The sequence below is a fragment of the Pristiophorus japonicus genome, chromosome 4, assembly GCF_044704955.1.
Source record: "Pristiophorus japonicus isolate sPriJap1 chromosome 4, sPriJap1.hap1, whole genome shotgun sequence".
Taxonomy (NCBI): domain Eukaryota; kingdom Metazoa; phylum Chordata; class Chondrichthyes; family Pristiophoridae; genus Pristiophorus; species Pristiophorus japonicus.
This window is the reverse complement of record NC_091980.1, coordinates 24,426,157-24,570,335: the sequence shown is the minus strand read 5'-3', so window position 1 is coordinate 24,570,335 and position 144,179 is coordinate 24,426,157. Positions and strand designations below refer to the sequence as shown.

At 46.8% G+C, this 144,179-nt stretch overlaps 1 protein-coding gene and 1 long non-coding RNA gene across 2 annotated transcripts; both read right to left on the bottom strand.

The window, feature by feature from the left end:
- Nucleotides 1–67,427: 67,427 nt before the first annotated feature.
- LOC139262015 (uncharacterized) lies at nucleotides 67,428–111,351 on the bottom strand. The gene is made up of 7 exons (XM_070877180.1): nucleotides 111,038–111,351; nucleotides 87,485–87,829; nucleotides 84,487–84,750; nucleotides 75,759–76,097; nucleotides 75,411–75,680; nucleotides 70,312–70,421; nucleotides 67,428–68,463 (listed from the first exon to the last, which is right to left on the bottom strand). The coding sequence occupies exons 1-7, from the start codon at nucleotides 111,225–111,227 to the stop codon at nucleotides 68,356–68,358; spliced, it is 1,626 nt and encodes a 541-aa protein (XP_070733281.1). The 5' UTR covers nucleotides 111,228–111,351; the 3' UTR covers nucleotides 67,428–68,355.
- A 10,362-nt stretch (nucleotides 111,352–121,713) lies between these two features.
- On the bottom strand, nucleotides 121,714–143,252 carry LOC139262016 (uncharacterized). The gene is made up of 3 exons (XR_011592857.1): nucleotides 143,168–143,252; nucleotides 136,053–136,162; nucleotides 121,714–121,829 (listed from the first exon to the last, which is right to left on the bottom strand). It is a non-coding gene; the product is annotated as an uncharacterized lncRNA (long non-coding RNA).
- Nucleotides 143,253–144,179: the final 927 nt, after the last annotated feature.

Sequence of the window (144,179 nt, the reverse complement as noted above, 5' to 3'; positions counted from 1 at the left end):
CTGGTGAGGCATAACGGTACCCCCCAGAATGGTGCTGACTGTGAATGGAATGGCTTGGGCATTGTAGGAATGTTTTATGGTGTTGGGTTGGGGTGGTGCCAACTTGGCACATCATGTGGCAGCCAGGGTACAAAGCGTCAAGTGAAGTAAATCTGGCCACAGTGAGGCCATCCCTGACCTCCCGGGCAGCAATGTGGTCAGGTGCTGATGGCCTGAGTCCTGTGCAGCATCCTGTGATTGCAGTGAAGATTATTGGTGCTGCTGGATTTATGAATTCATCCCTTGTGGTGTGGAAGCAAGTCATCCTCATTCGAGGGACTGCCTATGATGATGATGAAGAAGATAATGCTGCTGGTGTGCCTTGTGATGCTGGTGTGTCTGGTGATGCTGGTGTGTCTGGTGATGCTGGTGTGCCTGGTGATGCTGGTGTGCCTGGTGATGCTGGTGTGTCTGGTGATGTTGGTGTGTCTGGTGATGCTGGTGTGTCTGGTGATGTTGGTGTGTCTGGTGATGCTGCTGATGCTGGTGTGTCTGGTGATGCTGGTGTGTCTGGTGATGTTGGTGTGTCTGGTGATGCTGGTGTGTCTGGTGATGCTGCTGATGCTGGTGTGTCTGGTAATGCTGGTGTGTCTGGTGATGCTGGTGTGTCTGGTGATGCTGGTGTGTCTGGTGATGTTGGTGTGTCTGGTGATGCTGGTGTGTCTGGTGATGTTGGTGTGTCTGGTGATGCTGGTGATGCTGGTGTGTCTGGTGATGCTGGTGTGCCTGGTGATGCTGGTGTGTCTGGTGATGCTGGGGTTGGGACTGATCGTGGTGGGATTCTGAGGACAAAGGTGAGAGAGTTTCAAGGGTACCCATGCTGATGGAATAGATGGCAGGTGAAGTATAGATGACAGAAGCGATCTGTCAATGGTGGCAAAGGTAATGAGGTCAGACTGAATGGAGGCTTGTGTTAAGATGTGAAACATCGTGAATCTGTAGTGGAAATGCAGTTTAGAGAAGCTAGTGGTTAAGGGAACATTTCTCAATCAGCTGGGAGCTGTGACTTGACATTTGAAGCTGTCAACTCATCATCTGATTCAATGGCCACTGACCTCCCGCCTCAGCTTCACAGACAAGGTCTGGGCACAGCGGGAAACCGGTGGGCAACCTGTCAAACCCAAAATGCTGGGAAAAAACCCATTGATCAGTGGCTGTAAACAAGCCACTGCTGATTTTAATTGCCTCGCTCTCCACCACATTGACAAAACTGGCATTTGGGAAAGGCGTGTGGCGGCGGGTTCACAGCAGGGTCCCGAACCGCTGAGGATAAAAACCATGTTCCCACCCTACCCGCCACCGATCATGCCTGCTGACCCCCGCAATAACCAGCCCTTTATTTCCAATGCAAGGCCAAATAAATGATGGCATCCCTTAGCTGCTGGCAACCAACACACTGATGCCCGACCCATGTGGCATTCCCCGTATACCACGCATTATGTATCATTAGTGCAACTAAAAATGTAAATGAGTTGACTTTCTATTATGGCCAACTCATTCTGGTGCATTTTGGCCAACACCTCAGGAACAATGGTCCATATATTTGCCACTACAACATTTCAGGATTGGATTATATTTTGTCGCAAAGTCATTTGACAGTGACTTTAGCCTCATTCAGATGTGAAACACATTAACCAACCAGGAAATGCAGCAACATCCTTCGTTGGCACAAACTAAAGATTTTGATATATTTATGCTAAAGGTTTTTGCTATGTCTTGAATAAAGAGTCAGACTAGATACTGAAAGGTCAAAGTAAATGTGACCGTAGTCCTTTATTACAGATCTCAGAGTGCAACTCCAGCCTGTGAGATCTCCTTATATACAGGTGCTCCCAAGGGATTGTCGGATCCCTTGGGACTCCAGGGAATAAGCCTTCTGGTGGTTAGACATGGTATTTACAGGTTTACATACATAATAACACTCCCCCCGTTCCCCCCCCGCCAAAGTCAATAGTGTAACTATTTAAAATGTGAGTCGATCTGGGGCCTTCCTTTCCCTGGTTAATCGTCTCGGTGCAAATGCTGGTTTTGGTGAGTCTTTTGCTGGACCCTCGTTGGGCTGTTACGCAGCTGTCCTTGCTGGGCTGCTGGGGTGGTGAGTCCTGCTGGGTTGCTGCGGGTGATGGGTTCTGCCTTGTGGTCAACCGCTGGGTCGGTTGCCACTTGTGTGTGTATTGGAGGGTCAAAAAAGGTAGAATCTATTGTGGGTTGTTCTGGATAGTCTGGTTTGGTCCAAATGTTTCCTGCAGGTGAGTCCATTTGAGAGTTTGACCACAAACACCCTACTCCCCTCTTTGGCCAAAACATTGCCAGGAAGCCACTTTGGACCTTGTCCATCGTTCAAATACAGGATATTTTATCTCAATTTCACGTGACACATTTGCGCGATCATGATATGTATTCTGTTGAAGCCGCCTGCTCTCTACCTGTTCGTGTCGATCAGGGTGGACTAACGAGAGCCGTCTTGAGTGCCCTTTTCATGAACAGCTCAGCGGGAGGGACCCCAGTGAGCGAGTGGCGTCTCATGCAATAACTAAGCAGGACTCGGGATAAGTGAGTCTGTAGTGAGACTTCAGTTACCCTTTTCAATTGATTGTTTGAACTGTTCATCCTGCCTGACCATTGGACGCTGGTTTAAACGGGGCAGATGTGATATGTTTGATCCCATTGCGGTTCATGAACTCCTTGAACTCGGCACTGGTAAAGCCCTGCTGATTGTCACTTACAAGGACATCAGGCAGACCGTGCATGGCAAACATGGCTCGTAAGCTTTCAATAGTGGCAGCGGACGTGCTTGCCGACATTATCACACATTCAATCCATTTGGAGTATGCATCTACAACCACTAAGAACATTTTTCCCAAGAATGGGCCTGCATAGTCGACATGGACCCTGGACCATGGTTTGGAGGGCCAGGACCTTAAACATCGTGGTGCCTCCCTGGGTGCATTGCTTAACTGTGAACATGTATTACATTTGTACACGCAGGACTCTAAGTCTACATCGATACCGGGCCACCACACGTAAAATCTGGCTATCGCTTTCACCTTAATGATGCCTGGTTGGGTGCTGTGGAGATCACTAACAAAGGTGTTCCTGCCCTTTTTTTGCACCACTACCCGATTACCCCACAGGAGGCAGTCTGCCTGCATAGACATTTCATCTCTACGCCGCTGATATGGCTTTATTTCTTCTTGCATCTTTAACGGAACACTAGACCAACTCCCGTGGAGCACACAATTTATTACTAAGGACAGTAGGGGCTCCTGGCTCGTAAAAGTTCTAATCTGTCAGGCGGTAACAGGTGATTGCTCACTCTCGAATGCTTCCATTACCATAACTAAATCTGCAGCCTGTGTCATCCCCACCCCGGTGGTGGGCATTAGCAGCCGACTGAGAGCATCAGCACAGTTTTCTGTGCCTGGCCTGTGGCAGATAGCATAGTTGTATGCGGACAACGTGAGCACCCATCTCTGGATGCGGGCCGATGCATTCATGTTTATCCCCTTGCTTTCAGAAAAGAGGGATATAAGCGGCTTATGGTCGGTTTCCAATTCAAATTTGAGCCCGACCAGATATTGATGCATTTTCTTTACCCTGTAAACACATGCTAAAGCTTCTTTTTCGATCATACTGTAGGCCCTCTCAGTCTTAGACAGACTTCTGGATGCATAAGCAACCAGTTTCAATTTCCTCAATTCATTAGCTTGTTGCAATGCACAACCAACCCCGTATGATGACGCATCACATGCTAGTACAAAACGCTTACATGGATCGTACAACACAAGCAATTTGTTTGAACATAACAGCTTCCTAGCTTTCTCAAAGGCATTCTCTTGGCTTTTACCCCATGCCCATTCATCTCCTTTATGCAGTAATGAATGCAGGGGTTCAAACAATGTGCTAAGACCCGGTAAGAAGTTACCAAAATAGTTCAGGAGTCCTAGAAACGACCCCAGCTCTGTCACGTTCTGTGGTCTCGTTGTGTTCTTGATTGCCTCCATCTTTGAATCGGTGAGCCTGAAGCTGTCCGCCACAATTCTTCTCCCCAGGAACTCCACTTCAGACGCCAGGAAAATGCACTTTGAGCATTTTAGCCTGAGCCCCACATGATTAAGCCGATTAAGAACCTCCTCCAGCTTCTGCAGGTGCTCGATGGTGTCCCGACCTGTAACCAAGATGTCATCCTGGAAGACCACGGTGCGCGGGACAGACTTCAGCAAGCTTTCCATGTTACTCTGGAATATCGCCACGGCCGATCGAATCCCAAACGGGCATTTGTTGTAAATGAAGAGACCTTTATGCATGTTGCTGCAGGTTAGGCCTTTCGATGATTCCTCCAGCTCCTGCGTCATGTAGGCCGAGGTCAAATCCAGCTTTGTGAACGTTTTCTCTCCCGCCAGCGTCGCAAATAGGTCGTCTGCCTTTGATAGCGGGTATTGTCACTGGTGGCGATAAACGCCTGGGCTATCGCTTTGGCTTTACTCAAGGTTGCGGTCACTACAGTCAAAAGTTTGCGAAGGATTACTTCATGGCCAGTGCCAAGTACAAAGAATTCCCTGAACATGTGCTCCAAGTGTCCTTCCAATTCGCAATGTCCCGCAAGGCGCCTTAGCTCAGCGACGTAGTTCGCCACTTCCTGGCCTTCAGACCTCTTGTACCTCGCCATCAGCATGCTTTCCTTCGGGTTTCGATGCTCCCGGACCAGTGTGCATAACTCATCATGCAACTTGTCTGTGGGTTTCACTGGAGCGTGCAGATTTTTCATGAGGACATATGTTGGTGCCCCGCAAACGGTCAGGAGGATTGCCCTTCGTTTAGCAGCGTTCGCTTCTTCTTCCAGCTCGTTGGCCACAAAGTATTGGTCGAATCATCCTCCAAAGTTTCCCATTCATCTCCCTCCGGAAATTTCTCCACGATGCCCACGGGTCTCTACATTGTTGTGGTGGGGCTCGTCATCTGTATCTCGTCGCCAGTTGTTATGTTTTGAATAAAGAGTCAGACTAGCTACTGCAAGCTCAAAGTAAGGTGTGACCATAATCCTTTATTACAGATCTCAGAATGCCTTTCCAGCCCGTGAGGCCTCCTTAAGTACCTGTGCTCCCAAGGGTTGTGGGATCACTTGGGACTCCAGGGGATAAGCCCTCTGGTGGTTAGACATGGTATTTACAGGTTTACATAACATAACAGTTTTAAAATCATTTTGAGTTGAACCATTGGCTGAAATTTGAATTTGGAGGTAGGTAGAGGGTATGGGGGATGAATTTACTGGCAGTGCCCGATTAACATTTTGAATCTCTGTTCGCTGCTCACAGCCAGCCAGAAGAAGAGGCTGTCGAACGTGTAGGCCTGCGGCACCAGGCTGCAGAGAGGAGGGAGGGATTAGTGGAGGCATCGGAGACCAGTCAGAAAGTCAGAGAGGCTATTGGAGATCGGAGGAGGATATGAAGGCTGGAGGTGGGGTCGGGGGGGGAAGTCGGAAGACCAGAGCCTGGACTGGATACTGGAGGAGCGACAGAAGGCCGGAGGGGAGGTCGGAAGGTTGAAGGTGGGCTCGGAGGCCTCGTGCAGGGATAGTTGATGGCCTCGGGAGGGGATGTTTACGGGGAGATCGGAAGTGTCGGGGAAGTGTCCGATCGGGGGTGGTTGGTGAGGCAGAAACGCTGCATCCAACAGGTGAGTGGAAAGGCACTTACTTCCTGCATCCAGGATTCCTCGTCACTCTTTTGCTGGCGGGTTCCCCGAGGCCTGGGTAATCCCCCCATTCACAATGGTGGATCACTGTGAGGCACCCAACCTCATTATCATATTTAAAGTGACAACCCACCTCCTGCAAACGATTTTTAAAAAATGTATTCATTCATGTGATGTGGACGTCGCTGCCATGGTTGGCATTTATTGCCCATTCTTAATTGCCCTCAAGAAAGTGGTGGTGAGCCAACCTTCTTGAATACAACTGAGAAGCTTGCTCAGCCATTACAGAGGGCAGTTAAAAGTTAACCACATTACTGTGGGTCGGGAGTCACATATCGGCCAGACCAGGTACGGACAGCAGATTTCCTTCCCCAAAGGACATAAGTGAACCAGATGGGTTTTTACAACAATCCAGCAGTTTCATGGTCACCTTTACTTTATTCCAGATTTATTTAATTATTTTTAATTTAAATTCCACAGCTGCTGTGGTGGGATTTGAACTCTTGTCTCAGGATCATTAGTCGAGGCCTCTGGATTACTAGTCCAGTAACATAACCATTATGCCACTGTATCCAGTTGGCTGCCTATCCCCACCCCATCGCCATTAAAACTGGAAGTGAGCAGGTTGGAGGAGGATTGGGGCCGGAATTCAGATATTTAACTCTGTAAACTCCCACCCGACCCAAACCCACTTGTTTTAAAATTTCCCACCAGCATATCTATATTTCTCTGCCATATAACACCCTGCTTTCCTGGAGGTGTTAAATCATTGGTTTATTTACACTAAAGAATACTAAAGAGCACAAGTTCCACGGGGACATTCGACATCCTCTGCAATCTCCATCAAGTGACACATCTAACAGGTTCACTGGACAGCAATCAGGAGCCGTGATACTGGCCAATCATATACCTGTCTCACAGTGCTGAGGCCTATTACTACAAGTGACCTATTGGTACAGTAACAGAATTCAGAACACCTAACAGAGTGTGCACCAGTGTACAGACCATAATACTCTCTGAGGGGTAGATTCCTCGGTTTGCTATTTCAAGTAGAATTATCAAAATATTTTTACTCATGTTTACCATTTCAGGAGAAACAATGATCAAAATCTTTCCCCTGGTTGTTTTAATGAGAGCTGCTCTCTGAACTGGGTGATCTAGATCTCACATGATCCTGGCAATCTCTCATCATTACATATGAAATTATTTACGGAGAATCATTTTAATTAACCTTTTCTAAATTTTGTCCCACTCACCTTTGATCCCAAATATTTCATATTGTTTCAAGATTGTATTACTCGGCTGTGTTTGAGTCAAGATGAACGATCCCGCAAATTTAAATGTGGGATTTCTAATTCTCAGATTAATGGTACCACAAGGATCCTGTACTAACAAGTCTCTGCATGTAAGGTGATTGCTCCATTTTGCGGCCCACCAGCCCGAACTCCATTTGTGTAAAGTAACCAGCCGCTGGAATTCTTGCCCTGAGTGTGGTTTCCATTTCCAGACAACAGGGCCATCCCCAGGATTGTCTGGTCCTTTTAATTGAAATTCATCATTCTTATCCAAAAAGTAAATATGATTTGCGTTTCCTGTTAGAAAGAGGAACAATGTAAGCATTTTCATATCAAAGCACAATTCCTTAAATCCATGTTTGTAATTATTTATATAGTTAATTTATTTACAGTCCTATTTTTATATTTAACTGATCATGTTTCCTTCACTGAAGTCATTATTATCGAGAAAAACATTCAGTCTATGTATTACTAGAGTTATCTGAACAGACGTCATTATTAGAAACAACTATCAAAATATAAAGAGAGGACATGGTTAATTCCAGATTTCAGGAAATAAGTCTCCTTGTGACTCCTGGTCTACATGGAGCATTATCAGGTTGGACAGGAGCTTGCGGGCGTCAAATTGGGGCAGGATACGGTGATAAAAACATAGAAATCTACAGAGCAGGAGGCCATTTCGGCCTGTAATATTGTGTAATATATATAGCCCCATCTGGTGGACTCCTATGGCACTGCTTAGTTTCAAAAATTGCACAATATTTATTTTGTAAATGTGCCAAAGTTGTTTATAATAAAGAAAGGAACAGGTCAACTGACTGGAGTTATGGAGCGTTCTGCCATCTTAAGGTTGTGTGTGTGTTTGTGAGTTGTATTAAAGTTATAATAATGGCGATGAAGATGGAATAAAGTAGATAACAAGCTGCAATTTTTGTTGGTGGAGGATTCAGCCAACCAACAGACAGACTTTGAAAGCTTCTCTGTTTTGATTAACAGCTACAAATCCAAGGTAATTACAAGCACACTTGTCCGAACTGCCAGAGTCCAGATGGTCGCGCCTATGGAAATAATAGAGCATTTGCGGGAGTTTCCACGCAACCGTGAAAGTTTCAGAGCATATGTGGAGCGGCTAGAAATGTTTTTCACTGCAAATAATATCATCGAAGTCTCCAAAGATGAAAACCATAACCAGGTGGTGTTAGAACGAAAAAGGGCTATTTTCTTAAGTGAAGCAGGGCCCGAGGTGCTTGAAACTCTGAAAAATGTGCTTGTGCCTGTCAAGCCAAACAACACAACTCTTAAGCAGACAGCACTACAGACCTGAGCCCCTGGAAATTGCTGAAAGTTATCATTTCAGAATACAAGATCAGTTAACCAAAGAAAATAACAGTGAGTACATTGTAGCATTAAAAAAGCTATCTATTCACTGTAATTTTGGAAGCATTCAAGACCGAGCATTGCGTGACCACTTTGTTTGTGGGAAGAAAAATGATGTGATCAGAAGAAAGGTATTGACAACTCCTAACTTGACTTTTGATTTAGCTTGTCAGACAGCTATATCAATGGACATGGCCAATCAATATTACCGATTTCATACTATTTCTAGTCATCAGACAACCGAGGTTAATCGCCTGCAGGTTAAAAGTAAAAGGCAGTTGGGCCCCAAGGTCTCAGAAATTGGCAATAGTAACAGAGCATTGAAGTCCTGCTATTGGTGTCTGGGACAACACATTGATCAAAGTTGTCCATATGTGAAAGCTAGATGTTTTATCTGCAGGGAAACTGGGCAACTTGCGAAGGCATGCCGACTGAAGGGTAAACCAGTTTTCAAAGCTATAAGTAAAAATCCCCAGAGGCTACATAGCATGGAAGAAAAAGAACATGATGAGGAGGTTTTAGAGCTACACATTATCAGGAGCACAAGTTAACTAACAGTGATTCGAAAAGTATCATCATCCACATAGATGTTTCAGGAACCAAGATGCCCATTGAAATCGACACTGGTGCATACGTGACTGTAGTACTGGAGCTGCTATACCTTGACAAATTGCGTGATTTGCAATTGGAGAAATCCAAGATAGAGCTGTGAGGCGACTCAGGAGAGAACATTCCTGTGGAGGTCGTATCACCGTACCGGTGAAATACAAGGATCAATTCCAGAGCTTGCCTCTATTAGTAGTGGCAGGAGACAAACCTGCCATACTAGGAAAAAATTGGTTGGGGGTCACTGAAGCTGGATTGGAATGAGATTTTCCATGTTGAAATGAGAAGGGAGACGTCGTGTGTGAGTTCTGCTGCACAGGACTCAGATGAGGACCTCGATGGGGAGGTGCTCACAAGAAGAGTGATGGTATGCATTTCGAGATGATATATGCAATGGCAAGGGTGCCAGAGAGCCTCTCGGCCACGATAAGGAATGTGGAGGAGTCCAACATTGCACAGAGCTCTGCACACCCCATGCAGCCCATCATTCCCTTCTGTAGATGTTGGTGGACTCTCAGAGAGACCATGTGGATCCAGATGTCAAGACGCATGTCATGGGTGATGTGGCACATTCCATTGCAGCACAGGCGGAAGCTGTTATGTATATAAACTTTACCAGTGTGTAAGACTTGCCACCGGGGGCACACATGTGGGAGACTCAAGGGACACCTGTACACCCCGGGCAAGCAGGTATAAAAGGCAGTCTACCATGCTGCTTACTCACTCTGGAGTTACATTAAAGAGACCAAGGTCACAACAGTTTGAGCTTTCAGTCTTGTGGAGTTATTCTGAACATTAAAATTGGCGACGCGTAACAGATCACGAACTTTCACGTGGTTATAGCTGTCATTGGTATTCTTGAGAGATTTGTTGAGAGTGATGATTGGGAAGCTTTCATTGAGCGTCTTGACCAATACTTTGCGGCCAATGAGCTGGATACGGAAGAGACCGCGGTCAAGCGCAGAGCCTTCTCCTCACCACTTGTGGGTCCACGATATATGGCCTCATCAAAAATCTGCTAGCACTGACAAAACCAATGGGGAAGACATATGCAGAGATGTGCACGCTGTTTCGGGAACACCTCAAGCCGAATGAGAGCATCTTAATGGCCAGGTATGCACCATTGCTCCGAGGGCCAAGATGTGGTGAGCTATGTCGCCGACCTAAGACACCTTGTGGGACCGTGCGTATTTGCTGGATTTTTGGGGGAAATGTTGCGGGACTTTTTCGTGCTTGGAATCAGCCACGAGGCCATTCTTCGCAAACTGCTGTCTGCCGAATCACTAGATCTGAGCAAGGCCATCACGATCGCCCAGGCTTTCATGTCCACGAACGGTAACACTAAACAGATATCTTTGCAGCATCGAAGCTCACCGGCAAGTACTGTGTATAAAATAACGCCTTCAGCAGGCAGACTGTACCTGACAGGGCCGACACGCCTGCAGAGGCCAGACCTAGGATGACTCAGAGTCCGCTGTGGGGTGTGAATGAGAATCCATTAGCACCATGTTGGCGCTGCGGGGGTAATCATCGAGCCCATCAATGTTGATTCAAGCACTACATGTGCAAAAGCTGTGGAACAATTGGGCACCTCCAACGAATGTGCAGACATGCTACGACTCACCACGTGGCAGAGTCGGCAGAAGATGACCGATCCGGCGCGAATCACGCTGAACGAGTAAGACAGGCAACTCAACCCAAGGCTGAAGAGGAAATGTATAGGGTTCACACCTTCACCACCAAAACCCTCCGATAATGTTGAAAGTCAAATTAAACGGCATTGCAGTTTCCATGGAATTGGACAGGGGGCGAGTCAGTCAATTATGAGCCAGAAGGCTTTTGAGAAACTGTTGGGCAACAAGGCACGAAGGCCAAAACTAAGCCTGATTCACACCAAACTGAACACTGGCACCATTGAGCTCATAGCAGTCATTGGCGGTGCTGCAGTGAAGGTATTGTACGATGGAACTATGCATGTTTTATCACGATGCATTGTGCCAGACAAAGGCCCAATGCTGTTCAGCAGAAGCTGGCGAGGAAAGATCCAATGGAACTGGGATGACATCAAAGCACGGTCTTCGGAGGATGACGCCTCGTGTGCACAAATGCGAAACAAATTCACGTCGTTATTCAAGCCAGGCATCAGCAACATCATAGGCACCAAAATGCAGATCCATTTAGTCAATGATGCACGACCCGTTCATCACAAGGCCTGAGCGGTTCCATATATGATGGGAGAGAAAGTCGAGATGGAGCTGGACAGACTTCAACGAGAGGGGATCATATCGCCATTTGAGTTCAACGAGTGGGCCAGTCCAATTGTTCCGGTGTTGAAAAGTGATGGGACAGTCAGAATCTGCGGGGACTACAAGGTAACGATCAACCGAGTCGTGTTAAAGGACCAATACCCACTACCCAAAGCAGATGACCTGTCCGCAACACTAGCAGAGGGAAAGTCGTTCACCAAGCTGGATCTAACTTTTGCTTACTTGACATGGGCGACTTTAATCTACATATAGATTGGGCTAAACAAACTGGTAACAATATGGTGGAGGAGAATTTCCTGGAGTGTATTAGGGATGGTTTTCTCGACCAATATGTCGGGGAACCAACTAGAGGGTTGGCCATCCTAGTCTGGGTGATATGAAATGAGAACGGACTAATTAGCAATATTGTTGTGCGAGGCCCCTTGGAGAAGAGTGACCATAATATTGTAGAATTCTTTATTAAGATGGAGAGTGACACAGTTAATTCAGAGACTAGGGTCCTGAACTTAAGGAAAGGTAACCTCGATGGTATGAGACGCGAATTGGCTAGAATAGACTGGCAAATGATACTTAAAGGGTTGACGGTGGATAGGCAATGGCAAACATTTAAAGAACACATGGATGAACTTCAACAATTGTACATCGCTGTCTGGAGTAAAAATAAAACAGGGAAGGTGGCTCAACCGTTTCTAACAAGGGAATTAAGGATAGTGTTAAATCCAAGGAAGAGGCATATAAATTGGCCAGAAAAAGCAGCAAACCTGAGGAGTGGGAGAAATTTAGAATTCAGCAGAGAAGGTCAAAGGGTTTAATTGGGAGGGGGGAAATAGAGAATGAGAGGAAGCTTGCCGGGAACATAAAAACTGACTGCAAAAGCTTCGATAGATATGTGAAGAGAAAAAGATTAGTGAAGACAAAGGTAGGTCCCTTGCAGTCAGATTCAGGTGAATTTAAAATGGGGAACAAAGAAATAGCAGACCAGTTGAACAAATACTTTGGTTCTGTCTTCACAAAGGAAGACACAAATAATCTTCCGGAAGTACTAGGGGACCGAGGGTCTAGTGAGAAGGAGGAACTGAAGGATATCCTTATTGAGTGGGAAATTATGTTAGGGAAATTGATGGGATTGAAGGACGATAGATCCCCGGGGCCTGATAGTCTGCATCCCAGAGTACTTAAGGAAGTGGCCATAGAAATAGTGGATGCATTGGTGATCATTTTCCAACAGTCTATTTCCTCTGGATCAGTTCCTATGGACTGGAGGGTAGCTAATGTAACACCACTTTTTAAAAAGGGAGGGAGAGAGTATAGATCGGTTAGCCTGACATCAGTAGTGGGGAAAATGTTGGAATCAATTATTAAAGATGAAATAGCAGCGCATTTGGAAAGCAGTGACAGAATCAGTCCAAGTCAGCATGGATTTATGAAAGGGAAATCATGCTTGACAAATCTTCTGGAATTTTTTGAGGATATAACCAGTAGAGTTACTACAGAGAACCAGTGGATGTGGTGTACTTGGACTTTCAAAATGTTTTTGACAAGGTCGCACACAAGAGATTGGTGTGCAAAATTAAAGCACATTGGTATTGGGGGTAATGTACTGACGTGGATAGAGAACTGGTTGGCAGACAGGAAGCAGAGAGTCGGGATAAACGGGTCCTTTTCAGAATGGCAGGCAGTGACTAGTGGGGTGCTGCAGGACTCAGTGCTGGGACCCCAGCTCTTTACAATATACATTAATGATTTAGATGAAGGAATTGAGTGTAATATCTCCAAGTTTGCAGATGACACTAAACTGGGTGGCGGTGTGAGCTGTGAGGAAGACGCTAAGGTGAGTGGGCAAATGCATGGCAGATGCAGTATAATGTGGATAAATGTGAGGTTATCCACATTGGGGGCAAAAACACGAAGGCAGAATATTTTCTGAATGGCAGCAGATTAGGAAAAGGGGAGGTGAAACGAGACCTGGGTGTCATGGTTCATTAGTCATTGAAAGTTGGCATGCAGGTACAGCAGGTTGTGAAGAAGGCAAATGGTATGTTGGCCTTCATAGCTAGGGGATTTGAGTATCGGAGCAGGGAAGGTCTTACTGCAGTTGTACAGGGCCTTGGTGAGGCCTTAGCTGGAATATCGTGTTCAGTTTTGGTCTCCTAATCTGAGGAAGGATGTTCTTGCTATTGAGGGAGTGCAGCGAAGGTTCACCAGACTGAATCGCAGGATGGCAGGACTGACATATGAGGAGAGACTGGATCGACTGGGCCTGTATTCACTGGAGTTTAGAAGGATGAGAGGGGATCTCACAGAAATATATAAGATTCTGATGGGACTGGAAAGGTTAGATGCAGGAAGTATGTTCCTGATGTTGGGGAAGTCCAGAACCAGAGAACACAGTCTTAGGATAAGGCCATTTAGGACTGAGGTGAGGAGAAACTTCTTCACTCAGAGAGTTGTCAGCCTGTGGAATTCCCTACTGCAGAGACCAGTTCATTGGATATATTCAAGAGGGAGTTCGATATGGCTCTTACGGCTAAGGGGATCATTGGGTATCGAGAGAAAGCAGGAAAGAGGTACTGAGTGAATGATCAGCCATGATCTTATCGAATGGTGGTGCAGGCTTGAAGGGCCGAATGGCCTACTCCTGCATCTAATTTCTATGTTTCTATGTTTCTGTGACACAGGAGCTGGCTGAACCTTCGAAAAAATTGACGTGCATCAACACGCACAAAGGCTTGTTCATATACCACAGATGCCCTTTTGGGATTCGCTCAGCTGCGGCCATCTTCCAGAGGAACATGGAGAGTGTGCTGAAATCAACTCCGCGCACCTTGGTGTTTCAGACATCCTGATCACTGGTCGCAACTCCACCGAACACTTGCACAATCTGGAAGAGGTTCTAAAGCGACTGGATAGAGTGGGACGCAGGCTGAAACGCACCGAGTGTGTTTTCCTGGCGCCAGAGGTCAAATTTATGGGGAGAAAGATTGCAGCGGATGGCATCAGTCCCACAGACTCCAAAATGGAGGCCATCAAGAATGTACCCAGACCACAGAATATGACGGAGCTGCGTTCTTTCCTGGGACTCCTCAACTATTTTGTTAAATTTCTACCGGGGTTGCTGTACAAGGGTGACAACTGGGTTTGGGGTAAATCTCAAGAGACAGTCTTTAGTAAGGCCAGAATCCTGCTATGTTCTAACAAGTTATTGTATGACCTGTGTAAACGTTTAGTACTAGCTTGTGATGCATCTTCATACGGGGTCAGTTGTACGTTACAGCAAGCAGGCAAACTGCAACCGGTTGCATATGCGTCCAGAAGTTTATGTGAGGCTAAAAGAGCCGACAGTATAGAAACATAGAAACATAGAAAATAGATGCAGGAGTCGGCCATTCGGCCCTTCGAGCCTGCACCACCATTCAATATGATCATGGCTGATCATACAGCTTCAGTACCTTCCCGACCCTACTCCTGCATATCCTTACTCACACCAACTAACTTGCACCACCACCTATCCCCCTGTCTCTATCTACATTATAACATCCCAATCTCACTCGCAACCCTCACACACACCCTCATACTTGTCCAATCGTACCAACTAACAACACATTAGCATAGGGACTTGAGTCCTTTAGCTAATGTTCATGTAGACTTTCTGCTAATGTGTTGTCAAACATTGAAATCTTTATTTTGAACACTTTGCCTTCTTTGACAGATTTGTGTGCACCTTTAGAAGTGGTTTCTTGAATTGTAGTGAATGGTGAGACATAACGGTTCCCACGCATGGGTGTTGAGTGTGAAAGGAATGGCTTGGGCATTGCAGGGATGTTTTATGGTGCTGGTGTGCGGTGGTGCCAACCTGGCTCATCATTTGGCAGTCAGGGTGTAGAGTGTCAAGTGAAGTACCATGGTGTGACTATCCCTAGCCTCCCGGGCAGCAATGTGCTCAGGTGCTGATGCCCTGTGTCCTGTGCAGCATCATGTGATCGCAGAATATGTTGGTGATATTATTGGTGATGTTGGTGTGCCTGGTGATGCTGGTGTGTCTGGTGCTGCTGGTGTGCCTGGTGATGTTGCTGTTGGGCTGATCATGGTGGGATTCTGAGGACCATTGTGAGATTTTGTCAAGGGCACCAATGCTGCTGGAGTAGATGGCAGCTGTGGTTAAGATGACAGAAGCAATCTGTCAATGGTGAGAGAGATGCACCATGGAGGTGTCAGTAGTTAGAGAATTTACTCCAGACATTTCCAACCTTCCTAAAGCTGAAAAGTGTATTCCAAATCCTGAAGGCTGCAGCTTCAAAGATTGGAAGTGGACAGCCAGGGAATAATAGCCTTTATACTACTTTTGCAGGTGTCATCTTTTCAGATGAATGTAGAGTCATTGACCGTGCAATAACTGTTTAAGTCGGTTCACGGGTGTCATGTATCTCACACTACTGTACATAACTGTATATTACCATGCAATACATAACTGTAACCAGATATGACCTGTAACCACAAGCTTACCTTAGCACCAGGGGTGCACTTGCAGGAGACACTGGATACCTGTTCTACACAGGTATTTAAAGACAGGTCTCAGGCAAGTGTGCCATTGGAGAGCTGTGTAATAAAGGTGCAGGTCCTGAGTGACCTTGACTTCAGCATGTGCCTCATGTGAGTCTGTACTGCAGGGGGCAGGACTTTACAGTGGCGACGAGTTACGGGATAACAGAATCCACAGAATGGCGACCAACGGCTCAGATGAAAAATACAAAGCTGGAGATAATTGGGAGGACTTTATAGAAAGGCTCCAGCAAAGCTTTGTAACCAAAGTCTGGTTAGGCGACGATAAGGCAGACAAGAAAAGAGCCCATCTCTTGACCAGCTGTGGCTCGAAAACATACGCCTTAATGAAGGACCTGCTGGCACCCGAGAAACCAGAAAGCAAGTCATTTGAAGAGTTGAGCACACTGGTAAGAGACCACCTGAAGCCAGCGAGCAGCCTACACATGGCCAGACACAGGTTCTACAACTACAGACACCGTGTGGGCCAGAGCATACCCGACTTCGTGGTGGAACTTCGGAGGTTGGCTAGCTTATGTGAGTTCTCCGATGAACTAAGGAGAGAAGTACTGAGAGACTTTTTTATTGAAGGAATAGGCCACGCAGGCATATTCCGAAAGCTCATAGAAATCAAGATCTTGACCTAGAGGCAGCAGCACTGGTTGCACAGACATTCTTGGCAGGAGAAGAAGAAACGAGGTGGATCTACACTGCGGGTACGACAACTAATGAAACATCGGAACAACGGGTTCACAGCGTGAAACAAGCTGCTACCCCCACGCACAGACAAAGGCAGGAGAGCAGGCCCTCAACAGCAGGCAGTGGTGCCAGAAGCCATCAAGGGCCACATGAACGGCCGTTCACACCTCATCAACCCACAATGCGAGCAATCAACTACAAACTGAGAGAAGCTCAAGAGAGATCAGCCAGACACAGCTCATCTTTTGGAAACAATGGAAGCGGTCTGAGCTGGAGATGTGGGGGAAGGCACTCATCAAGGGGGTGTTGATTTCAGCATGCCATTTGCAGAAACTGCAACTATACAAGACATCTGGCCCACATATGCAGAAAAATGGCAGCTCGGCTGGTATACGAATCGGAGAGGTCGGAAAGCGGACCAGAAGATGGTAGGGACAGTACCTGGGACACCGAGGTACAGCGGGTCAACACGATCAATGGCCACTGCTCTTACAACAAGACGCCTCCAATGATGATGAAGGTCCTGCTCAACGGGATACCCGTCAACATGGAGCTGGATACAGGAGCGAGTCAATCTCTCATGAGCGCTCAACAATTTGAACAGCTGTGGCCGCACAAAAGCGACAGACCAAAACTCACAAGGGTCGACACCAAACTAAGGACCTATACCAAAGAAATCGTACCAGTCCTTGGCAGCGCCATGCTCTCAGTCACACACAAAGGGACAGTGAACTGACTTCCCCTGTGGATTGTCCCTGGAGATCTCCCAGCACTGCTGGGGAGAAGCTGGCCGGAAAAACTAAATTGGAAATGGGATGATGTTCACGCCATATCAACAGAGGAATGGACCTCCTGCTCAACGGTTCTAAGCTGATTTGAACATCTCTTTCAGCCAGGTGTGGGCACCTTCAAAGGGGTTAAAGTCAAAATCTACATCACACAGGATGCTAGACCGGTCCATCACAAGGCTGGAGCTGTGCCCTACGTGATGAAGGAAAAGATTGAACATGAACTGGACAGGCTTCTGCGGGAAGGCATTATCTCACCCATGGAATTTAGCGACTGGGCAAGTCCCATCGTCCCAGTCATGAAGCCTGATGGAGCCGTACGAATCTGTGGGGATTACAAATCTACCATAAACAGAGTCTCCCTACAGGACCAGTACCCGCTGCCCAGAGCGGAAGACCTATTTGCCACATTGGCTGGAGGAAAACTTTTTTCAAAACTCGATCGCACATCTGCGTATATCACGCAAGAACTGACCGAAGAGTCTAAGCTACTCACCAGCATCAACACACATAGATGCCTTTTCATGTACAACCGATGTCCATTCGGCATCAGGTCAGCAGCTGCTATATTCCAACGCAACATGGAGAGTCTGCTCAAGTCCATCCCGGGGACGGTTGTATTTCAAGATGACATATATATCACGGGCAGGGACACCGACTCCCATCTCCGCAATTTGGAGGAAGTACTAAAGCAGTTGGATCGGGTAGGTCTAAGAGTTCAGAAATCCAAGTGCCTGTTTCTCATGCCCGAGATTGAATTTTTGGGCAGAAGGATTGCCGCTGATGGAATCCGCCCAACAGAGTCCAAAACCGAAGCAATTCGCCTGGCACCCAGGCCCCGGAATGTCTCTGAACTGCACGCCTTTCTTATTTACTTATTTCCCTCAATTACTTTGGGAACTTTATGCAGAACTGAAGCACACTGCTGGAGCCTCTCCACATGCTACTCAGAAAGGAGTGTGATTGGTTTTGGGGGGACGCCCAGGAACGCGCCTTCAATAAGGCACACAACCTTCTGTGTTCCAACAGTGTTTTGGCTTTCTTTGATCCAGGTAAAAAGCTAGTTCTCACATGTGATGCATCAGCGTGCAGGGTCGGGTGCGTTTTACAACATGTCAATAGTGCGGGTAAATGACAACCCATAGCTTAAGTCTCCAGGTCACTTTCACGGGCGGAGCGCGGGGACGGAATGGTGGAGAAGGAGGCGCTCGCATGTGTGTACGGTGTCAAAAAGATGCACCAATAGATTTTCGGGGCCAAGTTTGCATTAGAAACTGACCACAAGCCCCTCACGTCCCTACTATCTGAGAGCAAGGCAATAAACGCCAACGCCTCGGCGCGCATTCAACAGTGGGCACTCATGCTAGCGACTTACGACTACACCATAAAGCACAAACAACTGTGCCAACGCACTTAGCAGGCTACCCCTGGCGACCACGGAAGGGTCTGACGAACAGGACTGTGAAATAGTCATGGCAATCAATGCCTTTGAGTCCACAAGTTCACCCATGACGGCTCGCCAAATCAGAGCCTGGACGACCAGCGACCCCACGTTATCCTTAGTAAAAAGATGTGTCTTAACTGGTGACTGGGCAGAGGCTCGCGATGCCTGCCCCAAGGAGATCAAACTTTTCCATAGGCGCATGCATGAGCTGTCCCTACAAGCAGACTGCCCGATGTGGGGCAGCCGAGTAGTTATGCCTCTGCGAGGCAGAGAGGCATTTGTCCGGGAGCTCCACCACGAGCACTCGGGGATCGTTCTCATGAAGGCCATAGCCAGATCTCATGTCTGGTGGCCTGGCATTGACACGGCACTGGAGCTCTGCGTCTGACAGTGCACCATTTGTGCCCAACTCATTAATGCCCACAGGGAGGCCCCCCTGAGCCCCTGGTCCTGGTCCACCAAACCGTGGTCACGGTTGCATGTAGACTATGCGGGCCCATTCATGGGCAAAGTGTTCCTCGTAGTTGTAGATGCATTTTCAAAGTGGATCGAATGCACCATTTTAAACTCGAGCACCACCTCCACCATTGTGGAGAGCCTTGGAACTCTGTTTGCAACACACGGAATTCCTGACATATTGGTCAGTGATAATGGTCCGTACTACACCAGTGCAGAATTCCAAGATTTCATAAGTGACCACGGCATAAACCACGTTAAGACGGCACCACTCAAGCCGGCCTCCAATGGCCAGGCGGAGAGAGCAATGCAAATCATTAAACAGGGCATGCTCAAAATCCAATGTCCCACAATGCAGAGCCGCCTGTTGCGACTGCTGCTGGCATACAGATCTCGTCCACAGTCATTGACTGGAGTCCCCCCCAGCAACTATTAATGAAATGGACCTTAAAGACAAGGCTCTCATTAATCCTCCCAGACATGCATGAAATCGTTGAGGCAAAGTGCCGTAAGCTAACTGAGTACCATGACCGAAATTCGAGGGGGAGGTGGAATGAGATAGGGGACAAAGTGTTTGTGCTAAACTATTGCAGGGACAGTAAAAGGAAAGGAAGGAAACAGGCTGCTGGTGGTACAAATGGAAAATGACCAAACCTGCCAGAGGCATGTAGACCAAGTCAAAAGTAGATTCACCAACAACACTGCTGAACCAAAGGCAGACTACAATGTGGAACTCACACCACACATGGTGGACAGACAGAGGGAACAACCTGAGGAAAGGGCAATCCCAACAGACAGCCCAGGCGAGACACCAACAATCACACCAATCGAAACAGACAGCCCAGGCGAGACACCAACAATCACATCAATCGAAACAGAAAGCCCAGGCGAGACACCAACAATCATACTAAATGAAACAAACAGCCCAGGCGAGATACCAGCAATCACACCGAAAGAAAAACAGGCATTAAGGCAAACAACTGAACCACAACTAAGACGCTCCACACGAGAGCGTAGACCACCTGAGAGACTGAACCAATAAAGACAATAAGACCTTGGGGGAGGGTGATGTCATGTATCTCACACTACTGTACATAACTGTATATTACCATGCTATACATGACTGTAACCAGATATGACCTGTAACCACAAGCTTACCTTACCACCAGGGGTGCACTTGCAGGAGACATTGGATACCTGTTCTACACAGGTATATAAAGGCAGGTCTCAGGCAAGTGTGCCATTGGAGAGCTGTGTAATAAAGGTGCAGGTCCTGAGTGACCTTGACTTCAGCATGTGCCTCGTGTGAGTCTGTACTGCAGGGACAGGACTTTACAACGGGCTCCCAGGCCGCCTGCAATTTCTGCGGTCTGGAGGAGTCCGTGTTCCACGTTTTTATGGAATGTGTGAGATTGCAGTCCCTTTTCCATTATTTGGAGGGGCTGCTCCTCAAATTCTGGTTGCATTTCAGTCCCACACTCCTAATCTTTGGGCACCCTGTGCGGAGGGGGGCGAGCAGATCGGAAGGCCTCCTCGTGGGTCTGCACCTGGGCACGGCCAAGGGGGCCATCAGCCCAACTGCCTGCCTCTCTTCTGCGGTTACATCCGAGTCAGGGTGTCCGTGTAGCTGGAGCATGCGGTGACCACCAGTACGCTCGCGGCCTTCCGCGAGAAGTGGGCGCCAGAGGGACTGGAGTGCATCATCACCCCCGGCAACCAATTTTCATTTGATTATTATTGTTTAAAGTTTAATTTGTTTAATTGCTGGTTTTTAGTGTCCCCCCCATTTTTAGCTTGGAGGCACTTGAATAATTTGTGTGCTTTTACTGCCCTAAAATTTTTTTTCAAAAAACAAAAAAAGGGGGGCACCTGAAAAGTTTTTGGAGTGTGCCCCCGCCCCTCCCATTTAATCAGGGAGCACTTGATTTAATTGCTTAATTTGGTTAACAACAAAATAGTTGTAGAATCATTGAAAATCTGGCCTGACCTGACGTGATCTCCGAGCGCCATAGATCATGTCTAAAATGTTAGAAAAATGGGAAGTACATGGGAAAATGGTGTTTAAGTACATTTTAACTAGTTGTTAACTGTGTCAACTGGCTCACCCTCCACTTGGTGTCGGGTCTGTAAAGAGCAGACAGACCTTGCTTTTGGGAAACTGACGTGGAGGCGGGTTCACAGCGGGACCTCGACCCGCTGACAATCTTTTATATTTTGACAGTGGACCTGCCTCCAAAACCGCCCTCTGAGTGCTGGAACAATCCCGGCCTGTGTGTGTGGGTTCATTAAACACTATGATAAAGTAAAACAATATGACTGTGATTGGTGGAAATAAGGCACTTACTTTGTGTGAGAACAGATGGAAGTAGAAACAGACAGAAACTGAGCATCAAACCAGCTGGCATTTTGCTGCAGAAAAATCGGCGACTCATTTCACAGATTCAGTCTCTTTCCCTGTAAGAAATATACACATAGATATACATTTATATATAGTACAAGGTGATTAGTTGACGTTGTTGATTTGATAAATTTATAAATTATATGTGGAATGTTTGTTTGTGGTGCCTCTCGTTTCAGCTTTATGCCCAGGAGGACTCTGTGATGTTCCGTGAAAGAGTGATGGTAAGATGGGGAAGTGGTGAGCAACGGGGATCTGGAGTTTCATTCATTGGAACCGGAGTCTGAGGAGGTGTTCACGGACAGCCCGCCCGGAACGGGGATCTGCTGCCTGCCCCATCCCTTCCTCCTCCTCCTCCTCTCCCTTCCATGGTGAAGCCCGCTCTCCTGGCAAAGCCACATGCAAGCACCTCCTGCTACTCTCTGTTCAGAGAGAATACAATGAAGTCCCTTCTCCTGGAGTACAGAGCCTCAATAAACTCCCGGATTCAGAGATGGATGGCAAACTGGGAGATGATAGCTATATTTCCTGCTCCAGACTGGAAGGATGTAGTGGCAAAAAATTTGAGGGCCCCGGTGACTTTGAGGGCCGCTGGCACTGCATTCGTCGGCATGCTCTGAAGCTGCAGGTCTGTTTGCAGGAGGTGGCAGAGATCTGTGACCACCTCAATGGTGAAGCAGAACCTCCTAATACACTTTTGCCGGCTTAAGTTCAGGTGGGAGAAGTGCTCTCGGAAACATAGAAACATAACAACATAGATACATAGAAAATAGGTGCAGGAGTAGGCCATTCGGCCCTTCGAACCTGCACCATCATTCAATAAGATCATGGCTGATCATTCACCTCAGTACCGGTTTCCTGCTTTCTCTCCATACCCCGAGATCCCTTTAGCTGTAAGTGCCATATCTAACTCCCTCTTGAATACATCCAATGAACTGGCATCAACAACTCTCTGTGGAAGGGAATTCCACAGGTTAACAACTCCCTGAGTGAAGAAGTTTCTCCTCATCTCAGTCCTAAATGGCCTACCCCTTATCCTTAGACTGTGTCCCCTGGTTCTAGATCTCCCCAACATCGGGAGCATTCTTCCTGCTTCTCACCTGTCCAGTCTCATCAGAATATTATACGTTTCTATGAGATCCCCTCTCATCCTTCTAGACTCCAGTGAATACAGGCCCAGTCGATCCAATCTCTCCTCATATGTCAGTCCTGCCATATCGGGAATCAGTCTGATGAACGTTTGCTGCACTCCCTCAACAGCAAGAATGTCCTTCCTCAGATTAGGAGACCAAAACTGAACACAATATTCCAGGTGAGGCCTCACCAAGGCCCTGTACAACTGCAGTACGACCTCCCTGCACCTATATTTAAATCCCCTAGCTATGAAGGCCAACATACCATTTGCCTTCTTCACCGCCTGCTGTACCTGAATGCCAACTTTCAATGACAGATTTACCATGATACCCAGGTCTCGTTGCACCTCCCCTTTTCCTAATCTGCCGCCATTCAGATAATATTCTGACTTCGTGTTTTTGCCCCCAATGTGGATAACCTCACATTTATCCACATTATACTGCATCTGCCATGCATTTGCACACTTACCTATCCTGTCCAAGTCACCCTGCAGCCTCTTAGCATCCTCCTCACAGCTCACACCGCCACCCAGCTTAGTGTCATCTGCAAACTTGGAGATATTACACTCAATTCCTTCATCTAAATCATTAATGTATAATGTAAATAGCTGGGTTCCCAGCACTGAGCCCTGCGTCACCCCACTAGTCATTGCCTGCCATTCTGAAAAGGACCCGTTTAGCCCGACTCGCTGCTTCCTGTCTGCCAACTAGTTTTCTATCCACATTACATTACCCCCAATACCATGTGCTTTAATTTTGCACACCAATCTCTTGTGTGGGACCTTGTCAAAAGCCTTTTGAAAGTCCAAATACACCACATCCACTGGTTCTCCCTTGTCCACTCTACTAGTTACAACCGCAAAAAATTCCAGAAGATTTGTCAAGCATGATTTCCCTTTCATAAATCCATGCTGACTTGGACTGATTCTGTCACTGCTTTCCAAATGCGCTGCTATTTAATCTTTCATAATTGATTCCAACATTTTCCCCACTCCTGATGTCAGGCTGACCGGACTATAATTCCCCATTTTCTCTCTTCCTCCTTTTTAAAAAAATGGTGTTACATTAGCTACCCTCCAGTCCATAGGAACTGATCCAGAGTCAACAGACTGTTGGATAAACTGTTGGATGACCCAAGCTGGATAAGCCTCCTGCTGTGAGCCCCCCTGGCTCTCCTCCTCTCCCTGTGGGCCCAAGTTTCGGCCTCAGTTGCTCCTGATTTTTTGGAGCAACTGGTGTAGAACGGAGTATCTTAGAAATTCAAATTCTCGGCATTTAGTTTGCTCCAGTTCTAGTCAGTTAGAACAGTTTCACTTTGGAACAGAATTTTTTTTCAAAACGGGGTGTGTCCGGCCACTTACGCCTGTTTTCAAAGTTTCGGCAGTGAAAACTTACTCCAAACTAATTTAGAATGAAGTAAGAGAAGATTTTTGTACGTTCGAAAAAACCTTGTCTGCACATTCGAAAATCAGGCGTAGGTTACAAATCAGGTAGGGAATGGGGGTGGGGGGGGCGATTTAAAGGGAAGTTTACAAACATTAAACACTTCAGTTTTACAAATAAAGAGCCATCATCAATAATAAATGATAAAAACATCAATAAATCAACCAATAAATCAATCAAAAAAAATTGATACGAAATAATTTTATTTTTAAATCAATAAATAAAACATTTTCTACTTACCGACTGTAGCACCGTGAGCCCTCCAACAGCGTGCTGGAATGCCCCCCCACCCCCACACCCCACCCCCCCAGTGTGTCTGTCAGTGTCTCTATCTCTCTGTCTGTCTGTCTGTGTGTGTCTCTCACTCTCTGTCTGTCAGTGCCTGTGTTTCTGACAGCGAGGGGAGGGGGAGGAGGGAGGTAGAGGGAGAGAATTGGGGGGGGAAGGGGTAGGGGAGGGAGGGAGGCAGAGGGGGAGGGAGGGAAGGGGGAGGGATGGGGGAGAAGGGGGAGGGAAGGGGGGAAAGGGAAGGGGGGAGGAGAAGGGGAAGGGGAGGGGAAGGGGGGAGGGGGGGTGGAGAAGGGGGGGGAGGGGAAGGAGAGGGGAGGAGAAGGAGAGGGGGGGAGGGGAAGGGAGGGGGAGGAGAAGGAGAAGGGGGGGAGAGGAGAAGGGCAAAGAGAAGCGGGGGGAGAAGGAGAAAGAAAAGGGGGGGAGAAGTGGAATGAGAAGTAGGGGAAAGGAGAAGGGGTGGAGAAGGAGAAGGAGAAGGGTGGGGGGGAAAGGAGAGGGGGGGGAAAGGAGAAGGTGGGGGGAGGCTGAACGGGCCGGGCCCGGCCGGGCCCAAGACTTCGGGCAGGGCCCGTCCCCAGCACCAGATTTAAAGGTAGGTGGCGTTGGGTCAGGTTGGGAGCGCGGGTCGGGTCGGGGTTGGGAGCGCGGGTCGGGTCGGGGTTGGGAGTGCGGGTCGGGTCGGGGTTGGGAGCGCGGGTCGGGTCGGGGGGGCGGTGGTCGGTCGGTTTGGTTCGGGTCGGGGGCGGGGGTAGGCAGGGAGGGAGCGAGAGGGAGGTCAGGTCGGGTGGAGGGGGTGGTGGGGGGGAGTGCGGGTCAGGTCCAGTCCGGGGGCGGGTGGGGGTGGGGGGGTTAAACCGGGAGTCGGGTCGGTGTCGGGGTCTGGTCTGGTCCGGGGGGCGGGCGGGGGGGTGGGGAAGCGGGAGTCGAGTCGGCCAGGGCTAGGGGCTGCGTGCTTCGGGCCCCTCCCACACAGTTTTGGGCGCCTGGAGCTACTGCACATGCGCGCCCACTGTAACGGGCATGTGCAGAGGTCCCGGCACTGTTTTCAGCGCAGGGACCTGGCTCCGCTCCCCACAGCTCGTGCTGCGCCGCGCCCGACTCAAGAGGACCAGCAGGGAGCCGGAGAATCTGTAAGTTTTTTTAGGCGCACTTCGTGGCACGAAAAACGGGCGTCCAGGTCCGGGCTGCGCCGTTCTAGGCGTGGCCAGAAACTTGGGCCCTATGTGAGCATCTTGTTCTCTTCTTCGCTGCCTCCTCTCCCTCTCCCTATCATACTCGAGCGCGAGGGGGACTGCAAATTGAACCCCATGACTGGGAGCAAGTGGTGTGAGAAGAACCCTTTAAAAGTACTTCATTGGCTGTAAAGCGCTTTGGGACATCTGGTGGACGTGAAGGGTGCTTTATAAATGCAAGTCTCTTTTTTTCAAGATATTCCAAAATGCTTTTCAACCAATGAAATATTTTTGAAATGCCGACACTGTTGTCATGTAAGAAACACAGCAGCCAATTTGCACACACCAACATCCCACAAATTGCAATGAAATTAATGACCAGTTTATCTGTTTTATGAGTACTTTGAGGGATAAATGCCGACCAGGACACCAGGAGAATTCACCTGTTCTTCTTCGAATAGTATCCAGGGATCATTAATATTTCCCTGAGAGGGCAGGCGGGCTATCAGTTAATCTTCTCATCCGAAAGAGGACACCTCCGTCAGTGAATCCTTACCCTAACTCCCTGAATATTGCACAGAAATATCAGCCTAGATTAAGTACTCAAGGCTCTGACTCAGAGGTGAGAGTGCTAACACTGAGCCACGGCTGACACCTTGTACTTAGAGGCTTTTTTCTGAAAGTTATGTGAAACTAATAATTTTTATATTTGGAATAACAAATTGAATATATGATACCAACTTTGAAATCTATAAAATGTTGGACAAAATTTTCATGAGCTTTGCCTAACTGGTCCTGACTTGGGTCATGTGAGTAAACCATAGCAGTAGATGGTTATCTTAGTGTTGCAGTGCTCGGTTAACCATATTTGGGCCTTGTGGAGATCATTGAAGGATGTAGATGTGGTTAATGTAACACTTTCTCTGAGGAACCCCCTGCCCTGGCCCTGACCACACATCTTTCTCCAGTTTCTCTCTGATCTCCCCTCATGATTTTTCCGAGCTCATCCTGTCCATGAGACCCTCTTCCTGCTCCCTTGACCCTATTCCCACCAAACTGCTGAACACCCAACTTCCTTTCCTGGCTCCCATGATAACTGACAATGCTAATGTTTCTCTCTCCTCAGGTACTGTCCCCCTATGCAGTCTTCACCTCTCTCATCAAACAAACAATTGTTGACCCCTCCGTCCTTGCAAACTTTTGCCCCATCTCCAACCTCCCTTTCCTTTTGAACATGTTGTCGACTCCCAAATCCTGCCCATCTTTCCCACAATTCCATGTTTGAATCTCACCAATCCGGTTTCCGTGCCTGCCACAGTGCCAAAACGACTCTCATCAAAGTCACAAATGACATCCTTTGTGATTGTGACAAAGGCAAACTATCCCTCCTCGTCCTCCTTCTTGACTTGTCTGCAGCCTTTGACATGTTTGACCACTCTATCCTTTTCTAACGCCTCTCCACCATTGTCCAGCTGGGTGGAACTGCACTCATCTGGTTCCATTCTTATCTATCTAATCGTAGCCAGAGAATCACCTGAAATTGCTTCTCTTCCCGTCCCCGCATCATTACATCTCGTGTCCCCCAAGAATCTATCTTTGCCCCTTCCTATTTCTCATCTACCATGTTGCCCCTTGGCGACATCATCTGAAAATACAGCGTCAGTTTCCACATGTACACTGATGACACCCAGCTCTACTTCATTACCACTTGCCTGACCCCTCCGCGGTCTCTAAATTGTCAGACTGCTGATCCAACATCCAGTTCTGGATGAGCAGAAATTTCTCCAATTGAATATTGGGAAGAACGAAGCCTTTGTTTTCGGTCCACGGCGCAAAGTCCTTGGCCAAGCCATTGACTCCATTCCTCTCCCCAACTTCTGTCCGAGGTTGAGCCAGACTGTTCACAACCTTGTTGTCACATTTTACCCTAAAATGCACTTTTGACCACATATCCGCAGCATAACTAAGATTGCCTATTTCAACCACCGTAACATTGCCCGTCTCCGTCCTTGCCTCAGCTCATTCGCTGCGGAAGCCCTCATCCATGCCTTTGTTACCTCTAGTCTTGACTATTCCAATGCACTCCTGGCTAACCTCCAACTTTCTATCCTACATAAACTCGAGGTGATCAAAAACTCGGCTGCCCATGTCCTAACTCGTACCAAGTCCCGCTCACTCATCACCTCTCTGCTCACTGACCTACATTGGCTCCCGGGTAAGCAACACCTCAATTTCAAAATTCTCATCCTTGTTTTCAAATCACTCCATGGCCTACCTCTCCCTATCTCTGTGAGCTCCTGCAATCCCAGAACCTCCTGGGATGTCTGCACTCCTCAAATTCTGCCCTCTTGAGCATTCCTGATTATAATCGCTCAACCATTAGTGGCCGTGCCTTCTGTTAACTAGGCCCAAAGCTTTGGAATTCTCTGTCTAATCCACTCCACCTCTCTACCGATCTTTCCTCCATCAAGCTCCTTGAAACCTACCTCTTTGACTAAGCTTTTGGTCATTTGCCCTAATTCTCCGTGTGTGGCTCAGTGTCAAATTTTTATCTCATAATACTCCTGTGATTCGCCTTGGAAAATTTCACTACGTTAAGGCGCTTTTTAAATACAAGCTTTGTTGTTGTTATTAAGATTTTTTCAACTAAATTGGGCATCACTGATTAGTCAAACAACTAAATAGCCAGCAGAACTTTGAAGGCCAATGAAAACCTCCAACAGAACCAGAGCATCACTTGGACGGCCAAAAAAATCAAATCCAGTTACAGACAAAATTTCAAATATCGACTAGGAAAGCTTAAAATGTGAAAAAAGCAGGCAGCCGTCACTGAGTTGCAAGAAACCCTCTTAGAGTAATTTTATGAAAAAGGATATGAAACCCTCTAGCCATATACCCTTGTTTAGTCTAAAGGGTGCAACATCTTTGAGAAATGCAATCAGTTATTCGAAGCACATTTTTAAATCATTCCTTTAAAAAGAAGTATGATTGCAGTAAGATTGCCTACCTTGTGGGAAGAGACTAGTGAAGGAGTACAGAGACTGAGCAGCAAAGCTCCCAGCACAGCGATACACAACACTCTGGGGTTCTCAGTTATTACTCTGCACAAAGTAACTGACGTTGTCTCTTGTGAAATCACAGGGCAGGTGAGCTTCCTCTTCCCTTTCAGCTCAGAGTTCAGACATCATTGGTGTTGGGCACGTTCGAGCTGAGATAGAGCATTGGCTCAAAATAGCAAACGGTGGGAAGCTCAAAATGGGAACTTATCATGTTCAAAATCATTTCGGGATGAGTAGCAAAAGGCTCAGTCTTGGGATATGTTATTTTAAATGTAACTGGATGAGCTCAAATGGCTGAACTGATGGACAATCGGAGAAGCTGCTGATTTATAATGAAAGCAGTGTTATACCGTGAAGTGCCGGGGGTTGAAATTCTGGGCTTCCAGCTAATCGTGCCTGTTTACAGGCCTTCGAGAAGCCTCTTAAAATTAAGCTCGTTTTTTAGGTGCAGGGACACTAATAGGTAGGTTTTAAAAGCTTTTGAATGTAATTTTTTTATTATTTACTATGAAACTGACTACTGTGCACCAATGTAAGTAAAAAATGGTTCTGTACAGATTTTTAAAGATATTTTCAGCTTTTTAAAATCGAGTTAATCACAGGTGGTGGACAGACACTGATTAAAAATGCTTATTCTCTGTGAGAAACACTTTGTCATCTGTGTTAATAAAACTGCACCAATTACCACTCTTAATTACATCAGGGAGTATTTTTGAAAGCAAAAATTTTATTTTTAAAAATTACCTTCCAAAATTCTGGTTCATGGCAGATTTTAAATTTGGCGATATGCAAATGGGTTTGAGGGGAAAAAAGCCCTTCTCAAAACTAGCGCGATTTTGGGCATGATTTGCACTCGGATCACCGCTTGCACACTAAGCAGAAACTCCAGGCCTCCATGTTTAAAACAATCCACTTTTCTCTTGCATTCGCATTGTACTTCAGTCCCGCTGTTACAGAACGCACCAAGACTTTCACAATCTTTGAAAAGAACTAATGCGGTTTTCTATTTGTGGAAATGCTGAGTTCCCAACCACATGTCTCACAGCTTTTCTCTGAAATCTGTAGTGAGCACTTCCTCTGCTGGAAAAGCGTCATTTACAAAACATATTTTGCTGCAATTGAGCACTTTTTCACACAAAGTGTAGTGGAAATCTCTGTCTCGCTGTTCCTGCACCCCCTTTTTAAATTGTGTCATTGTGTTTATATTGCCTCTCCTCATTCCTCTTATCAAATCGTATCGCTTCACACTTCTCTGCATTAAATTTCATGTGTTTGCAGCAACAGTCTGTCTATGCCATCCTGAAGTCTGTGTTTTTTAAATTCATCACAGGATGTGGGCATCACTGCCAAAGCAGGCATTTATTGCCTATGCCTAATTGCCCCTGAACCTCTGCAGTCTGTGTGATGAAGGTACTTCCACAGTGACTTTGTCGTAGTGGGTTTGTATAAATGAGTGGTTGACTTGGCCACTTCAGAGGGCAGTTATGATTCAACCACATTGCTGTGAATCTGGAGTCATATGTAGACCAGTCTGTGTAAGGATGACAGATTTCCTTCCCTTAAGGACATTAGTGAACCAGTTGGGTTTTTATAACAATCTGGTAGCTTCATTACTGATATTGGATTTATATTCCAGATTTATTTTTTAATTAACTGAAATTAAATTCCCCAGCTGCCATGGTGAGATTTGAACTCATAACTCCAAATTATTATTCCACACCTTAGGATTACTAGTCCAATAATATAACCACTATGCTACCGTCCCTGTGTTACTGCCCTCTTCATTGTTTACTACATTTCTGAGTTTAGTGTCATCTGCAAACTATGAAATGATGCCCTGTATACCCAAGGCCAGGCCATGAATATATAACAAAAAGAGCAAAGGTCCCAACACTGACCCCTGGGGAACACCAGTGTATATGACCCTCCAGGCTGAAAAAATACCGTTCACCACTACTCTCTGCTTCCTGTCCCTTCGCCAATGTTGTATCCACACTGCCACTGCCCCTTTAATCCCATGGGCTTTCATGTCGCTCACAAATCTATTATGTGATACTTTGTCAAACGTCTTTTGAAAGTCCATATACAAATCAAACGCACAACCCTCATCAAACCTCTCCGTTATTTCATCAAATAACTCCAATCAAGTTAGTCAAACATGATTGGCCTTTAACAAATCCATGCTGTCTATCAGTTATTAGCCCATACTTTTCCAAATGCTAATTAATTGTGCCCCAGATTATTGTCTCTAGAACTATCCCCACCACTAACGTTAGGCTGATTGGCCTGTAGTTTATCCCTCTCCACTTTTTCAACTGGGGTGTAATGTCTGCAATACACCAGGCCTCTGGCACCACCCGCATATCAAAGGAGGATGGGGGATTGTGGCCAGTGTCTCTGCAATTTCAACCCTTACTTGCTCAGTAACCTAGGATGCATCCCAATCAAGTGATGTCAGCAGTGACATCACATGGAGCACAGACGAATGAATAAATCGGGTGAATAAACAGTAATAATTTTTTTTTAACAAAAGCAATCTATCTAATTTCAATTCAGACGATCAATGAACAACTAAATAAAAAGACAAGAGAGCGCAGGGCAGGTTATGTGTCAGGACTGTAGTATTTGGGAGTTTGTGAACAGCGAGACTGTCCTGGATTCCCACATCTGCAGGAAATGTCTCTGCCTTCAATCACCGAGTCATTGAGCTGGAATGTCAGTTAGAGACACTCCAATATATAGGGGCCGAAATTGCCACTTTTTTAAGGGCTGCTAGCGACTGTTTGAGGCAGTAATGGAACGGAAATGAGTTCCTGCCTGGTCGTGGCGGCCTCAACGACGATCGAGCGATTGCCCTCCTAATTTCTACAGGCGCAAAAAATTACCACTCCACCGACATCCGCTCCGCTCATCGGCGTACGGCAATAAATACGTCATCACTGTGCGCACCACCGGAACAGACATTGTTCCGAAATTGGCTACAAAAAGCTATGCTGCAAGGCTCTTCCAACAACAGGTTTCCCATAGCAACCTTAATGATGACCAGTGTCTGTGGAGATGAAATTCAGGAAAGACATGGTGACAGAGCTGTGACATTGTTGTGTATGCAATAACTGTTAGACTGAGTACTGTTTAACTCCAAGAGGTATGACCTTGGCTCTGCTTTATTAAAGCCCAAAGTGACTAGTATACAAAATGGCTGGCCTTTTATATGTGCGTGCAGCCCAATGGCCTCCAACAGTGATGCCATCTAGTGGCTAGTGATCACAAAAGTACATACATGACAATACCCTCTTGTGCGATATTAACGCAGTTTTTACAAATTTTGTTTTACGCTCTGGGTTGACCGTCTCAGTCCAACTCCAGCCTTGGATGAATGTTCAGAGTCTGTTGTGACTGGTGGCTGGGTGGCTGACCTGTTGGGAGTGGCAATGGCCATGTCAGGGATTAAAAGTCCATTTTCACTGAACATGTCAGTGATTGAAAGTCTCGATTCACTGATGACCACTGAGTCCGCTGATGACTGGGGGTAAGTTGGTTGGTCATCGATTATCTCTTCCTCTGACTATTCCGGTTCACCTGTGTGCCACAGCTTTGTCTGATCCAAATGTTTCCCGCATGTTTGCCCATTTTTAAGCTTGGCTATAAATATTCTGTTGCCCTCCTTGGCCATGACAGTATCAGCAATCCACTTGGGACCCTGACTATTATTCAGAACATATACAGGATCATTGACAGAAATATCACGTGACACAGCTGCGTGATCGTGATACCCTTGCTGACTTTGTCCTCTATATTCAACACGATTATTCAAGTCAGGGTGTACAAGAGATAGCTTGGTCTTAAGACCTCTCCATCATTAGTCCTGTAACTAAGCAATATGCATGACAGGCGGGTCTGCAGTGAGCTTTGGGTTACTCGCTTCATACTCTGCTTTATGATTTGGACAGCACGTTCTGCTTGCGCATTGGATGCAGGATTCAACGGTGTTTCATGAACTCTTGAAACTCCTGACTCGTGAAACACGATCCGTTGTCGCTAACAACAATGCCAGGCAGACCATGTGTCGCGAATATGACACTGAGATTCTCAATGGTAGTTGTAGATGTGCTGGATGACATGATTATACATTCTATCCACTTTGAATATGCATCCACCACAACTAAAAACATCTTTCCCAGGAAGGGACCTGCAAAGTCTATGTGGCTCCTGGACCAAGGTTTGCATGGCCACGACCATAGACTCAGCGGCGATTCCGCTGGTGCTTTGCTGAGCTGCATGCAAGTGTTGCACTGATGCACACATGATTCCAGCTCAGAGTCAATTCCCGGTCACCGTACATGAGACCTGGCGATGGCTTTCACCATTACAATGCTGGATATGTGCTATGTAGCTCACGTACAATTTTCTCTCTCCCTTTCTTGGGCATAACAACACGATTATCCCACAGTATACAATCCGACTGAAAAGACAGTTCGTCTTTGCGACGAATGTAAGGTTTGGTCTCCTCGCACATTTGCTTGGGTATGGCAGACCAATCACCTTTGAGGATGCAACTCTTCACCACCGATAAAATTGGGTCCTGGCTGGTCCAGCTCTTAACTTGTTGAGCCGTGACAGGGGTTCCTTCACTCTCAAAAGCATCCATAACTAACAATAGGTCCGCCGGTTGTGGCGTTTACACCTCCAGTGTGGGCAACGACAGACGGCTCAAAGCATCGGTACAATTCTTGGTGCGAGGTCTATGGCGAATGATATAATCATAAGCAGATAATGTCAGTGCCCACGTCTGGATGCGGGATGAAGCATTGGTATTGATACCTTTGCTTTCAGAGAACAGTGAAATGAGCGGCTTGTGATCTGTCCCCAGTTCAAACCGAAGACCAAACAGATACTGATGCATCTTTTTAACCCCATACACACAGGCTAGTGCTTCTTTCTCTACTGTAGGCTCTTTCCACTTTAGACAATTGTTTTGAAGCATACGAGACTGATTGAGGTTTACCCGACTCATTAGCTTGTTGGAGTACGCAACCAATTCCACATGACGAAGCATCACAGGCCAATACTAAACATTTACATGGGTCATAATATACCGGCAGCTTGTTCGTGCAACGTAGATTAGTGGCTTTCTCAAAAGCTCTGTCTTGTGACGCACCCCACACCCAGTTGTCACCTTTGCTTAGCAGCATGTGCAGTGGTTCTATTAAGGTGCTCAATTTAGGTAGGAAGTTACCGAAGTAGTTGAGTAGACTCAGGAACGAACGCAGCTCTGTTGCATTCTACGGTTTGGGTGCATTCTTGACGGCCTAGGTTTTCATGTCGGTGGGGCTGATGCTGTCAGCAGCAATTTTCCTTTCCAGGATTTCGACCTCTGGTGCCATGAAAATGCACTTTAAGCATTTCAGTCTGAGTCCCATTTTGTCCAGATGATGTAGAACCTCTTCCAAGTTGTTCAAATGTTCCTCGGAATCACGACCTGTGATCAGGATGTCATCTTAGAACACGACGGTTCTGCGAACGGACTTCAGTAGACTCTCCATGTTCCTCTGAAATATTGCTGCAGCCGAGCGAATTCCAAAGGGGCATCTGTGATAAATAAACAGTCCTTTATGCATATTAATGCACGTAAGTCTCTTCGACGTCTCGACCAGCTCCTGTGTCACATAGGCCAACGTCAAGTCCAGTTTGGTGAATGACTTCCCCCGGGCTAGCGTTGCAAACAAGTCATTAGCCTTCAGTAGTGGGTACTGATCATGCTTCAAAACCCTGTGGATCGTAGCCTTGTAGGCTCCACAGATTGTGACTGTGCCATCACTTTTCAGCACAGCAACAATGGGGCTGGCCCATTCATTAAATTCAACCAGTGATATGATCCCTTCACGCTGGAGTCTGTTCAGTTCAATTTCGACCTTCTCCCTTATCATATACGGAACTGCCCGAGCTTTATGATGGACGGGTCTTGCATCCGAGTCCACGTGGATCTGCACCTTGTCTCCCGTGGTGTTGCCGATGCCTGGTTCGAGCAGCGAGCGGAACTTGCTCAGGACTCGGACACATGTATCTTTCTCCAACAATAACACCTTGATATCGTTCCAATTGCATCTGATTTTTTCAAGTCAGTTCCTACTGAACAGCGTTGGGCCATTGCATGGGACAATCCATAGCGGTGACTCATGAACAGCACCTTAATACGACACTTTAATTGTGGCACTGCCAATGCCCGTTATGAGTTCTTTGGTGTACATGCACAACTTGGCATTGACTGGACTCAGCCTGGGCCTCACAGCCTTAGTATCCCATAGCTTATTGAATGCCCTCTGGCTCAGTATCGATTGACTCGTCCCCGTGTCCAGTTCCATCGATACCGGCACCCCATTAAATTTCACGTTGATCATAATTGGTTTGCTCTTAGTTAGAAATGAGTGCAGTCCATACACTTCCTCCTCTTGTATCTCGGATTGCATATCCAGATCCGCGCTTGTCTGACCATCATCCTCCACATGGTGTGTTGCAGCACGCTTGCTCATCTGTGGACACTTGCGCTGGAAATGCCCGAGTCTCAGATAGCCTTTGCAACTATATTGCTTAAATCAGCACTGCTGGTGTCGGTGATTTTCCCCACAACGCCAACACATAGAAATCGGATACATTCCCGCTGGCAGATTTTGGGCAGCCACAGGTTTCGTGTACGCAGCCGGGTAGGCCCTGCCATGTGCCGATCTGCTGAACGCCGAATCAATCATATTTACAGTACTTGGCGAGTTTTGATTTTTCACAGATATCTGCTTTAGACTTCTATCCATCGTCATCGATGACTGAGCGATCGTGATGATCCAACATCTCCACTGCCAGTAGTTTACACAGGATCACCTCGTGGTTGATGCTGATTACAAAGAAGTCCCGCAGTCTGTCAACACCGCATATACAGTCCCGCTAGATGTCTCAGGTCGGCAACGAATTCCGCTGCATTCTGGCCCACTGAGCAAACATCAGTGTAAAATCTGTATCTCAAGATGATGATGCCTTCTTCTAGCTTAAGGTGATCCTGTACCAGCGTACACAATTCTTCATACATCTTAGCTGTTGGACTCACAGGCAGGAGTAGATTCTTTATCAGACCATAAACATTTGGACCGCAAACCGTTGGGACCACTGCCCGGCGCCAATCTGATTCGCCGACCTCCTCCATTCTGTTGGCCACGAAGAACTGGCTCAAATGGTTCACAAAATCTGCCCAATCTTCTCCTTCCACCAATCGCTCCAACAATCCAAATGTGCTCATTTTTGCATGCAAAGGTTCTTGTTGTCTCGTCGCCAAATGTTGTGTATGCAATAACTGTTAGACTGAATACTGTTTAACTCTAAGAGGTATGACCTTGGCTCTGCTTTATTAAGGCCCAAAGTGACTAATGTACAAAATGGCTGGCCTTTTATACTTGGGCTGCACACACGTGCGTGAAGCCCAATGGGCACCAACAGTGACGCCATCTCGTGGCTAGTGATCCCAAAAGTACGTACATGACAGCCACCTCCTGCAGCCAGACCTGGAGCCTCAAACAAGGGTGAAGACGACTCTATCAGTGGCATCCAAGGTCACCTTCGCCCTGAATTTCTACACCATTGGATCTTTCCAAGGAACCACAGCAGACATCTCCAACAAGTTTGTCACGCATTGCTCCATCCGTCAGATCTCAGATGCTCTGTACAAGAGGAGGAGGGACTACATCTCATTTGCAATGACCAGAGAGGAGCAGTTGGAGCAGTCAACTAGCTTCTTCAGGATAGTGGGCTTCCCCAGGGTTCAGGGTGCCATTAAACTGTACCCACGCCTCATTGAGGGCGCCGCTGAATATTCCAGAGATCTTCCAAAACCGGACGGGATCCCACTCACTCAATGTGCAGTCGGTGTGTGACAACAGACGGCAAATCATGGCCACGATGCCTTCATCCTGCGGCAGACCGGTGTGTCAGGTCTGTTTCTGCCACAAGTGAAGGTCGCGGCTGGTTCCTAGGAAACAAGGGGTATCCGCTGTGCACATGGCTCATTACTCCCCTTTGCAACCCCACCACTCCTGCGCAGCAATCTTACAATGAGTGTCATTCAACCACCAGGAGCATCACTGAGCAGACAATCGGAATCAGGAAACAGCAGCTCCACTGCCGTGATCACCAAGCAGGAGTGCTGCAGTACTCGCCTAACCGGGTGTACAACAACAATGGGGGTAGCCCAATTCCTTAGAAATATTTGTCGTCGTCTGCTGCATGCTTCACAACATGGCAATCATGAGGGCACAACATTGCTCGACGATGTAGCCATAGCAACTGAGGAAGAGGAGCAGCAACAACAACAACAACTTGTATTTATATAGCGCCTTTAAAGTAGTGAAATATCTGAAGGTTCTTCACAGGATTATTATGCGATAAAAATTTGCCACCGAACTGCATAAGTAGAAATTAGCACAGGACTTTGGTCAAGGAGCATCTTGAAGAAAAAGAGAGGTAGAGAGGAGGAGACATTTTGGCAGGGAGTTCCAGAGCTTGGGGCTGAGGTAACAGAAGGAATGGCCACCAATGATTGAGCGATTACAATCAGAGATGCTCAAGAGGGCAGACATCTCGTGGGGGTGTGGGGCTGGAGGAGATTATAGAGCTCGGGAGGAGTGAGACCATGAAGGAATTTGAAAATAAGAATGAGAATCTTGATATCGAGGCGTTGCTTAACCAGAGTTAATGTAGATCAGTGAGCACAGGGGTGATGGGTGAACAGGACTTGGTGCGAGTTAGGACACGGGCAGCCGAGTTTCTGATCACCTCTAGTTTACGTAGGGTAGAATGTGGGATGCCAACCAGGTGTGCGTTGGAATAGTAAAGTCCAGAGGTAACAAAGTTATGGATGTGGGCTTTAGCAACGGGTGAGCTGAGGCAAGGGCGGAAAAACATAAACATAGAAAATAGGTGCAGGAGTAGGCCATTCGGCCCTCGAGCCTTCACCACCATTCAATAAGATCATGAGAAGGGCGATGTTACGGAGATAGAAATAGACGGGGTTAGTAATGCTGCAGATATGTGGTTGAAATCTCATTTCAGGGTGAAATATGACACCAAGGTTGTGAACAATCAGGTTCGGCCTCGGAAAGGTGATAGGGAGAGGGATGGAGTCAGTGGCTAGGGAACGGAGTTTGTGGCAGGGAATGAAAACAATGGCTTCGGTCTTCCCAATATTCGAATGGAGAAAAGTTCTGTTCATCCAGAACTGAATGTCGGACAAGCAGTTTGACAATTTAGAGACCGTGGAGGGGTCGAGAGAAGTGGGAGTGAGGTGTAGCTGAGTGTCACTCAGGAGGAGGAGAAGGAGCAGGAGGAGGTTCCGGTGCTACGCAGGAGGTGGCCTCGCCATTCACACAATCAGATATAGTACCTTTAGCTTTAACTTTGTTTCTATATTCTATGAAGTCACCTTAGTCTTTATTGCTTTATTAAGTTTGTTAAGATCTCTTCCGCCCTGACCCACTCTGCTTATTTTTAGTCAAATCACTACTCTGCTCTACAATCTTGACATTTCTCTTACTGCTTTTGAATTTACCCTTTCCTGAACCCTCTCACCCTCCCCTTCATTAGTTTAAAGCCCAATCTGCCGCCCTGGTTATTCGATTCGCTAGAACACTGGTCCCAGCTCAGTTTAAGTGGAGCCTGTCCCAGTGGAACAGCTCCCTCTTTCCCCAGTACTGGTGCTAGTGCCCCATGAAGTGAAACTCCTGCCTCTCGCACCACTCTTTCAGCCATGCATTTCAACTTCTAGTCTGTTTGTCTCTATGCCAATTTGTACATCGCTCTGGTTACAATCCAGAGATTACTTATGAGTTCTGCATTTTAATTTCGACCCTAGCTCCTCAAATACTCATAGCAGAACCTCATTCCTAGTTTTACTTATGTTGTTGGTTCCAATTTGGACCACGACAACTGGATCCTCCCCACCCCACCACTCCAAGTTCTTGTCCTTAACCCTGGCACCGGGTAGACAATCTCCGGGTCCCCCCAATCGCAGCTACAGAGAATTGTATCTGTCCCCTGATAATACTGTCCCCGGCCACCAATGTTCCCTTTAAGCTGTGCGGCTGCGTAGTGCTCTGGACCTCCCACACAGTTGGCTCACTGGCTTTTCAATGGGAAAAACCACACAGACGCATATTCCGAATGGCCTCGCAGCAGCTTAAAGGGACCATTGCCTACCACCATGATAATTTGGACACAGCTACACAAGCACACACACTGCAAGATGGCTCCTAACAGAACTGTGTCACATGACCTTCCCACATGATATGTTATTGTTATGACATCAGTAGCTGTTATTACATGAACAGTCCACTAGATGGAGCTCTATTACACTTCTCCCTCCTGATTGAGAAGTTAATCATCATAAAATAATTATTAAACGTAACTTGCACAGTATACCCAACAAAAGAATTGGGGCAAGATTTTCGGCACATCATCGCCTATTTAGTGCCCACATAAGCGCTGAGATTCAGTTTATCATCCATATTAGATGAAAAATGGAAACTAACATCCGGTTATACCCCATTTATCACTGGCGCAACTTTTGGCATACAGGAATGAGCTGCATTGCCCGGCATATATATATTTTTTAAATATGACATCATCCTCGTGCAAGTCCCAGGATACTGGTTATAATGGAAACTAGCGCCTGATTATCGCCCAGATTATCACCGAGCGCTACTATCGACATTTCGCCCATAATTCGCCCAATTGATTGCTCACCCAAAAAGACGCTCAAGAAAAGCTGCACTCACTTGACTCGGCACTACGGATGCCATTTTCTAACTTGGAGGATCTTTCATAAAAAGCTGCTTGAAGTGGTTGGGAGGAGAAATAATTTGTGCGTGATTTTAAGGGCATTTTTTAATCTTGCCTATCATCTAATCAATGTATTTGTTGAGGACAATTTAAGAAGACAAATTTAGGCATTTATAGTGATTTATAATGATGGGGCCTATAATTTCTCAACCAGTATTGATGACTACTCACATGCTGTAGAATAGCGATGGGAGAAGATTCATTGAAGAGCATTATGTGCCCAATCAAAGAGGTGGCAAGCTGCTCATGAGGAGGAGACATTACAGCCAACGCATTTACAAGGATAAGTGATCATACCTGGACTTGTCCGATAACATGTGCGTTAGAAGCCTACGATTCTGAAAGGAGGTTATCAGTGAGATATGCCAGCTCATTAAGGGAGATCTGCAGCCTTCCAGTACCATCAGGACCGCACTGCCCGTTGAGGTTAAGGTTACTGCGGCATTATCCTTCTACGCATCGGGCTCCTTTCAGGCCTCAGCTGGCGACATTTGCGGTATCTCTCAGCACGCCACACATTCAGGATGGACGTATAAGCTTCCCGATGACAAGGGAGGCACAGAGTGAGAGGGCTTTTGGGTTCTCCAGAATAACAAACTTCCCCAAGGTGCAGGGAGCAATAGATTGTGCGTACATCGCCCTGTGAGCACATTTACAGGAAGTGTTCGGAATCAAAAGGGATTCCACTCCCTGACTGTGCAACTCGTTGTTGACCACAAGCAAATAATCATGGCAGTAAATGCAAATTTTCCAAGGAGCATCCATGATGTGCACATCTTGCATAAGAGCATTGTCTCTGACCTGTTTAAGAGTCAGCCACAAGGTCATGGTTGGATGCTGGGAGATAAAGGAAATGATCTTGCCAGCTGGCGCATGACCCTGCTGCGTAAGCCCCAGACAGAAGCCGAGAAGTGGTACAATGAAAGACATATAGCCACATGCAATATCTTCGAAAGGATGAGTTCTGAAGCAGCGCTTCAAATGCCTGAACCACTCAGGAGGCAAACATACAATACCACCCTGAGCAGGTTGTTGAATTCATTGTGGTGTGCTGCATGTTGCATAACCTAGCTATCAGGAGAGGCCAACAATTGCCAGATAGGATTGCCGGTCCATCTCAGGAGAGATGGACGGGCAATCCTAGCAGGTGCAACCCTTGTACTGATGTTTTACCTGACGTTATTAGAAGACACTTCAAAACAATTATAAATTTAAATGAAAAATGTTAACAATTTAACAGCGACTTTAAATTTTTTTTAATAAACCTATATAACATGTCCCCAACCCCCAACAGTGAACAAAATTCTTAACAGAACAATATAACAAGAACACCCTCCCACTATCTCCAACAGTCGACATTTAACAATCTTTTTTAATAACAACAAAACAATAATATACAGCCCAACCCCTTACCTGTGGCCATGCTTCCCTCCTCTAACGTGACCCCGTCTTGTTGTAACCCCCATTTCCTACATAATTCCCAAGTAAAGGGACCAAGATGTCTTGCAGCAGAGCACCTCAAGGGCTGCTGCTGTGGGGGTGGGGGAGGGAGGGTGATGTCGATAGAATGACCTCAGTGGATCAAGGAGAAGACATTTACCAAGAAATATCTTCCGAGTCAGAAGGAAGTTCTTCCTCCTGTCTTGCATCCTCATGCTGGTTGGTGCTACCGCACCTTGGGGTGCAGTGCCCTATCCCGAAACTATCGCGTGCTGCAAAGCATCGACAGAGTCGGCCGTTCGCCCCATTGCCGCAACTATCTGCCCCATGCCCTCCGTTATTCTGGCAGACAGTGTGGCAATGTGCCAGTCAGCCCACCAACCTCCTGGAGAAGCTCTCGACCTATATCGTCGCTTGCCCTCAACTGTGACACCATGTCCTCATTGACATCTGCCTGTCGCAGAGCTTGCCTACCTCGCCAACTCAACCTCCGCAGGGTCGGCGTGGGCACTGGATGACCTGCAGTGGCCTGCTGCAAGCCGCTTGGCCCCACTACTTCATCCGTTGAGGATGATGTGGCTGCAGGTACCACAGCTGAGAGTTCGGGCTCATCATCCTCCTCCTCCTCGGTTTGTTCTTCTTCACTCGTGGTGAACACAACCTGCAGTGGTACTAGTGTTGCTTCAGGGGTCTCCTGTTGTGCCTGGGGAGCCTGGGGAGCTGGATAACATAATTGAGGTTAGTAGAAGAGAAGGGGAGACATGAGAATGCTTGCGCTGCGCAGTCATATGTACGAGGAGCAACAATACTGAAATAAATGTGAATGAGAGACATTACATAGGATTTACATGAGAGTACAGAAGAGTACAGAAGCTGCATGCATAACATTATATCATTTATATATTACTTTAAATTACCACTGGTTTACCATTGGTTTACACATTACTCACATGGTGCAACAATGGGATCTGCACCATCATGAGTCGCCCACTAAGGCTGCGGCACGCTCCTCCAGAACAGTGAGAGAGTGCAGGTCAGTAGGACCTGCTCCGCTCCGCCTCTGCTCCACCTGATTCTTAGATATCGTCCTCTGCAAATGTGACAAGGGCATGGCATAAGCTAATTGACTATTGCGGAAACACAACAGATATTGTAATCCAGAAGTAGTGACCCCACATGCTAGTCATCGTTAACGTTAACGTAATATGCTAATACGGTTTGTATCCAATGGGTGCATGATTATAACATCTACGTTCAGACAAAATATTAAATAAGGTCATGTTGAAGAACTAATGCTGACACCAAACATCTTGCTTACAATCTCCAGGAAAGGCCCCATCCAAGGGCCGTGCCATTTGGCGCCTGAGGAGAGGGAGGCGGCTTATTGGAATCGATGGAGGTCCCCAAGGGACCACGAATCAGAACCGCGGGTGAGCTCGGTAATGACAGCACCGTAATGGGAGGGGGCACCGTGTCCATGGGCTGTGCTCGGAGACCTCCAAGTGGCCGGAGCTAATGTCCCAAAGTGTCCCAGGGTAGACAGTAAGCCAGGGCAGTTCTCCCCTCGTCCAGACTGGCTCACTATGTGACTGACAGCAGCCGAAGAGACTCACACAGTCTGGGTAAAGCTGACTCGACTCCTCAGTGCTCAGACATGCCCCATCTACCAACCTAACCAAAAAGGAGATGATGTCCAAGTTAAAGAGTTGCTCACAGCACACAAGCAGCTTCTAAACTAAAATAATAGTAATGCCGAGTGTTTGCGGTCTTTCTGTTTCCAGTCATTCCTTGGCCCCAATTTTCGATCAAAGCTTTTAAATAATAATTAATACTGTCGATTAAGTTTAAGGCATCTAAGCAAAATTAGAGTTAAAAGGCACAGGTTCTGACCCCAGACCAAATCTTAACATGGAAGCTACCCAAGGTTACCCAGCTAAATTGCAATCCAGCAGATTTACATTCTAATTAATGAGTCAGTGCATCATTACAATTATAAATGTAATAATTTAATACTTACTCTTGCCGATGCAACAAGACTGTTCCAGCGCTTGCGACACTGGTCTGCCTCATGCGTGGGCCACTGATGAGACGAGAGCGGCGATATCCACCCATATTTTTTGGTAAATCTGGGGTGGAGGTTTTCCACGCCCACACTGGGTTAATTTTCTCCACCGAGTCTCAACCTCATTGACTGAGGCCTCATTAGCCTCATCTGAGAAGGTTTTCGCCCTCCTTCTCCGTGCAACATCCTGCAGACCCTCTCCCGAATCTTCGTGGGACATCTCCATCCTATAGGATGTTCAGAATTCCTTCAAAATACACACTCATCGAAAAGCTTCCTTCTCTCTCTCCCTCCCTTTGCCTTCTGAGCATGCGCAGATGACCCATGACCTCCCGGGATCGCAGGAAAAGTTCTTTGCTTGAAAAGAAGACGTGCATGTGCAGAACGGCCGTTGCTATGGATGCCAGGCTTGCAAGACTGAATACATCACTATCGCCCATTTCACAGTGCTAAGGCAATTGCCCAAATTAAAAAGGCATGACTAAAATGGGTGATATTCCAGTGATCCTGAAAAATTAAAAAGCACGAAGGCCGGAAATATTAAACATTTTTGGGTGATAGCGATCATAGTGCAAAGTCTAGCCCATGAACTTAATTATCCAGATTTACAAATCAAACTTAACCACTGGTTTTCTGTTTTGAAGAGGAAACCTTTGTTCATGAACAGAACTTTCCAATCTTTTTGGAGGAATTAGACTCATTCTAGGCTGAGCCTGAGGAGAGTTTTTCTCCAAGGGCTGACCTTGACCTACATTTGGACTCTCTACACCTTCAGTCTGTTTCTCTGCCTGATTCAGATTCAGACTTAGATTCTGACTTTCTCTTGGACTTGTTTCTAGTACACCTGATGTACGATTTTCCACTAATGCTCTGCTTGTAACGAACTATCTGACTCATCAGAATACATTGAATCATTCCAACTTTCAATTAGTTCCACATCTGCAGGTAGAATATGATCAATGTAAACAAACATAACCTTTCCATGATCAAACATCTTGACCAAATATGTGCGAGGGCCACATATCTTCACTATTCTTCCTGGTAACCACTTTAACCAGTTATGGTGATGGTTCTTCACTCTACCCTTCTGAGTTAATTTCACACTGCTCTCTCTCTTACTCTCTCTCGATAATGACTCTATTTCTGCCTTGATTATTTCTCATCCACTGACTGTGCCAAGTTTGACTTTAACAACGACAACCTGGTTTGCGGCTGTCGTTTGAGAAACAACTCTGTTGGTGTTCTAGAGGTATGAGGTGTATTCCAATAAGTAATCAGAAAATTTGCCCGTTTGTCGTCTAACGACAACTGCCGTTTCTTTGGATTTGGATCCAACATTTGCTTGATGAAGGAACATTTTACAATTTGTACTGTGCACTCTGCTGCACTATTTGAAGCAGGGTGGTATGTTTCACAGCGTTTCTGCTCAAGAACTGTGCAAATTCTTCTGTACAGAATTATGGCCCATTATCAGACAGAATTTCTTCTGGGAGGCCATATGAAGAAAATAATCTTCACAAATTGTCTAATGTTTCACTAGTTGTTATATTCCGCATCGGATGCATCTTGACCCTAAAGGGTTAAGAATGGATCTCTGAATTAAAACGAGCTGACACAGACTTTTGCAGTGGTCAACTTTCTAAAGGTGTTTAAAGGGAAGTAACATATTAGAATGATTAATTGTTACAAGCTGTATAACCTGAGGACAATTACAGGAGGCCCAACTGTTGAATCACATGAAGTTCAGAGGGGCAGATAAACAGGGCAAGGGGTCAAAAGTCACACAATTGAAAAACTCCATCTGGTCAAGGCAAGAGAAATAAGATAACATTCCAATGTGCTAATGAACTTTTGGGACACACTGAGGTTTATGGAAAAGTACTGGAGATAAGCGTGGTCAGGGTGTACCTTTACTTTGAGTGATAAGGGTTTTGGCCATTCAAATCAATGTGTGTCTCATGTATTGAATGTCTGGCCATTATAGGCTGAGGAACTGTATAAAACCCCTGTGTTTTCTTTGTTCAGAGCGAGCAAGTGAGGACAGCTCAGCAACAGGTTGACTGCAGACTTGACTCTCCATTGCAAGAAATTAAAGACGACTTGAATCTTTGAACCCAGACCTAGAGTTGAGTGTTAATTTTAAATACTCCACTACAACCCACTTTGAATGACTATCTATCACGAGGAACAATTGGTCTCATTCTAGCTCAGCAAAATCTACATGTAACCTTTGCCACACACTGGGAGGCCATTTCTGTTGTGTATCTGTAAAGCATGCACTCCCATGTTCTGCCACCAGCGAGCACATCCCCTGAAGTCACAAGGGATCCCAGCATCCCTTGGGAGCACGGTATATAAGCTGGCCCCGAAGGCCTGTTCCTCACTCAGGAGTGTCTTATTAAAGACTGAGGTCAATGTTACTTTAACCTCCCTGTGTGCAGTCTCCTCTGTGTTAGGAACACAACAACTGGTGACGAGTGTACAAAACTGATGCAAAGATGCAGCAAACTGTGGGCATCCTGGAGAAGTTCTCGGAGGGTGAGGACTGGGAAGCCTCTGTCGAATGGCTAGACCAGTACTTTGTAGTCAACGAGCTGGATGGAGAAGGAAATACTGTAAAAAGGAGAGTGGTCCTCCTCACGGTCTGCGGGGCACCGACCTACAGCCTCATGAAGAATCTTCCGGCTCCGGTGAAACCCACAGATAAGTCGTATCAGGAGCTGTGTACACTGGTTTGGGAGCATCTTAACCTGAGGGAGAGCGTGCTGATGGCGAGGTATCGGTTCTACACGTACCAGCGATCTGAAGGTCAGGAATGGTGAGCTATGTCGCCGAGCTAAGGTGACTTACAGGACAATATGAGTTTGATGGCTACCTGGAGCAAATGCTCAGAGACTGTTTTGTACTGGGCATTGGCCACGAGACTATCATACGAAAAATTTTGACTGTAAAGACACCAACACTCAGTAAGGCCATTGTGATAGCACCGGCATTTATGTCCACCAGTGATAACACCAAACAAATCTCTCAGCACACAAGTGCGAGCAATGTTCATAAATTAACTGTAAGTGTGTTTGCGAGCAGAAATGTACAGGGCAGAAGCCATGAGTCTGCAACTGCCAGCAGATCTCAGGTGACCCAGATGACACAGAGTCCGCAACAAAGAATGAATGCAAGGCGTTGGTGTTGTGGAGGCTTCCACTCAGCCTATTCATGCCGCTTCAAAGGGTATGTTTGCAAGAGCTGTGGAACAATGGAGCACTTCCAAGGAGCTTGCAGATGAGTTGCAAGCTCGGCAAAACCTGCTAACCACCACATGGCAGAGGAAGATCGGTCCATGGTGGATCAAATCAATTTTGAGCTTCAGAAGAAGAGGCAGATGCTGAAGTACATGGGGTGCACACATTTTCGACGAAATGTCCACCTATAATGCTAAACGTAAAATTGAATGGCTTACCCAAAGCCATGGAATTGGACACTGGCGCTAGCCAATCCACCATGAGTAAAAAGATGTTTGCGAGACTGTGGTGAAACAAGGCACTCAGACCAGCCCTGGGCCCCATCCACACGAAACTGAGAACGTACACTAAACAGCTGAACACTGTCCTGGGCAGCGCCATGGTCAAGGTTATCTACGAGGGCACGGTGCACGAACTGCCACTCTGGATTGTCCTGGACGATGGCTCTACACTGCTAGGAAGGAGCTGGCTGGGCAAAATCTGCTGGAACTGGGATGACATCCGAACGCTATCACATGTCGATGAGGCCTCATGTACCCAGGTTCTTAACAAATTTCATTCCATTTTTGAGCCAGGCATTGGAAATTTTTCCGGGGCGAAGGTGCGGATCCACTTGGTCCCAGAGGCATGACCCATTCACCACAGGGCGCGAGCGTTCCCTCACATGATGAGGGAGAGAGTGGAAATCGAGCTGGACAGGCTGCAATGCGAGGGCATCATCTCACCAGTGGAATTCAGCGAGTGGGCCAGCCCGATTGTTCCAGTACTCAAAAGTGATGGCACGGTCAGGATTTGCGGTGATTATAAAGTAACTATTAATCGTTTCTCGCTGCATGACCAATATCCACTACCGAAGGGAGACGACCTATTTGCGATGCTGGCAGGAGGCAAGACTTTCACCAAGCTCAACCTGACTTGATGCAGGAGCTGGAGGAGTCTTCGAATGGCCTCACTTGCATCAACACGCAAAAGGGACCTGTCATCTACAACAGATGCCCGTTTGGAATTTGGTCGGCTGCAGCGATCTTCCAGAGAAACATGGAGAGCCTACTCAAGTCGGTACCACGCACGCTGGTTTTTCAGGACGACATATTGGTCACGGGTCGGGACACCATCGAGCACCTACAAAACCTGGAGGAGATTCTCCAGCAACTGGATCGCGTCGGGCTGCGGCTGAAAGGTCGAAATGCGTTTAATGGCAACAGAAGTGGAGTTTTTGGGGAGAAAGATCGCGGCGGACGGCATTCGGCCCACAGACGCCAAGACAGAGGCTATGAGGAATGCGCCCAGGCCACAGAACATCACGGAGCTGCGGTCGTTCCTGGGACTCCTCAACTATTTTGGTAACTTCCTACCAGGGTTAAGCACCCTCTTAGAGCCCCTGCATGTGTTATTGCATAAAGGTGAGAACTGGTTATGGAAAAAAAACAAGTAACTGCTTTTGAGAAAGCCAGAAACATTTTATGCTCCAACAAACTGCTTGTATTGTATATCCCGTGTAAAAGACTTGTGCGAGCATGTGACGTGTCATCCTATGGAGTCGGGTGTGTATTACACAAGCTAACGTTCCGGGGAACTTGCAACCTGTCGCCTATGCTTCCAGGAGCTTGTCTGAGGCCGAGAGGGCCTACAGCTTAATTGAGAAAGAGACATTAGTGTGTGTGTTTGGGGTAAAGAAAATGCATCAGTGCCTGTTTGGCCTTAAACTTGAGCTGGAAACCTATCACAAGCCCTTCATATCTCTGTTCGCTGAAAACAAGGGGATAAATACTAATGTGTCAGCCCACATACAAAGGTGGGCACTCGCGCTATCAGCATATAACTATACATACGCCACAGGCCAGGCACCGAGAATTGTGTGGATGCTCTCAGTCAGCTACCATTGCCCACCACGTGAGTGGAAATGGTGCAGCCTGCAAACTTGTTGATGGTGGCGCAGCCCACAGACTTGTTGATGGCATGGAAGCGTTTGAAAATGATAAATCACCTGTCACTGCCTGCCAGATTAGGACTTGGACCAGTCAAGATTCTCTGCTGCCCTAGTAAAAAACTGTGTACTGCATGGGAGCTGGGCCAGCATCCCCGTTGAAATGCAAGAGCTAATCAAGCCGTTCCAGCGGCGAAAGGACGAGCTATCCATTCAGGCAGACTGCCTGTTGTGGGATAACCATGTAGTGCTACCCAAAAAAGGCAGGGAGCCGTTCATCTCGGATCTCCACAGCACACACATGGGTATAGTAGTGATAAAGCGATAGCCAGATCCCACGTGTGGTGGCCCGGTATCGACTCTGACTTAGAGTCCTGTGTACGGCAATGCAGCATGTGTGCTCAGTTGAGCAATGTGCCAGAGAGGCACCACTAAGTTTGTGGTCCTGGCCCTCCAGACCATGGTCGAGGATCCATGTCGACTATGCGGGCCCGTTTCTCGGTAAAATGTTCCTGGTGATGGTGGATGCTTTTTCAAAATGGATTGAATGTGAAATAATGTCGGGAAGCACCGCCACCGCCACCATTGAAAGCCTGAGGGCCATGTTTGCCACCCACGGCCTCTTGACATACTGGTCAGTGACAACGGGCCATGTTTCACCAGTGCCGAATTTAAAGAATTCATGACCTGCAATGGGATGAAACATGTCACCTCGGCCCCGTTTAAACCAGCCTCCAATGGGCAGGCAGAGCGGGCAGTATAAACTATCAAACAGAGCCTTAAACGAGTCACAGAAGGCTCACTCCAAACCTGCCTGTCCCGAGTACTGCTCAGCGACCGCACGAGACCCTACTCACACACAGGGGTGCCCCCGGCTGAGCTACTCATGAAAAGGACACTTAAAACCAGACTTTCGCTGGTTCACCCCAACCTGAATGATCAGGTAGAGAGCAGGTGGCAGCAACAAAATGTAAATGATGGTCGCACCACTGTGTCACGGGAAATTGATCTGAATGACCCTGTGTGTGTGCACTAAACTATGGACATGGTCCCAAGTGGATTGTGGGCACGGTGATAGCTAAAGAAGGGAGTCGGGTGTTTGTAGTCAAACGAGACAATGGACAAATTTGCAGAAAGCATCTGGATCAAATGAGGCTGCGGTTCACCTGAACAACCCACAGCAGACACCAGCTTTTTCGAGCCCACAACACCACCCAAAGGATCAACGACACCACGCCGGACCAGGAAATCGAACCCATCAGACCCAACAGCCCGGCAAGGATAGGCTCACCCAGCAGCCTTGCAGGGCCAACAACATGCCAGCCCAGCAAGGGCACAGCCAACATACCAGAACTGACATTTGTACCGTTGCGGTCCACCAGGGAAAGAAAGGCTCCCGACTGCCTCACCTTGTAAATAGTTTTCACTTTGCCGGGGGAGTGATGTTGTGTATCTGTAAAGCATGCACTCCCATGTTCGCCACAGGGAGCGCATCCACTGAAGTCCCAAGGGATCCCAGCATCCCTTGGGAGCACTGTATATAAGCCGGCCCCTAAGGCCTGTTCCTCACTCTGGAGGGTCTTATCAAAGACTGAGGTCACTGTTACTTTAACCTCCCTGTGTGCAGTCTCAACTGTGTTCGGAACACAACAATTCCATAGCTGCACTGGTACTAATTGTGGTTTCTTGCTCACCGATTGACATGTTGTACACTGACGGATGATGTACTCTATATCTTTTTCTGGACCTGGCCACCACAAGTAACTGCATGCAAAAATCTTGGTCAAGCACATTCCCAGGTGCTGGTCATGAAGATCTCCTCATAATTTGGACCTGAACTTCTTTGGTATAACTACTTTTGCAGCCACATAATACAATCATTATCGACTGATACTTCATTCCTACGAATGAAGAATGGATGAATCTTTGTTTCTTACCTGATTTGGCCAACCATTGCGATGTAATCATATACCTTTGAAATAACTGGGTCACCTTTGGTTGCTCTACCAATCTCTTCAGCTGTGACTGGCCATTCATCAATGTATGAAATATAGAACACTTCTTCCCTATCGGGTGTAATTTGTGATGGGGATGGCAACCTGGATATAGTATCAGCATTACTGTGATCAGCTGATCGTCTGTACTCAATGCCATGCGTATATGCTGACAAAATCAAAGCCCATCTCTGTATTCAGGCTGCAACTAAGGTTGGAAATTGAGACTTTGGATGGAGGATTGCTGTTAGGGTCTTTTGGTCAATAACGATGGTAAACTTACAACAAAACAAGTATTTGTGAAACATCTTGACCTCAAAAATCAATGCCAAAGCTTCCCTTACGATCTATGCATAATTCGCTCACTGGCACTGAGATTGTGAGAAGCAAAAACAATTGGTCTCTCCTCCCCACTACGTAGTACATGAGAGATCTCTGCCCCAACTCCATATGGAGAGGTGTCACATGCTAGGTTCATCTCCTTAGATACATCATAGTGAACTAAAATGGTGCTCTCGACCAACTGGTTTTTATTCTATTTGAATGCTGCATCACATTCTTCTGACCACTTATAATGGACCTGTTTTTTCAACAGCTCATTCAGTGGATGCAACACTGTAGCCAAATTAGGGAGGAACTTCCCATAATAATTTTTTAAATGATCGCAGTTCAGAAATACTCTTGGGAGTGGGTGCAATTCTGATTGCATCCAGCTTTCCCGTGGTTGGATGTAAACCATCTTTGTCTGCTCTGTGCCTTAGGTACACCACTGAGTTTTGAAATAATTCACACGTGTGAACAGTCACTTGTACTCTGTGCTTATCTAGCCATTTCAGCACATCATTCAACAAGTTATTATGGATTTGCCTGTTTGGTGCTGAAATTAGCATACCATCTAAGTAACATACTATCCCTTCAATCACTTGCGAAATCTGGTTGAGCACCCTTTGGAATATGGCCGGCGTGGAACACACTCCAAATTGTAGTCTCGTAAACTGGTATAGGCCTAGATGAGTATTTGGAGCCTCCACGCTTCCCAATGGCCGCCACTCGCCGCTCCTTTTATGGCCCCAACCTGCCACTGATGGTCTCTCGCAGGTCGGCCACGGGCGGCATGGAAGCATGCCACTGCAAGGTACAGCGCGAGCTGGTGCAAGAGGGCGACGGCAGCGAAGGGTGACGTCATCAAGATCCAGGTTGGTGATTGGAGCGTGGGCAGATGCAGCAGGAGCGGCGAGGTTGGGGCGAAGGAGCAGTGAGAGACTGTTGAGGGACATGATCGAGGCCCAGGGGAGGCGCGAGTTCGGGGCCAGGGGCCCAGAGGCAGCACGGGCCAGCCCACACTATGATACATGTGCGCACTAGGTCCGTGCAGCAGAGCTGTTCTCCAGTCGTCTTGGGTAATCCTTGCCACTGGACCAAGCCCTAGCTCTGTCAGGCCCATGTGGTGGTTAGTGTTAAAAAAATTCCCGCACAGGCATCTTCCACTCTTCAGGATGTAGTTGGGGTCCTTCGTTGAAACACCTGTGAACTCATCCTCTTTTTGGCATGGAAGCAAGTCATTCTCATTTCGAGGAACAGCCTATGATGATGATGAGATGAGTATTTATAGTCAAACATGAATTAGATTCTTCATTTAGCTCAAGTTGTAGGTAGGCTATTGGTAGATCTAACTTTGAAATTATCTGGCCACCTTTCAACGTTGTGAACAAATCTTCTAAATTTGGCAACGTATTGGGTAGATTACACTCTAGAACCTGGTTTATGGTTACATTATAATCACCACACAATCTTACCTTACCATCTGACTTCGGTACAACAACAATGGGTATCACCCAATTACTTTGATCTACCTTAGAGATAATATTCTTAGTTTCTAGTCTTTTGAGTTCTTGCTCAAAATTCTCCTTGAGTGCATAAGGTATGGGAAGTGGCTTGCAGTAAACTGGTCTCGTGTCCTTCTGCACTCTGACACTTGCCTTGAAGTCTTGGATCAGACTGTCTATTTCGGAGACTGCTCGATGACATCATCTTTAATTGCAAATTTCAGTTCCACATGAAAAATCTCATTCCAGTCCAGCTTCAGTGATCCCAACCATTTTCTACCTATTAAGCCAGGCTTGTCTCCTGCCATTACTATGAGAGGCAATGTCTGAAACTGATCCTTGTATTTCCTCGGTATGGTGATACGTCCTACCACAGGAATTTACTCTACTGAGCAGCCTCTCAGCTCTATCTTCAACTTCTCCAGTCGAAAATCACGTAACTTGTCAAGATAAAGTGATTCCGATATTACACTCATGGATGCTCTAGTGTCAATTTCCATGGTTATCCTGGTTCCTGCAACATTTACATGGATGATGATAATTCGTAAATCGCTATTAGATACCTTCATGCTGCTGATGCCGTATATCTCCAAAACCTCTTCGTCCTGTTGATTCTCTTCAATGCTATGTAGTGTCTGGAAATTTCTACTTCTAGCATTGAAAGTCAGTTTACTCTTCAGTCGGCATGCATTCTCAAGATGCCCAGTTTTCTTGCAACAGGAACATTCTGCCTTCACATATGCACAGCTTTGAGCAATGTGTTGTCCCAGGCACCAATAGCATGACTTCAATGCACTGTCACCTTGGCCGATTGCTAAGGCCTTGGGGCCCAACTGCCTTTTACTTTTAGCCTTCAGTTAATTCACCTCATTTGTCTGATGACTGGAAATGGGTTGAAATTCTTGGGAGTAATGTTCGGCCATATCCATTGACACAGCTGTTGGACAAACTAAATCAAAAGTCTAGTTGGGGGTTGTCAACAATTTCCTTCTGATTCCTTCATTTCTCAACCCACAAACAAAGTGGCCATGCAATGCTCATTTTTGAAAGCTTCTGAAATGACAGTGAATAGATAGTTTTTTTAAAGCTACAATGTACTCGTTGATACCCTTGTATTTAATTGATTTCTTGTTTCAAAACGCTAATTTTCAGCAATTTCCAGGGGCTCAGGACTGTAATGTTGTTCTAACTTGGTGAGAAACTCCATCAGTGGTGTGACCTTTGGCTTGATGGGAACAAGCACATTTTTCAGGTTTCATTCACCTCAGGGCCTGCTTCAGTCAAGAAAATAGCTTGTTTCCTTACTAAAACCACCTGGTTACTGTTTACATCATCGGGGAGTTCGATGATACTATTCGCGATGAAAACCATTTCTAGCTACGCTACATATGCTCCGAAAGTCGCTCGGTCATGATGGAACTCACCCAAGTGCCTTATTATTCCCATAAGTTTGGACATCTGGACTCTGTCAATGTCGACAGTTCAGCTAAGTTTGCTTGAAATTTTCCTTGGATTTTTAGCTGTTCTGCAAAACAAAGAAACTCTTAAAGTCTCTCTGTCATTTAGCAGGATTATCTACCAACAGACATATAAGAACATAAAAACATAAGAAATAGGAGCAGGAACAGGCCATATAGCCCCTCGAGCCTGCTCCGTCATTTAATGCGATCATGGCTGACCCGATCATGGACTCAGGTCCACTTCCCTGCCCGCTCCCGATCACCCCTTCTTCCCTTATTGTTTAAGAAACTGAAAAATATCAGCTAGGGAATCCAACAAGCCCATCCTCATCGCCAATCTGTGATACATTTGACATAGCTACACAAGCATAAACACTACAAGATGGCTCCTAACAGAACTCTGTGACATGACCTTTTATTGTTATTACATCGTAGTTATTAAATCAGTAGTCCACTAGGTGGAGCTCTATTACGACCACGGCCTCATTCCTTTTCATTCATCCCATGAGGCTGGCTTCCTGTACCATGGTGCTGTGGTCAGTTGGCACATCCACCCTGCAGACTTTGCCCTCAATCACACAGACAGCAAGAACCTCATACCTGTTGGATGATGGCTAAGGCCGAGACTCCTCCAGCAATGCACCTGGGGTCCCTTTACCTGCCTGAGTTGCAGTCACACACTCGTGTCTCTGATCATTAACCAATCCTGTACAACTACCTAAGCTAAGGGCTGTGACTGCCTTCTGGATTAAAGTGTCCAGGTAACTCTCCCCCTCCCTGATGCCCTGCAATGTCTGTACCTTGGACTCCAGCTCAACAACTCTGAGCTGAAGTTTCTCGATTTGCAGATACTTACTGCAGACCTGGTTGTCTGGGATCATGCTCCCCACATGCTGCAGTTGAGGCACATCACCTGCATTGCCATCCCCAATAAGGAAAGGGTAGACATTAAGCGGTAGGCCACTTAATAGTGTCAATGAAAAAAGGGACCTTGGAGCGCTTGTCCACAGAACTCTTTTGGGAGGAAACTAAAACATTAAATCATTAAATCGTGTCCCCCCGATCTGGGGGGCACACCAAACATTTCCAAGGCCCTTTTTTATGTTTTTCTTTTGTGTTTTGGTTTTATTTTAAAGTTTTTTTTGGGCACTAAAATCATATTTTTTTTTCTCCAAGTGCCCCCTATAAAAGGGGAGGGGGACACTAAAAACACCGGCAATTAAAAAATATTAAAATATAAAACATAAAATCAAATTAAAATTTGGTTGCCGGGCGTGATGATGCACTCCAGTCCCTCCGGTGCCCACTTCTCGCGGAAGGCCGCGAGCGTACCGGTGGACACCGCATGCTCCATCTCCAAGGACACCCTGGCGCGGATGTACGCGCGGAAGAGAGGCAGGCAGTCAGGTTGAACGACCCCCTCGACCGCCCGCTGCCTGGACCGGCTGATGGCACCCTTGGCCGTGCCCAGGAGCAGTCCTACGAGGAGGCCCTTGGACCTACCCGCTCCCCTCCGCACAGGGTGGCTTGTCCACAGACATCTGAAAGTAGCAGTCCAGGTGGATAAGGTGGTTAAGAAGGCATACGGAATGCTTGCCTTTATTGGCCGAGGCATTGCATATAAGAGCAAGGATGTTATGCTTAAATTGTATAATACTTTGGTTAGGCCACAGCAGGAGTACTGTGTGCAGTTCTGGTCGCCATATTATAGGAAGGACGTGATTGCACTAGAGAGAGTGCAGAGGAGATTTACTAGGATGCTGCCAGGATTGGAGAATCTTAGTTATGAGGACAGATTGGATAGGCTGTGTTTGTTCTCATTGCAACAAAAGAGGTTGAGAGGAGACCTCATCGAGGTGTACAAAATATTGAGGGGCCTGGACATAGTGGATAGTAAGGGTCTATTTCCGTTGGTGGAGGGGTCTATTATGAGGGGGCATAGTCTTAAGGTGGTTGGTGGAAGGTTTAGAGCGGATTTGACGCAGAGGGTTGTGGGGATCTGGAACTCGCTGCCTGGTGAGTGGTGGATACAGAAACCATCATCACTTTTAAGAGATGGTTGGATGGGCACTTAAAGTGCAGTAACCTGTAGGGTTACGGACCTAGAGCTGTTAATTTGGATTAGACTAGATGACCTTTTGTTGGACGACGCAGATATAATGGTAAGTACTGCAGGGAATAGAATATAGCAAGGGTGAGCACCTGGACTAGTGTCGATCGCCTGGATGGGTCGGAGAGGAATTTTCCCAGATTTTTTTCTCCCTAATTTGGCCTCGGTTTTTATCTGGTTTTTGCCTTTCGCAGGAGATCACATAGCTCCGGTGGGGTGGAGTGCAGAATGTTTTAGTATAAGGGGTGTCGCAGTTGTGTGAGGCGGATTGGTTGGGCTGGGTGCTCTTTGCCTTTCCATCATTGTTCATAGGTTTATATGTAACCTTTATGGCTGCTGACCGAGGGCCGTGTGACTCTTTGTCAGCCAGCGCGGACGCGGTGGGCCGGAATGGCCTCTTTCTGCGCTGTAAATTTCTATGTTTCTAACCTGGTTATTTACTTATATTAAAATTATGGATTCCTTTGTAAACTGTTCGGGTTCATCCTCTTTTACCCAGCTCTGCTCCTTATTTATTTGTTTATGCTTCTGTTATTTTATTATTTACTGAATTCTTATTGATTACTTATATATATATGTTAATTTTTGTAAAAATTGTCAGTATCCTCTATTTAGTTAATGTTAATTATCTCTCCCCAGATCAGATTCATTAATTAAACACCAAACTTAATTGTAAAATAAATTATGCGCTTCACTTAGTTATAAAATAAATTCATCACTTAGCTGTTGGTCCTCAGGCCCCACCACTCCTCTGGTATCATTTTTTCAGATTTGGAATTTTTTTTCAGATTTTTGCCTGCGTCATAGAGAGAGACTGCTCCTCCTGTGCGTTATCCCAGGTCCTCTCTTCTTGCTCTCTATCCAAGGTCCAATCCTCTCACTTTCTATTCCAGGTCCAATCCTCTCACTCTCTATCCCAGGTCCAATCCTCTCACTCTCTATCCCAGGTCCAATCCTCTCGCTCTCTATCCCAGGTCCTCTCCTCTCACTCTCTATCCCAGGTCCAATCCTCTCACTCTCTATCCCAGGTCCAATCCTCTCACTCTCTATCCCAGGTCCAATCCTCTCACTCTCTATCCCAGGTCCAATCCTCTTGATCTCTATCCCAGGTCCAATCCTCTCGCTCTCTATCCCAGGTCCAATCCTCTTGCTCTCTATCCCAGGTCCAATTCTCTCACTCTCTATCCCAGGTCCAATCCTCTTGCTCTCTATCCTAGGTCCAATCCTCTTGCTCTCTATCCCAGGTCCAATTATCTCACTCTCTATCCCAGGTCCAATCCTCTCACTCTCTATCCCACGTCCAATCCTCTCACTCTCAATCCCAGGTCCAATTCTCTCGCTCTCTATCCCATGTCCTCTCTTCTTGCTCTCTATCCCAGGTGCAATCCTCTCGCTCTCTATCCCAGGTCCAATCCTCTCGCTCTCTATCCCAGAACCAATCCTCTCGCTCTCTATCCCAGGTCCAATTCTCTCGCTCTCTATCCCACGTCCTCTCTTCTTGCTCTCTATCCCAGGTCCAATCCTCTTGCTCTCTATCCCAGGTCCAATCCTCTCGCTCTCTATCCCAGGTCCAATCCTCTCACTCTCTATCCCAGGTCCAATCCTTTTGCTCTCTATCCCAGGTCCAATCCTCTCTCTCTCTATCTCAGGTCCAATCCTCTTGCTCTCTATCCCAGGTCCAATTCTCTCACTCTCTATCCCAGGTCCAATCCTCTTGCTCTCTATCCCAGGTCCAATTCTCTTGCTCTCTATCCCAGGTCCAATTCTCTCACTCTCTATCCCAGGTCCAATCCTCTTGCTCTCTATCCCAGGTCCAATCCTCTCGCTCTCTATCCCAGGTCCAATCCTCTTGCTCTCTATCCCAGGTCCAATTCTCTCACTCTCTATCCCAGGTCCAATCCTCTCACTCTCTATCCCAGCTCCTCTCCTCGCTCTCTTTTCCAGGTCCTCTCCTCGCTCTCTATCCCAGATCCAATCCTCTCGCTCTCTATCCCAGGTCCAAACCTCTCGCTCTCTATCCCAGGTCCAATCCTCTCGCTCTTTATCCCACTTTTCACTCGCAAACAGGTCTTTAAAATTATGAAGAGGTTCAATAGGTTACAAGTAGAGAACATGGTTCCACTTGTGGTGGAGTGTAAAACTAGGAACTTCGTGAGACCACAGCTGGAGTACTGTGCATAATTTTGTTTTCCTTACCTGCGGAAGGATATACTTGCCTTCGAGGAAGTGCAATGAAAGTTCACTAGACAGATTCCCGAGATGAGCGTACTGTTGCATTAGGAGAGATTTAGTAGAATGGGCCGATATTCCCTCGAGTTTCAAAGAATGAGAAGTGGGCTAATTAAAAATATGAAATTCTTAAGGGGCTTGACAGGGTAGATGCTGGGAGGATGTTTCCCCTGGCTTGAGAGTCTAGAACTAGGGTTTACAGTCTCACAATAAGGGGTCAGCCATTTAGGATTAAAGGTTGTGAATCTTTGGAATTCTCGACCCCAGAGAGCTGTGGATGCTCAGTCATTGAAAATATTCAAGATAGAGATCGATAGATTTTGGATACTAAGGGAATCAAGGGATATGGGGATAGGGAGGGAAAGTGGAGTTGATTAGATGATCATCCATGATTTTATTGAATGGGGAAGCAGGCTCGAAGGGCCAAATGGCCTACTCCTGCTCCTTATCTGAGGAACAACATGCTTGCTATTGAGGGAGTGCAGTGAAGGTTCACCAGATGAATTCCCAGGATGGCAGGACTGACATATGAAGAAAGACTTGTTCGGCTAGGCTTATACTCACTGAAATTTAGAAGAAGGAGGGTATCTCACAGAAACATATAAAATTATGACTGGACTGGACAGGTTAGATGCAGGAAAAATGATCCCGATATTGGGGAAGAACAGAACCAGGGTTCACAGTCTAAGGATAAGAGGTAAGCCATATAGGACCGAGATGAGGAGAAACATTTTCACCCAGAGAGTGGTGAACCTGTGGAATTCTCTACCACGGAACGTTTGTTGGATTTATTCAAGAGGGAGTTAGATGTGGTCCTTATGGTTAAGGGGATCAGGGGGTATGGAGAGAAGGCATGTGTGGGGTACTGAAGTTGCATGATCAGCCATGGTCATATTGAATGGTGGTGCAGGCTCGAAGGGCTGAATGGCCTGCTCCTGCACCTATTTTCTATGTTTCTATGTTTCTTACAAGCTTATGAAATCACACTGCCAATTGTGTGAGTTGAAGCCTCAGTATGTGTGGAAGGTTATGGTCTCTGTCTCACTTTCTCCTTTCACTGATCCTGGCTGTGTTGGGAGTCGGGGTGTTGCAACCGACTTCTGTTCCGGCAGATTCGGGAAGTGGAAAATCAGACACAGTTCGTCCCTCTGATTGTTGTCCTTATAACTATTTGATATTCCTTTTTAAGATCACGTGCCAGATCTTTCCTATCAGAGCTATAAATCGCGATTTTTCAGAGTCTTTCTTCATAACTCAAGCCTCTGACACAAGAAACAGCCTCGTGATTCTTCGCTGCACTGCTCTCAGTGTCTGAACATCTGCTTTGTTTCTTGATGACTGGAGCACTGATCAGTTTGATCAAGACTTCCTCTAACTTATACTGTTGAGTCTATGTCATTTTGGCTATCCCTAACCATAACCCTAATGCTAACTCTAACCCTAACCCTAACCCTAACCCTGACCATAACCAACTCTTGGCCATGTTGATTGCTGCTTTGTGTTGGTTTAATACATTGAGAATTGAGTCCATTGAGACTCTCTTAACCTCTTCCTCAGCTAGTTCATGGCATACATGTGCCACCCATTTCTCTCAAAATCAGGAATGTCAGCATTAAGTTTCATCTGTCACTGTTCTGTCCACTTATAGATTTTGTCCAACTCACTCTATAATGTCTGAGCTGCCTCATCCGATCCCACTGCTGATTTTATTTTGGTATCATCTGCAAATTTGATTAATCTGGAATATCAAATATTAAAGTTGGCTTGGGACTTCAAGATGCATTCGAATTAAAGTTGTCCTCTGAGGAGAGATTGAGGGACTAGGTCTATATTAGGGTGACCATACATCCCCATCTTCCGGGAACATTTCCGAGATGAGGGACTGTATCCCAGGGCAAACAATATGCCCAGAAGAGTCCCCAGTTCAGGAAACTCATCCCCGAGGTGCCCTGTGGTCGATTAATAAAGTGGGTGCAGCTATGCAGTGGGGCGGGTTCCGATTGGTTGGAGAAATGTCAAACTCCTGTTTTCATTCAGTAGAGGAGGAGGACTTACTGAGGGACTTTAATTTATAAGAACATAAGAACATACGAAATAGGAGCAGGAGCAGGACATTTGGCCCTCAAACTTGTTCCGCCATTTAATAAGGCAGAGAATTTCATAGATTTACGACCATCTGAGAGAAGAAATTCCTCCTCATCTCAGTTCTAAATGGACGACCCTTTATTCTTAAACTATGCCCCCAGTTCTAGATTCCCCCATGAGTGGAAACATCCTCTACATATCTACCTTGTTGAGCCATCTCAGTATCTTATATGTTTCAATAAGATCACCTCTCACTTTTCTAAACTTAAATGAGTATGGACCCAACCTGCTCAACCCCTCTTCACATGTCAACCATTTCATCTTGGAATCAACCTCATGAACCTTCTCTGAACTGCCCCCAATGCAAATATATCCGTCCTTAAATAAGGAGACCAAAACTGGATGCAGTATTCTAGGGGCTGGATTTTTGGCTCTTTGCATTTTCGGCCGTATGCGGGCGCAAATCGTGGTGAAATTAAAATTTTAGCAGCGTGTTAGCGCCAGCACCAGAGTGCATAACTTTCATTGAAAGTTCACGACGAGCGTTAATGCTAACTGCGGCGTTGTACCACAGAATTTGTGTGGTGGAGCCAAAGTTCCAGCTCTAAATAAACAGGCTTTCTGCGCATATGCAATTTTTTTTTCTTCCAGTGCTTCTGATCTGCTGTCCGATCGGAAGCGCCAATGCAGGGTGTGGCCATGCACATGTGCAGGACACCCGGGGCTGAATCAGTCATTTTATAATTGGATTTTGATCATGGAGGAGGAGGACAGCAGACAGTGTGCCAGGCGATTTTCTCAAGAGGCTAACAAAGCTCTTGTGGGGGCTGTGGGGAGGAGATGGCAAGAATTACACCGGAGGGATGGATCTGGACCCCTGCCATCCATTTTTCACAAAATATGGAGGGAAATCGCTGAGATCTCTGCATCAGACACAGTGGCCAGGAGTGGGAAGCAGTCAATGATTTTTCGAGGGTCATTAGAGTGAGTATAATTTTTATTGAAGCACTCCTTCATTACTCCAATTATAAATCTGACGCACTATTTGTTGTTATGCTGTTGCTGTCTCTCAGCACTCTGTGGGTTGCCTCCTAAAATGCATGACATATAGGTAGGCTTAGTTTGGCAACCTATTTGCCATGAATCATCTTTAAACATTCTTAAAATTGCTTTCTGAGATCTCACAAGATGTTTCCGCACTTCAATGTCTTCCCAATGAACCGCATGCAACTTCCAAATCCATTAAACAGAGCACTATATTAAATTTAGACAGTATGATATAAGTGCTTTGGTGATTATCTGTGTGTGCCACAAGAGCAGATGGATCTTCTTGTAACCATTCCCATTTTCATCTTTGCAGGCAGACAGGCGACGGTCCGCCTCAGACCCTGCCACTCACCGACCTGGAGGAGCGAGTGGCAGGCCTCATCGGCATTTCAGGCTGGGCAACTACCACTGCGGGTGCGGACCCCCGCTTGGATTCTGAGGGTAAGTCCTGCACACTGCCTGGACTGGATATAATGGAGTAGAGGTGGTCCTTCAAATGTGCCTGTGCTATGTGATCTTCCTCATGTCACCCTGCCCCCGATCTTGCTGCTAACCACTCATCTGTTGCTTTCTAATTCCAAATGACCAGTCACAGGCGCCGCATCCCTCGGATCAACCCTCCACGTCAGGCCATCATGTGGAGGAGGAGGAGGAGGAGGAGGAAAAGGAGTTCACAAATCAGCTCAGATGCATTCTATAGCTCTTTTTCTACGGACAAACACCTCGTCCAAGGATGATGTAACTTTCTTGGGCTTTGAGACCCCGAGGCTCCTGGGCCTAGTGGCGTGCAGCAACGCAGTTCTGGGATCGAATCCCATATGCCATTTCTCCGGAGGGTGAGTCGGCAAAGTTGGTCTGCTGACAGACAGGCAGTCACGGAACTAGACACAGTGGTACTGTCCAGGGAGAGCATCCAGCTCACCCGTCAGCTTCTTGATGTCCTGGGTAGGATTCCCGGGGCCATCGAGAATCTCACTGCAACCATAATGGAGGTAGGGTGGGTTGGGGCAATGTGATGCAGTGTCTGTGGGTGGCATTGACTAGGCTTGTGGCCTCCACCAGTGACACTGGAGTCCCGGAGAGTGCGGCGAAAAGCCTTTCCGAATATGGTACATCACAGGCACAAGCTCTGCTTCAGCTTGGGCAGTTGATGCAGTCCATAAACCCTTCCGCCATACCCTCTGTGTTCCCCAGTGTAACACCCAGACCCACACCATCTGTGACTGTTGATGCCGATTTAGAGGCTTGCCAGTCAGAAGCCGGGTTCTTCCACATCACCAGCTGGTCCAGTGTCTCCCCAGGCGGTGCCTCCAATGTCTCTCCCCCCAACTCAGCAACTTTGCTGCATGCCATCATGCTGCCACTTTGGGTACGAGGAGCAGAAGGCGAGAGAGGGGGATAAGGGTAAGGGCGGGAAAAGCCGGTGGTGAAAGACAGTGGGGCTGGGGTTGCTGCATTATGTTCTGCATTCTGTTGGTTATAACGCTGTTGTTGTTGTTGTTGTTTAACCTCACTGCTTGATGCTGATAATTTATGTGATTTTATTAAAGTTTCAACATTTGCAAACTATATTAACAAAGTTATAAAAGTTTACAATGTATGATAAACTCTTTTGTTCACCTGAACCATTCCTGTGTAGTGTCTCATTTGCAGAATAAGAGGGGGAATAATCAACATGGTGGGATAGAGTGGCCGGCAATGGTCAAACGTACCGTTCACTCTTGAAGCAAAGAATTTAATTATAAGCTGCTGACATAAGGCTTTTGCAGCGGCGACATTTCCACGATGCCTCCCTTATAGTTGTGGCGGGGATGGTGGTGCATGGGTTCCTCACCAGGCTCCTCTTCCTTATCTACCTCCTCCTCTCCTCCTCCCCCCCCCCCCCCCATACACTCTCCTGAGGTGGTCCTGCAATCCCCAGTAGCAAATCCTGTCCCCTCATGATGGCTAAGTTGTGCAGCATGCAGCATACCACAATGAACTCAGAGACCTGCTGAGGGGTTATTGCAGGGAGCCTCCAGAGTGGTCCAGACATCGGAAGTGCTGCTTGAGCACTCCAATTGTCTGTTCGACAATGTTGTGTGTGGCTATATTGCTTTCATTATAGCGATGCTCGGCTTCTGTCTCACGGTTCCAGAGTGAGGTCATCAGCCAGTTGGTGAGCCGGAACCTTTGTCTCCCACCATCCAGCTCTGGCCTTGTGGTTGATGCTGGAACAGGCCTGAGACAGTGCTACCACACACGATGAAAGCATCATGGATGCTCCCTGGATATAGGCCATTAACTGCCATGATGCGCTGAGTATGGTCGCAGATGATCTGTACGTTCATGAAGTGGAATCCCTTTCGGTTTCTGTAAACCTCTGGATTCTGTAAAGGTGCTCGCAGGGGGATGCGCGTACAGTCAAAGGGACCCTAAATCTTGGGGAAACCAGCAAATTGTCCAAAACCTACAGCCCTCTCACTTTGGGCCTCCTTGGTCATTGTGAAGTTTATGAAGTCCATTCTGCGTGCGTACAGTGCAGTAATCACCTGGTGAATGCAGCAATGTGTAGCATGCTACAAGATGGAGCATATGTCTCCTGCTGATGCCTGAAAGGAGCCGGAGGCATAGAAGGCAAGTGCCGCAGTCACCTTCACCTCGAGGGGCAGTGCAGTTTTGTGCCTGCTGGTAGGCTGTAGGTCAGTCTTTATGAGTTGGCTTATCTCTGTCAGCACTTCTTTTCAGAAGCGCAGCCTTCTAATGCACTGTGGCTCAGAAAGCTGCAGGTATAAGCGATGTTCCCTGTAAAGTTGTGGGGGATAAGGCCTCCTCACCAAACGTCTGCGACCTCTCCGATTACGTTGAAAATATCATCAATAAGCCTTCTTCTAACTCAATCCAGAGTAAATATAGCAGCCAGGTTTAATGGCTGACAAAGAATGGCCCCATCGTTTAAAATGTCCTTAAATGTCCTTTAAAACAAACTAGGAACTCACATGAGCTTCACAATGAAAAGTATGCAGTAACACAACGTTCTTCACCCAATGCTTTTAATCACTCAGAACTCCCACTTTCCCCTCTCTTTCCAAGCTCCTGGTGCGCACGGGATGCGACTGCCTTTTTGCTGGCGGGTTCCTGGGCGGACGCTAATTTGGTCGATATGCTCGAAAGTTCCGCTCGGGGCGCTAGCACAGCGATGTACGAGGATTTACATCATCCAAACGGTGAAAACAGCAGGTGGGCGCTAAGTTTTTAACGCCGCCGCAAAAGCATTGCTGAAAGTTCCACAAAATCTTGTGCGCCTCGTTTCATGCCAAAAAAAAAGATTTTTGCGTCCCACCCAATCGCTAATGGGGCGCAAATGAGCCGAAAATCCAGCCCTCGGTGTGGTCTCACCAATACCCTGTACAGTTGTAACAGGACTTCTCTGTTTTTATATTCCATCCCCCTTGCAATAAAGGCCAATGGACCAGATTACTTGCTGTACCTGCATACTAACTTTTTATGTTTCATGCACAAGGACCTCCAGGTCCCTCTGTACTGCAGCATTTTGTAATCTCTCTCCATTTTAATAATAATTAGATTTTTGATTTTTCCTGCCAAAGTGGATAGCCTCACACTTTCCCACGTTATGCAGAGATCGCGCTCTGTGGCCGCAGTATGCAGGCTCCGCCCCCACTGCTCCCAACCCTCTTAACCCATCCCGATCGAATTCCCGGATAGTACTGATGAAATTAAATCGGGCCCAGACCCAAGATATCCGAGTAACAGGGGCGCTAGTAACAGGACTAATGATCGGTGGCTGGAGCTGGGCTGTGTGGGTGTCCCGGGAGCCGGGTCAGAGCATGCTCTGAGACCTTGGACAATGAGGATCGGATTGTGAGGAGGGGGAGGAGCCGGTGATTGAGGCTGGCAGATGTTGTGAACAGCGGCCACAGTATTCAGGCGGAAAGTTCTGGAGCTGCTTTTAGCAGATTCAGTTTGCATCAAAATATCAAGAAGACGCTGCACAACCTACAATTTCCACCCTGGCTACTTTGCTGTGCAGTGCCTGGATTCGGTTTAGAAAATATGGTCACCTCGTCTATATTCTCTGGAGTTTATCAGAATGAGAGGTGATCTCATTGAACCATATTACATTTTTAAATGGTTTGATGGGCGGTGGATGCTGAGAGGATGTTTTCCCTACCTGGTGAGTCAAGGAACAGGGGTCACCATCTCAAAATAAGGGGTCGGCCATTTAGGACAGAGATGAGGAGAAATTTCTTCTCTTCGAGGGTTGTGAATCTTTGGAATTCTCTATCCCAGGGGGCTGTGGATGCTCAGTAATTAAGAATATTCAAGACAGAGATCGCTAGATATTTTGACGCTAAGGCTATGTCTCATGGGAAGCACACTCGTCTCTGGGTCAGAAGATTGTCGGTTCAAGTCCCACTCCACCACAAAAAATCTAGGCTGACACTCCTGTGGCATGCTGAGGGAGTGCTGCACTGTCTTTCGGATGAGATGTTAAACCGAGGGCCCGTCTGCTCTCCCAAGTGGGTGTAAAATTTCTCATGGCACTATTTCGAAAAAGAGCAGAGGAGTTATCGCTGGTGTCCTGGCCAATATTTATCCCTCAATAAACATAACATGAACAGATTATCTGATCATTATCACATTGCTGTTATGGGAGCTTGCTTGTGTGCAAATTGGCTGTTGCGTTTTCCACATTACAACAGCAAAAAGTATTAATTGGCTGTAGAGCAATTTGAGATGTCCGGTGGATGTGAAAGGAACTATATAAATGCAAGTCTGTCTTTAAGGGAATCAAGGGATATGGGGATAGGGCGCGAAGGTGGAATTGAGGTAAAAGGTCAGCCATGACCTTATTAAATGGCGGAGCAGGCTCGAAGGGCTGAATACCTACTCCTGCTCTGATTTCTTATGTTTTAATGTCCTTATAAAATAGTCACTAATAAATCTGATAATTAATTCGGGGAGAATTCTTTACTCAGAATGGTGAGAATGTGGAACACTCACACATGGAGTAGTTGAGGAGGAGAGCATAAATACATTTAACGGGAAGCTCGATAAGTACATGAGGGAGAAAGGAATAGAAGGACATGTGGATAGGGTGAGATGAAGAAAAGAGAGCGGGACGAGGTTTGTGTGGAACATAAACACTGACATTGGAGAATGGCCTGTTTCTGTGCTGTCAATTCTATGTAATTCTATGGAAACATTCTGAACAATGCAGATTACCTCAGACCCAATCTTCCTGTTAAGCTGTGCGGTCGCTCGCCAGCGTCTCAATGGACAAACCACGCATGCGCAGGAATTTGAATGCGCCGCAAAAATAAAATAGAGGGAACATTGCTCACACCATTCATGTAAGTTCAAACGTTCCACTAGTTACCACATTTCTGTGCCTCTCACCCCGATAGTTCCCATTGGACAACTCCTCGCTTCATCCGAAAGCACACAGCCTTGAAACACTCCTTCCTCAAACACAAACCCGAGAGGGCTCTCCCAAACAGAAACTTTCCCCCGAATGCATTATTAGAGTTATTAGTGACGATCTTAAAACAAAAAAAATCAGAGCGGAAGTAGGTATTCGGCCCTTCGAGCCTGCTCCGCCATTTAATAATGACATGGCTGATCTTTTACTTCAATTCCACCTTCGCACCCAATCCCCATATCCCTTGATTACATAAAGACAGACTTGCATTTATATAGCGCTTTTCACAACCACTGGACATCTCAAAATGCTCCACAGCCAATTAAGTACGTGTTGGAGTACTTTTTGAATTGACTGAGACTTGACGATGTGTAAATCAGGTGAACCAAACCTGCCACAGAGGAAGTGGTTTACAGGGCGACAAATTCATTTCTGGGCTCCAACACTACTGTAGTTCTCTATCGCCACCTGGCCACAGCAACAAGAATAACAGACACGTTACAAAGCAGAGCGCTTGTCTCCTGTCTGAAAAGAGTTGCCACGTAAAAGGAAAGATTGCAATTATATGGCATCTTTTACAAGCTCAGGATATCCCAAAGCACTCCACAGCAAAGTGACTTTATCTTTGAAATGTAGTTAATGTTGTAATGTCGGAAACACTGCAGCTAATTCACACACAGCAAGATCCCACCAACAGCCATGTGATAATGACCAGATAATCTGTTTTAATTCTGTTGATTGTGGGTTAAAAATTGGCAACAACAGGGAGAACTCCTTTAACCTTCTTCAAAATAGTGCTGTGGGATCTTTTACATCCACCTGAGAGGGCAGACTGGGTCTCGGTTTAACATCACGTTTGACAGACGGCATCTCCGACAGTGCAGCACTCCCTCAGTATTGCACTGGAGTGTCAGTCTAGATTTTGTGATCAAGTCTCTGGAGTGGGACTTGAACCTACTACCTTCTGATTCATAGGCGAAAGTGTTCTTTTTATTATATTGTATTTATTCAACATTAAACCCATTTACAACATTGTGATCATTCCTTTGTTCCAGACAATCCTTTACCAGATTTTAGCTACAGAAATTAACATAATTAAAGACATTAACAGCATCATTATTATTCTATTATACATTACAGTCTTTCCTTTACCATTTATTAGCTTCAGAAATTCAAGTTCAATTCGGCACCCATGAAGTGCGAATAATTCCAAGGGCTGGAATCATTCCCACTTTAATTTGCATATTTACTTTCCCACAACTTTTATTCATGCTGCTTCTTATCTGTTAACCTTTCTGTCGCACTCTACTGCAAACAATTCCCTGGGTGAGAGCATGGAGACAACCTTCTCCTGAGATTCTGCTACCTCGTTGTGTGAACAGGTGCTGAGAGGTGCACGAGAGATGCCCATCTTTACTGAGTGAGGTTCATTCCTTCTCATTTGTAGCAGCTCAGGTTCAGTCAGCTCCTCTGCAGAGAGAGTCCAGCTGAGATCACTCATTGGGGACCCACAGTCACAAATCCACATCCCAACACTTCGAGCTCCACACAGGGCTGTACCACGGGGTCACTGTCAGTCCCCACAGTTATAAAGCTGTGTCCCCAGCGAGGAGCCTCACCGACCTCGAGTGGAGATCAGGAATTCAGCACAACGCCCGCATGAATTTCCACCCATTGCAATTTCATACAGCGACCAGGAAAGTTAGTTCTTGTAAAATAAAATAACAGATACTGAGAAAGGGATCTATTGAAATGTACACACGGGATATAAGCTAATCCAGATACATAAAAAAATCACCATAAACTAAATCCAGAATAAAACCACAAATCTACTTCTAACAGGTCCCTAGTTGGGACGATCTAGTTTCAGAGACTGAAGATCACCATTGCCACAAGCACTATGGGCTGAATGGCCTCCTTCTGTGCTGTATCAGTCATTCTATGGTCTCAGATCAGTGTCAGAGTTCAGGGTCTGTAATGCGACGGCATCTTGTGCATCATCTGTTTCATTTCCTGTCGCCTTGTGTGGATTCCCGCTGTTCGATTTCTGATAAGTGGTAAGAAATGTGCTTTAAATAAAGAGTTTATCCTTCAATAATAAACACTGGACTGGAAGTGATGGATAAAGAGGATGTTGAATAGAGGAGTAATTTTACAGAATGGGGAACAGAACATGACCCACATATCACTGGCTCAGTGTTAATGAGATAATTTCAACAATTAAAGGCTTCAATAATTGGAAGGAACAGACCTAATTAAAATGATAAACTCACTCCAGTTACTGCTAGAAGGTAATGTTGAAGATTATTTGCATTATGAATATATGAATGTAAAATAAGTTCACAACAGTGAGGTCAAAGGTCATGGCCAAAGTGTGACCACATTTCTAAGAGGTTCTCCCTGTGGTTGACTGACCTCACCAGTAAAGTTACCTCCTTGAACTTACAATTCTGCTTCTGACAGAACAATGCTCTCCTCCTAAAGCTACTGATCCTATCACTTTTGTTCCCTCCCTGAGCTGTGACCTGCTGTAAAGTTTATCAGAATCATTAATTTTCACTAAATACTATCGTACTGTTCAATTTATTGTAACTTTTACTGTTTGTGCTTTTTCAAATAAGCTTTTTAAAAAAATGGTTTCTGACAACATGGAAGTTGATAACTTCCAATGTCAAAGAGGAATATTTGTGACAGTAAATTAAACAGAAATTTTAAAGCTAGTATATTGGGCTCTTAGTGTGAGCAATGTTCATTCATTTTCTGTTTTCATTTCATTCATTGATAATCAGATACGGCCCTCAAAGATTTCCTGATTAATTCCTCTCGGGAACTCACAACCTCCTGGAACGCTTGAGGTGAATGGTCCAGATTCATTAAAGGGAAAACTTGATAAGTACATGAGGGAGAAAAGAATAGAAGGATGTGTCGATAGGGTGAGATGAAGTAGACTGGGAGGAGGCTCGTGTGGAGCATAGACCACTGGGCGAATGGTCTGTTGCCGTGCTGTAAATTCTATGTCATTCTATATAAACATCCTGAACAATACAGATTACCTCACATGCTTCATATAAGTTCATACCTTCCAGTATTTACCATATTGCTGTGCCTCTCACCCCAACAGTTCCCATTCTACAACTCCTCGCTACACCCTAAAACACACAGCCCTGAAACACGCCTTCCTCGAACAACACAAACCCGACAGGGCTCTCACAACCCGAAACTTTCCTTTCGAATCTCATGAGTTTTGACTATGAGTAAATCAGGTGAACCAAACCCGCCACAGAGGAAGTGGTTTACAGAGCAACAAATTCATTTCTGGGCCCCAACACTACTGCAGCTCTCTATCACTACCTGGCCACAGCAACAAGAATAACAGCACATGTTAAAATGATCACACTCATTGATTGCCAAAAAAAATTGTATTTCGAGTTCATTTAATTTTTACTGGTCATGCTTTAACTGTTCAAATATTGGTTTCTGACAACTTTCAAGTTACTAATTTCCAAGAGGAATACTTGTGATAGTAAATGAAAAATATTAAAAGATTGGGCTCCTAGTTTGAGCATTGTCCAATCATTGATAATTAGGTATGGCCCTCCGAGATCTCCCTGATTCCTTCCTCGGAGCCTGATGGAAAGTGGGAGCAGGGAAGTTATTGCCATTTCAATCAGGATAAACATTCAAAGCTATGATTTTAGCGAATTTGAAAAATTGCTTTCTTTAAATGTGCCAATTGATGATTCCTTTAAATTCAGTACAATGTACAATATTTAAATGACATTTTAAAATACAGTTTGTGACATAATTTCTGTTCAAAGAATATCAGTTTTCTCAATGTCAAGTGACAGCTCGGCACTAATTCCTGATTTACTGGAAAGCTTACAAAAATTCTTACTCTGTTCATCCTCTTCAAGCAGCAAATTAGTCCGACAGCAACGACCAGTTTAACCAACAAGTAGCCCAAAACTGTGACGATCCAAATGTCCGGAAGTGGTCTCGCTCTCACTGTGAAGGACAAAGTTGAGATTTTCAGTTTCACTCTCATTCTGGTTTAATATTTAAATATTCCTGCCAGTCATTATATAAGAGATGTGGAAAGTGAAAACATTCTGCTTTAAACACTGGGAGCCAGAGGGACAAATATTTCCGTCAAGAGCAAGTCTACATTGTGTTCTTTTTGTCCCATTTTATATGTCTGGATTTGACTATTTTCATCAGATTCTTGTGGGTGTAATGGTTTTAAATTAATGTGAGCAGCTCTGAGGGAATGGAAAGGGAGTGAATAAACACAAAATTGGGGCATTCATTATCTAAACCAGCATAAACTGGAATTAAAAGTATTGTGTTGAGCAGAGCAGCAGAATACAGATTCACACATGAGATTCCCCAGGTGGCGAGTTCCCAATCTCGGCTGTGCTGTCTGGCAAACAGAAGAAGCTGGTGGACTTCTTCTGGAACAACAGGAAGCACTGGGTCTCTGCCGCAGTCTTGAGTCTCCCGCTTAGGGAGGGCGGTCAGTCGTTGGTGTGCGTCAGCGCCCAGCTAGCGACTTTCCGTCTTCAGACCCTGCAGAGATACCTTTACGTCGAGCCCCCTCCTAGGTGGCGTGCGCTGGCGACGTATTTCTTCCCCCAGCAGCACGGCCTCAACTACGACACGCAGCTCCTGTTTGTGAGCTCGGGAGGCGACAGGACCGCCGTCCAGGAGCTGCCTGTCTTTTACAAGGGACTCACCAGGGTCTGGAACAAAGTCTTCACCATGCGCAGCTCTCCACTGGCTGGAGTGGCGGCTGTCCTGCAGGAGCCGTTGCTCGGGAATCTGTAGCTCCACGACCGAGGTTTTAGATGGCAGTCGGACGAGAGGGCTGTGGCTGGTAAGCTGACCAGGGTCAGGGCCCTGCTCGATGGCGGAGGAGCGGGCTGGATGGCGCCAGACATACTGGTGCGGCGCCTAAATTCGGCCGACGTCTGCCGCGCGGCCGATGCCATCGAGTCGCTAAAAATAGCTCTGGGCCCTGACTCCATTAGGTTTGTCGAAGAGGTTCAAGCACGTGGGGAGATCCCGTCCGAACTGACCCCCGTCCGGACGGAATTCCTCATCGGCGCCAAACCCCAGAACCTCCCTCGGGAGCCGGCGCCTCACAACTTGAGCCGCCTCGGGCAAATCCCCTCCGTGCCTTTCAGTACTGCGCGGAGGGGTTTCGTGTACGGGCTGCTCCTGCACACTCTCAACTTTGCCATCCTCGTCTGCCGTCCGGACACGCCATGGCGTACCATCTTGCCGTCCGGAGGAGGCGGGGGTCCCCGATGGAGTGCACTCTACGCGGGAGTCCTCCCACTATTTATCGGGGATTTGGCCTGGAGGGTGGTGCATGGAGCAGTCCCGTGCAATAAATTTTTAAGCTGGTTCACGGACTCCCAGTCCGCTTGCAATTTCTGCGGTCTGGAGGAGTCCGTGTTCCATGTTTTTACTGAATGTGTGAGGTTGCAGCCCCTGTTCCAATATTTAAAGGGGCTGCTCCTGAAATTCCGGTTGCACTTCACTCCCACACTCCTAATCTTTGGGCACCCTGTGCGGAGGGTAGGGGGTAGGTCCGAGGGCCTCCCCGTAGGACTGCTCCTGGGCACGGCCAAGGGTGCCATCAGCCGGTCCAGGCAGCGGGCGGTCGAGGGGATTGTTCAGCCTGACTGCCTGCCTCTCTTCCGCACGTACATCTGCGCCAGGGTGTCCTTGGAGATGGAGCACGCGGTGTCCACCGGTACGCTCGCGGCCTTCCGCGAGAGGTGGGCGCCGGAGGGACTGGAGTGCATCATCACCCCCGGCAACCAAATTTTAATTTGATTTTATTTCTTTTAAAGTTTAATTTGATTTAAGTGCTGGGTTTTAGTGTCCCCCTCCCCTTTTATAGGGGGCACTTGTAAATTATATGAGTTTAATGCCCAAAAAAAAATCAAAAGGAAAAAAAAACACAAAAGAAACAAAAAAAAAAAGAAAGAAAAAAGAGGGCAGGTATAAGTGTCTGCAGTGTCCCCCAGATCGGGGGGCACTCGATCTAATGTTTATTTTGTACTCCCTAAAAGAGTTGTGCTGTCTGGCAATACAGAAGAAGCTGGTGGACTTCTTCTGGAACAACAGGAAGCACTGGATCTCTGCCGCGGTCTTGAGTCTCCCGCTTAGGGAGGGCGGTCAGTCGTTGGTGTGCGTCAGTGCCCAGCTAGCGACTTTCCGTCTTCAGACCCTGCAGTGATACCTTTACGTCGAGCCCCCTCCTAGGTGGCGTGCGCTGGCGACGTATTTCTTCCGCCAGCAGCACGGCCTCAACTACGACACGCAGCTCCTGTTTGTGAGCTTGCGGGGCGTCAGGACCGCCGTCCAGGAGCTGCCTGTATTTTACAAGGAACTCACCAGGGTTTGGAACAAAGTTTCCACCAAGCGCAGCTCTCCACCGGCTGGAGTGGCGGCTGTCCTGCAGCAGCCGTTGCTCGGGAATCCGTACCTCCACGCTCGAGGTTTTAGGTGGCAGTCGGACGAGAGGGCTGTGGCTGGTGAGGTGACCAGGGTCAGGGAACTGCTCGATGGCGGAGGAGCGGGCTGGATGACGCCAGACACGCTGGTGCGGCGCCTAAATTCGGCCGACGTCCGCCGCGCGGCCGATGCCATCAAGTCGCTAAAAACAGCTCTGGGCCCTGACTCCGTTAGGTGTGTCGAGGAGGCTCAAGCACGTGGGGAGATTCATTCCGAACTGACCCCCGTCCGGACGGAATTCCTCATCGGCGCCAAACCCCGGAACTTCCCTCGGGGGCCGGCGCCTCACAACTTGAGCCGCCTCGGGGAAATCCCCTCCGTGCCCTTCAGTTCCGCGCGGAGGGCTTTCCTGTACGGGCAGCTCCTGCACACTCTCAACTTTGCCATCCTCGTCTGCCGTCCGGACACGCCATGGCGTACCATCCTGCCGTCCGGAGGAGGCGGGGGTCCCCGATGGAGGGCACTCTACGCGGGTGTCCTCCCACTATTTATCGGGGACTTGGCCTGGAGGGTGGTGCACGGAGCAGTCCCGTGCAACAAATTTTTAAGCCGGTTCACGGGCTCCCAGGCCGCCTGCAATTTCTGCGGTCTGGAGGAGTCCGTGTTCCATGTTTTTATGGAGTGTGGGAGGTTGCAGCCCCTGTGTCATTATTTGAAGGGGCTGCTCCTCAATTTCTGGCTGCACTTCAGTCCCACACTCCTGATCTTTGGGCACCCTGTGCGGAGGGGAGCGGGTAGGTCCGAGGGCCTCCTCGTAGGACTGCTCCTGCGCAAGGCCAAGGGTGCCATCAGCCGGTACAGGCAGCGGGCGGTCGAGGGGGTCATTCAGCCTGACTGTTTGCCTCTCTTCTGTGCGTACATCCGCGCCAGGGTGTCCTTGGAGATGGAGCACACGGCGGCCTTCCGCGAGAGGTGGGCGCCGGAGTGACTGGAGTGCATCATCACGCCCGGCAACCAAATTTTAATTTGATTTTATATGTTTTAAAGTTTAATTTGCTGTAATTGCCGGATTTTTAGTGTCCCCCTCCCCTTTTATAGGGGGCACTTGTAAAATTTATGGTTTTAATGCCCCCCCCAAAAAATCACAAAAACAAACACAAAAAAACAACAAAAAAAAAACATTTATTAGAAAAAGGGGCAGTTAATTGTCTGAAGTGTCCCCCAGATTGGGGGGCACTTGATCTAATGTTTATTTTGTTCCCCCCCCCAAAAAGAGTTGTAGAGCTGTTGGCCCCTCCCCTTTTATAGTGGGCACTTGTAAAATATATAATTTTAATGCCCCCCCCAAATTTTTTTAAAAACACAAAAAAAAACAACAACACAATTTAAAAAGAGGGCAGTAAAAAGTGTCTGAAGTGTCCCCCAGATCGGTGGCGGGTGGGGTGGGGGGCACTTGATCTAATGTTTATTTTGTTCCCCCAAAAGAGTTGTGCTGTCTGGCGAGACATTAACTGTCAAGATGTGAGACAGTCACACATCTGTAAATGGGCACCATGCACAGGAACAATGGATGCAAATCCTGTGCTACTGTTTTGTACCTGAATAGCACTGCATCTGAATTTCCTGAAATAAAAACAGAAAATGCTGGAAACACTCAGCAGGTCAGACAGCATGTGTGGAGAGAGAAACAGTGTTAATGTTTCAGGTCGATGAACCTTGGTCAAAACTGGAAAAAGTTAGAGATATAACAGGTTTTTAAGCAAGTGTAGGCAATTTGTTGCATGGATTTTCAGAGAGTTGTCCCTGAAGGTAGTTGACCAATATAAGTTGCATGCAACTGAGTGTGGGAGTCCGGTGCACTCAGATTCCCGACTCTATTGCTGGGTGCAATTCAGGGCAAATTTACTGCAAAACAAGAAACCTGGAGCTGTAGCTTCCAGAGCTATAAAGTTAAAATTATCAAAGTAACTGTCAAACAAATGATTTCTGCTCCCTTCCCAGTCTGATTTCACATGGATCTGGGACAATATGTCAGCTTGACAGCCTTTTCTATCATTCACCGACTAATCATTCCCATCCTATCATTCCTGTGGAAAATTGCTGCCGCTTCCAGGATTTCGATCCAGACATTGGTCAAGTATGGGTTATATTCAAGTAAGTGCCAGCGACAGAGTGACATCATGTGTCACATTTTCCATCATTACTCACCATAGCAACACTGGATGTAAAAGAAAACCACTATGTTAGTGGCATCTAGTCTTATTACAGTGGGCAGGTGGGAATTACAGATTTAAAAGGTTCCTTACAGGAATGGAATGGACTCCAATGAGATTTAGTAAGACGTGTTGTCCTCTTCAACTCCCATACATTGCTTTGAGTTGTATATTCTGACTTTTGTGAATACTTATGATTTTGAACTCTGAGTAACGTGGAGTGCAATAGGTTATAAAAGGTTATCTTAATTAAAGGAGCAGTAAGTGATAAGAGCTTTCTATGGAGGTTACACAGAGCAAAATCTGAACCACTTACTATTAACCTTCAGATAATATGGAATTAAAACTTTGGGTGTGTTTTGATAAAACAAAGCACATATCCAGTTCCCTCTGCCTCTGTCAGCTTTCTGAACAATCAATCTCAACGATTTCTCTTCCCTATTTCCTCCATTCAATATTTTCTCTCCAACAGTTTTGCCATCACTATTGATCCAAGCAAGTCTCATTGATTCAGTGACATCAGATACAGAGCAGGTCAGGGTAATGGTGTCTCCCTCAGTCACTGTATCAGATGGTTCAGCTGTGACTGTGGAAACAGGAAAATCATTTAGATTTTAAACAATGACTTTATCATTGAAAACAACGGTAACATTCTGTCTCCTACCTTTAACTGTGGTTAGTTTAATCGTCACAAATTTATATGATCCCAGCGAACATGTGTAAACTCCTGCATCGTCAAACAGTACAGGGACAATCCTCACACTGAAGCTCCTGTCATTAAAATTTCCCAGTGTGGGCACCAGTCGATTTTCAAAGTAGGTCCTGTTTACATCGATAGGCTGAGATCTGATAGTAGAAGCTATTTCTTTCTCTTGATTCTGAAACTGACTTGACCTCCAAGTCCATTTAGTTTCATTGAGCTCGGAAAGAGCTTCACAAATCAGGTCGAGTTCACTGTGATTTGTGCCTGGCCGATAAAGTGTGTATATCTTATTCAATAAATCTGCAATAGAGAGACAGAAAACAAGGTGTTAGATTTTTATAGCTGCTGTGATAGGTCGACAGGCAGGTCAATCAAAGGGTGCAACGTCAGTCAGGCTTGAAACAGAAAGCTGCATGGGCAAGCTTGGCCAGGCTCAGAGGATGAGTACGTAGGAAGGTAGTTCGGAGTTAATTTGATTTTGTTAAGTAGATGACCCACTGGTGTGGGAAAGTACAACGTGTTCATTATTTTAATCTTATACACAAAGACAAGTGAGACTGATTGACCTATGTGAATCTGATCATAACTGTTAACTGTAGTTCACTTGCTGTGAAATAAGCAGTTTAACAATTCATTACTGGCATTGTCTCACCAAGGGATTTTGTTAGCCTATCTTCAAAGAGACTGTAGAATTAAACTTGCAATCGATACAAATATCCAGTTCAGATCACAAGGGGGTCTTAGTCTTACACCTTTAGGTTATGCTGTCATATACAACAACACAACTTGTATTTATATAGCACCTTTAATGTAGTAAAATGACCCAAGGCACTTCACAGGTGTATTATAAGACAAAAATTTGACACCGAGCCACATAAGAAGAAATTACGGCAGATGACCAAGAGCTTAGGGCCGAGGCAGCTAAATGCACGGCCACAGATGGTTAAGTGATTATAATCAGGGTAGCTCAATAGGCATAATTAGAGGAATTCAGATATCTCGGGAGGTTGTGGGTCTGGAGGAGATTACAGAGATAAGGCAATGGAGGAATTTGAAAACAAGGATAAGAATTTTGAAATTGAGGCATTGTTTAACCGGGAGCCAATGTAGGTCAGTGAGCACAGGGGTGATGGGTGACCGGGACTTGTTGCGAGTTAGAACATGACCAGCCGAGTTTTAGATGACCTCAAGTTTACAGAGGGTAGAATATGGGAGGCTAGCCAGGAGAGCGTTGGAATAGTTAAGTCTAGAGGTAACAAAGGCATGGATGAGGGTGTCAGCAGCAGAGGAGCTGAGGCAGAGGCATAGAGAGGCAATGTTAGGAGGTGGAAATAGACAGTTTTAGTTATGCTGTGGATATGTGGTCAGAAGCTCATTTCAGGAACAAATATGACACCAAGGTTGTGAACAGTCTGGTTCAGCCTCAGACAGATAGTCAGATATTGGGTAGTATGAGATCATCCTTAAATGTAAGACACTCAGAGCAGTTTTGTGAGTGACCAGTACCACTGTACCCAAGAGAATGTCTCAGGAAAGATCCTAATTATAACACCTATGTTGGGTGTATAGAATTTGTTTGTACCTCATTATTCCAAAATAGACGAGAACGGCACTGACTTTTCTCGATTGATGGATTTTGGTTTTTTGATTCATACATGTGAATTTAAATGAATCCATCTCAAGAAAAATACATTCCAGTGAGGAGGAAAGGGTGTAAGAGAAATAAAGGACGGTATCCAATTAAAATCAAGGGCATACAAAGTGGCCAAAACTAGTGGGAGGATGGCAGATTGGAAAGCTTTTAAAAGCCAGCAAAGAATGACAAAAAATGATTAAGAAAGGGAAAATTGACTATGAAAGTAAACTAGCACGGAATACAAAAACAGATAGCAAGAGTTTCTATAGGTATATAAAAAGGAAAAGGGTGGCGAAAGTAAATGTTGGTGCCTTAGAGGACGAGACCGGGGAATTAGTAATGGGGAACATGGAGATGGCAGAAACTCTGAACAAATATTTAGTATCAGTTTTTACGGTAGAGGAAACTAAAAATATCCCAACAGTGGACACTCCACAGCCTATAGGAGGGGAGGAACTTGACACAATCACAATCACTAAGGATGTGATACTCAGTAAGATAATGGGACTAAAGGCGAATAAATCCCCTGGACCTGATGGCTTGCATCCTAGGGTCTTAAGATAAGTAGTAGCAGCAGTGATAGTGGACGCATTGGTTGCAATTTACCAAAATTCCCTGGATTCTGGGGTGGTCCCAGCACATTGGAAAACTGCAAATGTAACACCCTTATTTAAAAAAGGAGGCAGACAAAAAGCAGGAAACTATAGACCAGTTATGGCCTGTTGGAGTCCATTATTAAAGCAGCAGGAGGACATTTGGAAAAACCTTATTCAGACAGGCAGAGTCAGCATGGATTTATGAAAGGGAAGTCATGTTTGACAGATGTGCTGGAATTCTTTGAGGATGTAACGGACAGTTGGATAAAGGGGAACCAGTAGATGTGGTGTATTTGGACTTGCAGAAAACATTTGACAAGGGGCTATATAAAAGGTTACTGCGCAAGGTAAAAGTTCACAGGGTTGGGGGTAATATATTAGCATGGATAGAGGATTGGCTGACTAACAGAAAACAGAGTGTCTGGATAAATGGTTCATTCTTGGGTTGGCAATCAGTAACTAGTGAGATGCCATAGGGATCAGTGCTGGGACCCCAACTATTTCAAATCTATATTAATGACTTGGAAGAAGGGATTGAGTGCAATGTAGCCAAGTTTGCTAACGATACAGAGATGGGAGGAAAAGCAATGTGTGAGAAGGACACAAAACATCTGCAAAAGGACTTAGACAGGCTAAATGAGTGGGCAAAAATTTGGCAGATGGAGTATAATTTTGGAAAGTATGAGATTATGCACTTCGGCAGAAAAAAAATCAAAGAGCAAGTTATTATTTAAATGGAGAAAAATTGCAAAGTGCTGCAATACAGCGGGACCTAGGGGTCCTGATGCATGATACACAAAAGAGTAGTATGCAGGTACAGCAAATGATCTTGGTATGTTGCAGCAATGGTATCTTGGCCTTTATTGCAAAGGGGATGGAGTATAAATGCAGGGAAGTCTTGCTACAGTTATACAGGGTATTGGTGAGACCACACCTGGAATACTGCGTACAGTTTTGGTTTTGTAATGTCCCTGCGCCTTACTACAAATTCATACGAGGCATGTATAGCAGACACAGTCACTCTGTGACCTTAACCTTTAATCCCAGGACCAAGGAGTGGTGACCCTGGGTGGGACCTCCCCTTTTATACCTGGAAACCCAGATGAGGAGTGTCTCCCGCAAGTTCACCCCCTGTGGTCAGGGTGTGCATTTCTAGGGTATAAGTACAGTGTACAGGAGTTGCATGATGGTTAGTTACATGATGATTACCATTGCAAGATGGTTACACACATGACATCACCTCCCCCCTTAAGTCTTTTTGTCTCAAAGGTTAAGTCTTTCAGGTGGTCGACGCTCTCTCGTGGAGCGCCGCAGTTGTGGCTCTGGTGGCTGAGCCTCGGCATGTGTCTCTGTCACTTGAGGTGATTCCGGCCTGTCCAGGCTTGCCGCAGGGACTGTGCATGCTGTGGAATGTCCTTGTTGCTCGTCCACTGGCAATGGTGTGGGTGACAGCTCATGCTCTTCTTTAGGTTCCTCCGTGCTGAACCTTTTCTTTACTTGGTCCAAGTGTTTGTGGTATATCTGCCCATTGTTTAGTCTGACCAGTAAGACCCTATTTCCTTCTTTGCCAGTTACAGTGCCCTCAAGCCACTTGGGTCCCAAAGCATGGTGAAGAACAAATACCGGGTCATCCATTTCTATACACCTCCCCCTTCAGTTTCAATCATGGAGCTCGGTTTGGGACTGGCGCTTGCCCTCAACAATGTCTGCCAGGGCTGGGTGAATGAGGGACAGCCGCGTCTTAAGCGTGCGTTTCATGAGGAGTTCTGCTGGTGGGACTCCCGTGAGCGAGTGCAGCCAGGACCTGTAGGCCAGCAGGAGGCGCGATAGACGGTACTGAAGGGAGGATCCTTGGATGTGTCGCATGCCCTGTTTTATGACTTGGACCGCACGTTCTGCCTGGCCATTGGAAGCCAGCTTGAACGGCGCATTCCGGATGTGTTTGATAGCATTGCCCGACATAAACTCCTGGAATACATGGCTGGTGAATCACGGGCCATTGTCGCTGACCAGGATGTCTGGCAAGCCGTAGGTCGCGAAAACCATACGCAGACCCTCCACGGTGATGGATATCGTGCACGAGTTTAATATGATGCACTCGATCCATTTCGAGTATGCATCGACAACGGTCAGGAACATTTTTCAGATGAACGGGCCCGCATGGTCTACATGAATAAGTGACCATGGCCCAGTGGGCCAGGGCCACAGGCTGAGTGGGGCCTCCCTGCGGGCATTGCCCAGCTGGGCACACATCGTGCACCTGCAAACCCAGTGTTCCAGGTCTGAGTCAATCCCGGCCACCATACATGTGACCGGGCAATGGCCTTCATTAACACGATGCCAGGGTGCTCGCTGTGGAGATCCTTGATGAATGCTTCCCTTCCTTTCTAGGGCATGACCACTCGGCTGCCCCATAGCAGGCAGTCGGCTTGGATGGAGAGCTCATCCATTCATCTCTGAAACGGTCTGACCTCCTCGGGGCATGCCCCGTGTGTGGGCACCCAATCCCCAGTCAGGGCACATTTCTTTATCATGGATAAGAGGGGGTCTCTGTTGGTCCAGAATTTGATCTGGTGGGCTGTGATGGGGGAGCCTGCGGTGTCAAAAGCCTCAATGGCCATGACCATCTCAGCACTCTGCTCCAACGCCCCCTCGGTGGTGGCCAGTGGGAGCCTGCTGAGCGCGTCAGCGCAATTTTCGATGCCTGGCCGGTGCCGTATGGTGCAGTCATACGCAGCCAGCGTGAGGGCCCATCGCTGTATGTGAGCTGACACATTGGCATTGACAGCCTTGCTGTCGGACAACAAGGATGTTAACGGCTTGTGGTCCGTCTCTAGTTCGAACCGTCTACCGAAAAGGTACTGGTGCATCTTTTTCACACCGTAAACACAAGCAAGTGCTTCCTTTTCGACCATGCCGTATCCACGCTCTGCCTGGGAGAGTGACCTGGGGGCATAAGCCACCGGTTGGAGTTGGCCTTCATCATTACTCTGCTGCAACACACACCCAACCCCGTAGGATGATGCATCGCATGTTAAAACCAGTTTTTTACAGGGGTCATACAAAGTCAACAGTTTGTTCGAACACAGCAGGTTCCTCGCCTTATTGAAAGCCCAATCTTGACCGTCCCCCCAAAGCCATTCACAACCTTTATGCAGGAGCATGTGTAATGGCTCCAAAAATGTGCTTAATTTCGGCACGAAGTTCCCGAAATAGTTCAAAAGTACCAGGAATGATCGCAACGTGTTGCCCAGCCTGGGCGCCCGGCAGATCGCCTCCGTTTTTGATTCAGTGGGCCAGATCCCATCTGCAGCAACCTTCCTGCCCAAAAACTCGACCTCTGGGGCCAAAAACACACACTTGGCCTTTTTCAGCCGCAAGCCTACCCGGTCCAGTCTGCGTAGCACCTCCTCCAGGTTGTGGAGGTGTTCCTCGGTGTCTCGACCCGTTATAAGGATGTCGTCTTGGAATACGATTTTTCCAGGAATGGATTTGAGCAAGCTTTCCATGTTTCTCTGAAAGATAGCTGCCGCTGAACGAATTGCCAAACGGGCACCTGTTGTAGATAAATAATCCCTTGTGCGCCGTGATGGTGGTCAGAAGCTTGGATTCTTCAGCCAGTTCCTGAGTCATGTAGGCCAAAGTGAAGTCCAGCTTCATGAACAGCTTGCCACCTGCCAGCGAGGCAAAAAGGTCATCCGCTCTCATGAGCGGGTATTGGTTGCAGCGACACTCGGTTGATGATGGCTTTGTAGTCGCCACAAATCCTGACTGAGCCATCTGCTTTAAGGAGGGGAACGATGGGACTTGCCGAGTCGCTGAATTCAACGGCCGAAATTATGCCCTCTCTGAGCAGCCTATCCAATTCACTTTCAATTTTTTCACGCATCACATACGGCACCGCTCTGGCTTTGTGGTGCACTGGTCTGGCATCCGGAGTGGTGCGTATCACTACTTTAGTGCCCTTCAACGTTCCGACACCGGGTTGAAACAGTGACCTGAATTTTTGTAAGACCTGTGAGCATGAACTTCGCTCCACAGATGAAATGGCGTGCACATCCCCCCATTTTCAATTCATCTCAGCTCGCCAACTCCTCCCCAAGAGCGCGGGGCCATTTCCTGGGACAATCCAGAGTTGCAGCCGGTTCTGTGATCCATTATGTGTTACCATCAAGTTTGCACTGCCCAGCACTGGAATGATCTCTTTGGTGTACGTCCGTAGCTGCGTCTCAGTGTGTTCCAGTTTGGGCCTGCTAGCTCTGTGTGGCCATAGTCTCTCAAATTGTTGGGCGCTCATAAGTGACTGGCTAGCTCCCGTATCCAGCTCCATGTGCACCAGGATGACATTCAATAAGACTTTCATCATCATGTGAGGTGTTTTAGTGTATGAGCTGTGAACATCTGCCACATGAACCCGCTGAACTTCAGCATCCATGGCTTTTCCCCAGGCCTCATCTGCATTGCAGACCCCTCGTCTGGTTCCTCTGTCTCGCTACCGCCTTTTTGCACATCCTGACGTTACAAATCCTACAGGTATATTGCTGGAACCGGCAGCTTTTTGTAGTGTGTCTACCCCCACACCTCCAGCATGAACTGAGATTGTTGTTAACAAAGTGACTATTACCAGGCATTCCTCTCTGATTGCCCATTTGGTTGTTTCTAAGCACTCTGATGGTGGATGTTAATGGTCCCATTGCGAGACTCGTGATGGCGTGAATTGCCGATCCCCTTTCCATTGTCCCTGTTGCGGGCCCACCCTAAAGCCTGTTGCTGTCTGGGCGGTTTCGAAATGCCCTTGCCTGCCTGCAGGGTCCAGAGCTGCATTCAACATGTTAACTCCCTGGTCCATCGCCACATTGGGACCAGGGCTGCGTGCGTAAATTAGCTTGGTCTCCTCTTCCCCTGCCATGAAGGTCTGAGCTATCGATGCCGCCCCTTCTAAAGTCAGGTCCTTGGTCTTTATGAGCTTCCTGAAAATCCCGGCATGATTAATGCCCTTGATGAAAAAAATCCCTTAACATCCCCCACCTGCAGGTGTCTGTGAACTTATAGAGGCTGGCCAAGCACCGCAGGTCCGCAACGAAGTCCGAGACATTTTGTCCCTCCCGATGCCTGTTTGTGTAGAACTGGTGCTGGGCCATGTGCATGCTACTCGCTGGTTTGAGATGCTCATTGATCAGCTGGCTGAGCTCTTCAAAGGACTTGTCCGCTGGCTTTTGGGGTGCGAGCAGGTCTTTCATCAGTGCATACGTCTGTGGTCCGCGGCTGGTCAGTCAATGCGCCCTCCGCTTGCCAGCCGCTGTCGCTCCCAGCCAGTCCTTCATGACAAAGCTCTGCTGGAGTCTTTCCACGAAGTCATCCCAGTCTTCACCCACACAGTAACGTTCCTCTGTGCTATCGGTGGCCATCCTTGTGGTTCGGTGATTCCTGTTTCTCGTCGCCAAATGTAATGTCCCTGCACCTTACTACAAATGCACACAAGGCATGTATAGCAGACATGGTCACTCTGTGCCCTTAACCTTTATTCCCAGGACCAAGGAGTGCTGACCCTGGGTGGGACCTCCCCTTTTATACCTGGAAACCCAGGTGAGGATTGTCTCCCGCAAGTTCACCCCCTGTGGTCAGGGTGTGCATTTCTAGGGTATAAGTACAGTGTACAGGAGTTGCATGAAGGTTACTGTTACATGACGATTACCATTGCAAGATGGTTACATACATGACAGGTTTCCATATTTAAAATAGGATATACTTGCTTTGGAGGCAGTTCAGAGAAGGATCACGAGGTTAATTCCAGAAATGAGGGGGTTGACTTATGAGGAAAGGTTGAGTAGGTTGGACCTCTACTCATTGGAATTTAGGAGAATGAGAGGTGATCTTATCGAAATGTATAAGATTATGAGGGGGCTTGACAAGGTGGATGCAGAGAGGATGTTTCCACTGATGGGGGTGACGACTAGAACTAGAGGGCATAATCTTAGAATAAGGGACCACCCATTTAAAATTGAGACGAAGAGAAATTTCTTCTCTCAGAGGGTTGTAAATCTGTGGAATTCGCTGCCTCAGAGAGCTGTGGAAGCTGGGTCATTTAATAAATTTAAGACAGAGATAGACAGTTTCTTAAGCGATAAGAGAATAAGGGGTTATGGGGAGAGGGCAGGGAAGTGGACCTGAGTCCATGATCGCATCAGCCATGATCGTATTGAATGGTGAAGCAGGCACGAGGGGCCTGATAGCCTACTCCAGCTACTATTTCATATGCTCTTATGTTCTTATGAGTTCACCTGGTTGTTTCCATCAGCTTGTAATGTCATCATTTTATATTTACACCCTTGTTCCAGGGTAAAAACACAGAGCACATTCTGCAGTAAAGGCCCACAGTGGTGCCTGTGCTTGCTGTGTGTAACAGTTTTATATCAGTAACTATTTAATACCTACTGCAAGGTAGCTTTGGACTTACTCTGATCCACATCAACATTTGTGTTTCCAGTGAGAACAATGGAGTCATTTTCCTGCACTTCCCATGTATACAAATTCTGATTTTCTGCTCCAACGTGTCTGGCGATCAGATAAACTGTGTTATTCAGATGGATCTCATCAGTGTTGTCCTGCTGTGATGAGTCTCGTGATTTCCAGTGAAGGCTGACTGTATCTGAGAGTCTGGAGATGGTACAACTGAGGGTGACGTCACTGCCCATTACAGGTCTCTGTGAATCTGTCTCAACTGTAGAAAAAGAAAGACTTGCATTTATAAAGCACCTTTCATGACCACTGGACATCTCAAAGTGTTTTACAGCCAACAAAGTACTTTTGGAGTGTAGTCAGTGTTGTAATGATACTAAAAACAGATAAATGACATGTAATATAGATTTCTATAAGCTTTCTGTACTATTGCATTCAAAATTTTCTTTTTGGAATTTTCTACACCAAAGATGCTCAGTCGTTGATTTTATTCAAGACAGAGATCACTACATTTTTGACTATGAAGGTAATCAAAGTATATAGGGATAGTGGGGGAAGCTGGAGTTGAGGTTGAAAAATCGGCCATTTTATTGTTGAGTGGTGGGACAGGTTCGAAGGCCCGAATGGCCTACTCCTGCGAACCGATAAATTCTAACAAGCCGCGCTTAGGGCTGACTATCTACATTTCCCAGATAATGTTCACTTGTTCCCTTTGACTCCTTCATCTTCCTCACCTACATGCTGCTCCTTGACAACATCATAAAATACTTTGGTCATGATTTTGCTGACCTTGGCGGGTCCATGGCAGGCGGCATTGGTGGTGTGTCCCGACCCCGCTGCTGGCTCCATCCCGCTCTGTAAAATTAATTTTTCCTTGATGCGACTTGTTAAGCTCATCCAGCGCGTTTCGTGGGCCAAATAGAGGAAGCGTGATGTCATTTGATGACGCGTCATTAGCCGGTTTCCTTAAAGGGACCATGTACATATTTATTTGGACAGTTGTGCTGTGAGTGTTCTACAGCATTAAGGTGCTGCAAACACTGACAATGACTGCACAAAGGCACAGGGCTGCACCCAGGCTCTCCCATGACTCCCTTCATATGCTGATGGAGGGAATCATAGCACAAAGGGAGGTCCTTTTCCCTTCCCATGGGTGGAAGGCACCTCCACAGAAGATCAACGCAGCCTGGTTGCACATTGCAGAGGAGGTCGCAAGCAGGGATATGGTCAGGAGGACTTGGGTGCAGTGCTGCAGACGTTTCAATGATCTTAGTAGATCATTGTTAGTACAAAACCACACTCAGCCTCATCCTGCTGTGTCTCTCATCACATCCCCTTCACTCTGCCTTCCCTACCCTATGCCTGTTCTTCCTTACTCACAGCAACTTACCTTGCACCTCCACCCATCCCTCTCTATCTATATTATCACAACGCCATCTCACTAGCCACCCCTCACATTCACACATACTAGTGCAATCGTATCAACTAACAACACACAAGGTTAGGCACTTGGGTGTTTTATGCAATGTTCATGTAAAGTTTCTGTTAATATGGTGTCAAACATGGATACCTTTATTTTCAACACCTTGCATTCTTGGACAGATCTGTGTGCACCTTTGGAAGTGGCTTAGCAAGTTGCAGTGACCAGTGAGACATAACAGTACCCCATGCAATGCTGATGAATGTGAAAGGAATGGCTTGGGCATTGTAGGGATGCTCTATGGTGTTGGTGTGGGGTGGTGCAAACCTGGAACATCATGTGACAGCCAGGATGCACAGCGTCAAGTGAAGTAAACCTGGCCAAGGTGAGACCACCCCTAGTGTCTCAGGCAGCAATGTGGATGCTCTGTATCCTGTGCAGCATCAGTTGATTGCTGTTGATTGGTGTTGTTGTTGGTGCTGCTGGTGACACTGGTGCTGCTGGTGTTGGGGATGATAGTGGTGGGATTCTGAGGACAAACTTGAGATAGTATAAAGCACACCCATGCTAATGCAATAGATGGCAGGTGAAGTTGAGATGACAGAAGCAATCTGTTAATGGTGAGAGAGGTTGTTCCAATGAGGTGACACTGGATAGAGAGTTTCCTACAAACATTTGAAACCTGCATAAAGCTCAACCTGTCTTCCAAATGCAATAAGCAACAGCTTCTGAGCTTGCAACATGAACAGCTGTGAGGTGGGAGCTTTTATTACACATTTAAAGCTGTCAGGTAATCAGCTGTTTCAATGGCCACTCCTCTCCTGCCTCAGCTTAACAGACGTGATCCCCGAGCAGCGAGGACCCCATGAATGAGCAATTAAAATCAAAAGATGAGCTCAAATGTATTCTTAATGATTTCTAAACAAGATCATAATTGCCTGAATTCTATCCCCCGCCGCTGTGTGTCGGGTCTGCTCAGCGCTGACAGAGCGACATTGGGAAAGGCGCGTGGCGGTGGTTTCACTTTGCCACCTGACCCGCCATCGATCGCGCTCACTGACCCCACTGAAAATTCCAGCCATTGGGTCAGATACCACGTGTGTATTCAGGACACTCAGCTCTACCACTCCACCACCTCTCTCAAAACCTCCACCGCCTCTGTGCTGTCAGATCGATCATCTAACATCTAGTCTTGGATGAGCAATAATTTCATCCAGTTAATGATTTGGAAGATGTGAAGCCATCGTCCTCAACCCTCGCCACGAATTCCATACCATCAGCGCCAGCTCCATCCTCCTGCATGGCCGTTGTCTCAGGAATTATAGGAGGATGGATGACAACTTTACGAACAAATGCTAATGCTAACAATCAAAATTACTCGCCCTTAGTGCATCCACTATTTCCAATGCACAGAGGATTTTTACCCACATGGCTGTTTTGAAAGAGAGATTCATTCTGGGTTGTGTGATAGAACTGGAGGATCATGACATCATCGCAACATTTTGTTTGGAATATTTCTAGAATTACTCACAAATAATCATATTATTCAACCCTTTCCAGTCCTGGTGCTACTTACCTTTGATCCCAAATACTTCATACTGTTTCAGGATTTGCTTACTGGGCTGTGTTTGAGTCCAGGTGAACAATCCCGCAAGTTCAAAGGTGGGGTTTCTGATTCTCAGATTAAGGGTACCCCAGTCCTCACGGATCCTCTGAGAAATGCCTGGTATATTATTGTACTCAGCGCTCCATTGTACGGCCCACCGCTGACCTTCTCTGTGAAAAGTTCCCAATTTGTTTGTAGTTTGTTGCCCTGAATGTGGTCTCCATTCCCAGACAATGGAGCCATTTCCAGGATTGTCAGGCCCTTTCAATACAAAGTTACCTTTTTGATGGAAAAAATAAATATAATTCCGGCTTCCTGCAAGAAAAGAGAACAAACATTTTAAAATCAGATAGAAACTTCCCAATTCGATCTGATTTTTTTCAGTAAGTTGTTAGTTATGACTCAAAAGTAACACAGCACACACACACCAGAGTAAGATACTGTGTAGCAAATTCCAGAGTTTAAGGCCGAGGCAGCTAAAGGCATTGCCGCCAGTGTTAGAACAATGGAAATCAGCTGTACACATGAGGCCAGAATTGGAGGCGAGCACAGATTTCAGAGGGTTAGAATAAGCAATGATGTGTGAATAATCAAAAAATGGGGTTGGAGAAGGTTTTTAAAGCAGCACGGAGAAATGAAAAGGTGGAGCGATTCTGTGGTATTTTCAGACAGTGTCTGAAGGCTCTCCCAGCACTGGTAATGATGGGTTTGATGGATGTAGTGGAGAGGGAGGGCTGGGTGTCCTCAACATACATTTGTGCATGATGTCACGGAGGAGCAGCATGTAGATAAGGAAGAGAAAGGAAAAATATTGTTGGAAACAACGAACAGACTTTTTAAACATAGTCTATTATTTCCTTTTCCATAGGTATCTAGGGCCCAAAATTCACCACCATTTAGCTCCATTTTGTAGGGGCGAACAGTGTTTTTTGGAGTTAATGTAATTTAGAAACATAGAAACATAGAAAATAGGTGCAGGAGTATGCCATTCGGCCCTTCGAGTCTGCACCACCATTCAATAAGATCAAGGCTAAACATTCACCTCAGTACCCTTTTCCTGCTTTCTCTCCATACACCTTGATCCCTTTAGCCGTAAGGGCCATATCTAACTCCCTCTTGAATATATCCAATGAACTGGCCTCAACAACTCTCTGTGGTAGGGAATTCCACAGGTTAACAACTCTCTGGTTGAAGAAGTTTCTCTTCATCTCAGTCCTAAATAGCTTACCCCTTTATCCTTAGATTATTTCCCCTGGTTCTGGACTTCCCCAACATCAGGAACATTCTTCCTGCATCTAACCTGTACAGTACCATCAGAATGTTATATGTTTCTATGAGATCCCCTCTCATCCTTCTAAACTCCAATGAATACAGGCCCAGTCGATCCAGTCTCTCCTCATACGTCAGTCCTGTCAACCCGGGAATCAGTCTGGTGACCCTGCGCTGCACTCCCTCAATTGCAAGAACGTCCTTCCTCAGATTAGGAGACCAAAACTGAACACAATATTCCAGGTGAGGCCTCACCAAGGCCCTGTACAACTGCAGTAAGACCTCTGTAAGGGGGTGGTCTCTATGAGGGGGGCAGGTTCCTTTCTGACCAACTTGAATTGCTCCCACTCCCTTGGGTTCTCGACTCTGGATTTATTTGGGGGATGTGACAAAGTGCAAAGGACACTGGTTTGATGCAAAATAACTTTGATTTTGTTACAGTCAAGAAATTTCAAACTTATAATTACTCTAATAAGAAAGTACAATATCAAACTTATTCAAACTTATTAAAGAACAATACCTTACACACTCAGATTAGGTTACAATAGCTTATACTGACTCTAATAGAGAACAACACATTACATTCAAAGGGGGTTACAGTAGAATTACACCTCCCACCTCCCAATACCTAATTCTAGCTAGGTTGGACTCCAGGGCAAGCAGGGACTATGCTTACCAACCCTTTTTGACAGGTAGCAGTAGATCGCGGTTTTGGGATTCGCTGGATGCAGTAGGGTCTGCTTGCATACCCCGAACATTGGAGAAGACTTCTTGCTGCGCAATCTTCAGTTGGGTTGAGTCCGCTGATGCGATAAGGCGCGTTTTGGATCTGTGGGGTAAGTACCCGTTTCCTTTGGCTAGAAATAGGTTTCGACAGTCTTTTAGGTAATGTTTTACCCGTTAGTAGGTCAGGATTAGATTGTCGAGTGGTAACTTTTCGATTCTTCGGGTTTTTTTTCTATTGGAGTTTTGTTTCGAGTTTGGTCGATCGTGGTGGTTTTCCGTTGGTACCACGTTGGTTGTGGTTGGTGGCTGCTGCGATGGTGATGTTCTTCCTTCCTTCTGGACTTCAGGACTTCGAGGCTGGAGAAGTTAGTTTACAACTGTCGTGTTGGTTTCTCTCCTTGTCTTGATGACATCAGCTTGGTCTTGGTTGTATGGCAAAGTGTGTCATATGCTCTGTTGAAACAGGGGGCCAGTTATAAGGTTTGAGTGGTTCTAATCTTGGCGCCAAATCAGTTCAGAATTCTTTGTTTAAATTTGGTGGGCTTGACTCTTCTTTGTAATATTTTTGGCGAGCTTGTTAAAAGTTAATATGTTTTGGGTGGGTTGATGTTCAAAAATTGTTTCCTGATGGAAATATTAGTTTGGTAATCGCAATGTCCTTTTGTTCTTAGTTTTCTGCATACAGGCTGGATTGGACCTCTTTGTGATGTTTATGCTGAAATGGTTTTCCAGTTTCTGGTTGATGGTTGGCTATCTCTGGGTTATTTTGTAATATTAATATCTCTTGTGGAGAAGGATTCTCGAATACCCATTTCTCCAGACAAGCTAACTTAGTCCCAACACCATGATGAATTCAATAATCAAGTTGTCTCCTGTTAGTTCTTTGGGCCCACCCACAGCCTTGAATTTGTCTTTTCAAATCCAAAGTTCAATTAAAGTTCATAGTTTCTTCTATAAACACTTTAGGATTTCAAACTTTTCGTTAGATAGTCCCAAATTAAATTTTCTTTTGAATGAGCCCAAACACTGGGGGGTGTTCTTGTCAATTTTGCATCCTTTCAGTCCCCGCTGTTGACACTCCACACTCTTGAGTGTCAATCAAGGTAAGCAAAATTCCTGCTCCCAAGAGTCAACCTTCCCTGCATTTACACTAGCTAAACATTAATGTGCATCCCCAGTTGAAATGCAATGCAATCTACAGGCGAATACAATCATTATAATTCGGTTACATCACAGAGGGTGTACGATGCCCCTCTTTTACTCGGTTTCCACGGTAAAATAACGGTATACACAACTTTAAATAAAGTAAAAATAAAAGCACATAGTCAAACACATTCTCAGGTAACATAAAGGTCCATAGTCAGACATCCTTTTAAGTTCAGTAACAATAGAAGTACATAGGCAAATACATTTTTAGTAACCCTCTTACAACACTCGATATTCTGCGGTTTACAGCAGGTAAAATCAAACACAAATTAAACATGGTAGTATGGTGTCACCCCTCCCTGCGCGATTCCCAAGTTTGGCCAAGGAGCGTACAGCACCCTTTGGTGCCTGACATGACGGCCTCTGCGTTTCACTCGGCAAGTGAGACACCATAAGTAAAGAATAATCGGAGTTGACAAATAACTAAAGTGAGGGAAGGGATTCGGATCCAAACTGGGACTTCGATATTTCGGAAGAGGTACCACCAAGGCGGAATTGTGATCTCGAGAATCTTTTCCCTATCTCAATGATTTTTTGCGACAGAGTATAGAAGTGTTTTTGTGAGACTACACCTTGTTTTAAATCCTCCAGATTGTTGCGGCCCTCGCCCAACAAACATGCCCCATATAGTACGCACACCTCATTCTGTGCAGCCTGGCCCGAAGTGTTTCTATCCTGCTGTATGAGTGCATTCACTGTCTGTGCATGTTTTTCCAGCTCGGCCACTATTTCTTTTAAATGGACAGTCATAGCCTGGTCCTCGTGTAATTCTGAACCTACTACTGTATTCTCTTGTTTCAGGATTTTTCTCAATTGGTTCTTTAAACCGTTTATCTGTGTTTGTAGTTCGATGTCATCTAAGCTATTTATTAGAGGATGCTGTATTGTAGGTAGTGAAAACGTCGTTTTTGATTCCCCTTCTAGGTCTCCCCGAGCCCATGGTGTCCCTAGCGTTTAGGGTGTATAGGTCTGCTTTGTCTACATTTTCAACTCGAACATAAAATTTCTCGAAAATATCTTTAAGTAGGGCCTGGTATAGCAGCTCTGTTTCCTTCGGCCACCATGCATTTGGTGTACCTCGGTAAGGTTCAAAATTACTGAAGCTACTGCATAATGTATCCCCTGGTATGACACTTTTTTGGTCGGTACCAATACTAATCCGTTCCCTGGTCCCTTGGTACTGGCGGAACACCTTTCTATTACTGTGCGTATTGACGGGGTTGTGGGCAGGGGTTTCTTAATGTGTGCTCTTAGTTCGGTGGCGTTAATTGGGAGTGGGGAGTGTGGGACTGCGCACCCGTGTAGGCTAGAATCCCACCTCATCCCTTCCCCTTCATCTTGCCATTGCCTGGCGAAGGCGGTCGATATGCCTGCGGGACAAATACTCTCTGATCCCCACATGCAAACGTAAATTCCTTGTTCGGATTCCCACCATTTGTCCCAACACACTTTACTCCTCCCCGTGTCCCCGTGATGGTGCGGTACGTATCATTACCGAGTCTTTCCCAGTCCGATTCCTGGTCCCATGCGTCCTTGCTGAGTTTTCTGAGCCACCACCATCTTCCCAGGGGAATGTTTCCTTTGCAAGTCAAACACACACGCTTTCCCTCAGTAAAACTGACTCGGGCAGCGATGATCCATATCCGGGGGCATGGAACTGAGGCCTCCCCGTAGGTAAAACCTTACTGGCTGGAGTAGCGGGTAGAATTCGATACCAGCCACCCTGGCCACCTTATCTCGTGGGCGTACACGGTGAGTTCTTCCATGCCTGCGAGTTCCAATTTAGGTTCATAGTCTTTAATTGGCTGGCTGTCTTATTCAGTTCCTTGAGGACTGATGTCTGCTGCTAACTTTTATCTCACAGTCGTTTTACTCTTAGCGGTGCTTCCTTAATAGCCATACCGGTAGATTCTTCTTACTCCCGGGTATTACCAGGCCTGTGCCTCTTTCAATATCTGCACATGTAGATTTTTTTCCTTACCTCAGTTGCTAATACATATATACTTATCATTACACATATCTTACACTACTCTAAATTATTCACTAAACATTCTTAAATTCATATGGTACTATATATGTACATCTGCCACCCGTCTCCAGGTGGCCAGGTTAATTCCTGCCTTCTTTCTTTCTTCTTCTTCCGCTGGGTGTCCAGCGAGGTTGGTAATAGGTCGACCTGCACCGCCAGACACAGAGTGTCCTGACTGGACGTGGATTTGAGCCCCACACTATCGGGGGGGAACGTCCCCTCTGGTGCTACAGCACACTGCTCCTTTGCGGGTGGCTGCCTGGTTCGACTTTTCCCCTGGGGGTTGTTCTGCCTGGTCGAGAGCTACGGGCTGGGGACTCTCACTTGGTGGCTGGTCCACTGTTATCTCTTCTGGGGGTCCCACGTTGCCCGAGGCTATCGGCTGGGTATCCCTGCTCACGGGCTGGTCTCTGACTTAGGTGCCCTTTTGTGGCTGGTCCCTTTCCCGGGCCTGAACCATTCAAATTGGAGCGCTGGTGACCACGGTGTCTTTGGCCGTGGTGTGTGGAGAGTCCTTCTTAAGGCTCTGGGGATGCGTCCGAGTCCCAAATGATTGGGGGGACAGCTCCTCCAGTAACACAGACCACCGCTCCTCTAGGTGCAGTCTGTGGGTCTGCCACGTCCCCTGTGGGATTTCCACAGTCAGGGGCTGTTGGCTGGGGGTCCCTGTCTTTAGTACGGTTTACAGTTTTTGGCTGTCCCTTACGTTTAGCTGCTGCCCCTGGGTTGAAAAGTTTGCACTGATTTATGTTGAACCATTTTGTTCGGCGGGGCAATTTTATGGCATAGACCATGGGGCTTGCCTTGTCGACAATGTGGTACAGTCTCATGTACAGTGCCTCAAAGACCCCTACTCTAGCATAGTTCCTTACTATGACCTGGTCCCCTATCTCCCATTCGTGGTGTTTGCGGGGCTCTAGCAGCAGTCGGTTGCTCCGATGCTGTTTTCCCATGTTGTTAGCTGCCTGCCAGTGAATCCGTTTAAGGTGTTCAAACAAATTCCCGACAAAGCTGTCCCGGTTCGCTTCCCTAAGCTGACCTTCCTTGAGTACTGGGGCTAATACATGGGTGGGGTTTCGCATGACTCTGCCGGTCATGAGCTCGTACGGGGAGTACCCGTGCTCTTTGACGGCTGGCCCGGATCCTCATGAGGACCAGTGGTAGGACCTCTACCCACCCTTTGGGTGAGTCGCCTGTTTCTTTGCGTAGCCTTTATTTAAGAGTGCGGTTTAAACGCTCCACAGGCCCAGATGACTGCGGGTTGTGGGTGACATGCCACTTTCCTTTGATGCTGAGCATCTTAAGGGTCTCCTGCATCACTTGCCCGGTGAAGTGACTCCCTTGCTCGGACTCCATGTATTGTGGTAGTCCCCATCGAGAGAACACTTCTCTGACCAGGATCCTGGCTGTTCCCAGGGCCGTGGCTGTTCGGCATGGGAAGGCTTCCACCGATTTGGTGAACACATCCACCAATACTAGGCAGTACTTGTAACCTCCTTGGGCAGTGGGTAGGGGCCCGATGTAATCGATCTGGATCAACTGCCAGGGTCCCTCTACCCCCCTGTTATGTTCCATAGGCACCTTTCTTTTCTGGGGGTCGGGGTTGTTGGCCGCGCACACCAGACAGTTAGCACAGAACTCGCGGATGTCTTCCCTGAGTCCTGGCCACCACCCTGCTTATTCCACTCATTGCCAAGTGGTCTCAGGTCCGGGGTGTCCTGCACCTGGACCCTCGTGGGCCAGCTGGAGGAATTCTCTCCGGTGTTGTCGCGGTACTACCCATTGCTCCCCGCTGAACAGCATGCCTTCTTTAATGGCAATTGCTGCAGTGCTGTACGGGCCGTCTATCCTTTCACCTTTAGCTAGCGTGTTCAGGACAGTTTTGAGGATGGGGTGTTGGGTCTGAACCGTTTTTAGGTCCAGGGGCAAAGCTATCCCTGCCTTCTCTGCCATCCCCACCCGGCCCCTGACTGCTGCGATGGGTCCTGGGTTGTACGGATCTCAGAGCTTGCCCGTGCGGGCCCCCTACTTGTCCAACATGTCAGCCTGGTGGTTTCTCTCGCTACGGGGTTCAGTGGTAGAATGTGCCTTCACCTTATGTATGTAGATATTCCCTTCCTCCCTTACGGCTTTCATGATCTTTTCCAGTAGGTGCTTAATCACCAGCGGTCTCCCGTCTGCGGATGTGTATCTGCGGCGGGACCAGATAGCCAGGTACTCCGTATACGAATTACATGTGAACATACTGTCTGAGAAAATCGTGTATCGGGTAGGGAATTCTTCAGGGTGGGTGACTACTTACACCACCTCAGACAATTTAGCATGCTGGGCGCTCATAGAACTGGGGAGTTTAATCGCCAGGGCAATGCCTGTCTCGGGGTCATAAACTCCGCAGCCTGTGAGTCATTCACCCACAGATACTGTGCTAGAACCATCCACATAGATCTCTTGGCCTGTGGGGTGTAACCCAGCCCAAAAGTCTATGTCAATTTTCCATACCCCTTCTATGGATCACTGGTGGGCTGTCCCTGGATAAATCAGTCTTGGCTCGCAGAGACCCTTTACCCTTTGGTTCATTTGGGAGAGGAGCAGGGTCCAGCGAGCGATGCGGGCACTGCTCACTGTCCCGTCCTTAATTCTCCTGTCTGAGAGCATTTGGGTGGGCGTATGGTGGGTAAGGAGTGTGATAGGGGACCCCCCCGCTCTGAAGATCAGTGATCTTTTCACAGTCCAGTGAGTGGCTGGGAGGTGCCGCTCACACTTGGAGTATCCCTTCTCCACATCCGTAGGTATCCTGGAGGCGTAGACCACAGGCCTCAGCCGGCCGTGCCGCTCTTGGAGCAGTACTGCACTGAGGCTGTCCACACTGGCTGCTACCTCCAGGAAAAACTCTTTACCCCCATCGATGACCCCTAGAGCTGGCGCGGTCTGCAGGTCTTTCTTGAGTTGGATAAATGCTGCCTCGCAACCTTTGTCCCATTCCCACTCCACTCCCTTGTGTAGGAGTCGGAGCAGAGGGACTGCGGTGGCTGCATAACCTCAATGAAATCTCTGCTGTACCTGGTTAGCCCTAGAAAAGATCTTACTCCTGTTACTGTGTTGGGGACGGGTATCTTCTGCACGGCTTCCCTTCTAGCTTTGTCAATGGCTCTTTCCCAGCGTGCACAGCCAGTCCCAGGAATTTTACTTCCTTCAGGCCGATCTATGCCTTCTTGGGGTGTACTTTTAATCCTTCTTCTTTCAGCAGCTCCAGCAGCTCAGCCAACAGTGGGCCATGCTCCTCCCCCCATCGGTGAACAGGAGCAGGTCGTCCACATACTGTACAAGCTGCTGGGGTCTGCTGAGTTTCTTTAAACAGTTGGCCATACACTGATGGAAAATATTGGGGCTGTTGTGGAAGCCCTGAGGGGGACAGTTCCGAGTGTATTGTTGCCCTTTAAAGGTAAAAGCAAACTTGTACTGATCTTCTATTCTTAAAGGTATGGACCAGAACCCGTTGGAAATATCCAGCACCGTGAAGGTGGTCACGGAGGCTGGGACACTTCCAATGAGGTCGGCGACAGCAGCAACGGTGGGTGCACAGGCGGGGATGTTACGGTTGAGTACTCGATAGACCACCATGGCTCTCCAGGAGTTGTCCGGTTTCTTAACCGACCAAAATGGAGAGTTCACATGGGTAGCTATTGGTCTCAATAACCCCTGTTTGACCAGAGAACCAAAAGCTGTTTCCATGTCTGCCTCCACCTCCCTGGGGAATTGTACTGTTTCTGTGGTTGGGTCATGGGGTCCCCATCTCTACGAACCTCGACCCCGTTTATTCTCCCACAGTTGTGTTTGTGAGTGGCAAAAGCTGCAATGTTTTTCCTCACATATTCTAGGTATTCTATCGGGGTGTTACTGACCAGTGATTCAAGGTCTTAACCCTCCTTTGGTTTCATGGTGCACACCGTCCCTTTTCCCTGTTTTCCCGGGATAACCATCACCTCACTCTCCTGTCCCATACAGACTGACCCCCAGAGACAGTGGTTTCTTAAATCCACCAGGATCCCCTGGCCGAGGATGAAGTCAGCCCCCAGGATCCCTCTCCCTTCCTGTTCCCATTTCATCAGATACAAGTCCACTGAGTGTGGAGTGTACCTAAATGAATGGAGAGCGGAATGAAGAATGAGCCAGTCTGTTCAGTGCCTGTGAAACCCACCAAGCTGTAGGGGACCCCGTTAGACAGAGGTGAGGCGACAGGGTTAGCTGCATACACAAGGGTGCTTCAGGCACCGGTGTCCAGCAGGTAAGTCCCTTTCACCTTTTCCACCTCCAGCTGTACGGTCAGTCTCCCCCACGCATCATACTCAAGGGCACACAGGTGGACAGGCTGTGCCTGTCCTAGTCACGGTTTTGGTTGGGACGGGGCAGATGGGATCTCGGTACCGGTGGCGGTGGCTACCTTCCCAGGGCCATCTAACATGGCTCGGAGTTTGGTTAGAAAGGTATCGAATGAGTGGGGAGGGACTGGCTTATCTGTCTCGGTCTTTTGGGCTAAGGCTGGAGAATTCTTTCCTGCGCTAATTTTCCATGGATTTCTACAATCCTTTCTCCAGTACCCACTTTTTTAGCACCCGAAGCAGGTACGTTTTGTATCGGAGGGGTTACCCCCTCGTGGCACCATTCCCTCTTATCTTGGCTCGGTCGGATTTCGTGAACCCCTTTTGTGAGTGCTCTTCTGTCTTTCTGCTGTTTCTGTAAGCCAGGGTCAGTTGCCTAAGCAATTCCTGTTCGGTGGCTTGGGGATCTCTTGGGTCGAACCAGGCTTCAGCCTTGGTTCTTATTCGGGATAAACTGTTAGCTACTTGGCTTCGGAGCCAGTGTGCTAACTCATCCGGGATTAAGTTATCCCTGTCTATGTCCCCACTGCAGGCGCTTTGGTACACAGGCCACAGTCGGTCTGCAAAAGCCTGTGGGGTTTACCCTGTGAGCTGCACTATTTTCTCCACTCTGGAGAAGGGACTTCCGTCATTGCAGTCCAGAGCTTCCATAATGTCTTTCTGGACGTCAGCAAGTGTTTTCCATCCTCTTTTTCTCTCAGTAGAGAGGGACTGGTACAGTTTGCTGTCTAGGGGTAGGAGAAGCAGCTTTGCCATTTCTGCATCATCACATCCATTAATATTCCCTGCCTGTTCCACCTCCACAAAGTGAACCGAGGGGTCTCCCTTTGGAGTTAGCTTTCCCAGGTGGCTTATCATAGCCCTAAGCTGGTGGGGAGTGTGGGGGACCACAAACTGACTTTCCAGGGGCCCCGGACGCCTGGCAAGTGTGGGTGGGTCAAACTTCTGATGCCGGACCAGGCACATTGGCCCTGGTTCTGGCTCTCCCTGTTTAAGCTCGCTTTCCTCTCCTCCCTGTGGCCAAGCTGAGCTGAAACTCGGTGCCACAGGTGGTGGAGGTTCACTATTCCTGTCCGCCCCACAACTGATTTTCCCCTCCTGCTGCTGAACCGGTGTAGTCACTGGTGCCACAGGTAGCGAGAGGCAGAGCAGGGCGATGGAGGCGGCCTACTTAAGGTCCAACTTCGTGGAGGCTCGGGAGTCGGCAAGAGGCGGAGCGGGGAGATCGAGGCGGCTTACTTAAGGCCCAATTTCGAGGAGGCGTGATTGTGCAGCTGCAGGGAGAAGGCAAAAAGAAGTAGAAAGAAATCGAAAGGTGACGTCACAGCCAAGGGGGTAAGTGATTGGCTGGGATGGGTAAGTAGTTTTTCTTTTTCTTTTCTTTATCAGTAAGTAACATTTAGCATTGTTGTTGCCAAATTAAGTTAATCTAAGGGTTAAGTCATGGCAGGAGAGCTCGGACACGTGTTATGCTCCTCCTGTACCATGTGGGAAATCAGGGATTTCGCCGGTGTCTCTGACGACTACGTGTGCGGGAAGTATATCCGCCTCCAGCTCCCGACGAACCGCGTTGCGGAACTGGAGCTGAGGGTGGATTCACTCTGGAGCATACAAGATGCTGAGAATGATGTGAATAGCACTTTTAGTGTGTTGGTCTTACCGCAGGTAAAGGGTCCACAGCCAGATAGGGAATGGAAGATCAACAGGAAGAGCAGTGCAAGGAAGGTAGTGCAGGGGTCCCCTGCGGGCATCTCCCTACAAAACAGATAAACCACTTTGGGTACTGTTGGGTGGGATGACTCATCAGGGGAGGGCAGCAGCAGCCAAGTTCATGGCATCGTGGCTGGCTCTGCTGCAGAAAAAAGAGTGGGAGAGCAATAGTGATAGGGGATTCGAATGTAAGCGAAATAGATAGGCGTTTCTGCGGCCGCAACCGAGACTCCAGGATGGTATGTTGCCTCCCTGGTGCAAGGGTCAAGGATGTCTCGGAGCGGGTGCAGGACATTCTGAAAAGGAAGGGTGAACAGCCAGTTGTCGTGGTGCATATAGGTACCAACGATATAAAAAATGGGATGAGGTCCTAAGAGATGAATTTAAGGAGCTAGGAGTTAAATTAAAAAGTAGGACCTCAAAAGTAGTTATCTCAGGATTGCTACCAGTGCCACGTGCTAGTCAGAATAGGAATCGCAGGATAGCTCAGATGAATACGTGGCTTGAGCAGTGGTGCAGAAGGGAGGGATTCAAATTCCTGGGACATTGGAACCGGTACTGGGGGAGGTGGGACCAGTACAAACCGGATGGTCTGCACCTGGGCACTACCGGGACCGATGTCCTAGGGGGAGTGTTTGCTAGTGCTGTTTTGGAGGAGTTAAACTTATATGGAACGGGGATGGGAACCTATGCAGGGAGACAGAGGGGAATAAAATGGAGACAGAAACAAAAGATAGAAAGGAGAATAGTAAAAGTGGAGGGCAGAGAAACCCAAGGCAAAAAACAAAAAGGGCCACTTTGCAGCAGAATTCTAAAGGGTCAAAGTGTGTTAAAAAGACAAGCCTGAAGGCTCTGTGCCTCAATGCAAAGAGTATTCGGAATTAGGTGACCAAATTAACTGCACAGATAGCAGTTAACGGGTATGATATGATTGGCATCACGGAGACATGGCTCCAGGGTGACCAAGGCTGGGAACTCAACATCCAGGGATATTCAGCATTTCGGAGGGATAGACAGAAAGGAAAAGGAGGCAGGGTGGCATTGCTGGTTAAAGAGGAAATTAATGCAATTGTAAAGAAGGACATTAGCTTGGATGATGTGGAATCGTTATGGGTGGAGCTACGGAATACCAAAGGGCAGAAAACGCTAGTAGGAGTTGTGTACAGGCCACCAAATAGTAGTCGTGAGGTTGGGGACAGCATCACACAAGAAATAAGCGATGTATGCAGTAAAGGTACAGCAGTAACCATGGGCGACTTTAATCTACTTATTGATTGGGTTAACCTAACTGGTACCAATGGGGTGGAAGAGGGATTCCTGGAGTGTATCATGGATGTTTTTTTGGACCAATATGTCGAGGAACCAACCAGAGAGCTGCCCATCCTAGACTGGATGATGTTTAATGAGAAGGGACTAATTAGCAATCTCGTTGTGCGAGGCCCCTTGGGGAAGAGTGACCATAATATGGTAGAATTATTTATTAAGATGGAGAGTGACAAAGTTAATTCAGAAACAAGGGTCCTGAACTTAAGGAAAGGTAACTTTAGTGGTATAAGGCGCGAATTGGCTAGATTAGACTGGCAAATGATACTTGAAGGGTTGACGGTGGGGAGGCAATGGCAAACCTTTAAAAATCATATGAACGAACTTCAAGAATTGTACATCCCTGTCTGGAGTAAAAATAATACGGGGAAGGTGGCTCAACCGTGGCTAACAAGGGAAATTAAGGATAGTGTTAAATCCAAGGAAGAGGCATACAAATTAGCCAGAAAAAGTAGCAAGCCGGAGGACTGGGAGAAATTTAGAATACAGCAGAGGAGGACAAAGGGTTTAATTAAGAGCGGGAAAATAGAGTACGAGAGGAAGCTTGCTGGAAACATAAAAAATGACTGCAAAAGCTTCTTTCGATATGTGAAGAGAAAAATATTAGTGAAGACTAATGTAGGTCCCTTGCAGTCAGAATCAGGTGAATTCATAATGGGGAACAAGGAAATAGCAGATCAAATGAACAAATACTTTGGTTCTGTCTTCACCAAGGAAGACACGAATAACCTCCCGAAAATACTAGGGGACCGAAGGTCTAGTAAGAAGGAGGAACTGAAGGATATCCTTATCAGGAGGGAAATTGTATTCGGAAAATTGATGGGATTGAAGGCCGATAAATCACCAGGGCCAGATAGTCTACATCCCAGAGTACTTAAGGAAGTGGCCCGAGCAATAGTGGATGCATTGGTGATAATTTTCCAACAGTCTATCGACTCTGGATCAGTTCCTATGGACTGGAGGGTTGCTAATGTAACACCACTTTTTAAAAAGGGAGGGAGAGAGAAAACGGGTAATTATAAACATGTTAATCTGACATCAATAGTGGGGAAAATGTTAGAATCAATCATTAAGGATGAAAGAGCAGCACATTTGGAAAGCAGTGATAGGATTGGTCCAAGTCCCAAGTCAGCATGGATTTATGAAGGGGAAATCATGCTTGACAAATCTTCTGGAATTTTTTGAGGATGTAACTAGTAGAATGGACAGGGGAGAATCGGTGGATGTGGTGTATTTGGACTTTCAAAAGGCTTTTGACCAGGTCCCACACAAGAGATTGGTGTGCAAAATCAAAGCATATGGTATTGGTGGTAATGTACTGACGTGGATAGAGAACTGGTTGGCAGGCAGGAAGCAGAGAGTCGGGATTAACGGGTCCTTTTCAGAATGGCAGGCAGTGATTAGTGGAGTGCCGCAGGGCTCAGTGCTGGGACCCCAGCTCTTTACAATATATATTAATGATTTGGATGATGGAATTGAGTGTAATATCTCCAAGTTTGAAGGCGACACTAAACTGGGTGGTGGTGTGAGCTGTGAGGAGGACGCTAAAAGGTGCAGGGTGATTTGGACAGGTTAGGCAAGTGGGCAAATACATGGCAGATGCAGTACAATGTGGATAAATGTGAGGTTATCCACTTTGGAGGCAAAAACATGAAGGCAGAATATTATCTGAATGGCGGCAGATTAGGAAAAGTGGAGGTGCAGCGAAACCTGGGTGTCATGATTCATCAGTCATTGAAAGTTGGCATGCAGGTACAGCAGGCGGTGAAGAAGGCAAATGGTATGTTGGCCTTCATAGCAAGGGGATTTGAGTATAGGAGCAGGGAAGCCTTACTGCAGTTGTACAGGGCCTTGGTGAGGCCCCACCTGGAATATTGTGTTCAGTTTTGGTCTCCTAATCTGAGGAAGGATGTTCTTGCTATTGAGGGAGTGCAGCGGAGGTTCCCCAGACTGATTCCTGAGATGGCAGGACTGACATATGAGGAGAGATTGGATCGAATGGGCCTGTATTCACTGGAGTTTAGAAGGATGAGAGGGGATCTCATAGAAACTTATAAATTCTGACGGGACTGGACAGGTTAGATGCAGGAAGAAATTTCCCGATGTTGGGGAAGTCCAGAATCACGGGACATAGTCTTAGGATAAGGGGTAAGCTATTTACGACCGAGATGAGGAGGAACTTCTTCACTCAGAGAGTTGTTAACCGATGGAATTCCCTACCACAGACAGTTGTTGATGCCAGTTCATTGGATATATTCAAGAGGAAGTTGGAGATGACCCTTGCGGCTAAAGGGATCAAGGGGTATGGAGAGAAAGCAGGAACAGGGTACTGAAGGAATGATCAGCCATGATCTTATTGAATGGTGGTGCAGGCTCGAAGAGCCGGATGACCTACTCCTGCACCTATTTTCTATGTTTCTATGTGGTGACCAGGTAGTTTCTTTCTTCTCTTCCAGGCTTACCTGGGGCATATCCAGGCTTATTAGGCATACCATGCCTTTTGCCTTGGACAGAGCAAGATGTAAACTTTTAATTTGTTGCTGGCAGGGACTGTGGTCTCCCGATTCAAACCCATTAGTGCTGGATACTTGATATGCTGCTTGCACATCTTTCAATCTTTCCTGGAGCTCTTTTACTTTTAGGGTGAGGCAAGTGCTTTCCTCCCTCAGTGTCTTTTCATTACTTTTGGCCTCGGTAACCTGACATTGAAAATAGTCCCGACTGTTTTTAAACCTTTCCATTAACTGGGTCCTTTCCTGTTTTAGCTTACGGAGTTCTCCCGATAATCTTTCTTCTGACATAACCCTTTCCTGGTAGTTCTCTGCGCATTCCCATAACTCTGCTGGTAACGTTTCATTCATTCTGACTGGGAGTTCGACCTGTCGCTGTAGACAGATCAACCAAATTGCCTTCTCTGCTGCTTCTTTGTGATCATTGCTTCCTGTCCACTGGGCTGCAGCGTCAGCTGGACGCTCAGCGCACAATAGACTAAGCACCCATTCTTTAGTGACATTCACTTTCTTATACACATCGGAGGAAATCCTCACTTCCATCTTGGTTCTTTGCCCCAAACCAGCACTCTCCGCATCACAACCCTTGTGCCAGAGTCCTGCCACGGTCGCCATTTTGTAAGGGATGGTCTCTATGAGGGGGTCAGGTTCCCTTCTGACCAACTTGAGCAGTTCAAATCGCTCCCACTCCCATGGGTTCTAGACTCTGGATTTATTTGGGGGATGTGACAAAGTGAAAAGGACACTCATTTGATGCAAAAGAACTTTGATTTCATTACAGTCAAGAAATTATAAACTTAGAATTACTCGAATAAGAAAGTACAATGTCAAACGTATTCAAACGTATTAAAGAAAAATACCTTACACACTCAGAGGGTTTAAAATAGCTTAGAATGACTAATAGAGAACAACACATTACATTCAAAGGGGGTTACAGTAGAATTACACCTCCCACCTCCCAATACCCAATTCTAGCTAGGTTGGACTCCAGGGCAGGCAGGGACTATGCTTACTAATCCGTTTTGACATTTAGCGGTGGATCACGGTTTTGGGGTTCCCTGGATGCGGTAGGGTCTGCTTGCCATACCCCGAATGTCGGAGAAGACTTCTTGCTTCGCAATCTTCAGTTGGGTTGAGTCCGCTGATGCAGTAAGACGCATTTTGGATCTGTGAGGTAAGTACCCATTTTCTTTGGCTAGAAATAGGTTTCAACAGTAATTTAGGAAATGTTTTACCCGTTGGTAGGTCAGGATTAGATTGTAAAGTGAAAACTTTTGATTCTTCGGGTTTTTTTTCCGTTGGAGTTTTGTTTCGAGTTTGGTCAATTGCGTTGGTTTTCCATTGGTACCACGTTGGTTGTGGTCGGTGGCTGCCATGATGGTGATGTTCTTCCTTCCTCAGGACTTCAGGAATTTGAGGCTGGAGAAGTTAGTTTACAACTGTCACGTTGGTTTCTCTCCTTGTCTTGATGACATCAGCTTGGTCTCGGTTGTATGGCAAAGTGTGTCATACCTTCTGCTAAACAGGGGGCCAGTTATACGGTTTGAGTGGTTCTAATCTTGGCGCCAAATCAGTTCAGAATTATTTGTTTAAATTTGGTGGGCTTGAATCTTCTTTGTAATATTTTTGGCGGGCTCGTTAAAAGTTAATATGTTTTGGGTGGGTTGATGTTGATGTAGGCTGATGGAAATATTAGCTTGCTAATCGCAATGTTCTTTTGTGCTTAGTTTTCTCTGCATACAGGCTGGATTGGGCCTCTTTGTGATATATATACTGAAATGGTTTTCGAGATTCAGATTGATGGTTGGCTATCTCTTATTTTGTAATGTTAATTTCTCTTGTGGAGAATGATTCTCGAATACCCATTTCTCCAGACAAGTTAATTTGTCCCAACACCCAGACAATTCCAATAATCAAGTTGTCTCCTGTTAGTTCTTTGAGCCTGCCCACAGCCTTGAATTTGTCTTTTAAAATCCAAAATTCAATTAAAGTTCATAGTTTCTTCCATAAACACTTTAGGATTTCAAACTTTTCAGTAGATAATCACAATTTAAATTTCCTTTCGAATGAGCCCAAACACTGGGGGGTTCTTGTGAATTTTGCATCCTTTCAGCTCCCTGCTCCTACACTCAAATCCCATAGCTATGAAGGCCAACATACCATTTGCCTTCTTCACCGCCTGCTGTACCTGCATGCCAACTTTCAATGACTGATGAACCATGACATCCAGGTCTCGTTGTACCTCCCCTTTGCCTAATCTGCCACCATTCAGAAAATATTCTGCCTTCGTGTCTTTGCCCCCAATGTGGATAACCTCACATTTATCCACATTATACTGCATCTGCCATGCATGTTTCCACATCACCTAACCTGTCCAAGTCACCCTGCAGCCTATTAGCGTCCTCCTCACAGCTCACACAGCCACCCAGTTTATTGTCATCTGCAAACTTGGAGATTTTAGACTCAATTCGTTCAACTAAATCATTAATGTATATTGTAAAGAGCTGGGTCCCAGCACTGAGCCCTGCGGCACCCCACTCGTCACTGCTTGCCATTCTGAAAAGGACCCGTTTATCCCGACTCTCTGCGTCCTGTCTGCCAACCAGTTCTCTATCCACATCAGTACATTACCCACAATACCATGTGCTTTAATTTTGGACAACAATCTCTTGTGTGGGACCTTGTCAAAAGCCTTTTAAAAGTCCAAATACACCACATCCACTGGTTCTCCCTTGACCACTCTACCAGTTACATCCTCGAAAAATACTTGAAGATTTGTCAAGCAGGATTTCCCATTCATAAATCCATGCTGACTTGGACCAATCCCGTCACTGCTTTCCAAATGTGTTTTTATTTCATCTTTAATAATTGATTCCAACATTTTCCCCACTACTGATCTCAGGCTAACCGTTCTATAATTACCCATTTTCTCTTTCCCTCCTTTCTTAAAAAGTGGTGCAATATTAACTACCCTCCAGTCCATCGGAACTGATCCAGATTCGATAGACTGTTAGAAAATGATCACCAATGCATCTACTATTTCTAGTACTCTGGGATGCAGACTATCAGGCCCCAGGGATTTATCGGCCTTCAATCCCATCAATTTCCCTAACACAATTTCCAGCCTAATAAGGATTTCCTTCAGTTCCTCCTTCTCACTAGACCCTTGGTCCCCTAGTATTTCCGGAAGGTTATTTGTGTCTTCCTTCGTGAAGACAGAACCAAAGTATTTGTTTAACAGGTCCACCATTTCTTTGTTCCCCATGAAAAATTCACCTGAATCTGACTGCAACGGACCTACGTTTGTTTTCACTAATCTTTTTCTGTTCACATATCTACAGAAGCTTTTGCAGTCAGTTTTTATGTTCCCAGCAAACTACCTCTCATATGCTATTTTCCCCCTCCTAATTAAACCCTTTGTGCTCCTCTGCTCAATACTAAATTTCTCCCAGTCCTCAGGTTTGCTGCTTTTTCTTGCGAATTTACATGCCTCTTCCTTGGATTTAACACTTTCCTTAATTTCCCTTGTTAGCCATGGTTGAGCCACCTTCACCGATTTGTACTCTGACTAGCACGTGGCAATGGAAGCAATCCTGAGATTACTACTTTCGAGGTCCTACTTTTTAATTTAGCTCCTAGCTCCCTAAATTCGTCTTGTAGGACCTCATTCCTATATCGTTGGTACCTATATGCACCACGACAACTGGCTGTTCACCCTCCGTCTTCAAAATGTCCTGCATCCGCTGCGAGACATCCTTGACCCTTGCACCACGGAGGCTCGGTTGCGGCCGCAGAAATGTCTATTCCCCTTACAATAGAATCACCTACCACTAAATGGCTCCCACTCTTTTTCCTGCCCTCCTGTGCAGCAGAGCCACCCATGGTGCAATGAACTTGGCTGCTGCTGCTCTCCCCTGATGAGTCAGCCCCCTCAACAATACCCAAAACGGTGTATCTGTTTTGCAGGGGGATGACCGCAGGGGACCCCTGCACTACCTTCCTTCCACTGTTCTTCCTATTGGTCAACCACCCCCTATCTGGCTGTGTACCCTTTGCATTCGGTGTGGCCAACTCACTAAACGTGCTATTCACGACATCCTCAACATCGCGGATGCTCCAGAGTAAATCCACCTGCAGCTCCAGTGTCACAATGCGGTCTGTCAGGTGCTGCAGGCGGATGCACTTCCTGCACATGTAGTTGTCAGGGACACTGGAAGCGTCCCTGACTTCCCACATAGCACAGGAGGAGCATAACATGTTCCTGATCTCTCTTGCCATGAATAAACCCCTTAGATTAACTTAATTTGACAACAACAATGCTAAAAGGTTACTTACTGATAAAGAAAAGAAAAAGAAAAACTACTCACCAATCATCAGCTAATCACTTACCCCCTTGGCTGTGACGTCACCCTTCTATTTCTTTCTACATTCTTTTTTGCCTTCTCTCCCTGCTGCAGCTGCCTCCCTGGACACCCGCTCCACCTCTTCCTCGACGACGAACTCCCGCCGACTGATGGGCCTCTTGTAGGGCTCCCCGAACACCCGCTCTGCCTCCTCCTCAATGACGAACTCTCACTGACTGATGGGCCAATTTTTATAGTTTTGGCAATGGTATAACGCCATACTTAGCAGATAACGGCTGTTTTTTTTAAGTATCATTTTTCTGCTTTCACTCAGGGTCAAACCAGAGGAATAACACCATTTTTGCCTGTTTTTTGTGATTTTCGCCAATAAGACTTTTTTAAAGACGGCGTTACGGACCACTTTTTAAAACCTTGCCTTACCAAGTTGGAGTCCGATCGAAATCGGAGTTAACTGGGGGGACCTCGGCCATTACCACGGGGCTTAGGATTGATTTGTTGTGATGATCTGTATTTATTATGTTCCTACTGAATGTAGTGATGCAATATTATCTTTGATTTACTTCATTATAAAAGAAAGTTATTTTAGCTTTCGGACTTAATATTGACTGTGATAAAACACTGACACTTCAAAATCATTCTGTATGTAGCCGATGGCATCAGTTGTGCTATGTCGTTGTGTTGATACAGTTTAATCCTTCCTATACCAATTCACATCTCAACAGGGACTGAAGGCAACTGATTCCTCTGGCGGTTTGGCCGGGAATAGGGGCAGGTGCAGTGGGCCATTTGGCCAGGGATAGGGGCGGGTGCAGTGGGCCATTTGGCCAGGGATAGGGGCAGGTGCGGTGGGCTATTTGATCTGGGTTAGGGGCGGGTGCAATGGGCCATTTGGCCAGGGATAGGGAGGACCGCAGTGGGCCGTTTGGCCAGGGATAGGTGCGGGTGTGGTGGGCTGTTTGGCCAGGGATCGGGATGGTGCGGTGGGCCATTTTTCCAGGGAAAGGGGCGGGTGCGGCGGACCATTTGGTCAGGGAAAGGCGCAGGTGCAGTGGGCCATTTGGCCAGGGATCGGGACGGGTGCGTTGGGCCATTTGTCCAGGGATAGGTGCAGGTGCGGTGGGCCATTTGGCCAAGATAGGAGCGGGTGTGGTGGGCCATTTGGCCAAGATAGGGGCGGGTGTGGTGGACTATTTGGTCAGAGATAGGGGCGGGTTTGGCGGGCCATTTGCGAGTCGTTGACAGAGTCTGAGGGCTCGGATGGGGAGTTCACATTTCAGCATCAAAACACTTCCAGGGCAGGTACAGCACGGGTTAGCTACAGAGTGAAACTCCATCTACAAAATTAAATAAAAGCAGCCCTCAGCCCACATTTCCTTCCGCCCATGCCCAGGAACCGGAGAGAGACAGCTCATTCACTCCCATTGTGCCTCGCGTTACCGTGGAAACCTAAAGGCTTGGGCATGCGCAGAACGGGTGTCATTTTTATGCCGAAAAAAATGAGCTCCATTCTAAAAAAACAGAGCTATTTCTGCGCTACTCTAAAATGAAAAATAATTTTGGCGAAACTTCGGCCTTACTTTTTGCCGTTATTTCGGATTAAAAAGACGGCCGTTAATCGGAAATAACGCCACAAACAGCAATGTGGAATTTTGGGCCCCGAGTCTGTTTATGTAACCAGGGCAAAGGAAAGATCCAGAACTTTAAGTGGACTTTCTTACCCTCCATTTAGTGAGGATCACATTCTGGACCATTTCCTGACATCGCCCTGTGACCAAATATCCCGAACACTCCAGGGTCAGGCTGGCCCACTACAAACTCTCCTCCTCCACCACATACCATCTCTCCAGACCTCCCTTCCCACAGCCTCCATTGTGATCATTGATAACTAATGCTCGGGGCTAGAAATTGATCTTTTGGTGGGAGCGATATTTCTTCGGCATTTTTCACAAAAAATACCACTAATCACACTGCCATTTTTTAAAGACTTAAAATTGGCAAAATAATTCGCTCAGCAGTAAAAATTGCTGTTGCACGAGGATTCGTGGCAGAAACCGCGATCCTCGCCAAATTTAGTCTGAGGCTGATTACTGCTAAAAAAAAAACAGGCCCTCAGAGGGAGAAAAACACAAATAAAAAAAAAATCACAAAAAACAAAATAATTTAAAATATCAACTTTAACTTATCTTTTTTGCAGATCTTCATACTTACCTCTGTTTCTGGAACTGCAACGCAGGCTTTTCTCGAGTGCTTTTTTCACCCAGAATACGGGTGCACCGAACAGCCAATTTTAAGCCATAGCGTGTTTATTCGCCTCGCACGACGGCATTATTCCAAAACTGCCGGCATGCAAGACTTTGGTCAATTTACCTGATCACATTTCTCCGCCAAAAACAGCGAAATATCACCGAAAAAATGGACGCAAGGCTAGCCTATTTCCAGCCCAAAGAGTTCATGGATGTTTTGGTCCAAAATCAAGGCAGCTTCTGGCTCCTCTGCTCCCTCCTACCCCCCATCTTACACACTGTTTAGTGATCTTAGGAGTAGATGAGGAAGACACTTGCTGATTGCCCAAGGGTTGCTAAGGTAAGTCAGCTCACAATTTGCCTCCTTTTACAATCTTATCTTCCAACACAGGCTATCAACACTTCATTGCAAGCTTGATGGCACACCAAGGTGGTAAAATGCACAGCTATCTGGCAACTGTTCACGCACTTTCCAAATACACAGAAACACTGTACAATCTAGCATGCTGCCAACACAAGATATCTGCATACTGCGTGTTTACAGACTCACAAACGGTGGAAGTTAGGCTTGGCTCTAGGGTGGCATTGCCTCTGCTTTTCCCAATTCCAGAAAATGTCTCTTCTATATCTGCTTACAGAAGGCTGCACAAGTGAACTGATTTGTACCTGAGGGGGACCTCCCAACCAATGCTCACTGACTGTGAGAGCAAATGCGATAATTCCACACTCCCAGTGCAATGAATTTTGACAGCGAAATGGGGAAGAAAATGTTTTCTTTTCAAATCCACTCCAAAGTTAATCCCCATGAATGCCCTTGATCATTTTTCCCCTTCCCACACTGTGCCTGTGGAGTTTCCCAAAGAGGTAATTTACATATATTATAATGAGGGCCAGTGGATTTGCAGCCTCGAGTTTCCTGCTTTTGCGCTCACAATGCACTTGGCCTAAGTTAGAATTTTTGAATTTTGTTTATTTAATTTTGATTTAACTTTGACAGCACCTCCCAAACCTGCGACCTCTACCACCATGAATACAAGGTCAGCAGGTGCTTGGAAATGTCACCACCTCCAAGTTCCCCTCCAAGTCCTACACCATTCTGACTTGGAAATCTATCGCCGTTCCTTCATCGTCACTGGGTCAATATCCTGGAACTCCCGTCCTGACAGCACTGTGGGAATACCATCACCACACGGACTGCAGCGATTCAAGAAGGCGGCTCACCATCATCTTCACAAGGGCAATTAGGATTGAACAATAAATGCTGGCCTTGCCAGTGATGGCCACATCCTGTGAATGAATTTTTCAAAAGTGAAGTGTCACAGATGTTTCCAGGATCAGTGGAGACAGACAGAGAAGAAGAGTTTCTCTGATCCTGAAGAGTGGAGACTTTCAATTGCAATGTTTGCAGCTGGGAATTATTTGTTGCTGTGATTTTTTGGGTATTCTGTCTCGGCATTCTGATTGATTCTGATTCTGAAAACGAAACAAACGGCTTCTGCAGCACTTTGTTGTCACAAAAAAATGGTGTCAGTGTCTCAGTGAGTTTACCAAGAGCGTAGTTGAGACACACAGACCAGGAAAGTTCCAAGCTCGATCCCAGGCTGTGCTGAGTTATCTCAGGGTAGATTTCCTGAGGCTCTACATCACTGTAGAGCCTCACACACAGGATGTAAAGGAGGGGTTACTCCTGGCAACAAGAACAATAAGTGACAAGAATTTTCTAGCGAGATTATAAGATTAAAGAACAAACCCTGAGTCACTTACCACTGGGCTCCAGATAGTACGGGACTAAAACCTGGGGCCGGTTTTGATAAAACAAAGCACATATCCAGTTCCCTCTGTCTCTGTCAGCTTTCTGAATAATCAGTCTCAGTGATTTCTCTTCCCCATTCCGTCCATTCAATATTTTCTCTGCAACAGATTTGCCATCACTATTGATCCAAACAAGTCTCATTGATTCAGTGACATCAGAGACAGAGCAGGTCGGGGTAACGGTGCCTCCCTCAGTCACTGCATCAGATAGTTCAGCTGTGACTGTGGAAACAGGAAAATCATTTAGATTTTAAACAATGATTTTATCATTGAAAACAATGGCAACATTCTGTCTCTTACCTTTAACTGTGATTAGTTTAATCGTCACATAATTATGTGACCCTAGAGAACATGTGTAAACTCCTGCATCATCAAACAGTACAGGGACAATCCTCACATTGAACTTATCACCATTATAATATTCCACTGTGGGCACCAGTCGACTCCCGAAGTAGGTCTTGTTTACATCGATAGGCTTAGATTTTGAAGCAGATGCTATTTTTTCCTTCTGATTTTGAAGATGATGTGACCTCCAGGTCCATGCAGCAGTGTTATAAGCGAGACCATAATAATCATAATAAGCATTGCAATTCAGCTGGAGTTCACTGTGATCTGTGCCTGACCGATAAAGTGTGTAACCCTTGAGATATAAATCTGCAATAGAGACAGAGAACAGCGTGTTAGAATTTTACGATTGCTGAGGTGCGGAGAAAAGCCAGAATAATTACCGGCCACAATTATAGAAAAATACTTGTATTTTCATCATCATGACTTCATTTGATTGAGTTTCTAAGGGCAGTGTCCTAGGTCCAACCATTTTAGCTTCTTTATCAATGATTGTCCTTCCATCATAAGGTCATTAGTGGGAATGTTCTCTGGTGATTGCACAGTGTTCAGTTCCACTCGCAACTCCTCAGATAATGAATCAGTCTGTACCACATGCAGCAAGACCAAGGCAACATTCAAGCTTGGGCTGATAAGTTGTAAGTAACATTCGCACCACATTGGTGCCAATCAATGACTACCTCTGACAAGAGAGAGTCTAACCACCTCCCCTTAACATTCAATGACATTAGCATCATCGATTCTCCCACCATCAATACCCTGGGGGTCAGCATTGACCAGAAACTGGAACAGCCACATAAATACCGTGGTTACAAGAGCAGATCACAGGCTAGGTATTCTGCAGTGAGTGAACACTGAGTAGATATTCTGTGCTGGACTTTAATGCTGTGCCCTTGCAGTGAGTAAAGTGAACCATAATTAGAAAATAATTGTCTCTGTGTTTTGGTAAATGGTGAGCTTTGTGAGAATGTTTCTGTCCATCTTCAACCGTTTAGCTATTTATTGTCTGATCCATCAACACCTGGTTGTTGATATTTGCCCACTGTGTTGCAATGTTCTATTTACACCAATATTCCAAAGAGAAAATAAGGTCACAGTCTGTAGTGAAAGCATATGCTGTCTCTGTGCTCCCTGTAACAGTGTGTAACAGTGTTATTTCAATAACTATTTAATATCTACTATAAGGTAGTTCTGGACTTACCCTGATCCACATCAATAGTTTTGATGCTGTTTTAATAACAGAGTATTTTTTCTACACTTCACACAAATACAAATTCTTACCTTCTGCTCCAAAGTGCCAGTCTCAGCTTTTCCCCTCTTCCTCCCGCAAAGCCCCACTCCCAGCCTCTGTCATTTCCCTCTGCCCACCATCTCTCCTCTACATTCCCATCATTTCCATCCTTCCCTCTCCCGTTCATGGCCATTGATTCCCTGCCCTTCCCTCTTCCCTTAGTCCTGCTCCCAGCTCAATGCTTATTTGAAGCCGAGAGTATGGTGCGGCTGGAATCACTTCCAACAGTAGCAGAACTGGGTTAGAAGTGGCATTGAGGGGAGAGAGGCCAGTTTTTTGTTCAATGTTGATATGTGCACCAGGCCCCCACATGCAGACTGTAAGCAGGAAGTGCTGATGGTTGACATGTATGACACCACTTTATATGTAATAGTTTTATATTAGTAACTCTTAATATCTACTGTGAGGTAACTGCACTTACAATGATACACAGTAAAAGCTGCTTTTCCTGTACGCATAATGGATCCATTTTCCTGCACTTCACACGCATACAACTCTTGATCCTCTACTGCAACATGTCTGACGATCAGAGAGACTGTGTTATTTAGTCGGATCTGATCAGTGTTCCTCCTGTTCTGCTGAGATGAGTCTCTCTGTTTCCATTGAAGACTGACTGTATCTGAGAGTTTGGAGATGGTACAGCTGAGTGTAACGTCACTGCCCACCACAGCACTCTGTGGACTTGATTCAACTGTGAAAAACAGATCAATAAGATTTTGTGTAAGTCGTGGCATGTGCACAAAATCCACATCAAAAGTCGTTACCTGTCCCTGAAGTTATTTAAATGAGTTGGCTCTCAAACTGTACCTGAGCAGGGTTCCAATCTTTGAGCGTCCATGAGGAATGGAACTTCAGGAGAAGCTTGTTCTAAAAATACCCACCCTGACTTTCAGTCTCACCTACAACATGTCAAGTAAGAATCAAATCGTCAACTGGAACTTTATTTTAAATGCCAGGCCAGAAAACTGGTGGCTTAGTGAGTTGCAATGACTGGTGAGGCATAACGGTACCCCCCAGAATGGTGCTGACTGTGAATGGAATGGCTTGGGCATTGTAGGAATGTTTTATGGTGTTGGGTTGGGGTGGTGCCAACTTGGCACATCATGTGGCAGCCAGGGTACAAAGCATCAAGTAAAGTAAATCCGGCCACAGTGAGGCCATCCCTGACCTCCCGGGCAGCAATGTGGTCAGGTGCTGATGGCCTGAGTCCTGTGCAGCATCCTGTGATTGCAGTGAAGATTATTGGTGCTGCTGGATTTATGAATTCATCCCTTGTGGTGTGGAAGCAAGTCATCCTCATTCGAGGGACTGCCTATGATGATGATGAAGAAGATAATGCTGCTGGTGTGTCTGGTGATGCTGGTGTGTCTGGTGATGCTGGTGTGTCTGGTGATGTTGGTGTGTCTGGTGATGCTGGTGATGCTGGTGTGTCTGGTGATGTTGGTGTGTCTGGTGATGCTGGTGATGCTGGTGTGTCTGGTGATGCTGGTGTGTCTGGTGATGCTGCTGATGCTGGTGTGTCTGGTGATGCTGGTGTGTCTGGTGATGCTGGTGTGTCTGGTGATGTTGGTGTGTCTGGTGATGCTGGTGTGCCTGGTGATGCTGGTGTGCCTGGTGATGCTGGTGTGTCTGGTGATGCTGGTGTGCCTGGTGATGCTGGTGTGTCTGGTGATGCTGGTGTGCCTGGTGATGCTGGTGTGCCTGGTGATGCTGGTGTGTCTGGTGATGTTGGTGTGTCTGGTGATGCTGGTGTGTCTGGTGATGTTGGTGTGTCTGGTGATGCTGGTGATGCTGGTGTGTCTGGTGATGTTGGTGTGTCTGGTGATGCTGGTGATGCTGGTGTGTCTGGTGATGCTGGTGTGTCTGGTGATGCTGCTGATGCTGGTGTGTCTGGTAATGCTGGTGTGTCTGGTGATGCTGGTGTGTCTGGTGATGCTGGTGTGTCTGGTAATGTTGGTGTGTCTGGTGATGCTGGTGTGCCTGGTGATGCTGGTGTGCCTGGTGATGCTGGTGTGTCTGGTGATGCTGGTGTGCCTGGTGATGCTGGTGTGTCTGGTGATGCTGGTGTGTCTGGTGATGCTGGTGTGTCTGGTGATGCTGGTGTGCCTGGTGATGCTGGTGTGTCTGGTGATGTTGGTGTGTCTGGTGATGCTGGTGTGTCTGGTGATGTTGGTGTGTCTGGTGATGCTGGTGATGCTGGTGTGTCTGGTGATGCTGGTGTGTCTGGTGATGCTGGTGTGTCTGGTGATGTTGGTGTGTCTGGTGATGCTGGTGTGTCTGATGATGTTGGTGTGTCTGGTGATGCTGGTGATGCTGGTGTGTCTGGTGATGCTGGTGTGTCTGGTGATGTTGGTGTGTCTGGTGATGCTGGTGTGTCTGGTGATGCTGGTGTGCCTGGTGATGCTGGTGTGTCTGGTGATGCTGGTGTGTCTGGTGATGCTGGTGTGCCTGGTGATGCTGGTGTGCCTGGTGATGCTGGTGTGTCTGGTGATGCTGGTGTGCCTGGTGATGCTGGTGTGCCTGGTGATGCTGGTGTGTCTGGTGATGCTGGTGTGTCTGGTGATGCTGGGGTTGGGACTGATCGTGGTGGGATTCTGAGGACCAAGGTGAGAGAGTTTCAAGGGTACCCATGCTGATGGAATAGATGGCAGGTGAAGTATAGATGACAGAAGCGATCTGTCAATGGTGGCAAAGGTAATGAGGTCAGACTGAATGGAGGCTTGTGTTAAGATGTGAAACATCGTGAATCTGTAGTGGAAATGCAGTTTAGAGAAGCTAGTGGTTAAGGGAACATTTCTCAATCAGCTGGGAGCTGTGACTTGACATTTGAAGCTGTCAACTCATCATCTGATTCAATGGCCACTGACCTCCCACCTCAGCTTCACAGACAAGGTCTGGGCACAGCGGGAAACCGGTGGGCAACCTGTCAAACCCAAAATGCTGGGAAAAAACCCATTGATCAGTGGCTGTAAACAAGCCACTGCTGATTTTAATTGCCTCGCTCTCCACCACATTGACAAAACTGGCATTTGGGAAAGGCGTGTGGCGGCGGGTTCACAGCAGGGTCCCGAACCGCTGAGGATAAAAACCATGTTCCCACCCTACCCGCCACCGATCATGCCTGCTGACCCCGCAATAACCAGCCCTTTATTTCCAATGAAGGCCAAATAAATGATGGCATCCCTTAGCTGCTGGCACCCAACACACTGATGCCCGACCCATTGGCATTTCCTTTATACCACGCATTATGTATCATTAGTGCAACTAAAAATGTAAATGAGTTGACTTTCTATTATGGCTAACTCATTCTGGTGCATTTTGGCCAACACCTCAGGAACAATGGTCCATATATTTGCCACTACAACATTTCAGGATTGGATTATATTTTGTCGCAAAGTCATTTGACAGTGACTTTAGCCTCATTCAGATGTGAAACACATTAACCAACCAGGAAGTGCAGCAACATCCTTCGTTGGCACAAACTAAAGATTTTGATATATTTATGCTAAAGGTTTTTGCTATGTCTTGAATAAAGAGTCAGACTAGATACTGAAAGGTCAAAGTAAATGTGACCATAGTCCTTTATTACAGATCTCAGAGTGCAACTCCAGCCTGTGAGATCTCCTTATATACAGGTGCTCCCAAGGGATTGTCGGATCCCTTGGGACTCCAGGGGATAAGCCCTCTGGTGGTTAGACATGGTATTTACAGGTTTACATACATAATAACACTCCCCCCGTTCCCCCCCCGCCAAAGTCAATAGTATAACTGTTTAAAATGTGAGTCGATCTGGGGCCTTCCTTTCCCTGGTTAATCGTCTCGGTGCAAATGCTGGTTTTGGTGAGTCTTTTGCTGGACCCTCGCTGGGCTGTTACGCATCTGTCCTTGCTGGGCTGCTGGGGTGGTGAGTCCTGCTGGGTTGCTGCGGGTGATGGGTTCTGCCTTGTGGTCAACCGCTGGGTCGGTTGCCACTTGTGTGTGTATTGGAGGGTCAAAAAAGGTAGAATCTATTGTGGGTTGTTCTGGATAGTCCGTAAATCTGAGTTTGGTTTGGTCCAAATGTTTCCTGCAGGTGAGTCCATTTGAGAGTTTGACCACAAACACCCTACTCCCCTCTTTGGCCAAAACAGTGCCAGGAAGCCACTTGGGACCTTGTCCATCGTTCAAATACAGGATATTTTATCTCAATTTCACGTGACACATTTGCGCAATCATGATATGTATTCTGTTGAAGCCGCCTGCTCTCTACCTGTTCGTGTCGATCAGGGTGGACTAACAAGAGCCGTCTTGAGTGCCCTTTTCATGAACAGCTCAGCGGGAGGGACCCCAGTGAGCGAGTGGCGTCTCATGCAATAACTAAGCAGGACTCGGGATAAGTGAGTCTGTAGTGAGACTTCAGTTACCCTTTTCAATTGATTGTTTGAACTGTTCATCCTGCCTGACCATTGGACGCTGGTTTAAACGGGGCAGATGTGATATGTTTGATCCCATTGCGGTTCATGAACTCCTTGAACTCGGCACTGGTAAAGCCCTGCTCATTGTCACTTACAAGGACATCAGGCAGACCGTGCATGGCAAACATGGCTCGTAAGCTTTCAATAGTGGCAGCGGACGTGCTTGCCGACATTATCACACATTCAATCCATTTGGAGTACGCATCTACAACTACTAAGAACATTTTTCCCAAGAATGGGCCTGCATAGTCGACATGGACCCTGGACCATGGTTTGGAGGGCCAGGACCTTAAACATCGTGGTGCCTCCCTGGGTGCATTGCTTAACTGTGAACATGTATTACATTTGTACACGCAGGACTCTAAGTCTGCATCGATACCGGGCCACCACACGTAAAATCTGGCAATCGCTTTCACCATAACGATGCCTGGTTGGGTGCTGTGGAGATCACTAACGAAGGTGTTCCTGCCCTTTTTTTGCACCACTACCCGATTACCCCACAGGAGGCAGTCTGCCTGTATAGACATTTCATCTCTACGCCGCTGATATGGCTTTATTTCTTCTTGCATCTTTAACGGAACACTAGACCAACTCCCGTGGAGCACACAATTTATTACTAAGGACAGTAGGGGCTCCTGGCTCGTAAAAGTTCTAATCTGTCAGGCGGTAACAGGTGATTGCTCACTCTCGAATGCTTCCATTACCATAACTAAATCTGCAGCCTGTGTCATCCCCACCCCGGTGGTGGGCATTAGCAGCCGACTGAGAGCATCAGCACAGTTTTCTGTGCCTGGCCTGTGGCAGATAGCATAGTTGTATGCGGACAACGTGAGCACCCATCTCTGGATGCGGGCCGATGCATTCATGTTTATCCCCTTGCTTTCAGAAAAGAGGGATATAAGCGGCTTATGGTCGGTTTCCAATTCAAATTTGAGCCCGACCAGATATTGATGCATTTTCTTTACCCTGTAAACACACGCTAAAGCTTCTTTTTCGATCATACTGTAGGCCCTCTCAGTCTTAGACAGACTTCTGGATGCATAAGCAACCAGTTTCAATTTCCTCAATTCATTAGCTTGTTGCAATGCACAACCAACCCCGTATGATGACGCATCACATGCTAGTACCAAACGCTTACATGGATCGTACAACACAAGCAATTTGTTTGAACATAACAGCTTCCTAGCTTTCTCAAAGGCATTCTCTTGGCTTTTACCCCATGCCCATTCATCTCCTTTACGCAGTAATGAATGCAGGGGTTCAAACAATGTGCTAAGACCCGGTAAGAAGTTACCAAAATAGTTCAGGAGTCCTAGAAACGACCCCAGCTCCGTCACGTTCTGTGGTCTCGTTGTGTTCTTGATTGCCTCCATCTTTGAATTGGTGAGCCTGAAGCTGTCCGCCACAATTCTTCTCCCCAGGAACTCCACTTCAGACGCCAGGAAAATGCACTTTGAGCATTTTAGCCTGAGCCCCACATGATTAAGCCGACTAAGAACCTCCTCCAGCTTCTGCAGGTGCTCGATGGTGTCCCGACCTGTAACCAAGATATCATCCTGGAAGACCACGGTGCGCGGGACAGACTTCAGCAAGCTTTCCATGTTACTCTGGAATATCGCCACGGCCGATCGAATCCCAAACGGGCATTTGTTGTAAATGAAGAGACCTTTATGCATGTTGCTGCAGGTTAGGCCTTTCGATGATTCCTCCAGCTCCTGCGTCATGTAGGCCGAGGTCAAATCCAGCTTTGTGAACGTTTTCTCTCCCACCAGCATCGCAAATAGGTCGTCTGCCTTTGATAGCGGGTATTGTCACTGGTGGCGATAAACGCCTGGGCTATCGCTTCGGCTTTACTCAAGGTTGCGGTCACTACAGTCAAAAGTTTGCGAAGGATTACTTCATGGCCAGTGCCAAGTACAAAGAATTCCCTGAACATGTGCTCCAAGTGTCCTTCCAATTCGCAATGTCCTGCAAGGCGCCTTAGCTCAGCGACGCAGTTCGCCACTTCCTGGCCTTCAGACCTCTTGTACCTCGCCATCAGCATGTTTTCCTTCGGGTTTAGATACTCCCGGACCAGTGTGCATAACTCATCATGCAACTTGTCTGTGGGTTTCACTGGAGCGTGCAGATTTTTCATGAAGACATATGTTGGTGCCCCGCAAACGGTCAGGAGGATTGCCCTTCGTTTAGCAGCGTTCGCTTCTTCTTCCAGCTCGTTGGCCACAAAGTATTGGTCGAATCATCCTCCAAAGTTTCCCATTCATCTCCCTCCGGAAATTTCTCCACGATGCCCACGGGTCTCTACATTGTTGTGGTGGGGCTCGTCATCTGTATCTCGTCGCCAGTTGTTATGTTTTGAATAAAGAGTCAGACTAGCTACTGCAAGCTCAAAGTAAGGTGTGACCATAATCCTTTATTACAGATCTCAGAATGCCTTTCCAGCCCGTGAGGCCTCCTTAAGTACCTGTGCTCCCAAGGGTTGTGGGATCACTTGGGACTCCAGGGGATAAGCCCTCTGGTGGTTAGACATGGTATTTACAGGTTTACATAACATAACAGTTTTAAAATCATTTTGAGTTGAACCATTGGCTGAAATTTGAATTTGGAGGTAGGTAGAGGGTATGGGGGATGAATTTACTGGCAGTGCCCGATTAACATTTTGAATCTCTGTTCCCTGCTCACAGCCAGCCAGAAGAAGAGGCTGTCGAACGTGTAGGCCTGCGGCACCAGGCTGCAGAGAGGAGGGAGGGATTAGTGGAGGCATCGGAGACCAGTCAGAAAGTCAGAGAGGCTATTGGAGATCGGAGGAGGATATGAAGGCTGGAGGTGGGGTCGGGGGGGAAGTCGGAAGACCAGAGCCTGGACTGGATACCGGAGGAGCGACAGAAGGCCGGAGGGGAGGTCGGAAGGTTGAAGGTGGGCTCGGAGGCCTCGTGCAGGGATAGTTGATGGCCTCGGGAGGGGATGTTTACGGGGAGATCGGAAGTGTCGGGGAAGTGTCCGATTGGGGGTGGTTGGTGAGGCAGAAACGCTGCATCCAACATGTGAGTGGAAAGGCACTTACTTCCTGCATCCAGGATTCCTCATCACTCTTTTGCTGGCGGGTTCCCCGAGGCCTGGGTAATCCCCCCACTTACAATGGTGGATCACTGTGAGGCACCCAACCTCATTATCATATTTAAAGTGCCAACCCACCTCCTGCAAACGATTTTTAAAAAATGTATTCATTCAAGTGATGTGGACATCGCTGCCATGGTTGGCATTTATTGCCCATTCTTAATTGCCCTCAAGTAAGTGGTGGTGAGCCAACCTTCTTGAATACAACTGAGAAGCTTGCTCAGCCATTACAGAGGGCAGTTAAAAGTTAACCACATTGCTGTGGGTCGGGAGTCACATATAGGCCAGACCAGGTACGGGCAGCAGATTTCCTTCCCCAAAGGACATAAGTGAACCAGATGGGTTTTTACAACAATCCAGCAGTTTCACGGTCACCTTTACTTTATTCCAGATTTATTTAATTATTTTTAATGTAAATTCCACAGCTGCTGTGGTGGGATTTGAACTCTTGTCTCAGGATCATTAGTCGAGGCCTCTGGATTACTCGTCCAGTAACATAACCATTATGCCACTGTATCCAGTTGGCTGCCTATCCCCACCCCATCGCCATTAAAACTGGAAGTGAGCAGGTTGGAGGAGGATTGGGGTCGGAATTCAGATACTTAACTCTGTAAACTCCCAGCCGACCCAAACCCACTTGTTTTAAAATTTCCCACCGGCATATCTATATTTCTCTGCCATATAACACCCTGCTTTCCTGGAGGTGTTAAATCATTGGTTTATTTACACTAAAGAATACTAAAGAGCACAAGTTCCACGGGGACACTCGACATCCTCTGCAATCTCCATCAAGTGACACATCTAACAGGTTCACTGGACAGCAATCAGGAGCCGTGATACTGGCCAATCATATACCTGTCTCACAGTGCTGAGGCCTATTACTACAAGTGACCTATTGGTATAGTAACAGAATTCAGAACACCTTACAGAGTGTGCACCAGTGTACAGACCATAATACTCCATGAGGGGTAGATTCCTCGGTTTGCTATTTCAAGTAGAATTATCGAAATATTTTTACTCATGTTTACCATTTCAGGAGAAACAATGAACAAAATCTTTCCCCTGGTTGTTTTAATGAGAGCTGCTCTCTGAACTGGGTGATCTAAATCTCACATGATCCTGGCAATCTCTCATCATTACATATGAAATTATTTACGGAGAATCGTTTTAATTAACCTTTTCTAAATTTTGTCCCACTCACCTTTGATCCCAAATATTTCATATTGTTTCAAGATTGTATTACTCGGCTGTGTTTGAGTCAAGATGAACGATCCCGCAAATTTAAATGTGGGATTTCTAATTCTCAGGTTAATGGTACCACAAGGATCCTGTACTAACAAGTCTCTGCATGTAAGGTGATTGCTCCATTTTGCGAACCACCAGCCCGAACTCCATTTGTGTAAAGTAACCAGCCGCTGGAATTCTTGCCCTGAGTGTGGTTTCCATTTCCAGACAACAGGGCCATCCCCAGGATTGTCTGGTCCTTTTAATTGAAATTCATCATTCTTATCCAAAAAGTAAATATGATTTGCGTTTCCTGTTAGAAAGAGGAACAATGTAAGCATTTTCATATCAAAGCACAATTCCTTAAATCCATGTTTGTAATTATTTATATAGTTAATTTATTTACAGTCCTATTTTTATATTTATCTGATCATGTTTCCTTCACTGAAGTCATTATTATAGAGAAAAACATTCAGTGTATGTATTACTAGAGTTATCTGAACAGACGTCATTATTAGAAACAACTATCAAAATATAAAGAGAGGACATGGTTAATTCCAGATTTCAGGAAATAAGTCTCCTTGTGACTCCTGGTCTACAGGGAGCATTATCAGGTTGGACAGGAGCTTGCGGGCGTCAAATTAGGGCAGGATATGGTGATAAAAACATAGAAATCTACAGAGCAGGAGGCCATTTCGGCCTGTAATATTGTGTAATATATATAGCCCCATCTGGTGGACTCCTATGGCACTGCTTAGTTTCAAAAATTGCACAATATTTATTTTGTAAATGTGCCAAAGTTGTTTATAATAAAGAAAGGAACAGGTCAACTGACTGGAGTTATGGAGCGTTCTGCCATCTTAAGGTTGTGTGTGTGTTTGTGAGTTGTATTAAAGATATAATAATGGCGATGAAGAAGGAATAAAGTAGATAACAAGCTGCAATTTTTATTGGTGGAGGATTCAGCCAACCAACAGACAGACTTTGAAAGCTTCTCTGTTTTGATTAACAGCTACAAATCCAAGGTAATTACAAGCACACTTGTCCGAACTGCCAGAGTCCAGATGATCGCGCCTATGGAAATAATAGAGCATTTGGGGGAGTTTCCACGCAACCGTGAAAGTTTTAGAGCGTATGTGGAGCGGCTAGAAATGTTTTTCACTGCAAATAATATCATCGAAGTCTCCAATGATGAAAACCATAACCAGGTGGTGTTAGAACGAAAAAGGGCTATTTTCTTAAGTGAAGCAGGGCCCGAGGTGCTTGAAACCCTGAAAAATGTGCTTGTGCCTGTCAAGCCAAAGGACACAACTCTTAAGCAGACAGCACTACAGTCCTGAGCCCCTGGAAATTGCTGAAAGTTATTATTTCAGAATACAAGATCAGTTAACCAAAGAAAATAACAGTGAGTACATTGTAGCATTAAAAAAGCTATCTATTCACTGTAATTTTGGAAGCTTTCAAGACCGAGCATTGCGTGACCACTTTGTTTGTGGGAAGAAAAATGATGTGATCAGAAGAAAGGTATTGACAACTCCTAACTTGACTTTTGATTTAGCTTGTCAGACAGCTATATCAATGGACATGGCCAATCAATATTACCGATTTCATACTATTTCTAGTCATCAGACAACCGAGGTTAATCGCCTGCAGGTTAAAAGTAAAAGGCAGTTGGGCCCCAAGGTCTCAGAAATTGGCAATGGTAACAGAGCATTGAAGTCCTGCTATTGGTGTCTGGGACAACACATTGATCAAAGTTGTCCATATGTGAAAGCTGGATGTTTTATCTGCAGGGAAACTGGGCAACTTGCGAAGGCATGCCGACTGAAGGGTAAACCAGTTTTCAAAGCCATAAGTAAAAATCCCCAGAGGCTACATAGCATGGAAGAAAAAGAACATGATGAGGAGGTTTTAGAGCTACACATTATCAGGAGCACAAGTTAACTAACAGTGATTCGAAAAGTATCATCATCCACATAGATGTTTCAGGAACCAAGATGCCCATTGAAATCGACACTGGTGCATACGTGACTGTAGTACTGGAGCTGCTATACCTTGACAAATTGCGTGATTTGCAATTGGAGAAATCCAAGATAGAGCTGTGAGGCGACTCAGGAGAGAACATTCCTGTGGAGGTCGTATCACCGTACCGGTGAAATACAAGGATCAATTTCAGAGCTTGCCTCTATTAGTAGTGGCAGGAGACAAACCTGCCTTACTAGGAAAAAATTGGTTGGGGGTCACTGAAGCTGGATTGGAATGAGATTTTTCATGTTGAAATGAGAAGGGAGACGTCGTGTGTGAGATCTGCTGCACAGGACTCAGATGAGGACCTCGATGGGGAGGTGCTCACAAGAAGAGTGATGGTATGCATTTCGAGATGATATGTGCAATGGCAAGGGTGCCAGAGAGCCTCTCGGCCACGATAAGGAATGTGGAGGAGTCCAACATTGCACAGAGCTCTGCACACCCCATGCAGCCCATCATTCCCTTCTGTAGATGTTGGTGGACTCTCAGAGAGACCATGTGGATCCAGATGTCAAGACGCATGTCATGGGTGATGTGGCACATTCCATTGCAGCACAGGCGGAAGCTGTTATGTATATAAACTTTACCAGTGTGTAAGACTTGCCACCGGTGGCGCACATGTGGGAGACTCAAGGGTCACCTGTACACCCCGGGCAAGCAGGTATAAAAGGCAGTCTACCATGCTGCTTACCCACTCTGGAGTTACATTAAAGAGACCAAGGTCACAACAGTTTGAGCTTTCAGTCTTGTGGAGTTATTCTGAACATTAAAATTGGCGACGCGTAACAGATCACGAACTTTCACGTGGTTATAGCTGTCATTGGTATTCTTGAGAGATTTGTTGAGAGTGATGATTGGGAAGCTTTCATTGAGCGTCTTGACCAATACTTTGCGGCCAATGAGCTGGATACGGAAGAGACCGCGGTCAAGCGCAGAGCGATTCTCCTCACCACTTGTGGGTCCACGATATATGGCCTCATCAAAAATCTGCTAGCACTGACAAAACCAATGGGGAAGACATATGCAGAGATGTGCACGCTGTTTCGGGAACACCTCAAGCCGAATGAGAGCATCTTAATGGCCAGGTATGCACCATTGCTCCGAGGGCCAAGATGTGGTGAGCTATGTCGCCGACCTAAGACACCTTGTGGGACCGTGCGTATTTGCTGGATTTTTGGGGGAAATGTTGCGGGACTTTTTCGTGCTTGGAATCAGCCACGAGGCCATTCTTCGCAAACTGCTGTCTGCCGAATCACTAGATCTGAGCAAGGCCATCACGATCGCCCAGGCTTTCATGTCCACGAACGGTAACACTAAACAGATATCTTTGCAGCATCGAAGCTCACCGGCAAGTACTGTGTATAAAATAACGCCTTCAGCAGGCAGACTGTACCTGACAGGGCCGACACGCCTGCAGAGGCCAGACCTAGGATGACTCAGAGTCCGCTGTGGGGCGTGAATGCGAATCCATTAGCACCATGTTGGCGCTGCGGGGGTAATCATCGAGCCCATCAATGTTGATTCAAGCACTACATGTGCAAAGGCTGCGGAACAATGGGGCACCTCCAACGAATGTGCAGACATGCTACGACTCACCACGTGGCCGAGTCGGCAGAAGATGTCCGATCCAGCGCGAATCACGCTGAACGAGTAAGACAGGCAACTCAACCCAAGGCTGAAGAGGAAATGTATAGGGTTCACACCTTCACCACCAAAACCCTCCGATAAAGTTGAAAGTCAAATTAAACGGCATTGCAGTTTCCATGGAATTGGACAGGGGGCGAGTCAGTCAATTATGAGCCAGAAGGCTTTTGAGAAACTGTTGGGCAACAAGGCACGAAGGCCAAAACTAAGCCCGATTCACACCAAACTGAACACTTGCACCATTGAGCTCATAGCAGTCATTGGCGGTGCTGCAGTGAAGGTATTGTACGATGGAACTGTGCATGTTTTATCACGATGGATTGTACCAGGCAAAGGCCCAATGCTGTTCGGCAGAAGCTGGCGAGGAAAGATCCAATGGAACTGGGATGACATCAAAGCATGGTCTTCGGAGGATGACGCCTCGTGTGCACAAATGCGAAACAAATTCACATCGTTATTCAAGCCAGGCATCAGCAACCTCATAGGCGCCAAAATGCAGATCCATTTAGTCACTGATGCACGACCCGTTCATCACAAGGCCCGAGCGGTTCCATACATGATGGGAGAGAAAGCTGAGATGGAGCTGGACAGACTTCAACGAGAGGGGATCATATCGCCAGTTGAGTTCAACGAGTGGGCCAGTCCAATTGTTCCGGTGTTGAAAAGTGATGGGACAGTCAGAATCTGCGGGGACTACAAGGTAACGATCAACCGAGTCGTGTTACAGGACCAATACCCACTACCCAAAGCAGATGACCTGTCCGCAACACTAGCAGGGGGGAAGTCGTTCACCAAGCTGGATCTAACTTTTGCTTACTTGACATGGGCGACTTTAATCTACATATAGATTGGGCTAAACAAAGTGGTAGCAATATGGTGGAGGAGGATTTCCTGGAGTGTATTAGGGATGGTTTTCTCGACCAATATGTCGGGGAACCAACTAGAGGGCTGGCCATCCTAGTCTGGGTGATGTGAAATGAGAAAGGACTAATTAGCAATGTTGTTGTGCGAGGCCCCTTGGGGAAGAGTGACCATAATATTGTAGAATTCTTTATTAAGATGGAGAGTGATACAGTTAATTCAGAGACTAGGGTCCTGAACTTAAGGAAAGGTAACCTCGATGGTATGAGGCGCGAATTGGCTAGAATAGACTGGCAAATGATACTTAAAGGGTTGACGGTGGATAGGCAATGGCAAACATTTAAAGAACACATGGATGAACTTCAACAATTGTACATCGCTGTCTGGAGTAAAAATAAAACAGGGAAGGTGGCTCAACCGTGGCTAACAAGGGAAATTAAGGATAGTGTTAAATCCAAGGAAGAGGCATATAAATTGGCCAGAAAAAGCAGCAAACCTGAGGAGTGGGAGAAATTTAGAATTCAGCAGAGAAGGTCAAAGGGTTTAATTGGGAGGGGGGAAATAGAGAATGAGAGGAAGCTTGCCGGGAACATAAAAACTGACTGCAAAAGCTTCAATAGATATGTGAAGAGAAAAAGATTAGTGAAGACAAAGGTAGGTCCCTTGCAGTCAGATTCAGGTGAATTTAAAATGGGGAACAAAGAAATAGCAGACCAGTTGAACAAATACTTTGGTTCTGTCTTCACAAATGAAGACACAAATAACCTTCCAGAAGTACTAGGGGACCGAGGGTCTAGTGAGAAGGAGGAACTGAAGGATATCCTTATTGGGTGGGAAATTATGTTAGGGAAATTGATGGGATTGAAGGACGATAGATCCCCGGGGCCTGATAGTCTGCATCCCAGAGTACTTAAGGAAGTGGCCATAGAAATAGTGGATGCATTGGTGATCATTCTCCAACAATCTATTTACTCTGGATCAGTTCCTATGGACTGGAGGGTAGCTAATGTAACACCACTTTTTAAAAAGGGAGGGAGAGAGTATAGATCGGTTAGCCTGACATCAGTAGTGGGGAAAATGTTGGAATCAATTATTAAAGATGAAATAGCAGCGCATTTGGAAAGCAGTGACAGAATCAGTCCAAGTCAGCATGGATTTATGAAAGGGAAATCATGCTTGACAAATCTTCTGGAATTTTTTGAGGATATAACCAGTAGAGTTACTACGGAGAACCAGTGGATGTGGTGTACTTGCACTTTCAAAATGTTTTTGACAAGGTCCCACACAAGAGATTGGTGTGCAAAATTAAAGCACATGGTATTGGGGGTAATCTACTGACGTGGATAGAGAACAGGTTGGCAGACAGGAAGCAGAGAGTCGGGATAAATGTGTCCTTTTCATAATGGCAGGCAGTGACTAGCGGGGTGCCGCAGGGCTCAGTGTTGGGACCCCAGCTATTTACAATGTACATTAATGATTTAGATGAAGGAATTGAGTGTAATATCTCCAAGTTTGCAGATGACACTAAACTGGGTGGCGGTGTGAGCTGTGAGGAGGACGCTAAGAGGCTGCAGGGTGACTTGGACAGGTTAGGTGAGTGGGCAAATGCATGGCAGATGCAGTATAATGTGGATAAATGTGAGGTTATCCACATTGGGGGCAAAAACATGAAGGCAGAATATTTTCTGAATGGCGGCAGATTAGGAAAATGGGAGGTGAAACGAGACCTGGGTGTCATGGTTCATCAGTCATTGAAAGTTGGCATGCAGGTACAGCAGGCGGTGAAGAAGGCAAATGGTATGTTGGCCTTCATAGCTAGGGGATTTGAGTATCGGAGCAGGGAAGGTCTTACTGCAGTTGTGCAGGGCCTTGGTGAGGCCTTAGCTGGAATATTGCGTTCATTTTTGGTCTCCTAATCTGAGGAAGGACATTCTTGCTATTGAGGGAGTGCAGCGAAGGTTCACCAGACTGAATCGCAGGATGGCAGGACTGACATATGAGGAGAGACTGGATCGACTGGGCCTGTATTCACTGGAGTTTAGAAGGATGAGAGGGGATCTCACAGAAATATATAAGATTCTGATGGGACTGGAAAGGTTAGATGCAGGAAGAATGTTCCTGATGTTGGGGAAGTCCAGAACCAGGGAACACAGTCTTAGGATAAGGGGTAGGCCATTTAGGACTGAGATGAGGAGAAACTTCTTCACTCAGAGAGTTGTTAACCTGTGGAATTCCCTACTGCAGAGACCAGTTCATTGGATATATTCAAGAGGGAGTTCGATATGGCTCTTACGGCTAAGGGGATCAAGGGGTATCGAGAGAAAGCAGGAAAGAGTACTGAGTGAATGATCAGCCATGATCTTATCGAATGGTGGTGCAGGCTTGAAGGGCCGAATGGCCTACTCCTGCATCTATTTTCTATGTTTCTATGTTTCTGTGACACAGGAGCTGGCTGAACCTTCGAAAAGATTGACGTGCTTCAACACGCACAAAGGCTTGTTCATATACCACAGATGCCCTTTTGGGATTCGCTCAGCTGCGGCCATCTTCCAGAGGAACATGGAGAGTGTGCTGAAATCAACTCCGCGCACCTTGGTGTTTCAGACATCCTGATCACTGGTCGCACCACCAAACACTTGCACAACCTGGAAGAGGTTCTAAAGCGACTGGACAGAGTGGGACGCAGGCTGAAACGCACCGAGTGTGTTTTCCTGGCGCCAGAGGTCGAATTTATGGGGAGAAAGATTGCAGCGGATGGCATCAGACCCACGGACTCCAAAATGGAGGCCATCAAGAATGCACACAGACCACAGAATATGACGGAGCTGCGTTCTTTCCTGGGACTCCTCAACTATTTTGTTAAATTTCTTCCGGGGTTGCTCCGCAAGGGTGACGACTGGGTTTGGGGTAAATCTCAAGAGACAGCCTTTAATAAGGCCAGAATCGTGCTATGTTCTAACAAGTTATTGTATGACCTGTGTAAACGTTTAGTACTAGCTTGTGATGCATCTTCATACGGGGTCAGTTGTACGTTACAGCAAGCAGGCAAACTGCAACCGGTTGCATATGCATCCAGAAGTTTATGTGAGGCTAAAAGAGCTGACAGTATAGAAACATAGAAACATAGAAAATAGATGCAGGAGTCGGCCATTCGGCCCTTCGAGCCTGCACCACCATTCAATATGATCATGGCTGATCATACAGCTTCAGTACCTTCCCTACCCTACTCCTGCATATCCTTACTCACACCAACTTACCTTGCACCACCACCTATCCCCCTGTCTCTATCTACATTATAACATCCCAATCTCACTCGCAACCCTCACACACACCCTCATACTTGTCCAATCGTACCAACTAACAACACATTAGCGTAGGGACTTGAGTCCTTTAGCCAATGTTCATGTAGACTTTCTGCTAATGTGTTGTCAAACATTGAAATCTTTATTTTGAACACTTTGCCTTCTTTGACAGATTTGTGTGCACCTTTAGAAGTGGTTTCTTGAATTGTAGTGAATGGTGAGACATAACGGTTCCCACGCATGGGTGTTGAGTGTGAAAGGAATGGCTTGGGCATTGAAGGGATACTTATGGTGCTGGTGTGCGGTGGTGCCAACCTGGCTCATCATTTGGCAGTCAGGGTGTAGAGTGTCAAGTGAAGTACCATGGTGTGACTATCCCTAGCCTCCCGGGCAGCAATGTGCTCAGGTGCTGATGCCCTGTGTCCTGTGCAGCATCATGTGATCGCAGAATATGTTGGTGATATTATTGGTGATGTTGGTGGGCCTGGTGATGCTGGTGTGTCTGGTGCTGCTGGTATGCCTGGTGATGTTGCTGTTGGGCTGATCGTGGTGGGATTCTGAGGACCATTGTGAGGTTTTGTCAAGGGCACCGGTGCTGCTGGAGTAGATGACAGCTGTGGTTAAGATGACAGAAGCAATCTGTCAATGGTGAGAGAGGTTCCACCATGGAGGTGTCAGTAGTTAGAGAATTTACTCCAGACATTTCCAACCTTCCGAAAGCTGAAAAGTGTATTCCAAATCCTGAAGGCTGCAGCTTCAAAGATTGGAAGTGGACAGCCAGGGAATAATAGCCTTTATACTACTTTTGCAGCTGTCATCTTTTCAGAGGAATGTAGAGTCATTGACCGTGCAATAAATGTTTAAGTCGGTTCACGGGTGTCATGTATCTCACACTACTGTACATAACTGTATATTACCATGCAATACATGACTGTAACCAGATATGACCTGTAACCACAAGCTTACCTTAGCACCAGGGGTGCACTTGCAGGAGACACTGGATACCTATCCCAGACAGGTATATAAAGACAGGTCTCAGGCAAGTGTGCCATTGGAGAGCTGTGTAATAAAGGTACAGGTCCTGAGTGACCTTGACTTTAGCATGTGCCTCGTGTGAGTCTGTACTGCAGGGACAGGACTTTACAGTGGCGATGAGTTACGGGATAACAGAATCCACAGAATGGCGACCAACGGCTCAGATGAAAAATACAAAGCTGCAGATAATTGGGAGGACTTTATAGAAAGGCTCCAGCAAAGCTTTGTAACCAAAGTCTGGTTAGGCGATGATAAGGCAGACAAGAAAAGAGCCCATCTCTTGACCAGCTGTGGCTCAAAAACATATGCCTTAATGAAGGACCTGCTGGCACCCGAGAAACCAGCAAGCAAGTCGTTTGAAGAGTTGAACACACTGGTAAGAGACCACCTGAAGCCAGCGAGAAGCCTACACATGGCCAGACACAGGTTCTACAACTACAGACACCGTGTGGGCCAGAGCATACCCGACTTCGTGGTGGAACTTCGGAGGTTGGCTAGCTTATGTGAGTTCTCCGATGAATTAAGGAGAGAAGTACTGAGAGACTTTTTTATTGAAGGAATAGGCCACGCAGGCATATTCCGAAAGCTCATAGAAATCAAGATCTTGACCTAGAGGCAGCAGCACTGGTTGCACAGACATTCTTAGCAGGAGAAGAAGAAACGAGGTGGATCTACACTGCGGGTACGACAACTAACGAAACATCGGAACAACGGGTTCACAGCGTGAAACAAGCTGCTACCCCCACGCACAGACAAAGGCAGGAGAGCAGGCCCTCAACAGCAGGCAATGGTGCCAGAAGCCATCAAGGGCCACATGAACGGCCGTTCACACCTCATCAACCCACAATGCGAGCAATCAACTACAAACTGAGAGAAGCTCAAGAGAGATCAGCCAGACGCAGCTCATCTTTTGGAAACAATGGAAGCGGTCTGAGCTGGAGATGTGGGGGAAGGCACTCATCAAGGGGGTGTTGATTTCAGCATGCCATTTGCAGAAACTTCAACTATACAAGACATCTGGCCCACATATGCAGAAAAACGGCAGCTCGGCTGGTATACGAATCGGAAGGGTCGGAAAGCGGACCAGAAGACGGTAGGGACAGTACCTGGGACACCGAGGTACAGCGGGTCAACACGATCAATGGCCACTGCTCTTACAACAAGACGCCTCCAATAATGATGAAGGTCCTGCTCAACGGGATACCCGTCAACATGGAGCTGGATACAGGAGCGAGTCAATCTCTCATGAGCGCTCAACAATTTGAACAGCTGTAGCCACACAAAAGCGACAGATCAAAACTCACAAAGGTCGACACCAAACTAAGGACCTATACCAAAGAAATCGTACCAGTCCTTGGCAGCGCCATGCTCTCAGTCACACACAAAGGGACAATGAACCGACTTCGCCTGTGGATTGTCCCCGGAGATCTCCCAGCACTGCTGGGGAGAAGCTGGCCGGCAAAACTAAATTGGAAATGGGATGATGTTCACGCCATATCAACAGAGGAATGGACCACCTGCTCAACAGTTCTAAGCTGATTTGAACATCTCTTTCAGCCAGGTGTGGGCACCTTCAAAGGGGTTAAAGTCAAAATCTACATCACACAGGATGCTAGACTGGTCCATCACAAGACTGGAGCTGTGCCCTATGTGATGAGGGAAAAGATTGAACATGAACTGGACAGGCTTCTGCGGGAAGGCATTATCTCACCCATGGAATTTAGCGACTGGGCAAGTCCCATCGTCCCAGTCATGAAGCCTGATGGAGCCGTACGAATCTGTGGGGATTACAAATCTACCATAAACAGAGTCTCCCTACAGGACCAGTACCCGCTGCCCAGAGCGGAAGACCTATTTGCCACATTGGCTGCAGGAAAACTTTTTTCAAAACTAGATCGCACATCTGCGTATATGACGCAAGAACTGACCGAAGAGTCTAAGCTACTCACCAGCATCAACACACATAGATGCCTTTTCATGTACAACCGATGTCCATTCGGCATCAGGTCGGCAGCTGCTATATTCCAACGCAACATGGAGAGTCTGCTCAAGTCCATCCCGGGGACGGTTGTATTTCAAGACGACATATATATCACGGGCAGGGACACCGACTCCCATCTCCGCAATTTGGAGGAAGTACTAAAGCAGTTGGATCGGGTAGGCCTAAGAGTTCAGAAATCCAAGTGCCTGTTTCTCATGCCCGAGATTGAATTTTTGAGCAGAAGGATTGCCGCTGATGGAATCCGCCCAACAGAGTCCAAAACCGAAGCAATTCACCTGGCACCCAGGCCCCGGAATGTCTCTGAACTGCACGCCTTTCTCGGGCTACTCAATTACTTTGGGAACTTTATGCAGAACTGAAGCACACTGCTGGAGCCTCTCCACGTGCTACTCAGAAAGGAGTGCGATTGGTTTTGGGGGGACGCCCAGGAACGCGCCTTCAATAAGGCACGCAACCTTCTGTGTTCCAACAGTGTTTTGGCTTTCTTTGATCCAGATAAAAGGTTAGTTCTCACATGTGATGCATCAGCATACAGGGTATGGTGCGTTTTACAACATGTCAATAGTGCGGGTAAATGACAACCCATAGCTTATGTTCCAGGTCACTTTCACGGGCGGAGCGCGGGTACAGAATAGTGGAGAAGGAGGCGCTCGCGTGTGTGTACGGTGTCAAAAAGATGCACCAATACATTTTCGGGGCCAAGTTCGCATTAGAAACTGACCACAAGCCCCTCACGTCCTTACTATCTGAGAGCAAGGCAATAAACGCCAACGCCTCGGCGCGCATTCAACAGTGGGCACTCATGCTAGCGACTTACGACTGCACCATAAAGCACAAACAACTGTGCCAATGCACTTAGCAGGCTACCCCTGGCGACCACGGAAGGGTCTGATGAACAGGACTGTGAAATAGTCATGGCAATCAATGCCTTTGAGTAACAAGTTCACCCATGATGGCTCGCCAAATCAGAGCCTGGACAACCAGCGACCCCACGTTATCCTTAGTAAAAAGATGTGTCTTAACTGGTGACTGGGCAGAGGCTCGTGATGCCTGCCCCAAGGAGATCAAACTTTTCCATAGGCGCATGCATGAGCTGTCTCTACAAGCAGACTGCCCGATGTGGGGCAGCCGAGTAGTTATGCCTCTGCGAGGCAGAGAGGCATTTGTCCGGGAGCTCCACCTCGAGCACTCGGGGATCGTTCTCATGAAGGCCATAGCCAGATCTCATGTCTGGTGGCCTGGCATTGACGCGGAACTGGAGCTCTGCGTCTGACAGTGCACCATTTGTGCCCAACTCATTAATGCCCACAGGGAGGCCCCCCTGAGCCCCTGGTCCTGGTCCACCAAACCGTGGTCACGGTTGCATGTAGACTATGTGGGCCCATTCATGGGCAAAGTATTCCTCGTAGTTGTCGATGCATTTTCAAAGTGGATCGAATGCACCATTTTAAACTCGAGCACCACCTCCATCACTGTGGAGAGCCTTGGAACTCTGTTTGCAACACACGGAATTCCTGACATATTGGTCAGTGATAATGGTCCGTGCTACACCAGTGCAGAATTCCAAGATTTCATAAGTGACCACGGCATAAACCACGTTAAGACGGCACCACTCAAGCCAGCCTCCAACAGCCAGGCGGAGAGAGCAGTGCAAATCATTAAACAAGGCATGCTCAAAATCCAAGGTCCCACGATGCAGAGCCGCCTGTCGCGACTGCTGCTGGCATACAGATCTCGTCCGCATTCATTGACTGGAGTCCCCCCGACGCAACTATTAATGAAATGGACCTTAAAGACAAGGCTCTCATTCATCCTCCCAGACATGCATGAAATTGTTGAGGCAAAGTGCCGTAAGCTAACTGAGTACCATGACCGAATTCGAGGGGGAGGTGGAATGAGATAGGGGACAAAGTGTTTGTGCTAAACTATGGCAGGGGTCCCAAATGGCTTGCAGGAACAGTAACAGGAAAGGAAGGAAACAGGGTACTGGTGGTACAAATGGACAATGACCAAACCTGCCAGAGGCATGTAGACCAAGTCAAAAGTAGATTCACCAACAACACTGCTGAACCAAAGGCAGACTACAATGTGGAACTTACACCACACCTGGTGGACAGACAGAGGGAACAACCTGAGGAAAGGGCAATCCCAACAGACAGCCCAGGCGAGACACCAACAATCACACCAATCGAAACAGAAAGCCCAGGCAAGACACCAACAATCATACTGAATGAAACAGACAGCCCAGGCGAGATACCAGCAATTACACCGAAAGAAAAACAGGCATTAAGGCAAACAACTGAACCACAACTAAGACGCTCCACATGAGAGTGTAGACCACCTGAGAGACTGAACCAATAAAGACAATAAGACCTTGGGGGAGGGTGATGTCATGTATCTCACACTACTGTACGTAACTGTATATTACCATGCTATACATGACTGTAACCAGATATGACCTGTAACCACAAGCTTACCTTACCACCAGGGGTGCACTTGCAGGAGACATTGGATACCTGTTCTACACAGGTAGTTAAAGGCAGGTCTCAGGCAAGTGTGCCATTGGAGAGCTGTGTAATAAAGCTGCAGGTCCTGAGTGACCTTGACTTCAGTATGTGCCTCGTGTGAGTCTGTACTGCAGGGACAGGACTTTACAACGGGCTCCCAGGCCGCCTGCAATTTCTGCGGTCTGGAGGAGTCTGTGTTCCACGTTTTTATGGAATGTGCGAGATTGCAGTCCCTTTTCCATTATTTGGAGGGGCTGCTCCTCAAATTCTGGTTCCATTTCAGTACCACACTCCTAATCTTTGGGCACCCTGTGCGGAGGGGGGGCGAGCAGATCGGAAGGCCTCCTCATGGGTCTGCTCCTGGGCACGGCCAAGGGGGCCATCAGCCCAACTGCCTGCCTCTCTTCTGCGGTTACATCCGAGTCAGGGTGTCCGTGTAGCTGGAGCATGCGGTGTCCACCAGTACGCTCGCGGCCTTCCGCGAGAGGTGGCCGCCAAAGGGACTGGAGTGCATCATCACCCCCAGCAACCAATTTTCATTTGATTATTATTGTTTAAAGTTTAATTTGTTTAATTGCTGGTTTTTAGTGTCCCCCCCACTTTTAGCTTGGAGGCACTTGTAAAATTTGTGTGCTTTTACTGCCCTAAAAAAAAATTTTAAAAAATAAAAAAAGGGGGGCACCTGAAAAGTTTTTGGAGTGTGCCCCCGCCCCTCCCGTTTAATCAGGGAGCACTTGATTTAATTGCTTAATTTGGTTCACAACAAAATAGTTGTAGAATCATTGAAAATCTGGCCTGAACTGACGTGATTTCCGAGTGCCATAGACCGTGTCTAAAAAGTTAGAAAAATGGGAAGTACATGGGAAAATGCTGTTTAAGTACATTTTAACTAGTTGTTAACTGTGTCAACTGGCTCACCCTCCACTTGGTGTCGGGTCTGTTAAGAGCAGACAGACCTTGCTTTTGGGAAACTGACGTGGAGGCGGGTTCACAGCGGGACCTCGACCCGCTGACAATCTTTTATATTTTGACAGTGGACCCGCCTCCAAACTCACCCTCTGAGGGCAGGAACAATCCCGGCCTGTGTGTGTGGGTTCATTAAACACTATGATAAAGTAAAACAATATGACTGTGATTGGTGGAAATAAGGCACTTACTTTGTGTGAGAACAGATGGAAGTAGAAACAGACAGAAACTGAGCATCAAACCAGCTGGCATTTTGCTGCAGAAAAATCGTCGACTCATTTCACAGATTCAGTCTCTTTCCCTGTAAGAAATATACACATAGATATACATTTATATATAGTACAAGGTGATTAGTTGACGTTGTTGATTTGTTAAATTTATAAATTATATGTGGAATGATTGTTTGTGGCGCCTCTCGTTTCAGCTTTATGCCCAGGAGGACTCTGTGATGTTCCGTGAAAGAGGGATGGTAAGATGGGGAAGTGCTGAGCAACGGGGATCTGGGGTTTCATTCATTGGAACCGGAGTCTGAGGAGGTGTTCACGGACAGTCCGTCCGGAACGGGGATCTGCTGCCTGCCCCCTCCCTTCCTCCCCCTCCTCCTCCTCCTCCTCCTCCTCCTCTCCCTTCCATGGTGAAGCCCGCTCTCCTGGCAAAGCCACATGCAAGCACCTCCTGCTTCTCTCTGTTCAGAGAGAATACAATGAAGTCCCTTCCCCTGGAGTACAGAGCCTCAATAAACTCCCGGATTCAGTGATGGATGGCAAACTGGGAGATGATAGCTATATTTCCTGCTCCAGACTGGAAGGATGTAGTGGCAAAAAATTTGAGGTCCCCGGTGACCTTGAGGGCCGCTGGCACCGCATTCGTCGGCATGCTCTGAAGCTGCAGGTCTGTTTGCAGGAGGTGGCAGAGATCTGTGACCACCTCCTTGGTGAAGCGGAGCCTCCTAATACACTTTTGCCAGCTTAAGTTCAGGTGGGAGAAGTGCTCTCGGAAACATAGAAACATAACAACATAGATACATAGAAAATAGGTGCAGGAGTAGGCCATTTGGCCCTTCGAACCTGCACCATCATTCAATAAGATCATGGCTGATCATTCACCTCAGTACCGGTTTCCTGCTTTCTCTCCATACCCCGAGATCCCTTTAGCTGTAAGTGCCATATCTAACTCCCTCTTGAATACATCCAATGAACTGGCATCAACAACTCTCTGTGGTAGGGAATTCCACAGGTTAACAACTCCCTGAGTGAAGAAGTTTCTCCTCATCTCAGTCCTAAATGGCCTACCCCTTATCCTTAGACTGTGTCCCCTGGTTCTAGATCTCCCCAACATCGGGAACATTCTTCCTGCATCTAACCTGTCCAGTCTCGTCAGAATATTATACGTTTCTTGAGATCCCCTCTCATCCTTCTCGACTCCAGTGAATACAGGCCCAGTCGACCCAATCTCTCCTCATATGTCAGTCCTGCCATCCCGGGAATCAGCCTGGTGAACCTTCGCTGCACTCCCTCACTAGCAAGAATGTCCTTTCTCAGATTAGGAGACCAAAACTGAACACAATATTCCAGGTGAGGCCTCACCAAGGCCCTGTACAACTGTAGTATGACCTCCCTGCACCTATATTTAAATCCCCTAGCTTTCAAGGCCAACATACCATTTGCCTTCTTCACCGCCTGCTGTACCTGAATGCCAACTTTCAATGACAGATTTACCATGATACCCAGGTCTCGTTGCACCTCCCCTTTTCCTAATCTGCCGCCATTCAGATAATATTCTGACTTCGTGTTTTTGCCCCCAAAGTGTATAACCTCACATTTATCCACATTATACTGCATCTGCCATGCATTTGCCCACTCACCTATCCTGTCCAAGTCACCCTGCAGCCTCTTAGAGTACTCCTCAATGCTCAAACCGCCACCCAGCTTAGTGTCATCTGCAAACTTGGAGATATTACACTCAATTCCTTCATCTAAACCATTAATGTATAATCTAAATAGCTGAGTTCCCGGCACTGAGCCCTGCGTCACCCCACTAGTCATTGCCTGCCATTCTGAAAAAGACCCGTTTAGCCCGACTCGCTGCTTCCTGTCTGCCAACTAGTTTTCTATCCACATTACATTACCCCCAATACCATGTGCTTTAATTTTGCACACCAATCTCTTGTGTGGGACCTTGTCAAAAGCCTTTTGAAAGTCCAAATACACCACATTCACTGGTTCTCCCTTGTCCACTCTACTAGTTACAACCGCAAAAAATTCCAGAAGATTTGTCAAGCATGATTTCCCTTTCATAAATCCATGCTGACTTGGACTGATTCTGTCACTGCTTTCCAAATGCGCTGCGATTTAATCTTTCATAATTGATTCCAACATTTTCATCCCCTACTGATGTCAGGCTGACCGGACTATAATTCCCCGTTTTCTCTCTTCCTCCTTTTTAAAAAAATGGTGTTACATTAGCTACCCTCCAGTCCATAGGAACTGATCCAGAGTCATTAGACTGTTGGATAAACTGTTGGATGACCCAAGCTGGATAAGCCTCCTGCTGTGAGCCCCCCTGGCCCTCCTCCTCTCCCTGTGGGCCCAAGTTTCGGCCTCAGTTGCTCCTGATTTTTTGGAGGAACTGGTGTCGAACGGAGTATCTTAGAAAAATTCAAATTCTCGGCATTCAGCTTGCTCCAGTTCTCGTCAGTTAGAACAGTTTCACTTTGGAACAGAATTTTTTTTTCAAAAGTGGGTGTGTCTGGCCACTTACGCCTGTTTTCAAAGTTTCGGCAGTGAAAACTTACTCCAAACTAATTTAGAATGAAGTAAGTGAAGATTTTTGTACGCTCGAAAAAACCTTGTCTGCACATTCGAAAATCAGGCGTAGGTTACAAATCAGGTAGGGAATGGGGGTGGGGGGGGGGGGATTTAAAGGGAAGTTTACAAACATTAAACACTTCAGTTTTACAAATAAAGAGCCATCATCAATAATAAATGATAAAAACATCAATAAATCAACCAATAAATCAATCAAAAAAAAATTGATAAGAAATAATTTTTTTTTTAAATCAATAAATAAAACATTTTCTACTTACCGACTGCAGCACCGGTAGCCCTCCAACAGCATGCTGGGATCCCCCCCCCCGCCGTGTGTCTCTGTCAGTGTCTCTATCTCTCTGTCTGTCTGTGTGTGTCTCTCACTCTCTGTCTGTCAGTGCCTGTGTTTCTGACAGCGAGGGGAGGGGCAGGAGAGGGGTAGAGGGAGAGAATGAAGGGGGCAGCGGGAGGGGAGGGAGGGAGGCAGAGGGGGAGGGAGGGAAGGGGGAGGGATGGAGGACAAGGAGGAGGGAAGGGGAGAATGGAGGGAGGGGAAGGGGGGAGGAGAAGGGGAAGGGGGGAGGGGGAGTGGCGAATGGGGGGAGGGGAAGGAGGGGGGAGGAGAAGGGGAGGGAGGTAGGAGAAGGGAGGGGGAGGAGAAGGAGAAGGGGGGGAGAGGAGAAGGGGAAAGAGAAGCGGAGGGGAGAAGGAGAAAGAGAAGGGGGAAAAGTGGAAGGAGAAGTGGGGGAAAGGAAAAGGGGGGGAAAGGAGAAGGGGTGGAGAAGGAGAAGGCTGGGGGGGAAAGGAGAGTGGGGGGGAAAGGAGAAGGTGGGGGGAGGCTGAACGGGCTGGGCCCGGCCGGGCCCAAGACTTCGGGCAGGGCCCGTCCCCAGCACCAGATTTACAGGTAGGTGGCGTTGGGTCGGGTTGGGAGCGCGGGTCGGGTCGGGGTTGGGAGCATGGGTCGGGTTGGGTGGGCGGGGGTCGGTCGGTTTGGTTCGGGTCGGAGGCAGGGGGAGGCAGGGAGGGAGCGAGAGGGAGGTCAGGTAGGGTGGGGGGGGTGGGGGGGAGTGCGGGTCAGGTCCAGTCCGGGGGCGGGCGGTCGGGGGGGTGAACCGGGAGTCGGGTCGGTGTCGGGTCCGGTCCGGGGGCGGGCGGGGGGGAAGCGGGAGTCGAGTCGGGTCGGGAGGAAGCAGGAGCTGGGCGTGGGAGGCAGCCTCATGCATGCAGCCCCAGTGAGGCCATTTGGCCAGGGCTAGGGGCTGCGTGCTTCGGGCTCCTCCCACACAGTTTTGGGCGCCTGGAGCTACTGCACATGCGCGCCCACTGTAACGCGCATGTGCAGAGGTCTCGGCACTGTTTTCAGCGCAGGGACCTGGCTCCGCCCCCCCCACAGCTCGTGCTGCGCCGCGCCTGACTCAAGAGGACCAGCAGGGAGCCGGATAATCTGTAAGTTTTTTTTAGGCGCACTTCGTGGCACGAAAAACGGGCGTCCAGGTCCGGGCTGCGCTGTTCTAGGCGTGGCCCGAAACTTGGGCCCTATGTGAGCATCTTGTTCTCTTCTTCGCTGCCTCCTCTCCCTCTCCCTATCATACTCGAGCGCAAGGGGGACTGCAAATTGAACCCCATGACTGGGAGCAAGTGGTGTGAGAAGAACCCTTTAAAAGTACTTCATTGGCTGTAAAGCGCTTTGGGACATCTGGTGGACGTGAAATGCGCTTTATAAATGCAAGTCTCTTTTTTCAAGATATTCCAAAATGCTTTTCAACCAATGAAATATTTTTGAAATGCCGACACTGTTGTCATGTAAGAAACACAGCAGCAAATTTGCACACAGCAACATCCCACAAATTGCAATGAAATTAATGACCCGTTTATCTGTTTTATGAGTACTTTGAGGGATAAATGCCGACCAGGACACCAGGAGAACTCACCTGTTCTTCTTCGAATAGTACCCAGGGATCTTTAATGTTTCCCTGAGAGGGCAGGCGGGCTATCAGTTAATCTTCTCATCCGAAAGAGGACACCTCCATCAGTGAATCCTAACCCTAACTCCCTGAATATTGCACAGAAATATCAGCCTAGATTATGTACTCAAGGCTCTGACTCAGAGGTGAGAGTGCTAACACTGAGCGACGGCTGACACCTTGTACTTAGAGGCTTTTTTCTGAAAGTTATGTGAAACTAATAATTTTTATATTTGGAATAACAAATTGAATATATGATACCAACTCTGAAATCCATAAAATATTGGACAAAATCTTTATGAGCTTTGCCTAACTGGTCCTGACTTGGGTCATGTGAGTAAACCATAGCAGTAGATGGTTATCTTCGTGTTGCAGTGTTAGATTAACCATATTTGGGCCTTGTGGAGATCATTGAAGGATGTAGATGTGGTTAATGTAACACTTTCTCTGAGGAAGCCCCTGCCCTAGCCCTGACCACACATCTTTCTCCAGTTTCTCTCTGATCTCCCCTCATGATTTTTCCGAGCTCATCCTGTCCATGAGACCCTCTTCCTGCTCCCTTGACCCTATTCCCACCAAACTGTTGAACACCCAACTACCTTTCCTGGCTCCCATGTTAGCTGACAATGCTAATGTTTCTCTCTCCTCAGGTACTGTCCCCCTATGCAGTCATCACCTCTCTCCTCAAACAAACAATTGTCGACCCCTCCGTCCTTGCAAACTTTTGCCTCATCTCCAACCTCCCTTTCCTTTTGAACATGTTGTCGACTCCCAAATCCTGCCCATCTTTCCCACAATTCCATGTTTGAATCCCACCAATCCGGTTTTCGTGCCTGCCACAGTACCAAAACGACTCTCATCAAAGTCACAAATGACATCCTTTGTGATTGTGACAAAGGCAAACTATCCCTCCTTGTCCTCCTTCTTGACTTGTCTGCAGCCTTTGACATGTTTGACCACTCTATCCTTTTCTAACGCCTCTCCACCATTGTCCAGCTGGGTGGGACTGTACTCATCTGGTTCCATTCTTATCTATCTAATTGTAGCCAGAGAATCACCTGAAATTGCTTCTCTTCCTGTCCCCGCATCATTACATCTCGTGTCCCCCAAGAATCTATCCTTTGCCCCTTCCTATTTCTCATCTACCATGTTGCCCCTTGGCGACATCATCTGAAAAGACAGCGTCAGTTTCCACATGTACACTGATGACACCCAGCTCTACTTCATTACCACTTGCCTGACCCCTCCGCGGTCTCTAAATTGTCAGACTGCTTATCCAACATCCAGTTCTGGATGAGCAGAAATTTCTCCAATTGAATATTGGGAAGAACGAAGCCTTTGTTTTCAGTCCACGCTGCAAAGTCCATTTCCAAGCCATTGACTCCATTCCTCTCCCCAACTTCTGTCCGAGGTTGAACCAGACTGTTCACAACCTTGTTGTCACATTTTACCCTAAAATGCACTTTTGACCACATATCCGCAGCATAACTAAGATTGACTATTTCAACCACCGTAACATTGCCCGTCTCCGTCCTTGCCTCAGCTCATCCGCGTCAGAAGCCCTCATCCATGCCTTTGTTACCTCTAGTCTTGACTATTCCAATGCACTCCTGGCTAAACCCCCACTTTCTATCCTACATAAATTCGAGGTGATCAAAAACTCGGCTGCCCATGTCCTAACTCGTACCAAGTCCCGCTCACTCATCACCTCTCTGCTCACTGACCTACATTGGCTCCCGGGTAAGCAACACCTCAATTTCAAAATTCTCATCCTTGTTTTCAAATCACTCCATGGCCTACCGCTCCCTATCTCTGTGAGCTCCTGCAATCCCAGAACCTCCTGAGATGTCTGCACTCCTCAAATTCTGCCCTCTTGAGCATTCCTGATTATAATCGCTCAACCATTAGTGGCCGTGCCTTCTGTTACCTAGGCCCAAAGCTTTGGAATTCTCTGTCTAAACCACTCCACCTCTCTACCTATCTTTCCTCCATCAAGCTCCTTGAAACCTACCTCTTTGACTAAGCTTTTGGTCATTTGCCCGAATTCTCCGTGTGTGGCTCGGTGTCAAATTTTTATCTCATAATACTCCTGTGATTCGCCTTGGGAAATTTCACTACGTGAAGGCGCTTTTTAAATACAAGCTTTGTTGTTGTTATTAAGATTTTTTCAACTGAATTGTGCATCACTGATTAGTCAAACAACTAAATAGCCAGCAGAACTTTGAAGGCCAATGAAAACCTCCAACAGAACCAGAGCATCACTTGGACAGCCAAAAAAATCAAATCCAGTTACAGACAAAATTTCAAATATCGACCAGGAAAGCTTAAAATGTGAAAAAAGCAGGCAGCCGTCACTGAGTTGTAAGAAACCCTCTTCGAGTAATTTTATGAAAAAGGATATGAAACCAGATAGCCATATAAACTTCTTTAGTCAAAATGGTGCAACATCTTTGAGAAATGCAATCAGTTATTCAAAGCACATTTTTAAATCATTCCTTTAAAAAGAAGTATGATTGCAGTAAGATTGCCTACCTTGTGGGAAGAGGCTCGTGAAGGAGTACAGAGACTGAGCAGCAAAGCTCCCAGCACAGCGATACACAACACTCTGGGGTTCTCAGTTATTACTCTGCACAAAGTAACTGACGTTGTCTCTTGTGAAACCACAGGGCAGGCGAGCTTCCTCTTCCCTTTCAGCTCAGAGTTCAGACATCATTGGTGTTGGGCACGTTCGAGCTGAGATAGAGCATTGGCTCAAAATAGCAAACGGTGGGAAGCTCAAAATGGGAACTTATCATGTTCAAAATCATTTCGGGATGAGTAGCAAAAGGCTCAGTCTTGGGATATGTTATTTTAAATGTAACTGGATGAGCTCAAATGGCTGAACTGATGGACAATCGGAGAATCTGCTGATTTATAATGAAAGCAGTGTTCTCCCGTGAAGTTCCGGGGGTTGAAATTCTGGGCTTCCAGCTAATCGTGCCTGTTTACAGGCCTTCGAGAAGCCTCTTAAAATTAAGCTAGTTTTTTAGGTGCAGGGACACTAATAGGTAGGTTTTAAAAGCTTTTGAATGTAATTTTTTTATTATTTACGATGAAACTGACTACTGTACACCAATGTAAGTAGAAAATGGTTCTGTACAGATTTTTAAAGATATTTTCAGCTTTTTAAAATCGGGTTAATCACAGGTGGTGGACAGACACTGATTAAAAATGCTTATTCTCTGTGAGAAACCCTTTGTCATCTGTGTTAATAAAACTTCGCCAATTACCACTCTTAATTACATCAGGGAGTATTTTTGAAAGCAAAAATTTTATTTTTTAAAATTACCTTCTAAAATTCTGGTTCATGGCAGATTTTAAATTTGGCGATATGCAAATGGGTTTGAGGGGAAAAAAGCCCTTCACACAACAAGCACGATTTTGGGCATGATTTGCGCTCGGATCACCGCTTGCACACAAAGCAGAAACTCCAGGCCTCCATGTTTAAAACAATCCACTTTTCTCTTGCATTCGCATTGTACTTCAGTCCCGCTGTTACAGAACG

Excerpts from the sequence above, each read along its gene's own strand:
- LOC139262015 (XM_070877180.1), bottom strand. The coding sequence starts at position 111,227 with ATGAGACTTGTTTGGATCAATAGTGATGGCAAATCTGTTGCAGAGAAA. Across the intron at positions 84,751-87,484 it reads TGAAGTATTTGGGATCAAAG|TTGAGACAGATTCACAGAGA; the intron begins GTAAGTAGCACC and ends CTTTTTCTACAG. Across the intron at positions 70,422-75,410 it reads ATATTATCTGAAGGTTAATA|TGAGAGCGAGACCACTTCCG; the intron begins GTAAGTGGTTCA and ends TGTCCTTCACAG.